Here is a 144179-nt window from a genome sequence, read left to right on the forward strand (position 1 = left end):
ATGATCTCCCAAAGAAATTAACGTCCAGCATTGAGAGCATACGACACAAGCTCAAAAATGACTCGTGAAACAGGCCATATTGTAGGATTTTGGGAAGAATGTAAGGGATTTGGATTTGTTAGAATTGTTTTCTGAACTCTAAAGTAAAAGAGAGGTCTACACGTTAAGTGAGTATGATAGTACGTATTGAATATTTAATACTTTTCGAGAGATTCACTTGAGCAATAATGAAGCTAGTGTGGCCGACTTTACGCTTTTCTCTTCCACTTCAATGGATCTTGCTATTTACAAGTCTGGTCAGCACGCAATTTTCCAAGTTTTAGCAGATAAGATGAGATAAGATGAGATGAAATGAGAAGATTTTAAATAAAAGTTAAATAAAATATCATTAAAATATTATTTTTTAATATTATTATTATTTTGAGATTTGAAAAAATTAAATTGTTTATTATATTTTGTATAAAAATTTGATAAAATTATAATAATAAGATGATATAAAATTAGATGAAATCGTTTCTATATCCAAACGGGCTATAACACAAAACTAAAACATAATTTTTTATTTATTTTTTATTTTTTTTATCATTAGGGGACGCACTTTAATGGCTTACATAATGTGTAAAAAAAAGTTTGGAAATTTTTTTTTCTGATTTATCAATAGAAAGTTCATTTAAGTCCAACTTTGAATATTAAAAACAAGCTTGTGACCTTCTTTCATCCTAAGTAAGTATTTTATTAATATAAAAAGATCAAGATACATAAGGAGCAATAACAGACCTATATAGAGGTCAGATACATGAGGAGCATTTATTTAGAAGATTAAGGTCTTATTTGTTTTTACAGATAAAATAATATGAGTTGAGATTAAAGTTAAAAATTAAATAAAATATTATTAAAATATATTTTTATAATATTATTTTTATTTTAAAATTTAAAAAAATTGAATTGTTTATTTTATTTTATATAAAAAAATTGTAATGATAAATTTAAAAGAATTCTGAAAATAAACGAGGCTTAAGACACGTAAGGAGCATTAGTAGACCTACATAGAGGTAGAGGGGTCTATGGCCCCCTGGCCACAAGAAAAAAAGTTAAGTAAATATATTTATTAACAAATAGAATTGAAAAAAGTTACTTATAATATATTATAATTAAAAAATATACCCCAAAAATTTATAAAACTTGAAGAGACAAGTTAAAAATATCCCAAATTTTAGCCTATAAATATGAATATCTATACATGTGTATAGAAAGGAAAAACTCAAAATTCTTCATTTCCCTAAAGTTAAAATGTCATTTTAAAAGTCTTAATACTTGTTATTCCTATATCTTCTTCCAAGTGTTTTCAATATGTTTTTTCCCATGTGAGAAAAATGATGCAAATTTTTTACTTTGTTTAAAGTGAAAACTTTAATATGACCAATTGTCAAGTTTAATAATAATTCTTTGGTATCCATTGAATTAATATGAAATGAAATTACATTTATAATTGTAAATAACAAAATGCATAATATATATATACACAAATTTACATGTACACCCAAATGATCATCAATTTATAAGTTTGCCCCCCAAAGCTAAATTTCTAGTTCCAACATTGATAAGCACTCGATTTCTCCACAAAACAATATAATAGTATCAAGAAATCGATCTCCACCCATTTCCCGCAAAAGGAAAGTTGCCTTAAATGACAACAATTTTAGCAAATTCAAATACCATTTTTATCAATTGAAAGCGATTTTGTGTAACACTTATCCATGTTCCTTGCATTTATCTTATGTACACTTTTATTATTGGCACTAACTCAAAAGCAGTTTATTTTTTGGTAATTTCCTCCAAATGATGGGTTGTATATCACGCTTCCATACCCTTATTAGTTATTCTTGATTAGAAAGCTCTAGCAACCACCCGTTCACTTCACATACCCCAAGAAGAACGGAACAGAAGAGCTCAAGAGGATGAGTGTAACACTTTCTCCCTAGGAGTAGGGATGTCATGCGCTTACATAAAAATGGTTTGGTAAGAAATTTCATATCTAATAAAATAAACTAAATAAATAATTAAATAAAGTCTAGAACTAAACCCAACTGTTCCATCTAAAGCTGGCCCGCCTACTCGTAGTGAACATCATTCACACGTAAGTGGTTAAAAATATGAAATAAAACTAAAATGAGTCCAAGACTTAGTAAGAAATTCATCATAACGTAAACATAATAAATGTAACTTTTTTCATAAAACATTTCATGCTAATAATTTAAAATTCATGATCATTCATACATATGTTCATGTCATGCATGACTTATCTTAAATTATCTGGTTTATCCTACTTATTTTACTGACCAACACACTAACCTTGTGTGCAAGGTTGTGCATTAGCCTCACATCCTATGCCCACAAGGGGAATCACTAATAATATTATAGCATAATCTGATGGACCACGCTTAGGTCTGTAACTTGCACATCCACCCATAAAACTACATTAGTACCATGCATCTAAATGACAATCTTATAAAACTTATTTTTATCTTACACTTGATCATAAGAAAACTAACGTAACTTGATCATAAAAAAGCTAACGTAACTTGATCATAAAAAATTTACGTGTCTTATATACATGGGATGCATGACATAATACGTACATAATTATAATTTTTGAATCTGAACATAATGCGGAAGGACATGATCGTGTGCTATGCTGGATGACATGTTTGCATAAATCACGACATGGGAGCTACTTAAACACTGGCTTTCAAGAATTGGCTTTAATAATAATTTATCTAAGTTGACATGTGATGATCCTAATTTATGATCAAATTACTTACCTCAATGTGCTGCTTCTTGGGTTTCATTTCATAGCTCGACACCTATACGAAGTAAGAATCGTCATTAACGTTTCTCGAAAAACGTATTAAATATTCTACTTAATTAAATACATACTAAAGAACTTAATATAATAAAATATCCATTTATATATTAAAATTAATAACTACTAATATCATATAATTATTTAAATAACAATATCATATTTTGTCTTTCAAATATAATCTAGTAAGGAATATATTTTTATCTGAATCTTTAAAACAACAGTGAAATTATTTACTTCATAAAATAGACCTAATAATACTAAATATTAAAATTCTTATAGACCATTGCTGTAGTTTAATCATAATTTAATACTTAATAACATGATTTAAACCACTTAATTAAATTCATACCGTAGAAAATAATAAATAAATATTTTTTTAAATATAAAATCAATAAATTCTTAAATCTTAAATTATTTAAATGCTAAGAACATATTTTGCACTTTCAAGTTATAATTTAGTAAAATACTTGAGCTATATTCAATTCTGTTAAAATAAGTCACGAAAATCTCAATTCTTAAATTAGGTTTATAACTTTCTTATAATTAACATAATTATTCAATTTTACAAAAAATCTAATAAATAATAGTATCATTAAATATTCTTAACCTGTTTCTTTATTTTCTAATTATAAGAGAATAATTTTATTAAATATGACAAAATAAACAACTGAAATCAATTTCGATAATTAACTTAATCATATTTAAAATTTAGATCCTTATATACCATTTTTGTAATAATAATTTAATACCAATAACATCTAATTTAGTAGGAAAATGTATTTTATCTAAATCTATTAAACGATAGTGCTTCATAAAATAGCTTTAATAATACTTAATATTAAAAATCCTTATAAACTACTAATATAGACTAATCATAATTTAATACCTAGTAATACAATCTAAAACCTTCAATTATTTTCTGTAAACTATAGTTTATGGGCTAATATATTTATCCAAGTAAAATTATGCCTAACTTAAAATATTAAATACAACCCAACTTAAAATAATATAGCAGTTTCTTAATTACAATAATACCAGCCCAACTTAAAATATTTATATCTCTTGAACATAACCCAATTAAAACATGGTTTAATTTAAATCCAAGCTCATTCCCATGTAAAGAGAACATGGGGTGTAAAGCCAAGGAGAAGCCATGGGGTGTAAAGCCATGAGATTGGTTGTTGTGAAAAATAATGGGTGTTTTGGGTTGCTTGATTTAACATTGGGGTTGTTTGATGTAAGCCGATGATGAAGAAATTGTAAGGGGAGAGTTGCAGGTTTGCTAATTTGCCGTGAGAATAAGTTGTTGCGTGATAAGAGAGTTCTTGCGGTGAGAATAACTGTTGTGGTTTTGGGAGGGATGTTGGTTTTTTAATTCATCGGTTACAGAAATGAGTAACTTCCGAGAGGAGAGGAAAACGTGGAGGTGCAACGTGATGGTGTAGTGGAAGGGTCTGCTGTAAGTGAATAATGTGATGGTTGCAGCAACCCTAATATTTCTAAGTTGAAGATGATAAGTAAGACATTGAGGGACATAAATATACACGATTATGGGTTTTAGGTCGGTTACCAGATGGAAAATCTTTCGAGCTAAGACATTAGCTAGAGAAGATGATGGTGTGAAAGAGAAAGTAATGCGAATGAATGAGAGGTATAAAAACGAGATTACGGTATGTTAAGTTGAGTCGGTTACCAATTTAGAAAACACTTCAGAGTAGGAAATCTTAGTTGGGGAAGACGTGCATTGGCTTATACACAAGTAGACCGCCATTTGAAAGCAAGTTTGGGCTTTATGCTGGTTTTGAGTCTAACAAATGGGTTTGCTTTAATTTATCCAAATAATCTCTTAGGCTTACCCACATTTCGTAGGCTTGGTAGTCAATAAATTTTTACGGGCCTAATTTGGGTCTAAAATAGACCTAACTCATCTAATTAATAATAAAAGGGCTTCAATCTAGCTAATTATTGAGTCCAATAACTATTAATTTCCTCTAATAAATTTTGGACGGTGACTTGTTCTAGATCATCCAATAAATTAAAATTGGGCTTCCCAATATGGTCAATCAACATAATTTAGCTCAATAAAATTATTCTTATAATATTAGATTGGGTCGTTACGAGGATGTATTCTAGTCCTACTCTTCATTCTCTCTTGTCCTTGATGTCATTTTCTAGACATTTAGGAATTCCATATTTTGAATGATAAACATATTTATGTTGGTTTTGCAAATGTAGTTTTCAACAGGGACAATAATCATTCAATTCTCCAAATGTATTATTTAACCAACAACAAACTTTAAGATTACGAGAATGCTCAAGAAAAGGACACGATCCAACGGTCGGTCGTGGATCATCCACCACCACTCCGCATCCAATCTCGGTGTCAATTCTAGTGCTAAAAAAATTAATGATATTTGTTGACTTAAAGAATTGGTTGATCTAAGTTTGGAAAGACTACCACTTGAATAGGACAATGCAACATCCTAATAAGATGAGATGAGTTGTTAGCCATTTTAGATAGTTGAATAGAGTTTTTGAAGGCAAAAAAACATGTGACATGGCATATACGTAGATTGACATATAGCATACCACGTCTAATGAATCTCAACATGTGCCATTAGCAATATCTTTCTACATTATTATAAAAACTTATTCTCAATTTTAGGTCTATCTAAAGTGGAAGAATGCATGGAATATTTTCAGAATACTGGATACTTCTTACATGAATGCAAGAGTAATGGAGACCTTCACAACATACGAAACAAAAGATACCCTTTTCAGAATGGGACCTCTTAAACCTCTTGGGTCAGATGAGTTTGCTGCCTATTGCTTTTTAAGTAATTGGGACCTAGCTAGTGAAAATGTAAGTTAGGCAGTTCTAGAATGTTTAAATACTTCACAAAACTTGCATTCTATTAACCACACTTTTATCACTCTCATTCCAAAAGTTCAAGTTGCACTTAAGGTAACAGATTTTCGATCTATTCGTCTCTGTAATGTTTTGTATAAGATTGTGGCTAAGGTCTTGGTTAACAGGTTGGAGTATATCATTCCAAGCATTATCTCTAAAAACTAAAAGTGTTTTTCTCTCGGGTAGATTGATTACAGATAATAAATTAGCTACTTATGAAGCGATGCAGACAATGAACTCTTCATTGAAGGCAATGATAGGTACATTGCATTATAATTAAATATGAACAAAACAAATGATAAGGTGGAGTGGGGACTCTTTAATCTATTATGTGAAAAATGAGATTTATTGCCACTTGGGTTAATGTTATCATAAAAAGTATCTCATCTATCGGCTACTTTATTCTAATAAATGGTAAACCTCATGGCTAGATTGTCCCCAGAAGGGGTATAAGACAAGTTAATCTATTGTCACCTTACCTCTTTATCAATTGCGTTAAAGCCTTGAGTTGCCTACTACCAAAGTTTGAACAACAAGACCTTATTTTTGGAGTATTTATAGCTAATGGCACTCTCACAATGAATCATCTCTTCTTTGTAGATGATAACTTTCTATTATGTAAAGCAAACCCTATAGAATGGTCAAGGATTCACTACTTGCTTGATATGTACAAACATACATTTGGTCAAAAGTTGAATATAGATAAATCATCTATATTTTGCTTGCTACTATTGGTATAACAACTACTAGGAGTTTTGATAAATATCTGAGACTACCCTCTCTTATTGAAAAGTCTAGGATGCAATCGTTTCAAAATATCAAAAATCAAGTATTAGATATAATTTATAATTGGAGTACCACGTTTTTATCACAAACTGGTAAATAGGTGTTGATCAAAGCTATTTTACAAGCCATACTAGCTTACAATATGAGTGTTAGTTTTGATAAATATCTGGGACTACCCTCTCTTATTGGAAAGTCTAGGATGCAATCGTTTCGAAATATCAAAAGTCAAGTATGAGACAGAATTCATAATGTTGATCAAAGCTATTTTACAAGCCATATTAGCTTACAATATGAGTGTTTTTATTTATCCAAAATTAATTATTTGTAGGGAGATTAGCAAGCTTATTAGAAATTTTTTGTGGAGTTCTCAGAAAAAGAATAATGGAGTGCACTAGACTAATTGAGATCTGATGGGGAAGTCAAAATGGTAAGGTGGACTTGGTTTTCATGAGATTTAGTGCTTTAAAAAAGCTTTTTAAGCTAAGCAATGTTGGAGGTTACTGCAGCAACTTGATTCTCTTGTAAGGTAGATATTCAAGGCTAAATACTATACTCATTATCAATTATCAAATGCAAAATTGGAATCAATACATTCCTATGCTTGGAGAAATATTCACTTTGCCCTAGGATTACTTATGCCTAGTTTATTTTATCTCATCTCATCTAATAATTATGATTTTGCTAAACTTCCAAACAAAATACAATAAACAATTTAAAATTTTCAAATCTGAAAATAAAAATAATATTCTAATAATATTTTATTCAACTTTCAACTTTAATTATATCTCATTTGTGTAACCAAACGAGACCTTAATGAGGCCTCTCATGGAGAATTGGAAATGATAAACATGTGAAAGTATGGAGGATAGATGGGTTCAAGGTTGTACCTTTGATTTGATATACTCTCCAACATGTAGCTTATCTAAAATCTCTTATGTGGCAGATCTAATTGATTAGAGAACGGGGTGGTGGAATATGCAACTTGTGTAGTATATTTTTATTGCATATGAAGTTAAGTTAGTATGTAATCGATATAGGAGACAAACATCAACCCAAAGGAACGACATTGGAGCGTGGAAAGTCTTATGGAATATGAATGTTCCAAAACTTCATATGTAAAGTTTGTCTCAATGGATCCTTATTGAAGTGAACCTTTATCGAAAAAGGATAATTGACTGTCTGAATTGTCCCATTTGTGAGTCTAGAAACTACAATTCATGTATTATGGTCCTTGGAAAAATGACTTACATATTACCTTTTCTCCAGGTAGTGTGAAAATTTCATGTTGATATATGAACTTAAGAAGAATTCAATCTTTTTGCAGTGATATCAAGAACTATATGGTAGAGAAGAAATAATTTAAAGCATAAAAGGGGTTTTCCTAATCCAAACCATATCATCAATTTTGCTAAGCAAAGTCATGAGTTTTTTAGAGAAGCTTAGAAACAAAAAGTACAAAGACCTCTGGTAAGGCAAGTTCAATGCAAATGAACATCTCCTGCTATTGGAGTCGTTAAGTAAAGTGAGATGTGACAATTGATAAGGAGAATAATAAGATAGGTGTTGGTGTTATTACAAAAGATTGTGAAGGTAAAACCCGGGCTACCATGGAAAAGCTATTAACTTGCTGCTTAGAACCTGTTGCAGCTGAAACTATTGGTGCTCTGGAAGCTATAATGTTCTACACCGAACGGGGATTTCGAATTGTTCTTAATAAGGGAGATTGTTTGCAAGTAGTGAATGTTTTAAATGATTATTGTGAGAACTTTAGCAGATTTGACTAAGTTATTGAAGATGCAAAGCATATGAAGTGGTCCTTTGACTATGCTAAAATGCTGCACACTGGCAATGAGGGAAATATGATAGCTCATTTATTAGCAAAACTTACTGTTTAGTTCTTGTCTATTAATATTTGGGTGAGGGTTACCCTTGTTGTATTCAACAGATTGTTGAATTTGAACTATACTGCTCTTAATGAGTTCTATATAGAGACCTTACAACACACCTGCCTGCGTGTATTTTTTTTTTTTTTTCTAATCTAAATGAGCGTTTGAATATCCCTCGACGTTGACGGATATATTTTTTTTTAAATGGTATTTATGTAAATTGCAACCCCACTGGTCGGGTGGGTAGTGACGTGTACACGACGATCGGGACATAGAGAAGCCCAGAGCTCTTTACAGGGCCTCGTTACGTTCTCAAATCCATAATAAGGACCACTACTTGAACATGAGCTGACGCCATTGCGGCCCACCAAACATGGCACTCTTTGCATAGAACTTGATAGAAGGTGAGTCAAGCTAGTATAAAGCCGCGGAACGCTTCCTTTCTCCTCTAGTCCTCTTTATCTGCCCCTGGGCTTCGTTGTCTTCGTTTGCAAGAAAAGGAAATGGCGGATTCGTCGTCATCTTCAGCTGCGTCAACAGCGGTGGCAAGTTCCGATTCAGAGAGAGAAGAACTGTTGGATCGAATGCTGACTCGTTTGGCTCTCTGTGACGACTCTAAACTCCAACCCTTGCTCTCCAAGCTTCTCCCTCTTACCATTTCCTCCCTCTCCTCTCAATCCCCTGCCGTCCGCAACAAGGTTTCTACTCTCTCTCTGTACTAGTTATACAATCTATGCTGTCGGGAATTTCTGCTGGTGTTGATAGATCATAGTATGATTTAACTTTTGGGGATTTTTTTTTTCTCTTTTATGATTCTTACTCTTGGGATTCTGGAGGATGCTCCTTGAATTTATTTTATTTTTTTGTTTTCTTCAAAATTTTTATGCATCTGCTATTGCCATGAATTTCCCTTTTGGCGACGTTAACCATTTCATATGTATATTGAGGTTATATATCTGTAATAGTTCAGTTCATTGAACCTTACTGGATAGGTGATGCAAATGCTATTCATTATCCGGTATGGAAGTGTACTGACTTTACAAATCAAACTCCAATGGGTTGGAGGAGCGTGAGCACAGAACATATGATAATAGCACTTGCTCCACTACATAATACAAGTTCATTGGAATTTGGATTCTTTTTTATTGGCAACCGTAATGTGCTTTTAGCATGTAAACTGGGATTACTTTATTAACCTGTTTAGAAGGTCTGGGTTTGGGATAAGATGGAAGGGATAAGTTATGATCATATATGGCTTGATTTTTAGATGCTGGTTAATGTTTATCCAACTAAGTTATTCAGTGGCTGAAGGATTTGAAGTTGATCTTGTATTGCCTCTTTTATTTTTTCTTGTTCTGAAAATTCTCTATGGGATGTTGACTATACTGTTGAGGGAGACTCTTTCGATTCAGAAATGAAACTGGTGGTATTGTGACGATTCACAATTGGTGCTTGCCAATTCTACCATACTGTTTTGTGGTTGTGGTGCTATTACTGATGATTAAGAATTTTCTTTTTGATAAGTAATAAGAATTTTATTATCATGAATAGGCATAGCCCAAGTACATAGGAAGTATATCAAGGAAATACCCACTACACTCTAGAAAACAGGAAAACTAAAACAGAAATAGATTCAGTACATTCTCATCATTCCTTACAAAGATCTTAGCCCACAAACTCAAATTAGAAAAGAAAAAGTTTCGAAGATCTTCAAAAGAGCGCTTCTTGTCTTCAAAACATCTCCCATTTCTTTCCAGCCAAAGACACCACATTAATGATTAAGAATTATTTGGATGTTGTGCTATATTTGAAGTTGTTCTAGGCTTAAGGGAGAACTTGAGTGGGAGTGACCTAGTCTCTGGTGGCCTGATGAATGCTGTAGCGAACTTAGCTTGTGAATTGGGTAATGAAGGAAGTATATAAAGGAAATACCCAATACCCACTACACTCTAGAAAACAGGAAAACTAAAACAGAAATAGATTCAGTACATTCTCATCATTCCTTACAAAGATCTTAGCCCACAGTCAATTCAGATAACCATATGTTAAAGGGATTATAGCAAGAGAAAGGAATAACTGGGCATTCAAAACTTCCTATGAATGGCCTAAAGTCCGCTTTCCACAATCATTGGATGATTTATGACTAATGATATTCATTTTGATCTTTTTTATTTTTTATTTTTAATATCTTTAAGTCTTAGGCAATAGTCATTAGGAGAACCTCTTATGTACATCTTGCGTAAGTGAAGCTTCTTTTTGATTTTAAATATTATTACTTGTAGGAAGGGATGGGAAGGGAAGGGAGGAGAGGGTACGGTATTCCTCTCTCTAGATGGTTTACCTGGGAATTCATTAGTTGGGTTGGGTTGGTTAAGAGATTTTGTCAATTCAGATAACAATATGTTTGCTACACATGCAACATTTATGTCTTCCAAGGTGTTCTGTATGTTTTTCTGAATGCATTATTTTCTTTTTCCATATATGTAGGATAACGGATGTAACCTCTGGTATTTTAATTAATAGTTTCCAAATTACAAGTTTCTTTGCATTGTTATAGGTGCTTGAGATCTTGAGTCATGTGAACAAGAGAGTGAAACATCAGCTTGAGATTGGTTTGCCACTGTTAGAGTTATGGAAATTATATTCAGAAGCCGATGCTGCTCCAATGGTTAGGAATTTTTGCATTGTGTATATTGAAATGGCATTTGAACGTGTACACGGAAAGGTATGTTTTCTTTCTTTGGTATTAATCTTTCCTGGGAAATCATGTATTTTATTTGGTTTGGAATAACATCTTGATGTTGGAGTAATTTTGGAGTTAAGGATGGTACTTGATGCTTGTGTAATAGGAAAAGGAAGATTTGGTTCCTCCGCTTGTGGTGAACATTTCAAAGCTTCCTCATCAGCACCAAGAGATTATCCTGAGAATTGCTACCAAGGTATATTTCAGGTTTGCCGTACTTTAGAAATAACTAGGTGCTTCAGGCTTACTGTACTTAAGAAATAAATTGGTGCTTCAGGCTTAGTTAAAGTTACCATTTAGCTGTGATACTATGAAGCATTAGGAAGACTTAAGCTGTGTTGCCTATTTCATCTTTCTCCTGCTTCTTAGTCCTTTACAATGTACTGTTTCAAAAATTATGATGCTTGTACATATGCACCTTTCTGAGCACCGTTCAGGATGAGATCTCTCTGCTTTTTGGATTAGTGGTGGCCACTGCTTGTCGGGCTTAACTTGGGCTACTGTTATTCCAACATATAAATAAGTCTGTCACTTGAGAGTCTGCCTGATCAAATCTCTCCTGTCAATTCCCTCCAAGCATTGGTTTTTTGGTTGTTTCCTTTGCTATTTTTTTCCTCTTTCCATTTGTGGGATCCATCAGAAATTCTAGTCTTTCTCACTATTGACCTCTATCTTAAATGGCTTTTCCTCCCTTCTATAAGAGTAGGATTGAGAGTGAATGTATTTGGAACTTACCAATTCAAACAAGAAATCAATTATCCTTGCATTTTTCTCCCTCAAAATACTAAACATCAAGCATAAGGTATTGCACTCCAGAAATCACCCACTGATATCTATTGAAGGGGCCTCTCCACCAATAGCTCTTCAATCAGCTTGTTGCAGATTAAGAATGAGTTTTTCATTGTAAAAAGACCAAAAAAAGTTGTACCGCGCTGATTATTGCAAAGTGCTTCCTGTGATTGGTCCCAACTTCATTTTGATTGAAACATAGTTAAGTTTTTTTTTTTTGATAAGTAAGAAGCAATTGTATTGATAAAGATAGACATAGTCTAAGTACACCGGAGGTATACATATGAGCACACCAAATTAAGAACTAGAAACTGTTACAAGAAAGTCATGGAAGCTGAGACCATTTAACTCTAAAGCAATGGCCCACATAAATAAAGTCTTCCAAAAAAAACTCCTAAATTCCTCCGAGGAGCGTTCATGATCCTAAAAAAATCGATCATTTCTTTCTCTCCAAACACACCAGAAAATACAAATAGGAGCCATCTTCCACACTACTGCAATCTGTAGTGTTCCGCTGATCCCTCTCCAGCTAGCTAGTAGTTCCACCACCCTTCTCGGCATTACCCAAGCTAGTCCCATTCTGCTGAAAAAGTAATTCCACATGTCCCTTGCAAAATCACAATGTAAGAGTAAATGGTCTACCGTTTTCCCACTATTTCTGCACATACAACGCCAGTCTGTAATTATAAGTTCCTTCTTAGATTATCAATGGTTAGGATCTTCCCTAGAGCTGCTGTCCAAACAAAGAACACAGCCTTGGGAGGTGCTTTTCTCCTCCATATGTTCTTCCACGGAAAATTGGGCCTAGTTTGAGCTGTAAGTATGTCATAGAAAGAGCGTACTGAGAATTTCCTTTTCTTAGAAGGTCTCCATTCCATCGTTTCTTCAGCTGGAACCCCAACAATGATGTTATACAGCAGGTTGAAGAACTCCTCCAGCGCACTCACTGCCCAATCTTGTGCCTCCCTAGTGAGGTTGATATTCCACACCTGTGAACCATGACTAATTGTCCTCACATCAGCCACCATAACTTCCTTATCTCGAGCAATTCTGAAAATATTAGGATAAGCATCCTTAAGAGCCGTATCTCCCACCCACACATCGTCCCAAAAGCTAATTCTGCTGCCATCCCCCAAACACAGCCTAGTGTTACTTGAATAAACCTCCCACCCTTGCCTTATATACTTCAACAACCCAACACCATAAACCCCCCTCCCCTCATTAGAACACCAACCTTGCACTCCCATACTTCGCATCAATCACCCCTTTCCATAAGGCTTTCCTCTCAGGATTATAATGCCACAACCATTTCCCTAATAGAGCCTTATTAAAGAACCTAACATTACGGACCCCCAACCCACCATCTCTCAAAGGAGTACACACTCTATCCCATCCAACTAGATGAAATTTAAACTCATCACCTAGACCACTCCATAGAAAATCGCATTGGAGTTTCTCAATCCTAGATGCAATGTTTGCCGGAAGGGGAAATAAAGACAAGAAATATATGGGAAGGTTAGATAGAGTGCTCTTAATAAGTGTGATCTGCCCCCCTTTCGATATGTATAACCTTTTCCACCCGGCCAGCCTATGCTCTAATTTCTCTAACACCTCCTCCCAAATTGTCTTGGCTTTGAAAGTTGCTCCCAACGGGAGACCAAGGTACTTCAATGGCAGCGAAGAAACCACACATCCCAATATGCTGGCCAATCCTCTAATGTTTCTTACCTCACCCACCGCAACCATCTCCGTTTTAGCAAGATTTATCTTTAATCGGGATACCGCTTCAAAACATAGTAAGATGGCCTTCAAAGATTGAATATGTCCTGCCTTATCCTCACAAAACAGCAACGTATCATCTGCAAATAAGAGATGAGAAATAGTGGTGGAGCCATGGTTTGCAGCCCCCGCTGAAAATCCTGAAACTAGTTGAGTATAATGAAAATGATTCTTGCAATTGATTCTGACTGCAATTGACATTAAGACAGGGCATATTCAATTATTGGGAAATTGACAAAAATTAGTTTTTGCTTGATTTCAGGTGATTGGTGAATGTCACTCAAATCACATTGACGATGAAGTTGCTGCAAAGTATAGATTGATAAACGATTCTCAGGATAGGGAGATATTCATTGAATTTTGCTTTCATACAATTTTGTATCAATCACCATCTACAAGGTCTGAAATCAGTCTAGTTTGGAGTACCATATAATTACTGGACATGTCATTTGTAATGTCATAATTTAATGTGAGGACTTATGTTTCTTTTCAGCGGAGGATGCCCACCTGGACTTTCAATTGCTCAAGCCAATCGTGTTGCGGGGAAACATGAACTGAAAAACGATATCCTCTTAACGAGGAAGGTGAGTTTATCATGGGTAAAAGATGATTTTATTATGAAATAGGCGTTTTGTCCTATTTGTGATGGTACAATCCTAACAGGTGAACTTGCTCTGGGGAAAAAATGTATTAGTAGCTTAATTGCCATGAGTGGGTAAATGAGTTGGGAGGTAATTTTGTTCAAGCTTTCTAAGTGTGCCTCTGTGTGTGTGTGTGGGTCTCACACATCCATTATACCAAATTATACAGTGTAATAACTTTCAGTAAGATGTATACTTTTGCTCCAAACTCATTGTTGGAACAATAGCCTGTTACTTATCCAACATGTGTACTAAATAGCAAATGGTGTCATTCCAGATATCTATCTAATCAATGAATTGGTTTTCATAAAAACTAAACTTAGGTTTTTAAAACATATGATAAAAAATTCTTGATCTTTGGTTGACTTTATGTAAGCATGTGGGTTGTATATAAAATCCAAAAATAGGCTTGTTAAAATATGGTTTTTCAAATTGTGGGGGTTGGTTGGTGAACTATGGATTTGGCTAAGACAGTATATAGTTACAATTGGTTCTCACTTTCTAATTTTTTAATTCCAAATTATTGCATACATGTTTTTGTAAGAGAGAAAAACACAATTACTGTTTTTTTTAACTGTGTATTTTCCAAATCAGGTTCACAGTTGGAATGGATTGTACTATAGGATTAGTTTGGAACAATAATGAATATGTTCATTTTTTAAATACACCTCATCTTGGTTGCTGTCTGTCTAGCTAGTTTTCAACAGCATCATCCGGTCCTTCCTTGCACATAAATGTATGCATACATGAATGTGTGCATATTGATGGGCCAGTCTCTAGAATTCTATCATGACCTATATTATTTCTTTTGTGTTCTGCAAGCAGTTGGGGATCTTGAATGTTGTTGAAGCTTTGGAGTTGGCCCCAGAGCTTGCTTATCCTCTATACATGGCTGCTTGTGCAGATTGGTATTTAATAGTTACCCTCCTATTTTTATTATAGTTTATTAAAATATCCTTTTGTTTTCTGTATTTTTTTATATATTCAATTATGTGCTCTTTTCTGATTGACAAATTCAAGGCAGGAGCCCGTTGTTAAGAGAGGGGAAGAGCTTTTAAAGAAGAAGGGTTCTGGTGCTAATTTAGATGATCCAAACCTGATAAATAGACTGTTTTTACTATTTAATGGTATGCAATTTATAGTCTATCTTTTTAAATTGAATTTGATGTGAGGAATTTGTTATAATTTGATTGATTAATGTTCTTTTCTCTCTTTGTCTTCATCTCTATCACTCATATCTTTCCCACTATGAATCCCTTATCCCTATAAAAATAATGTTTTTACAATTTATTAGTACGTGATCCATAATCTGTCTTTTTTAATTGAATTTGATGTGATATGTTTTTATAAGTTGATCAGCTAATGCGGGGAGGATTTGGGGATAAGGCCAAGTCCCATCTTGTTAGCTAGGATATGGTATGCTACGCAATTTCTTGTGGTGGATTGGGGATTTGAAACTTGAGGATATTTAATAAGGCTCTCTCTATGAAGTGGTTTTGGTGATACAACAAAGAAGGGGAGGCATTGCGGAGGGCTATTGTTGATTCAGGCATGGGAGGTTTTTTTTATTTTTTTTTTTATTTTTTTGGGGGGGGGGGGGGGTTGGTGCAGGTGCGCATGGTGTGAGTTTGTGGAAAAATATAATAGCTGATTGGGGGGATTTTGCTAGACATTTAAGATTTGTGGTTAGTGATGGCTCCAGAATTAGATTTTGGCATGACACTTGGTGTGGAGATAGGCCTCTCAAGGATACGTTTCCAGCACTTTATTGGATTGCGCTTGAACAGGTTGCTTTGGTGTCTGTTCTACATGATAGTTCCAGTGGCTTTATGCAGCGGAATGTTAGTTTTCAAAGAGCTACTTAGGATTAAGAGGGGTGCAATTACAGATTTTTTCATCTTGCTTTTGAGTAGTGGTAGTATTGCTGCTGATAAGATGGTTTGGATTCAATCCAGGACTGGGAAATTCTCTGTTCGGTCTTTGTATAAGGCTATGCCTTAGAGGCTGGTGGATTTTCTTGATCATCATTTTTTTGTATGTTTTTTGGGATGTGTGAGTAAAATCTTGATTAAGGCCTTATCGATCCAAATCTATTGTCAATCACCCACATATATCCCAAATCCTTGATATTATTGATTGTGTAATGTTTTAAAAACAGTACAATATTTAAAAAGGGTGGGATTTTTTATGTGGGGTCTTTGCATAGTTTGCTTGTTAGGGGAGTGCTCAGGGTTTTATAAATCATGATGAGGAATTTTGAGCACACGGGTTAGGATTCTCAGGTCGAGAATTTTTTTTTTTTTAATATTTGGTGGGGTTAATCAAGGAGACATTAATGAAACAAGATCAGAGATGGTGGACAGCAAAGGAGTGGCATCAATGGTCCAAAATTAGGAGGAAGCCAGCAATTGTGTTGCTCTGTGTGGATGTGTATTTGGTTTACATTGTTAAAGTGTTAGTAGTGATGTATGAAAGAAAGATCTTATTTGCAAGTTGGTATGGAAAATGCACCATCGGCACCACTAACATTTTTTTTTTTGGTTGGCACCGGCTATCTGGGAACAACATCCTGACCAATCCTTGGGGTGCATAGACCCTCGGCAAGGAGTTTCCCGCAAGTGCACCTCGGGTAATTCAAGGGGAAAATCCTCCAATCCAATGACCCTAGAAATTGTTTGCATCCAAGAGGGCTTGAACCTTAGACCTGAGGGGAACATACCCCCAAGCCCAATGCCTTTATCACTTGAGCCAACCCCTAGGGGTTAACATGTCAAATTGAATATTCATTTACATATCAATTTTAATCAGGTCAATGGTGTAGATGGTCCTCTGCATCAAACTTAAAAGTAAAAGAACTCCAAAGGAAAACAAGACTGAAAAAAATAAATGATTTATCACTTTGAGCTGTGAAAGCCACCTTAATTTACAGTTGTCCCAGGAATCTTTTTACCATTCAATTTTTTCTACCCACATCAAATATGAAAAAAATTTAACAACTAAGAAAACACAACCTAATTTGAAATTGCCTTTTCAATCGATCATGAAATGTCTCGTAGAGTACAATTGATGACACATCTTGTTGTTTCTGTTAAAAAAGAGAAAGGCTGAGTTATCATCCGCCACATCTCTTCAATCTATTCGCCTTTTTTTTTGTATCCGACAATAATCATACAATGTGCTTTGGTTGATACTTTGAAGGAAGGGAGTTTATATTTATGCTTGCGATGCTTCTATTTAGGTTGCGTTTGGATGTTGAGCTGAGTTGAGTTCTTTATGAATAATAGTGAGTTGAGATGATAGAATGAGTTTTGTGGGGTCCACCTAAGATGAGTTTAAATGTGTTTGGATGTTAAGATGAGTTTAGATGTATTTATGGGAAGTTGAAAAAGGTTGTGGGTCCCATGTGTAAAGAAGTGTTGAATTGAGATGAGTTTAGTAATTTGAGAGTTGAGTGTTTGGATGTTAGACTTAGCTTAAAATTAGACTGAATTGAGTTGAACTCAAATGAGTTTAACAACCAAATGGGGCCTTAAAATTACTAACATTTGTACTTGTGATGCTTCGAGTTAAAATTATTCTGTTAATGCTTTTGCTTGGCATCATTTGCTTTCACGAGTTTCTCTTTTCCCAGCTCATTTCTAGTACATGTTTGACACAAGATTACAAATTTCCAGGTACTGCCGGAGCTAAAGATGTTGCTCCAGAATTAAGAGTCAAGCCTGGGAATCCTGCTCTTAAAGCAAGACTGATGTCTATTTTCTGCCGTTCTATAACAGCTGCAAACAGTTTCCCATCTACTTTGCAGTGTATATTTGGCTGCATATATGGTATTTGGCTTTCCTTCCCATAACTTAATTAGTATTTGCCAATATTTGGCACAGTTCCATTGGGAATTTAATTTTTACTTATCAAAAAAAATATTTGGCACAGTTCCTTTTAAAACTTGGGGACCATTCCTGTTGAAAGAATCATTGCTGAATCATTATTTTTTTTGGTTTCACATAGTCATACATTTTTGGTTTGAGCTGATTCAAGCTGAAAATTGAGGACTCATTTGCATTTTAGTAGATCTAGGGGTGCTAGCTGCACCTCCTGGGTGGGCAGCCCCTGGCCCCGCCCCCTATGGGTGGGTGCCCCAGTCCAGATGTTGGGCGGCGGATTGGCCCCTAGGGCCGCCTGCCTACTGCCCACCCTGTGGTATCGCACTGCAAGAGGGAGGGAGGGACTTGGCGTCGCATTTTGATATGTATTAAGAAGACTTGGCAGTCTTTCTAAGTTTAAATTCTCAACATTCCATCATCACATTTTGATATGAACCATGAAACATATATTTACATGACCATTGACTATTTTCTCTATATGTCAAATTGAAGACTAAATATGTGCATGAAAAGAAATCCCACTACAAGACCCTATTACAATCATAATTGCAAAATACCTTGTTTGAAAGGGATACATACACATTAATAGTTCCGGGGGCCGAGGTAGGGTGACTATTTGATCTTTTATTGTTATTGTTGTGGAAGCTTTTAGTAGGATGTTGTCGGTTGTGGTATGACTTCCTTAATCTAGCATTCTTTCTAAATTTGCCCACTTACATTCTATCCTTATTCCCACTACTGGTGGGTGTAGCAAATCACATTGAGAACTTACAACACGATTTCCTTTGGGGTGGACTAGGGGAAGAATTTATATTTCATTTAGTTAATTGGGACAAAGTGTGCTCTCCGATCTCAAGGGTGGTTTGGGGATCTGAAATGTGAAGATGTTTAAAGGTGGTTGAGTTCTTTGCAAGAGTTGGGTTAGTATGGGTCATGCTTGCAAAGGTGGTTGAGCTTCTTGTGGCTGGAGAAGTTCATGGTATTGTTCAAATTGCTAGTCTGGAAGAGGTTCCTATTTGGAAGGAAAAAAACGACTAAAGCTTTGAGGATAGGGAATGCTTGATGGACGAATGTAGATCTCTCTTCTTCAATTCATTATTCCTATGGGCATTAGCTATTAATTTTAATGGGCTTGATTAATGATTTTCTTGTTTCTATTTTTTCTTCCTAGTTAGGTATTTTCTCTTCTATACATCCTATGCACTTGGACAATGCTTATTCTTCTTTTAATATTAATAAGTTTTTTACACATAATATATATATATATATATATATATATATATCAGTTAGTGTTTTATTTTTATATTTCATGATATCACCTAGCAGCATTGTTTTGACACCTTGGTCATAAAATAGCATATATACTTCCATCTTCATTTGAAACTTTTTGTAATTTCTTACTCTTGTGTAATAGCAAGCTTGCTCTTCTTTTTAAGCTAATTTTTTCTTGGTTTCTTGAATTCTTAAAATGTGATAGGAAGTGGTACCACATCAAGGTTGAAGCAATTGGGGATGGAGTTCACTGTGTGGGTATTTAAACATGTAAGGAACTTGTGACTAAGCTGCTTCTTATTCTTCTTCTCTCTCTGTGTGTGTCTATCTCTTATTTGGGGTGTTTTGAGAATATTTGGAAATGGACTTGATAACTAAATATGCACCGGTCCTGCTAAGGGTCCTAGTTACTAGATTGTAGTTTTTGCAGGCTGTAACGCCCTAATGGAGGCCGAAGCCATATTTGGGCCTATACTCCAAAAAGACTAGTAAATGATATAATTGGAGTCCTATTGGAACCATTATAAAGAGTAAGAACTTCTCATTCCCAAGCAATATGAGATCCCGTACTCACTTACCCTTATCACTCAGTATGGGGTATCACAATCTCCCTTAAATTTTCGAAGTACTCGTTGGGCCCGTCCATCGTAGGTGGCACTACTTGGTTGGGATAAAATTTTTTTCGTTTTTGTGTTTCGTCTCACTCAATAAAATTTTTGACTTATGGAAAAAAGAGAATTTGACTTATCCATAAGCTCATGTTAAAAAATGAAGTCTAAATCATCCCTCATAGTGGGGTTAATGTGATACACACTCGATCCTTCACTTGGGAAGCGGGTGACATTAAAGTCCCCCACTATACATCTTGGTAACTCCCACCAACTAAGGAGCCCCGCCAATTCTTCCCATCGGATTGGGGGATTTTCCCCTTGAATTACCCGAGGTGTACTTAAGGGAAACTCCTTGCCAAGGGCTTGTGCACCCCCAGAATTAGTCGGGATGCTGTTCCTAGACACCCAGTGCCAATAAAAAAAAATAATAATTGTCTTTTGGAATCAAGATTAGGGCTATATACTCCTGCAAATGCCCTTAGAAATCCATCTTCTATATTCTTAAAGGAGCAAGCCACGGTAAATTCTCCTTCACATTCATCCGTTGTCTCCACCACCCTTTTATCATACATAACTAAAACACCCCCGGATGCCCCTTTAGATGGCAAGTATGACCAGCCAACATGATGGCATCTCCATAAGCTTCGAACTATTTCTCTAGTTATAAATTCTAGTTTAGTTTTTTGTAAACAAATTATATCGCTCTTCCATTGTCAGAGTAAGTTTCTAATTTGGAGCTGCTTGTTACTCTCATTCAGCCCACTTACATTCCATGATATAATTTTTGATTTCATTAAGAGACCATCTTTGTCCTTTTCTTGAGACAACCTTGGTTTGAGCTCCTCCTTCCTACATCATCATTTATTGCCCAAGTAAGCCTCTTGAGCTCTCTCGCTCTTTTTTTTGGCTAAAATGTGAGATGGGTCGGAGCTGGAATGTGAGTATCCAGCCTCTATAGCTGTGAGTAATGCCATGAATTCATCTTCGAAACCCTCGCACGTGATCCCTATACAATGCTTGATGTTTATAACTTTTTAACCCAATTTGACATGCTGGGGTGAAACGAGTTTAAAGGAATAGGTTGTTCCCCATCATTTGTTGTCCTGCCCATCCCTGTGTATTCCCTCCCTTCAACCACCATGTATGGCAATTGCTGCTGCCCACTGCCCCCATCAAACTCAAATAACACCAAGGCTCCTTCCATTTCGACCTCCCCCACAACACAGTTTCTCCCGCTGCTTCCTCAACCTAGGAGTCGACCAACGGGTGTTTTTGAGCTACGATGTCATTTTTCGATGCCGGTACTGTCACCTTCACAACAAGGCTAATTCATCAGCCCAGATGACTTTGGCGCAAGTTTCTGTGCCACCCCACAATGCACTGGCCCTCTTGGGAGCTCTGTCTCCCTCTCCTCGACAGACAACGTTATTTGGGCTAAGAGCTTGTTCTTTGACGCCGGTATTGTTGACTTCACGGCAGCAGCGATCATCAATCCAGATAACTCCGGCACGTGTTTCTGTGCTACCATGCTGTGCTTTGCGGTTGCTTGAGGATTTGTGTCGCTGTCTCATAAGGACCTACCTCCTCACTTTCCGACGTCAATGTCGGCAAAGTAATGTTGGATATAGCCCCAAGTGTTTCCGACGAGAGGTTTTGTCTCACCCCAGGCCGGAGTTGTTGGTCTTCTGGTGGCGCTTTCACGGTTGCGGATGTTGAACCCCTCTCAAAGGTAGCTAGCCCGACCCGTTTTAGGATCTATTTCTTCCTGGGTACGTGAATTGAGTGGGTCCATCCTAGTCCAATTTTACTTTTACCTTTATTGGGCCTGATCGGCTTTGGCCCATTTATAAACAACCCACCACATGAATTCTCTAGTCTCTTCTTTCGTTGGCCCATGTCCAGGCCTAGGCCAAGGCCAAGGCCCATATCCACTTTATACATAAGTGCTTCTACTGTCTTCTTCAAAATTCCCAAGTCTTCCTTCAAGCATTTAAGACACTTTGCTCTTCACTTTCTACTTAGACGACGTTAAGCAGATCACCACCATCATTTTTTGTGTAAATTCTGGAGTATCTTTTGGCACATCGGACCACCTTTGACCATGCTTCTGTACAACGGTAACATTGTCCCCTACCATAAGTAATACACTTAGCAAATGTATCAATATGGTACAAACCATAAACTTGAACAATAGACCTTGTCTTTAATGCTAAATGTCAGGCTAACATAAAGTCTTTAATGTCCCCCTAGCGCTTAAGAAAGAAAACACATTCCTAAGGTGGTGACTTCAACTTTACTTATAAAAAAAAGGTGGCGACTTCAACTCTAGCTTCCCCTAATGGGATAGAATGCGACAGGCCGACTTGGGCCTTGGTTATTGGTTTATTATGGGTGTACTTGATTTACCCTCTCTTGGGATGTCTCTGTTGAAGCCCATGATTCTTCTGGAGTTGATATTAACCCTTAATTTCAGTAGTTCATGACAAGTTTTTTTTTTTTTATTAAATGTCGAGGAACCTCTCTAAGGCAGAGCCTTTCGGACCCATCCCTGCAGAATAAATCCCGGTCCCGTGCACCACATCCTCGGAAGTTTCCCTACATGGAACTGGTTAAATCGCTGGCTTTTTACCAGGGGGTGTGGCCCCTAGAGATTGTTTGCACCCAAGGGGATTTGAACCTTGGATCTAGGAGGAGCATACCCCCAAGTCCAAGGCCTTTACCACTTGAGCCAACCCCTAGGGGTTAAACGATTTAACCAGTTCCGTGTAGGGAAACTTCCAAGGGTGCGGTGCACGGGACCGGGATTTACTTTGCAGGGGTGGGTCCGAAGGGTCCTGCCTTGGAGAGGTTCCTCGGCATAAAAAAAAAGGACATTGCAAAAAACCTGTTAGTTGGTGGTCTCTTCTAAATCTGCATCGTTTTAGTTTGCTTTTCCTAATGGTAAATTTTTCCTTGTGCTTTTTTGGATGAAGCATCAGTAGATCGTGTTGACGAGCATAGAAATTTTCAAGTTTGGTCATTTGCTGCTTTTCCTTGCCATTATTTCCGGCAAGGTGCAAAAGGCAATGACAAGAAGATGAGTCGTAGAGAAGAAACAGAAACTTGTACAAAATCAAGTGGAGTTCAGGTTGAAATTGGATTGAAGCTGAAAAAGAAGAAATTGATTAGTGTAGAAGGGGAAAAAAGGAAAGTAAGATGAGATTACTAAGACAGTCAATATCAGTTGAAATTTATAATGGTCTATCTCTGCTGAAAAATGCAAGATCTAGTAACGTACAGGTTGCTCAGCAATGTACACACTTTGATGTATTCTATGTGCCCATATGTGCATTAAGCCACAATGTTTTAAGTTTCTCATATTTAGATACTTATTGCCTGTTTGGATGTTGAGAAGTGGAGAAAAAGTATGACAATTTTTGAAAAAACTTTGAGATGAAGTTTTTTGTGAAAGTTGTGGGTTCCACCTCATGATATGTTTGAATTGTGGAACTTTGTAGAAAAAATTTGAAAAAAAACTAATTATGTAAATTAAAAGTAAAAATACTTATTGAGGTGACCACATGATCACATACGAGGGGTGGCCACTGTTGGCCACACGTCTGGCCACACCGTGGTGCCCTAGTTACCACGAAGTGGCTTTGGGGTGGCCACTTGATTTGAGCCACCCATTGGGTGGCCGATGGTGGCTCAACCACCACAAGGTGGGCCTGTGGTGGCCAACCCGTTGATTTTATTTTTGTGTTATGATGTATTTTATTTTTAGTTTTTAATGCTTTTTGATTGAAGAAGTGAACATATGTTGAGATGAGGAGCAATAAAGTTTTCGAGTGGGATGTTTTTGAGTTTTGCATGCTTTTGAATGAAGATATGAGAAATGTTGAGACTCTGGAGAGAAAAAAAAAAAAAAACGTAAAAAAACTTCGCATCCAAACATGGTAGTCTATTTTTCTCTACAAAAACACAGATTTATTGGAGTAACTTATTTCTGTAATATATGCTGATTTATAACAAATATGTCTAAGGGTCCGTTTGGATACTTAGAATATCTCAGTATATCTGTGAATAGTAGTGAAATGGTTTGAGTTAAGATGTTTTATTGTGTTTTGGGAAAGGAGAGAAAAAGTTGAATGAAAATTTTATAAAATTGTTTGAATATTATTTTTGTTTTGAAATTTAAAAAAGTAGTATTAGTTTTTGTGTTTTGTTTGAGAGTTTGGGAAAATTGTAATGATTAGATGAAAAAGTGGAAGTTTTGAAATTGAATTGTGTTTTGTGTTTGAGAAGGAAATATCTGAGAATACTTGAAAACAGTTGTGTTGCCAAATGGACCCTTAGCGTTTGGATGTTGAGCTGAGTTGAGTTCTTTATAAATAATAGTGAGTTGAGTAGTGGAGGGAGTTATATGGGGCTCATGTAAACCTAGTTTAAAGTATGTTTGGATGTTAAGATGAGTTTAATACTTTTTATGGAAAATTGAAAAAGGTTGTGGGTCCCACGTGTAAGAAGGTTTTGAGTTGGGATGAGTTTAGTAATTTGAGAGTTGGGTGTTTGAATGTTAGACTCAGCTTAGCTCAGCTGAGTTTGGGAACCAAACACATTAATCTATGTAAGTATGAGTTCTGATTTTGACATTGTTATTCCCACTTCATTTTTAAATTTAATTTATGCAGGCAAAAATTGAGCAGCTCAAGCTTATCAGCCCTGTTATACTGACTGGAATTCTGAAGTCGCTTGACAGTTATTCAATTTCAGAATCAGGTATTCTCTTGCATTTGAAGTTTTTGACTTGTTCTATATGTATATAATAAGTATTTATTGAATTCAAGCTGATTGGTTTAGTTTACTAAATTCATCCAGATGCTACCACTAGGGACACCAAAACTTTTGCTTTTCAAGCAATTGGATTGCTTTCACAGCGCATGCCTCACCTTTTCAGGTTTATCACCTGCACCTCTTCTTTATTTGTTTCTAATTAAGCTTTGCATATATAATTCTCTAATGGCAACTTTTTCTCTCACCTTAGTGATAAGATTGACATGGCCGTTCGACTTTTTGAGGCATTGAAAGTGGAGCCTCAGTCTCTTCGTTTCATTATTCAAGAAGCAACCAATTCCCTTGCTGCGGCATACAAGGTTAGCTAGTTTTTCTCCACTTTTTTCCTGACCATTAACATCATGTTACTTATCAAAAAACTTTGTTGAAGTGAATCATATCTCTTCCTAATCTTGTAATTTATTCACAAGCTATTGTTTCTTGCTAATGCTTCACTAATCTCAGTTTTTGCAATTTATTTGTGGTTATGTGGATTGTTCGTTTCCTCTGTGATAATGGTCAGTTCGATGGTAGGGAAATTTTTTTATTTATCAAGTGTATTTTATAACTCTTCCACCCTATTCCCACAGTTCAGAATTTCGTTAGGCAAGTGGTCAACAAATAAATAACTGTTGAAGGTTGTACCGATATGTGTAGGGAAAGGTCACGTGTTAATGGGAGAAAGAAGATTGAGGTTCTTAGAGGTGTTTTCTTTGGAGATCTTTAACATAGTATTCGATATTGTTGTCCAATAGTGCTTCTGATCGATAGAGGTTCACATGTCAGCTCTGTCTATTTTGGACATTAATGTATGACCAGCACGTCACCATCACAAGGTCCACATGTAGATCCTCAAGTTTAGTATCTAATTTGTGTATATATATATATATATTGTTTTTTTTTTTTTACGTTTTTTTCTATGAGTAAAAATTTTATTCATCAAATGCAATAGGTGAAGCCCTTGTACACAGGAAGTATACAAAAGAAACACCTAAATACATTCTAATACTAGGAAAATGAGGACAAAAACTCATGGATAGCCCCTCCATTAAGTACAATAGCTGAAGACCATCTAAACAAAGAACACAAAAAAAATTTCCAGTATTTTTTGATAAGTAGTATCTAAAATATATATGCTGTTAAGTTATATTTATTTAAGTTAATATTTACTCTTTACTTGTGATCAACATCACTCCTTATTGTTAGCATATCACTTCATTTCTTCTTCTTCTTTAATACAACCTGTTATCAATCCAACCCTAATAATAGTCAGTGCTCTTGAATTTGTTTTCTTTTTTATTTTGGGGTGGGGGAGGGTGAAGATCGAAGGCCTATTGAAAGCCAAAAGCTGAAATAAAACCTTAGTAGGATTCTTTTTTTGGTCAGTAGTATGCTCATGGCTTGCTCAGAGTTAATTCACGCATACTTAAAATGTTTATTCAAGGGAAATATGAGTGGATTACTCTGCACGAATGCTTATTGCTTTCCAGTGCAATCTTGTTCTATGATGTACCTTAAAATTGAGATTTTCCTGAATAAAATTAGCTTGCTGAGAATATCTGATAATTTAATATCCAAGCTAGGTCGTTCAAAATAACTTTCGTTTTGGTAATTTTCACTCACCTGCCCTTTGTATTGATCTAAGCTGATTTATCATCTGAGTGGCAGGGAGCCCCCACAACAGTGTTAAAGGATTTGGAGACACTTTTGCTGAAATATTCTCAAGAGGTATTGTGCATTTTCAGTTGGCGAACTTTGTTTGTCTGTTGCTCTCTGGTCTACCTTTTAAGAATAATAATTTCTTGATTTTTGCTTCACTGGTAACTTGCCACTTGATGGCTAATTTCTTGGCGTTTCACAGGAACAAAGTGAAGTACGATTCTGTGCTCTGAGATGGGCTACATCTTTATATGATTTGCAACATTGCCCAAGTAGGTTTATTTGTATGCTTGGGGCAGCAGATTTTAAGTTGGATATAAGGTAATGTTATTCATTTTGCTTTTTTTTTTTTTTAAGGTAATCATTTTGCTTTTGTAGTAGAAAAAATTCTATTTGCAGCAAATTCTCTCTCTCTCTCTCTCTCTTTCTCTCTCTCTCTCATATATGTATATATATACATGTATATATGGTAAGTATCTGATTATAATTGTTCTGATTCTTAGATGTGCATGCCATAGTTGTGTACTATTTATTTTGTGTAGTGTAAGAAATTTAACTTAGCTTTTGGTTGTTCTTGTCGTTATTTTTTATTTTTTATTGTTAAGTGATCTATGATGATATGTTGTTTTCTTATCATGTAGTTCCCTTGCATTTTCAGATGACAAGATATACTCAGCATCCTCATTTGATTTTATCAACAAATTATAACATTGACATCCTCTTTCTTTTTGCCTCTGGTTATTTAGGGAAATGGCACTAGAGGGCCTTTTTCTAGCTAAAGATGATGGGCGGACAGAAAGTCAAAATCTTGACCTTCAATATCCAAAGCTTGGTGACATGCTGGATTATATTGTTAAACAGCAGCCTATGTTGTTGAATTCAGAGGAAAACAGGCGACAAAAGCTTCTTTTTACATCAAAAACATATGTGGTTATGATTCAATTTTTGTTGAAGTGCTTTGAGTCAGAGTTGGAGATGAACAACTCTTCAGAAGGATCATCTGAATTTCGGTCTTCAGTTGAGGCAATGTGTTCGCTACTGGAGCATGCTATGTCTTTTGAAGGTTCTGTTGAGTTGCATGCCAATGCTTCCAAGGCATTGGTAGCAGTTGCATCTCGCGTTCCTGAGGTTGGCTCAGATCCTCTTGCTTGGTTGCTTCTTTCTGCTTTATCTTTTATCTCTTACATATTATTGCTCTTTATAGGTGATAGAATCACACTATGCTCTAAAATCATCCTGGCTAAAGCAATTACTTGGTCATGTCGACTTGGATACTCGTGAATCTGCTGCACGCTTACTTGGAATAGCTTCCTCTGCTCTTCCTATATCTGCATCAACTGATCTTATTTCTGAGCTGATTGCCTTGATCACTGGAACACAAAAGTTAAGGTTTGTTGAGTGCACTTTGTAAGGAATTGAATATATGCTGCCAATAATGGAAATCATATTAAATATCTCAATCTTTATTTATTCTGTTTTTTGCTTTAGGTTTGAGACTCAGCATGGAGCATTATGTGCAATAGGATACATCACTGCAGCTTGTATGTCTAGAATGCCTACTGTGAGTTGGACATTTGCATTTCTACCTTATATATTTTAATGCTTTCTGTCGCATCATTATCTTTTTCCTTATGAATTGAGGGCACCTTGTATAAGGAGGTTATCACTGGCAATTTGGCAGCATTGCTGGGTTGCCATGTGTGTTTTCCTCGTATGTCTTATGGTGGATTATCATTATGGCCCTGTTTTAAAACAATATCTGTTGGAAAGCTTAGTGTCAACCAGGGCTGCTACCTGTCCTATATGGGAGGGTAGCTGCCCTCCTTTCCCGCACCCCGACCTGGTTGGGGTGGCCATATGCCTCTGCCCCCGCTCCACAATGAAGCGTACAAAATAAAAAATCAATTGAAACAAAAACCAAATATCAAAATCAGAACGTATTATAAAAGGACAAAATCAGTAGAGCTTCAATGGACCCTTTTTTTCTTGTTGAGGCCCTGAAATGTGCCCAATTTTACTCGATGGTCCCTTTTTGTAACACCCCGCTCTCCGGGTTAATAATAAAGTCACTTTTAAAAATTCTCGGGAGCCAGAGTGCTACTATTGAACTTGACCTAAAAATATTTTCTTTTATTTTGAAGGAAATGAAGTACACAGATTCCTTATAATAAATAGAGTCGTTTTGAATTAAAATACTAAAATCATAAATGGGGGGTTCAAAATGCTGTCTAGCAGCGATGACAATGGGTTCTTTCATGCATGAATTTTTCAATGACTGCATAGTAGTGTTTCTCTGCATGGGTTCTTTCACGCATAAATTTTTCAATGATGGATGGAGGTATTAGCGGCGAGATTAAGGTTTGAATATTAGAGATTTAGGTGTGATTTGCATGACAATGGGTTCCCCAAAACATTTAGTCATAGAATCAAAAGCTTTTGTGTTGTCGAAGGATGGAAGCTCCATGTTTATCACTGAGAGGAGCTGGAAGGTAGTGCAAGAGATGAGGCTAGGGATTACCACAGTGCAGTGGCTAGCCAAAACAATGGAGGACTGTCTGAAGGGCGAAAATAAGGATTTTTACACCACGACAAGGGAGGGGAACAAAAGCTTCATTGCGCAGAGGTGTTCTAATGCCTGTGGCCGCTACATGGCTTTAGTGGAGTACGATGGTGGTGGTAGACGTTGCTTTATTTTTATACCAGAAGAGAGGGAGGGTCAGGGATGGAGGAGGATGGCAGAGGCGCTATGGGAGTTTTCAGAACATGGAGGAAATAAGAGGGGTCCCAGAGGTGGCGTAGCTTTAAAGCCAGTGGAAGTGGTGGATCAACAACAAACTTGATCATACAGGGAGGCCTTAGTGCAGATAGTGGCGCCACTGCAGTCCCAAGAGTAGAACAAGGGTGGAGATAGTGGTGCTATGGCAGCTCAGAGAGGAGACACTAGAAGAACCAGCAATGACTATGGGACTGGAAAATTTCCTCATATAGTTGGTACAACAAGTACACAACGGAAAGGAAGTGGTGGCAGGCACCATGTTGGTTTGGTAGAGGATGGCGTGCACAGATTACTCTTGGAAGTAAAATCCCATTTGAGTGAACTACAGGGGAAGGTAGATTTATTAATATGGTGCGTTGAGGAGAAGGTAGGTTTGGGTCTGGGCTTGGAGGCAATTGGTCATGTTGGGATGTTGCAAGCAGATGGGCAGCTGAAGGCTGGACAAAGATTGGGCTACCCTTTTGGGCCTTAGCCCATGGGGCAAAACAGAGGCAAGGAAACACTCGGGTACCAGCCCGTGTGGAGAAAAAAAGGGTTTGGGACTGAGCCTAGCCCATGTGATGTAGGGCCTTCCACCGGCGGGAACCAAGCAACCTCAATGGAATTGGCTCCGTCAGACTTCGACGGAGGCTCTGACGGCGCTATGGCGAAGTCGATGGTTGAATCTTTGAAGGCAGTAGAACCATAAATGGTTCCCGACGTTCACTCATTGCCAAGTGTTGGATCTCTGGCACAAAATGGATAGACGATGCTGAAAGTGGATCTTCATGTGGTCTCCTCACTTGTGAAGGGCTCTCAGGGGGTTTCTCACGAACTTTGTGTGCCGAGATGTGGACTAAGGTTGACGGCAGCTGCCCATGGATGTTACCCGACATTCCCTCACTGCCGAGCTTAGGATCTTTGACACAGTAGGGACAGACAACGCCGATGGTGGGTTTTCAGATGGTAATCAGGCTGGCAATGGATTTTCAACAGGTAGAGGGGGCCCGAGAGCTGTGTACAGAGGTTGGAAGTGTTGGGGGTGGCGATGTAGGGCCCTCAGGAGGATTGCAGATCCTTAGTTTCACGCAAGGCTTCCTTCAAGAGGATTGCAGGTCCTATGATGAGGGGGAGATGGGAGTGTCGGTGGAGTTGTAAGGGGCAAGTAGGGATGAGATTGACATGGTAGGGGAGCCCACACCCCTAAATTATCTGCTACTAGATCAACTTCGAGCTTCCGATTGGGTTTTACATATGGTGTCGGAAATCCAACACTGTGTGGGGCTTGAATGCTCGGGTTTTGAGGAGCAATTCATGGCTTTGCTTACGGCCATCGAAGTTGGACGAGATCAGATTAAGACTTCGGGATAAAAAAAACAGAGGGGGCTAAAGAGGTTAACTTGGTCTAGTAACTACGAGGGAAGTTGAAGCAAAGCAAGATCGAAAGGGAAGGGGCCAACTTTTTCTTTATAAAGCCCAAAATCATATCCTGGAATGTCCGAGGGCTTAATGAGGCCAATAAGCGACTTTGGATAAAAAACTTGCTTTGTGAGTGGAAGGAGGATATTGTGTGCTTACAAGAAACTAAATTGAAAGCCTTTTCTAGAAGAATTGTTTGTAGCTTATAGAGCTGTCCATATGTAGATTGGGCTTACCTTGCATCAGTGGGGGCCTCAGAAGGAGTATTAGTGATGTGGGACCGAAGGGTGGTGTAGAAAATTGAGGAGTACATCGGGAGTACATAGTGGCATGCTCCTTTAAGAGTGCAGAAGAAAATTTCAGGTGGGCCTTTGCTGGTATTTACTGCCGAACTTGGACAGCAAAAGAAGACTGTTATGGGATGAGTTAGCGGGTGTGCATAGTTGGTGGGACTTGCCATGGTGCATTGGCGGAGATTTTAACGTTATAAGATTCTCAAGTGAACGATCAGGAGAAATTAGGTTGCAGCCAGCAATGATGAAATTCTTGGAGTGTATCTTCGAGCTGGGCTTGGTGGACATTCATCTTATGGGAGGAACATACACGTGGTCCTACAATCAAACGTGGTCTCGACTGGACATTTTTAGTCTCCTCAGAGTGGGAAACACATTATCCGGAGCTATGCCAAAAGTGACTTCCTCGCCTCTCTTCGGACCACTTTCCTATCTTGTTGGATTGTGATGGTATTCAAGGAGGGACTCGGTATTTCAAATTTGAAAATATGTGATTGAAAACATAAGGTTTTTGTTGAAAGGGTCAGACAATGGTGGTCCTCATACTAGATTCATGGCACCCCTAGTTTCATTTTTGAGGGCAAACTAAAAGCTTTGAAAAAAGATTTAAAGCTTTGGAATGCCCAATCCTTTGGTGATATAGCTGAACATAAGAAGTCCATGGTGGCAGAGTTGTAGGAAGTAGAGCAGGTACAGGAGGGTCGGGTTCTCTCTATGGAAGAAAGCTCCCGGAAGACTAAATTAATATCAGAATTAGAGAGGGTTACCTCATTGGAGGAGATCTTTTGGCGCCAGAAATCACGAGCATTGTGGTTGAAAGAAGGTGACCGAAACACGAAGTTTTTTCATAGTGTGGCCAATTTGCATAGGAGAACTAATACCATAAAGATGTTGAACATAGATGGTGCTGTCCACACAAAAGCCCCTGTGATTCAAGAACATATTGTTGGTTTCTTTGAACATTTGTTGTCCGAACAGGTGGGGTGGAGGCCTATGCTTGATGGATTAGCCTTTGAGTCCATCGACCACCAGCATGTTTCTTGGTTGGAGAGGTCGTTTCAGGAGACAGATGTTCATGGGGTGGTGAGGAGGATGCTCAAAGACAAAGCATTGGGTCCAGATTGCATTTCTATGGGATTTTTTCAATCATGCTGGGATGTGGTGAAGGAGGACTTAATGCAGGTGTTCCAAGAATTCTACTCGGTTGTAAAATTTGAAAAAAGCCTCAACGCCACTTTCATTGTGTTCATTCCTAAGAAGATTGGGGCATTGGAGATGAAGGATTATCGACCCATTTGTCTTGTGAATGGGGTGTACAAGATTCTTTCCAAGGTGCTTGCAAATTGCCTTGGGAAGGTTTTGGAGTTGATCATTACGAATCCCCAAAACGCATTTGTAAGGGGCAGGCAAATTCTGGATTCTGTTCTCATTGCCAACAAATGCCTACATAGTAAACTCAAATTTGGCAACTCGGGTGTCTTATGTAAGCTGGATATGGAGAAGGCATATAATCATGTTAATTGGGAGTTTCTATTTTACTTGCTTGAGAGGTGTGGCTTTGGGGAGAGATGGTGCTCATGGATCAAATGGTGCATATCAACAGTGAAGTTCTCGGTGTTGGTGAATTGTAGTCCGGTGGGTTTCTTCAACAGCTCCCGTGGGTTAAGATAGGGGGATCCTTTGTCCCCACTCCTGTTTGTCATTGTCATGGAGGCGCTCAACAGAATGATCTTGGCCTTGGTTAATAGAGGTTATGTGGTTGGATTTTCAGTCGGTGATTCTCTTAACATTTCTCATCTGTTGTTCGTAGATGATACTCTAATTTTTTGTGAGGCAGAACAAAGCCATATTCGGGCACTGAGGGCAGTTCTACTCTGTTTTGAGGTTGTCTGGTTTGAAAGTGAACTTAGCCAAGTCTGAGTTGGTTCCAGTTGGTAACATCCGCAACATCCGGCAGCTGGCCAACACTCTTGGATGTAAGGTCTCCTCTCTCCCCATGAATTACCTTGGTCTTCCTCTGGGGGCTGCCTCAAGGGCCATGCCTATCTGAGATATGAATGTAGATTGGCAGGTTGAAAGAGATTGTACTTGTCGAATGGGGGTAGGGTCACGTTAATCAAGAGCACTCTGTCAAATTTACCAACTTACTTTTTATCATTATTCCCAATTCCAGCGAGCGTGGCGGCCCGTATTGAGAAACTTCATTGAGATTTTCTTTGGGGTTGTCTAGGGGATGAATTCAAATTCTATGTGGTTAAGTGGGATAAGGTATGTTCCCCAATTTCTTCTGGTGGGTTGGGCATTAGAAATTTGAGGGTCTTCAATTGGGCCCCTCCTTCAGAAATGGTTGTGGCAATACAATCAAGAACCGGAAGCTTTGAAAGTTGGTGACTGCATGTAAATTTGGAGGTATGTGGGGGAGATGGAGCACTAGGGAGGTGCAAGGGGCATATAGAGTGGGAGTGTTGAGGCACATTAGATGAGGATGAGGGTGTTTGCCCGCCACACTAGACTTGTGTTCGGGGATGGCTCAAGAATAAAATTCTGGCACGACTTGTGGTGCAGAGAAAATGCCCTCAAGGACTCATTCCCTTCAGTCTTCAAGATTGCAGGTGAGAAAGAAGCTCCAGTGGCGGAACTCATGGAGATATTTGGGGGCCTAGTCCAATGGAATGTGAGCTTTACTAGGGCTGCCCAAGATTGGGAAGTTGAAAGCTTTGAGAACTTCTTTCGACTCGTCTTCCATAAAACCGAGCCCTCAAAGAGCTGACACATTGTGATGGGTACCGGCGAGAAAATGTATATTCTCGGTTCGATCTTTCTATAAGTCTCTCACACAATTGCCGAACAACCACTTTCCATGGAGAACGATTTGGAGAAATAAAATGCCTCCCAAAGCTTCGTTTTTGCTTGATAGCTTCTTTGGGCAAGATTTTGACGAGGGACAACTTGCAGAAATGTGTGATGATCATAGTGGACTGGTGTTGTATGTGTAAAAACAATGGCGAGACTGTGGATCATCTCCTCTTGCATTGTCAGGTTGCCAGAGCTTTATGGGATGATATATTCAAACAGTTAGAGCTAGCTTGGTTATGCCTGCTACAGTGGTTCGGTTTTTGGCCAGTTGGACAAATCTAGGCGGTTTTCCAAAATTACAGCTATATGGAAGATGATACTTATTTGTGTTATGTGGTGCTTATGACAGGAGTGTAATGACCGAACGTTTGAGAAGAATTAGTGCACACTAGAGGAGTTGAGATTATTTTTTGTTAGAACTTTGCTTTTATGGGCCAAAGTTGTTGATTTTAATGGCCTTGATCTTTATGATTTTCTTATTTCCATTTCCCCCTCCTAGATAGGTGTTACTTCTTGTATACCATCTTGTGTACTTGGGCTATGCCTATTTTTATTAATACAATTGTTTAATTATAAAAAATAAATAAATGAGAGTGCATGGAAGCATTTATTAAAATTTCTTAAAAACTGTGCCATAAAAAATCATAACTTAAACTCTCTGTACATGATCTAGGCCACTGTCATGCCTCCCTGGACTAAGTTCTGTCTTACAGCTCTACCTTCATAAATATTCTGACCTGGGTTGGTTTAAAAACATAAAAAGAAACTAAAATGAGTCGATGACTCAGTAATAAACCCATCATAATGTAAACATACTTATAAGATTTTTTCATAAAACATTTCATACTGAGAACTTAAAATCATGATCATTCATACGTATGCTTATGCTACGCATGACTTATCTTGAATTATCTTACTTATCATACTTATCTTACTAGTCCACACACTTAACCTTGTGTGCAAGGTTGTACACCGGCCCCCACATCCGCGGCCGCATGGGGAGCCACTAATATTATGCTAGTATATTATGGTGGACCACGCTTAGGTTTGTGGCTTGCACGTCCACCCATAAATTCGCATTAGTATCATGCATCTGAATGACCATCTGATTAGCTGTTAGGAGTTTATCTTACATTTGATTGTATGAAAGCTTACATGTTTTATGCAATGTGAGATGCATTAGATGCATAATACATACATAAATATAATATGTAAAATGAAACATGATGAATGACGTGCTTGCAAATATCATGACATGCGTGTTACGTAAACACTAACTTCCAAAGAATTGGCTTTAATAATAATATATATAACTAACTAACGTACATTAATTCTAATTTATAATCAAGCTACTTACCTTGTAGTGTTGCTTCCTAAAATTTCCAATACAAAATCGATCACAGTGTTGGACTGGTTGGTTTATGGTTTTTTTTTCCAGGTAACATGCGGAAGGGAGATATTATAGGGAGATTTGGGATTAGAACACTGTTGGGCAAGAAAAGCTTTGTTTCCCACCCTAGACAATTTCACAAATTCCTTGGACCCTTGTGCAACGTCTTCATTATCCTTAGAAGCCAGACCAGACAGACATACTCATGGATACCAATCTTACTTACCCCTCTGCATCATTTGGTTATTTGTAAATCTAAAAACCACTCCTTTGCCCAGAACTCGAAAGAATTGGCTTCATTGGGTACGCTACTCAACAAACCCATAGACCAAACTAATATGAAATCATCACAATAAGTGGTTAGAAAGGAGTCTCCGGCGAGACTCACAATGGAGCAAACAGCCATCACAGAGAGAGAGGGAGAGGGAGGGGGAGAGTGGGAGATTTGGAGAGAGGGATAGTGGGGGAGAGTGAGAGGCAGAGGGAGAGGGATCGAGAGCTTACCCCTCTGCATCATTTGGTTATTTGTAAGACTGAAAAACCCTCCTTTGCCAAGAAAAAAGATTTGTTACTCAACAATCCCATGGGCCAAACTTACCTATCAATGAAAAAAAAAAAAAAAAAAAAAACAATCCCATGGGCCAAAACTAATTTAAAATCACAAGAAGGACAAAGAAAAGTGGCAACACAAGGAGTCTCCAGCGACAATCACCATGGACCGAACAGCAATCACAGAGAGAGAGAGAGAGAGAGAGAGAGAGAGAGAGAGAGAGAGTGTTCTTTTAAATAGAAAAGCTTGAAATAAATGGATCTTAATTTAGCAAATCATATTGAAAATCAGTTTCTGTTTCAGCACTTATGTTTGTAGTTTTGTCCGACATTTTTTGGCAGATTCCAGAGTCATTGTTTCAGAATACACTTAAGTGCCTGGTTGATGTTGTTATTTCTGAGACCGCACCACTGGCCTCAGTTGCAATGCAGGCACTAGGCCATATTGGGCTTCGTGTTTCATTGCCCCCAGTTATTATTGATTCTAATTCAGGTGAATTTTTTGTCCCTCTGCTGAAATCTAGTGTCTTAAACGGCAGTTGTGATACTTTTGCACCAAGACTTGAGATATCATTAACCCATCTATTACACTGCAGTTGACGTTCTGATGGTTTTACAAGAAAAGTTGAGGAAGCTACTCTCTGGTGATGATATCAAAGCAATCCCAAAGATTGTTATATCCATAGGACATATCTGTGTAAAGGAAACATCATCTTCACTTCTAAATATTGCCCTCAACTTGATTTTCAGTCTCAGCCGATCTAAGGTGAGTTTTTTTCCATTTAGTACTGACTGTGCTTCTGTACATTCATAAGTAGTGAAATGAATCCGCATCATTTTTCCAGTTTTTTAATGCCAAAACCAGGCCAGGGATGGTCATTTCTCTTTTTGCTTCACAAAAAATTACTCCAGTCAACAGCAGACTGATCCAACCAAATATGTGCATATTCTGGTTGGTCTAGGTTAAATCCATAAGTTATTCAATATTATATGGGGGAGACCTTGTCTTAAAATTATATAATAACGGAAACAGCAGCCTTAGTTGCCATATCTATAAAAATTGAGACGAAGTTTATTATCTTATTCACTTTACCTAAGGTAAAGGTTGCAAAAAGATATTTGAATTTTTTGAAGTCAAATAAACTTCACAGAAAATGAGGAAATGCTTATATATATGTCTTGAGGGGTGCTGTCTAGGAGTTGGTTCTCATCGGAAGCAAATGTATTTGAAAACAGGAGTATGAATGCCAATATGGATATTTCATTCCTCTTTATCTTGCACATTTTACTTTCTGATTTTATATACTTGTACATGAAATTTGGTTCTCAGTTTGTTTTTATTTCTTGACACCTCTATTTTAAATTTGATCGACTTTGGCAGGTTTTGTTCAGTTCTATGATTGGAAAACCACTAATAATCGCGTTTTTTGGGGTTGTACAGGTCGAAGATATCCTCTTTGCTTCTGGGAGGCTCTATCGTTTATATGGGGCGGTGTACCTGTGACTGCTGATGTGATTCTCAAAACGAACTATACTTCTCTTTCCATGCCTTCGAAGTTCCTTACTGGAGATGTGAGCGCATCTCTCTCAAAATATAGTTCTACTGGGAAAATTGAGCTGAATGAAGATTATAGCACCATGGTTAGAGATGCAATTACTCGAAAGCTTTTTGACGATCTTTTATACAGTACCAGAAAAGAAGAGCGCTGTGCCGGAACTGTCTGGCTGCTATCACTAACAATATATTGTGGCCATCAACAGGCCATACAGTTAATGCTTCCTGAAATTCAGGTTTTCCCTTGCACTAGAAGTCAAAATATTCACCTTAATTTTTTTTTTCTCTTTCATATTTTTGAGAGTTATCCGCTTGCACTGGACTTTTGCCGAGTGTTCTGGTCTTCTGATGGCAGCATGTGTACTCAATTTCAAGGCAGTTCGTACATGATCTCTGCAGTGCTGCAGTTTTATGAGATGGCCGTACATTGGAATTTAAATTTTTTGAAACTGTAGAAATTGGAAAGAATGAAGAAATAGTGATTGCTGAACTGGTCATTATTGTTTGTGTTCTGTTTATTGAAAAAGTAGAAGCCAGCATATTTCATAGAAGAAAAACTTTCTGTCCACCGAAATCCGGGGTACTAAGTTTAACTTGTAAAGATAAGAAAATCAAAGTCCTTTCCACAACTCCTAATCCATGAAACTCTTGCTTATGTTCTTATGGCGGAACACGAAGAGATTTAGATAGGACCATTTCCCCTTCTTTGCTATGCTCGTCTCCCCTCGTTTAAGAGTATGGACCTAAAAAAGAGTAGCCTCCATTGATGTATGTGAAAGAATGAAAGAGCATCCTCTAAACTGGAGGTTTTACTATAATTTCCCTTGTAAAGATGAAACATATGATGCTTTAAACTCCTGAAATATTGTACTTCTATGAACCTCACTAAATGCCCAAATATGATGCTGTACTTCTGTGGATTTTGAATTCCAGATTCCATAATTTTGATGATTGCTATGAAAATAGTGCAGCCGCCCCACAAAGGTAATTGACCAAAGTTAAGAAAAATTGAGGTACGGCATTTATGACAATGCATGAAGTGCATGTGGCAGATTCTAATAAGACTATGGCTTCACAAGTGCCTTCCTCTCCAAAATTCTTACCTTGACTGGTTGGGAGAGAGTAATTTATTTGAAATGAGCATCTCCTTTGCAAGGAGGTTGAATTGTTTTAGCTTTTGCCTAAGAATTTTGAAGCGTGCGAAATAGTTTTTTAGAATAAAACAGAGATCCATTGTGTACCCTTGTTGAAGTTTCATTCTTGAAGTCAATGCCACTTGTACTCAGTTTCTTTCATAGAGCACAACCAAGGGAGTAGACGTTGCTTGCCTTTAGGATTCTCTATAACATTCTGCTCAGGCTTCCCTTTAAGTAGAACACCCCTTTCCCTGTAGGGTTAGATATGTTTCTTTCATTTCCAATCCATGAGCCAGGTTATAAAAGACCCGTAAACAATTAAACATAATAGAAAATTTTATTAATAAAATTTAAATAATCAAAAGTTTAGGAAAATCCATAAGCTGAAAAGTTGAATAAAGATTCTTAATGTCATAATAGGTCCTCATAAATAAAACTCTCGAATAATAGAATTACTCTAAAGGCTAGATCATGGTCTCCAATGCTAAGTCTAGCCTACTGACCCATCTTCAATCTCGTCAATACCTGGGATGTTTAAAACATAAAAATAAAGTGAGTGGATACTCAGTAAGTATATACATTTTGATAAATAATATTTTTGTAAGTACTTAGTAAGTATATACATCCTACAGGAAACAAGATAATAAACAAATCTTCACCTTTAAATACCATGCATAGACTTCAAGAATGATTACACATATCACAAACCATTTCCCTCATCTCTGGTTGGCAATGCACATTTATGCCCCAAGTATAAGAACTTGAACATCATGGTTCCATGCCTGCAGCCATAGGTGGAACCTAGTCAAGGAGATGGAAATCACTCTATAAACTAGGTGTTCTTGAGTGAGCCATTCTTGGTGGACTGTAAAAGATGGCTTGCCGTCTGCACATGATCCTCTCATACCAATATTGCTCAACAGGCATATGGTTGAGGAAAACATTTAAAATTCATTTATGTTGCTCATACAGTCATATCAGGTTCCTTTCCTTTCTTTCTTTCATCATTTAACATAAGTATTTATTATATTCACATCACATAGTGGAAGCATACGCACAAACAATTTACATTCTCATTCTTTCATATTTTTTATGCATAAATTGGGCTGCCAAAGAAAAAGATTTACTGCTTAAACACAAATTTCGAAAAGAAACATTTTATTGAAATTGAAGAAACAAAGGCATACTGACCTTGCTTCCTAGCTTGCTCAACTTCCACACGTAGCAACATAATAAAAATATCTGTAGCTATTACCATTTGGCATTTTTTTTTACTTGAGCTAATGCTGAAAGTCCCTTGTTACATAGCATACTTGGACATATATGATTTCCTTCGTTTCTACATGTGTTTTCAAAGAAACTTATACTTTCATTCATTATTAATCACAACATTTACCCATGTTAAACATGAAACTCGTGTACTAGATGCAATGATACCTGTTTAGCTAGATTATACTTACCATCGTTTAGACTCAAGGCCCTTAAAATTCCCTTAAAGTTACTGCTTGTAGCATGTATATGCCACTGTTTAGGTGGTTGGAAAGGTTTATTGTGCTAGGCTAGTTAGTTCATTTGTGGGGTCCTATAGTCCTTCTAAGGTCTCTGTCCAGGTCTGTTGTTGGGCCTAAAAGTGAGGTATTAGGCTGTCATGGTCAAGTGTCTGTATACATGACAGCATGTGTGTGAAAGTGTGAGATGTGTAACCTGCCTTGTGATTGTGGTGTCATTCTCTTTGAGTCCAATTTGTGCCTTAAACAAGCAATGACTCAAACTGGGTTACGACCTATGGCCTTTAGAGACTTGGAACCTTGCTCCAAAAGGTCTGGACAGTCACTGCGAGTGGCTTTCATGGTGTATACGGCGCTGGGTTTATTCTACTCCTGGCTTCTAACATGGTCTTAAAAATCTATTTTTAGTAATCAGTGTGTATTTCCAAGTATGATCAAGTTATATGATGTGATTAGTCATAAACATGTTTTTAAAATTACAACTTGGAACTCAGATTGTCAGAATGGACAGCATGCATAAATTTATCATTTACTTACCACAAATTTGTAGTAGTGTGTACTTGGCTATGCCTTCTCTTATGAATAAATCTTCTTGATTACCCATCAAAAAAGTTTTAGTAGATTGATTGTAGGGATGAGTTTCTCAGTTTTCAAATCTTCTGTAAATGAGTTGTCAGAAAAGACAGGTTTTGTATTGGTGTTCAAAAAACACCTTCAAAGTTTAGAAATTTTCAGGCTCAGGCATGACAGTGAGATTCTCAGTTCTTCGGTTGTTTGAACGTGATGATATTTTCTGCTGTAAATAGTGCAAATGCTGAAGCTGTCAATGAGAAATATGGACAGCCAATTGTTTTGTTTATTGTTTTTTAACACCAAATGGTTAAGTGGAGAATGCCATTTTTCAGCTTTCTAGAACGTAACTAGGTGTCTCTTTTGTATACTTCCTGTGTACATGGGCTTTGCCTAGTTTTGATCAATGAAATTTCTTTCTTATAAAAAAAAAAAAAAAAAAAAGGAAGTGGAGGATGCCATTTGTTCTTAGGACATTCTGTTGCTTCTGGCTTCTTGTAATACCAGAATTGGGATTGGAGGGTTGAATAATTTGGTATTAGTGCAGGAGGCTTTCTCACAACTACTTGGGGAACAAAATGAACTCACACAAGAGTTGGCCTCACATGGCATGAGTATAGTGTATGAACTTGGTGATGCAGCAATGAAGAAAAATTTGGTGAATGCACTTGTAAGCAATCTGACTGGTTCAGGGAAGAGGAAAAGAGCCATCAAGGTATTTTGGCATTCTGATATATTGTATTGCTCTCTCTCTCTCTCTCTCTCTCTCTCTCTCTCTCTCTCTGCATTTAAGATTGAGGTTCCAGCTTTTTTGTATTGCAGCTTGTTGAAGATTCTGAAGTGTTTCAAGATGGTGCTATTGGTGAAAGTCTTAGTGGAGGGAAGCTGAGCACATATAAGGAGCTTTGCAGCTTAGCAAATGAGATGGGGCAGCCAGACTTAATTTATAAGTTTATGGATCTTGCTAATTATCAAGTTTCTTTAAATTCTAAGAGGGGTGCTGCTTTTGGGTTTTCTAAGATAGCAAAGCAAGCTGGGGATGCTATTAAGCCACACTTACGTTTGTTGATTCCTAGGCTTGTTCGTTACCAATATGATCCTGACAAAAATGTGCAGGTACATTGCTGAGGGCTCTCACTAGTTTAACAAATTATCACACTATAAATATTACATATTTCATAATGTATCAACATCATGTCGACATTATTGAGTTTTTTTGGCAGTCTTGTGTATGATTCCAAAAGTGGTATTTCTACCTCCCACTTATTTCAAATGATATGACAAAATATATAACAATCTCTTCTTGTTTACTCATGGCCTTTTGTTCGCGGAATGTTTAAGGATGCAATGGCCCTCATCTGGAAGTCACTAGTGACAGACTCAAAGAAAACAATTGATGAAAACTTCGATCTCATTATTGATGATTTGTTGATACAATGTGGGTCAAGGCTTTGGCGATCTCGTGAGGCATCCTGTATTGCCCTTGCAGATATCATCCAAGGACGAAAATTTGATCAGGTAAGGAGGTTTTTATCAATTCTTTTCAAGCAATTACTGGCCTATCAGTAAATATCATGCTACCGATTTTGGAATTTAGTTCAAAATTTCATCTTGTGCTTATTAGGATGTTGATTTAGAATGCAATTGAAGATCCTATTTGGTAACTCAGCTTATGCATGAAGGGATCACCCACCTCCATACTCTTATGTCTTGCAAAGAGGGCTTGTGCCGTCTGCGGTAAGGGAGATCCTCGCTTATCCTATCCACACCATAGGATGAGGGGAGATCCTTGTGTGGTGGTAGGGAGGTCCCTCATGCAGTGTGGGGAGAGCTCTCTTTCACTGTGTGTGAGAGGGTGCAACGAGGACTGTAATAACCCATGGAAAGCCCAGACCATATCTTTTTTTTTTTTTTTATATAAGTAAATGTAAAACTTTATTGATAGTAAAAGTTATAGCTCAAGTACATAGGAAGTATATACAAGATACACCTAATAACTACTAAGTACTAGTGATGGATACATACCTAGGTTGATACTCTTAAATGACTAGTCGATGTTACATTTGGAGTTTCTTGAAATCATTATAAAGGGCAATAAGTTTTTCCTGTTAAGCAATGTAGAATCCTATTCACCACCATTTTGTTCTAAGTTTAGGATATTACAATCTCTCCCCATTACATCCATGACGTCCTCGTTAGCCCAGCTTGTTGTAGGTGACATGGGTCAAGTCCCACGCTTTTGGTTGAAGTTGGCTTTGATAATCTGTAACGATCCAAGGAAAGCCCGAGCCAGTAAGATTTCATTAACCTACAAAGGAAGATACAAAATGAGGGAGTGGGGAACCTTGACAAAATACCCTGTTACAATCAATATATATATACAATTTAAAAAACAAGAAAAGGGTAATGGAGCTAAAGCTTGGTTTGGGCCCACATTCCTTGAGTAGGCCAAGGAAGTGACAGCCAAAAGACGATTTTGAATGTAAAACCGCAGAGGTTTGCAGTTATCCGATGTGAAGACGCATTGGATAAAGATGTAGCAGTTGATTGCCCAAAGGCATCTGATAGAACTTTCCACACCCTTGTCTTCCAGATCCTCGAATAGGAAGTAAGAACTCATGAAAAGAGAGAACAAAAAACTCTCTTGGAAATGGAGAAAAGGCCTGAGAAGCGGCGATATGTCAGGTGGCGTCGGCTCCACTCATAGGGGATATTTCTATGCTGGTGGTGGGGGATGATAGAGCAGTGGGTTTCAAGGCCACAAAGGGGGTGCGTGTCGATGGTGGAGTAGTGGATGGCGGTTGATTTAGATTTTTCCTTTCGGAAAAAAGCAAGAAAAATGGAGGAAAAAAGATGCAACATAGTTAAAAATTGGGAAATCATGACAGGAACGGGCAACAAAGAAAAAAAACACAAAAAAGGGCACTATTTGTGGCATGCATGGGTGACGGCGGGTGAAGTCTTAGCGCTTGTGATATGGAGGTCGGAGGTGCCTACCATGGTTGATCTCGGGGAGAGGGTTCCATTGGTGGTGGGCGTATATGAAGTTGATGGACAGAGTATTGTAGATCTTTCCTCTAAAGTTTGACCAGAAGTGAGATAAAAAAAAAAAAAAAAAGCAAACATGAGAGTAAAAAATGGAGAAAAAGGATGAGGGAACTCATATAAGGTTGGAGAAGATGAGGGTGAGGAGGTGAAGGAAAAAGAGAGGAGGGAGGTGAGGAAAGGGAGCATTTCCTCTCTGTTTCATTTATTGTTTGGGTTCTAGAGAGAGGAGGGAATCTATCTCTCTTGAAAGTCAAGGTTTTGAACATGACTTCCCCTTGCCCAAGTGGCATTTGAGATCATACTTCAATTGAAATAATAAATTTTACAATTGAAGTTCCTTAAAATACCCATGAAGCTTGGATGTCAATACACTAAGACTGTGTTTGGGTAGTGGAATGATCTACTATTCAATATTTTATTATTACTTTTTCACCACTTTTTCATTGCTATTCACAGATCATCTGAGATCACTTCACTATCCAAAAGCAGTTGTTGTTGGTGGTGTTGGTTTAACTATCGTTGTAGCAGTTCTTGTTGCTGCCTCATCATCTCCATCATCCTAATGGCCTCTACCATCAGTTGACTTCCGTCCCTTAGAGGATCATTTTCACGCCTTTCTCCTTCCGGTAGTTGTTCTATAGATCCCCTATTACGTGCCATTTGTTCCTCCTGAGGCACAAGTCTAAGCATATTACCAAACAAACTTAACAATATCTTGGATGATTCAAACAAATATATTAGCGTTTCAAGCCTAAACTCTTGTACAAAAATCCCTAGGTGATTTGTGGCAGATCTTCATGATTGTATTGCTCTAATACCACCTTCTAATGCCACTGATCTTTGCTTGGGATTTGACAAAAAATCGAGACGTCAGGAGACGCAATACTGGTTACACATCCCTTACGTTCATGATAGTTAAGATGCATGCACCTAGCATGATACTAACAATATGAAATATTCGCAGTGGATAGGTAGATATATTAAGGCCTCGGTTGGTTATACAAATTATCTCATCTAATCATTACAACTTTCCCAACTCTTAAACAAAATACAAAAAACAATTCAACTTTTTAAATCTCAAAATAAAAATTGTATTAAAAAATTATATTCTAATAATATTTTATTGAACTTTCATCATTTATCTCATCTCATCTGTCTAACCAAACGAGACCAGTTTGTACTAGATAAAAATTACATCCCAAATTTAAACTTAACATTGCAACCACATAGTATATATATATATATATACATATATATATATATATATATATATAACATAAGTACACCACAAGCTATAACATTGTCATCCATCACAAACACGTAACCATCTCTCTCTCCAAAACACACTATATACATAGTCAGTTCATTACAACATTTCTAGTTTACACCTTCGGATCAATGGACTGTACCTCTTCATTCTGATCCGAGTCTACGCATTTGCAATAAAGTCTACGGTTCTGATGAGCGGGACCGTAGTGGGACTACTAGTGGCGGAACCAACAATTTTTTTAAGGGGAGCCAATTTTTCTACTGTGTGACACATTTATATGAAATTAAAAGAGATTCAAAAAATCATAAAAATATAACTATATATAAAATTATATTTCGATAAGTTGCTACATACATGTATAAATAAAATTCTACAAACACAACTTAATATATGTTTTTGTTTATCGGTAATCAAGAAATTTTATTCATAAGAATAGGCAAAGCCCAAAGTATACAGAAAGTATACATGAGAAGCCTAACTAGAGTTCACAACTGATAGTAGAAAATCATGGACATTTAGGTCTTGTTTGGTTACGCAGTTCAAATGAGATGAAATGAGATGTTTTGTTGAAAGTTGAATAAAAAACCCCTAGGGGTTGGCTCAAGTGGTAAAGGTCTTGGGCTTGGGGTATGCTCCCCCTAGGTCCAAGGTTCAAATCCCCTTGGGTGCAAACAATCTCTAGGGGCCACACCTCTTGGTGAAAAGCCAGCGATTTAACCAGTTCCGTGTAGGGAAACTTCCGAGGGTGTGATGCACGGGATCGAGGTTTACTCTGCAGGGGTGGGTCTGAAGGGCCCTGCTTTGGAGAGGTTCTCCGACATCAAAAAAGAAAAAAGAAAAAAAGAAAGATGAATAAAATATTGTTGTAATATTATTTTTATTTTAGAATTTGAAAAAGTTGAATTGTTTATTATATTTTATGTGGGAGTTTGGGAATGTTGTAATGATTATATGAGATGAGATGAGATAAAATGAAATAATTTTGTTTTGTGTAACCAAACCAGCCCTTAGTCCGTTACAAACAATGACCCCCACCCATGAAAACAATGTTTTAAAGAAAAGAACTTTCAGCTCCTCCATTGTTCCCTCATGGTTTTCGAAGCTTCTGTCATTTTGCTCCCATATACAGCAACATAAGGCACAGTGCCCCATTCTGCGCTACTGGCCCATACATCAACTTGTGAATTACCTCGGAGACCTCTCCAGCTGGCTAGAAAATCCACTAGTCTACGAGGCATGACCCATGATAATCCAAGTCTTGTAAAAATATTGTCCCACATGGTCCTGGCCACCTTGCAATGTGGAAACAGATGGTCGACTGATTTGCCATCTTTCTTATACATGCAAACACCAGTCCAACACCATTACCCGATGTTTCCTTAGGTTATCTGTGATGAGAATTTTGCCCAATGCTGCTGTCCAAACAAAAAAGCTGCTTTTGAAGGAGCGTTTGTCTGCCAAATGCTTTTCCATGAGAATGTGGGCATGCCTGGGCTCGTTAAAACTTTGTGAAATGTAGATCTGACTGTGAATTTACCTTTTTTGGAAGGGCTCCAAATCATCTTGTCCATGGTACCCTCAGTCATACGTACGGAATACAGTGCCGCATAGAACTCTGTGATAACCTCCAACTCCCAATCCATGGTACCCTCGTTAATATATGTTTCAGATTTTTTACGATAATGTTTCATGGAATAATATTTATTCATTATTATTTTTGTAATGAAATATTTAGAATTTATTTTCATCATAGAAACTAGCAAGGGATCTTTTAGAAAGTCATCTTTCGTTCTAGTAAGTAAGCTAGTTTATCAAGTTTCATGTAAGATCTAGATATTTTTTTTTTTTTTTATGAATAAAATTTTTATTAAGACAAGTAACAAGGCAAAGCCAAGTACACAGAAAGTATACAAAAACTGAACCTATTACATGTCAGGAAGTAGAAAAAGAAACAAGAATATCATGGCCACTATTTCCATTAAATATAATAGCCGAAGCCCAAGGAATAAGGAATTAAACAAAAAATATTTTAAGTTCATCCCCGAGCACTCCTTTTTGTTTGGGATACCAAGGAATAGGGATAAAAAATTGTTTTCATCTGATCTTTTAATATTATTTTTGTTTGGAAGTTTGGGAAGTTTATAGGATTTTGTTTTTTGTTTGGGAATTTGGTAAAGTCGTAATGATTAGGTAATAATTAGATGAAAAAATTAAAAAATTGAAATTGAAAAGTGTTTTGTGTTTGAGTGATGTTTGGAAAGGAAATATCTGAGAATATCTGAAAATACTTTAGAACTGTTGTGTTACCAAATGGACCCTAAAACCTCCTTTTTGAGGCTATTTGAGGTTAATTGCTTTGCACCACGACCACTGAACAAAGCACCCCCCTCCCTAAAACCTCTTAGTACTTCCTTAGGCCTACAATGACCTCATATAATGGCAGAACCATCACATGAAGGCAAGACAGCCTACGCGTACAACTAAACAGGGCCCTTTTCCGAGTCTTTTTGTTAGATGGTTCCAGCCCCTTTCGATAAATTCTTCCCAGATTTTCCCACACTTTCATGCACCTCACGAAGCTCCATTGCCATTTTCTTCCAGCCCTTCCATTCCACTTCTTCATGGATTATGCTAAGGCTTCTTCTTCCACCCCCTCTATATTCCACTAGAGTAAGAAATCTTCCATAAGCATTAGAACCTCTTTGTGTGATGAAAGCACTGCTGCTTACAGGGGAGGTTTTGTAAAATTCCTTTTTTTTTTTTTTTCCATTTGAGCAAGCACACTCCTCCAATATTGCACCACCCATTTCACTGATGAGGATCCCAAAGCCAACATTCACCACCTTTCTACCTCTCAGTACAATACGCACCGATCGACTACCTTCCATAGAGAGCTTGAAAACTTTAGTTTCAATAAGGATCAGTTTCAAGTAACCCATCTTTAGTGTTAATGGCAAACAAAGAAGTTGATGATCATTGAGAATCCTTCATTGAAACAGTATGGAGAGATTCTGATAGCACACTATATTCCAAAACTTTTATTTGTTCATTTTACAAGGCGTTGACTTGCCATTATGTTAGTCAATTTCTTTGGAAGTGCATTTGGAGATCCATGGTGCCAAGCAAGGTTGCTTTCTTCTGCTGGTTGGCGTCTCTTGGGAACATCTTGACAACTTCATGTGTAAGAAAAATTGTGAATTTATTGACCATTTATTTTTTTCGTTGTGAGATGGCTAAGACAATTTGGGACGATTGGTAGGACGAGTATTGCTTGGGTGATGCCTAAGACGATGGTGGATCTTTTGACTTGTTGGAAAGGCATTAAGGGTAGTCATTGTATTGCTGCTATTTGGAAGATGATTCCGTTATGCTTGATGTGGTGTTTATGGTTGGAAAGAAATGGGCGGCGCTTTGAAGATAGAGAACGTTCGCTGGGAGGAATTACAGAGTTTTTCTTACCTACTTTATGTCTTTGGGTGAATGTTCTTATTTTGAATGGGGACAATTTTCATGATTTTCTTTTAGCTTCTACTAGTTCCCAGCGTCTATTTAGGTGTTTTCTCTTGTATACTTCATGTGTACTTAGGCTCTGCCTATTTACTTGATTTAATAAAACTTCTTATTACTTATAAAAAAATGAAATGCCATGTTCATGAGATATTTTCATATAAGCATACAACAGACACACTTAAGTAAAAGATTCTATGTCATCACAGTTAATGTGCAATCATACACATCAAAAGTATATTTAGAAGGTAACTTCCAACTTTTCCTCACTTCGTTTTTATTCACTCGTACCAAGTCTAGATTTTGATTAAAACTCTTTCTAAAATCACTAATTAACAAACTTGCTCAATTAAAAGAGTATTCGCTAAATGGCCCGTGAAACTTTACCGCTTGCATTCCAATCCCTATAATCCTCCTATTTGCATTTTATGCTCACCCAATCATGCAAAACTCAGAGCATAGGGTGAAACCAAACCTTATTTAACAGAAACAGACCTTGTTTGTATTTACTTACAAACTCTAATCTCCAATGTCTCTTTTAAGACAACTCTTTGCTATTTCGTTTCAGCAACCGATTTAGTAAGCATCTAACTCTCCTGAAGTTCTAAATGGAAAGAAAAAGTATAGGATAGTAACTACCAACTAAGTTTCCCTGTTACGGCCAAGCTGTACACGTTAAACACTACAACTGAAAAATGGAGACTCAACCAAAGATATGATTGTTTAGCCTATGTTCCAGTAAAGTTACTGTCCTCGTAATTCATTGTTTAGCCAATGTGCCAGTAAAGTTACTGTCTTAAGGTTTTCTAGTCACTTATGGTATTCTGAGCATTCTAAACTTAAAAGAGTATCTGGGGACACTTAAATCTCTGGGTTCCAGTTACCTCGTTCTCCCAGGCTGTGCTCGCCTATTATTTTGCCCACCTAGCACGTTGCTTGCCGCATGCCCGCCTAATGTTTTACTCACCTGATACTTGCTCGGTTCTTGTCTTGCCCACCATTTTACTCACCCGATACTTGTTTGCCTCATGTCTTGCCCGCTTAACACTTGCTCGCCCCAAACTTTCCAGTCCAATTTCTCCTCAAGTATCTTAAGTGGGGAGTTGTGCCTAAGCTAGGGTTATCACACTTCACTGTTTCTTTTCAAGAATTCCTTAGTTAATAACTTAGAGTAAAATATGTTTCTAGGTGGTGAGTAGATAAGGCAACAACAATTCTACAAGATGCTTTTTAGGGTGCTACAGTAGCAAAAACAAAAAAAGTTGACAAATAGAGCCCCATGGTATCAGAAATTATTTATAGTTATTTTGGTCTTATATGCAACATGATCTTGAAGAAATTCTGCTCTCTTATCATATCTGTGTAACTTCATTAAGCTTTAAATATCATCCATCAATCTAGTTACTAGGTAGTTCGTTGTCCCTCATTTTGACAATTCTTGGAAATATGTAGCTAGTTTTTTGTAGTTTAGGAAGAGCCAGTTATGAAATTTTGTCTTCCCAACGTAAAAATAAGTGGAAACTTCTTAGATGTGCTGGTTAGAATTATGCACGAGTTTTTTTTAGTACATATAAACTCGCATTTGTTGGAAAAAGAGTTAATCGCACCATTAAAAAATACTAAAAAAAAAGAGGACATAGGTTTACTGGATTCAACATTGTTGTTATTATTTATTATTTTTGTTGTTGTTATTGTTATTATTATCATCATCATTATTAATTTTATACATACCAATTTCACTTCGGAATACATAAAATACTGTGTATTGGAGTATATACTCTATGATTGCATTGCATTGGAGTATTTTACTCATACTCCAACATTTTTTGTTTTGTTTTGAACATTGCCTTTTTAGATGTATTCTTTTTAACTTAAAAAGATGTATTTTGAATTTTTATTCAATTATATACTTTATTCTGGTTATGGCTATCAAATAGCATGGCCAGTATTCTTGTTTTCTAGTTGGATTGAAAAACTCATTTCATTTCTGTAGTTTGGACCTAAAACTAGTTTATAACTCTATTGATTCGATCTCTGTTTTTGGTAAGTAAAGCTCTGATCATGTTAGCTGCATACCAGAATCCTGCTTTACACACACCCATGTTCACCACTGCTCTTTTTAATAAACAGGAACAAGCCTCTGTATTCATACGCATAAAAAGATGCAGTGTGATGTTTCTAATTCTCTAAACATTCCTCTCTTGCTGAATAGTGTTATCTATTAACTATATTTTTTCCATGTAGATCAGAAAGCATTTAAAAAAATTATGGTCAGCAGCATTTCGAGCCATGGATGACATAAAAGAGACAGTTCGCACTTCTGGAGACAAATTATGTCGTGCAGTATCTTCATTGACAATGAGACTTTGTGATGCATCATTAACTGACATCTCAGATGCAAGCCAAGCAATGGATATTGTCCTACCTTTTTTGCTTGCTGAAGGCATATTAAGTAAAGTTGACAGTATCCGGAAGGCATCTATTGGAGTTGTTATGAAACTTGCAAAGGTTAGCAGTGTTCTGCATTATCATGACGCTCTCTATTCTTTTTGAGTGAAAAACAATTGGTATTTTCTGTTAATATTGTACTAGCTTTAAAATGGTGCTGCAAAATGTGTATTTTTTTTCTTTGTAGACTCTTTCAACGCAGTTGGGGTCTTTATATGAGAGGTTGCTATAACCTGTATGTAGGCATCATATTTTGATCTATTTGCGATAAGATGAATGCATTATTGTAACACCCCGGTGAACTCTTAGGGCTTGGCTCAAGTGGTGAGAGCCTTGGTTTCAGTGGTATGCTCCCTCTCGGTTTAAGGTTCAAGCCATTGGGTGAAAACAATTTCTAGGGTCCACATTCCACGGTGAAAAGCCGATGATTTACCTGATCCGCGTGATGGGGACGCGTTACATGGGTTTGGGGCTTAACCTGGTAATAGACATGTTGCACGGTCTTTAGGTTTCCTCGTCATAAAAAGAATTATAATTACATATTTATATCTCATTCAGTTTGTATACGTTTATATAATCCAGACGCTAAATGGTCTACCAACCTGCCATTGAATTAATGCAGTTGGCATACATCCTTTGGCAACTTGAGAGAAAAAGAGGCTGATATCTTCTAGACTGCTAGTTTTAAGCTGACCAAGTACTTTCAGTTTGTGGTGGGATTGCTTCTGTTGAAAATGGGAGAAAACTCCAGTTCTAGTGTTGTATGGTACTATCCTTGTGGTGATTATAGACACAAAGGTCCAACAGACCCCGGTATTATGGAAACATCACCAAACACTTGCCAGATGTTGTAGTGTCACAACCAAGCCTTTTTTCTTGGTGGTGGAAGGGGACGTTTTTTTTTTATTGTGGAAACAGTATTAAAAATAACAATGCAGAGTGATTGAATGATTTTACTTCTCAGTTCATTCAAATAATATACTGATAGTACAATGAATTAGATGTGTTGAGCCTAGCGTTGACTTTCATTTAGGCAATAGCACCCACAAATGAGAGGACCTGATACTTTTTGGAATTTTGTTAAATATCTCCAATATATAAGTTATAACTTCACACTTCTAGAATATAATGCAACTACTAGCTTGCTTGCAATCAGTTTATGAGAATAGGTTTTGCTGGGTATAGGGATCATGTTTGGCTGGCTGTTAATGCATCATTTTGTAATTAATTAAACAAAATAAAACCCCAATCCTAACAGTCAATCCTAACAGCTTTTTTTTTTTTTTATAAGTCAATCAATCCTAACAGCTAGAGTCAGTTATGTGAAATTTTCTCCATCATGCAAAGTCCCCTTAGGCTTTTTGTTAAATGACTATCATGTCATTTCTAACCACTCTTTACCCTTATTTCCCTTCACCACTTTCAACTTGAATCATATCATTCCTTCCTCAAGCTTACCAGCATGTTGCCTGCTATAGCTTAACGCCATCTGCTTTTGTTTTTGTGTTTATTTTTCCTTGTCACCATTATTTGTTTTAAGCATCCTCATTTGTTTTGCCTCATATTCTTGGGCACGTTGTTTGGCCATCATGTTATACATCTAATTGTATCTGACAAACCCCATGATAGATCTTAGCCTGTTTCCTTGCCATCTCTTTTTGAAATCACACTCTTCAGTCTTCACACCCATGTCTTTATCAAAACCTGCAGCTAGCAGACCAAAGCTTGGTGCAAAAACTGAAGACTATTCTTTTTAGTTCCTTCCTACAGGGCTTACATACCCTGCTCATTTAGTTGTTGTTGTAAACAACCAGATCAAGTGTGCTGAGGGGAATTTTCCATTCGAAGTTTACAAGACAAAATAACCCCTATGGGTTGGCTCAAGTGGTAAGAGCCTTGGTTTTGGTGGTATGCTCCTCCAGGTCTAAGGTTCGCACTCTTGGGTGCAAACAATTTCTAGGGGCCATCGGACTGGAGGGATTTTCCCTTGAATTACTTGAGGTGCACTTGCAGAAAACTCCTCACCGGAGCTTGTGCACCCCAAGATTATTCAGGACTTGTTCCAAACACCTAGTGCCAATAAAAAAAACCAAACAAGACAATTGAACGGATGGGTTGGCACTTTGAGATATGTGCATAGCACAGGACAAAGTGGACGAGATAATAATTCAAGATACTGCTCCTGTGATGTGCTGTATCAAATTAACCTATTTAACGGAGTTTGCTCCAACTATTCATTTATCGATTCATTTTTTAAGTATTATAATCAGAGCTTTCATTAAAAAAAGAGAGATTTATTTATCTCCTGGCTAGGGGTTGTGGCTTCAGTTGGAGGTTAGTAGTCAGAAGCCTTTTATGAATTTTAAGGTTCTAGGCCTTAAAATTCTAACCTCTTCATCCATTAATTTACCTATAAAAAAGATTAACCTCGTCATCAAAGCATCGATATTATAACAGTTGAGTATGAGAGCCTTCTGCATCTGGAAAGTAGAATATCCTTGCTTCTATGCGTAAAGGGTTATATTACCAAGCATATATGATTTGCGGGAAGGATATGCAAAACACATTTACTCACTTAACCTCAATTATATAGTAATAAGTTTTCTTTTGCCAAAATGAATCTACCAATTATGTCATTGCCTGAGCAATTTCTTCTGCTTGCACAACTTTCAAATTGTCATGTGGTTTAGTATAATTGTAAATTACTAATCATGGTGTATGATTTCCTTCTTTTATTTATGGCACATTTTCTTCTTTTGTTGAAGATTCTCTTGGATTTTTTGCCTTATTCACAGGGTGCGGGGATTGCCCTCCGTCCTCATTTATCTGATTTGGTTTGTTGCATGCTAGAAAGTTTATCGAGCCTCGAGGACCAAGGGCTCAATTATGTTGAGGTTTGACATAATCCTTTGTGCCATTGTAGCATTTATATCATCATGTGTTGTCTACTTTATTAATTTATTTTTCTTTTGCAGTTGCATGCTGCTAAAGTTGGAATCCAAACAGAGAAGCTGGAAGATTTGAGAATTTCGATTGCAAAAGGCTCTCCCATGTGGGAAACGCTTGACCTATGCATAAAAGTTGTAGATACTGAGTCATTAGATACACTGGTTCCTCGTCTCACTCAATTGGTCCGCTCTGGAGTAGGCCTTAATACCAGGTATGTAGTTACACCGCCTTTACATTATAGATTATAGTAGTTGGTGTGAACAACACGGATAGGGTTTCAAATATCAGTTTTGTGATAAGTACTAAGGAGGTTAATAATGCACATGGCCAAAAGGGAAAAAGGTTAAAATAATTGAAGAATTGATAGGGTATGGAAGTTAGGTCAAGCCCTCTACACACTTGATACCATGTCTATCTTATGATAAGACTATTGGACATCAAAAGATAATGCCCACAAAATAACCCATAGAATTTATTATTTAACCTAATAGGTTCATGTCTTAAATTCTTTAGTTAGCTCCTGTTACCCTTTCCAGTTGAACCACAATACACTATACCAATTTTCTAAGGCTCATTGTGTTTCATATATTTGCCTATTCTGAAACGAGGTTCATTTGATGGAAAAGTTTCTGTACTTTCTAGTGTGGATCTTTTTTCAAGTTGGTAGAAATGCAGGTGTGGTTCTAAGCTTCACTTTTTCCCTGAGTGTCTCCCTGTCTCTTAAAAAACAAACATTTTTTTTATATGCACCAGGTGTCCAAGAACGTAGTCCTGACTAATCCCAGGGGTGCACAGGTCCTCGACTAAGCATACATTTAACTTTGTTAGACTTTACAGAGGATGATGCATGTATATTTTGGTCCCAAATTCCCATAAATATGTTTAAAAAATGTAGATTATATGACTATGACTTTAAACAATTGTCTGGTTGGATTTTTTTGTAATCAACGATATTGAGGTATTCTTTATGATAGTTCTGTCTGTAGAATTGCAAATAGTTTAAGTTCTTTGAGTAGTTTTCCTTCTCTTCTTTTTTGTTTCCTTCTTCTTTGTTAAACTTTTTTTATCAGATTAAACTTTACATTGTAATTGTTGAGAGAATCTCTTATTTCCACCCTGTACATTTGACTCTACCCCTTTCACCTTAATACACCTTAATAAAGTTATATTTACCTTCCAAAAAATAAATTAAATAGCAGTCTGCATCATATTTCTGTTGAGTAGAACACGAACCTTAATGCATGTTTAAAAATTCTGTGTTTTAACTACTACTTGCATCCCATAATGTGCAATTTAACCCCAAGGAGTTGGCCCAAGTGGTGAAGGCCTTGGTCTTGGGGTATCACTCCCTTCAAGGTCCAAGGTTCAATACCTCATGGGTGCAAAGAATCCTTTGGGGCCACACCCCCTGGTAAAAAGTCAGCGATTTAACCAATTCTGTGTAGGGAAACTTCTGAGGTTGCGGTGCACGGAACCGGGGTTTACTTTGCAGGGGTGAGTCCGAAAGGCCCTACCTTGGAGACGTTTCCCGACATAAAAAAAAAAAAATAATAATGTGCAATTTAATGACTTTTTTCTTTCTCCACAAGTTCTTAGTGATACATAAACCTATTAGCCTGCTCAAAAAAAGAACATATATATGCTTATTCCAAAAACCTATTAGCTTACATAAACCTCTAAATTTCCCCCAAATACCTTTGCAATAAAAGAATGTATCTGCTGCAATTTTGGTATTGGTCACCCATTAAAAGGTACATTTTGTGAGTTTGACACATTTGCTCTCCTTCAAACTTTTGCATTTGGCTGTTGAGTCACTCATTATGGGATTGGGGGAATACATTGTAGTGTTATCTGATGCATAATATAGTGCAAGTTCATTATTTTTTTACCCTTCTTTTGATTCTTATCTGGTCCTAATGAATCTAACAACTATAGTAGCACAAGCTCTTCTGGGTAAAGGAAGTAGCACTAGAGTTGTACAAAAAAACCCAGGACTGATCAGATCGATCAGAACTGGCTGAAAAGTAGGACAGAATTGGTTGGTTTTTCCTGGGAACCAGACAATTGTTGGTCCCAACATATCAATAGCTGAGAAAATCGGTTGGACCATTGGTCTGGGTGCCTCGGTTCACTTGAACTAGACCAAACTGATTATTCTTAATATAATATAATATAATATAATATAATATTTTATACATATCTGTACTATATATTATTAAAACGTCACCATTTTGCCCCACCCCCAAGATATTAAGTTATTTCGGTTTCCCTTTTAAGATTTCATCTCATTCTACCGTGTGTCTCTTTCCCCGTCGGTCTTTCGCTCTCTCCTCTGTATCTCACGTTCTCTGCTAGTCTCGCCCAAGCCATCCATTGAGGTTTCCTTTTGGAGACACCTCCTGGCTCCTTGGCACAGTTCAGTCAACGAAGATACCTCCCACATCCCTTGGGTGCCGTTCTCGGTCCAACCCCCTAAGTAGCACCTTTTGTGTGATAATCCAAGGAAATCCAATGCCACAACTGGACTTATATTCCAAAAGGATTACTCAATATTCCATTTGGAGCCTCTCATAATCATTAAACCACAAAATCATCGCTTTCACAAGAAATTTGGGGATCTCTATCACCGTCCTCTGAAAACACTTGTCATCTGAAGGCAATTGCTTGGCCATCATAGCAATGAATGTCTGATTGTAGACTCAGATCAGGAAAGCAAGATGGTTGTGTACGGGAATCTTAATTGAAAAGCAAAGGGCCCAACCCAAGTATAGAGGAAATATGCAATAGGGAGAATATAATTTCATTATATCGAGTAAACATGAGAAATTGAAACTACTGTACACATGCATTTCAATGAATTCTAAGGCCTCGTTTGGTTACGCAGTTCAGATGAGATGAAATGAGATGTTTTGTTAAAAGTTGAATAAAATATTGTTAGAATATAATTTTTTAATATTATTTTTGTAACACTTCATATTTTAGTGTATTTTCACTGAAGGATTATTTTTAATAATTCAAAAATTTATTCTCTTATTTTATAATTATCGGATATTTTAAATGGGTTATTTTATGATCTTTAAATTGTGAAAATTAAATTGTTATGTTTTCTTAATATTTATTTATTGTTGTACATTTAAATTGTTCTTCTTTTAGATTAATTGATTGTGGGATTTAATTATTTTATTTTTATTGTATCATTACGTTTAAATTATTTTAATTGATTTGCTGTTTTAAAATCATTTTCGTTGGATCATTTTCTGTGACCCAAGATGCGAGGATTGAACCTCATTTCTTTCCCTTTATTTTTCTTTTTCCTCTTTTCTTTTTCTTTCCACTTTTCTTTTTTTCTTCTTTTTCTTTTTCCCTCAGCCTTCTCCCTTGCGCGACCAGCCTCCCTCTCTTCTCCGTCCGTTTCTCCTCTTCTCCCAGCCCACCGCCGCCGCGCCGCCGTGGCCCTCACCGCCCAACCCATTTGTCCCCCATCGGCCGGCGACCATCTCCCTCCAGTCTCAGCCCCTATCGCGCCGCCGTTAGCCTCCACAAGCCCCTCCAAGCCGCGGTGCATCTTGAGCTCCAGCGCCGCCGTCGCGCCACCACCGGCCACCATCTCTTCACCACTTCATCCTTGACCTCCTAGCAACCCAATGGATCCAACCCCAGCTCCGATCCGTCACCGGTGAAGCACATCCAACCCCATTTCCGATTTCGGTATTTTTGGCCTAAAACCACCATTTGCGCCGCCACCCACGGCAAACCACGACCACCATTGGCTTCACCGACCTCTCTAGGCCCTACCCTATCAATTTCGGTCTTAGTTTGTCCCCATGCAAAAGTGGGTATTTGAGACCCACGGCTAGTGTATTTTACACTGTTACGTTGATATGTCGCCACCTTTTGCAGCTTCATGATCCTTCGAAAATTATTATATAGCACTGTAAGTATTTTTCCAAATAACTATCGTGATTTAAATATATTTTTGCATTAACCCATATTATTGTGAACTGGTTGGACATGTTGGACTGAGTCCGAGGAGTTCGGGGGTCGGATGGATTGTGGACGGAGTTGTGTGTTTGGTTGGTATTGTGAATTGTTGGTTGTTGGTTTTGGTGTTGTTCATGTACATGGCATATTGCACGCATGATCATGTTTGTAAAGGAACCTGGGTTTTCGTATACATGCATTCATGTTCATGTGTTTCATGAAAACTGGATTTTCATGTGTTAAAGGATTTTGGGTGCGTGTGTATCACGACCCCAAGCCGAGATAGGGTATTATCTCGGTGGAGCTCCTCTGGTCACTCGGGAGCGGAATATACTGAGTGACGTCTCCTGGGTTGTCGCTGGGCGACAACGGGATTGGACGAGATGGTCTCGTGCCGACTCCGTGGCCCCTCTGCTGGTGGGGGCTAGAGGATGCTTGGCCACGAACGCGCTGGGCGCGGAACTGGGCATCGCTCGTTGCGTAGTGGGTGCTTGGCCACGAACGCGCTGGGCGCGGAACTGAGCATCGCTACGAAGCCAGGACTTGCAGATGATCCCTAGGGGAGATCATGGTGCATTGGTAATGGAATAATGGACTGTTTTCAGGAAAAATAGCGTGTGTTGATTAAAAAGATTTTATGTGATTCATTTTCTGGGAAAATGAGGTTTTATTAATTTGGGTCATTTTCTGGAAAAATGACGGAGTATTATTTTTGGGCCAAAATGAGATTTTGGCGTGTGTTGAAAATATCTATTTTCGGGAAAAATAGTATTTTTGGATCTAATGCATATTTCATCATATGCATGCATGTTGATCGTATTAATGTATTTTTATCTCGTAGTTGTTTTGTTTATACTTACCTGCGGTACCATTTTGTGGTAACGCAGATTTCGATGCAGATGAGGCTGAGGGTGAGCCTGAGGATTCGGCTCCGCCCGAGGAGTGATCTGAGATCACTCGTTTTGGTTTGAGACTTGTAAAATATTTATTTTGGATGACTGTATAATTTTTAAACCTTTTTACTGATTGTTTAAATTATATTAACCATTCTGGTACTTAGTTGACTTAATTATCCGCTGCGTTGTTTATTGTACACTGTTGCATGTACACACACTTGGCACTATCGTTGGGATGTGTGACCCTGTTGTCACCATCCTGGCATCTCGATTCCCGTGTCTCCTTACATGGGGGTCGGGGGCGCCACAATTTTTATTTTGGGATTTAAAAAAGTTGAATTGTTTATTATATTTTGTGTAGGAGTTTGGGAAAGTTGTAATGATGAGATGAGATGGTTTTGTGTATCCAAACCGGGCCTAAAATTTCTTTAGCTGTCTCTGTGTCTTCATCGGAATAGGCGTAATATTTTTCTTAAAAATGTAGTATTTATGTTATGCACGCGTTGCTTTGGCGTCGTGCTATGCAAATGAGATGGGAAGTTTTTGGAGGACAGTAGTGGATGCCAAATATCCTAGCTCATGGGGTGGGTGGTGTTCTAATGTGATAATGGGTTTTGTTGGGTCGGATTTTTGGAAAAGAATTAGGAGGGGATGGGAGCAATTTTCTTCATTTTACAAGTTATGTTTGGATTGGTGATCAGACTCTTAAGGCTACATTCCCAATGTTATTTAAGATTGCTTTCTATAAGGATGCTTTGGTTAAGGATGACTTGCAAGCTTTTTTGTTGTTCTAATTAGGTGTGTCTTGTATACTCCATGTGTAGTTGGACTCTGCCTTTTGAATTCCCTATCTATTATTCGTTTTGTGGTGGAGCTTTGGTGTGTCAGAAAGGTAGGTTTGCTTGTACCGTTGTGAAAGGTGATCCTGGGGGTTTGTTCTGGTGTATTTGAATAGAAAGAATGGCTGGTGCGTTGAATATGAAGAAAGAATGATGGCAGACTTTTAAGGATTTCTTTTTCAAGACCCTTTATCGTTGAATGTGTGCTCACTTTAATTTTTCCATTCCTAGCTTCTATCTTTCTTTTTCCATTTTCTTGATTGGTTTTGTTGGGATGTAATATAAATAATAAAATCTACATCTTTCCGTCAGATTAAACTTTTAGGACAAGCGGTGATTTCATATGGTATTAAAGCAAAGACCTTGAGTTCGAACCCTGACATTACACTTCACCCATTGATTAAACATTCTACATGTTGAGTGCACTTACTGAGGGGGACCTTGGCCCATATGTGAGGGAGAGTATTTAGATATAATATAAATAATAAAATCTACCTCTTTCCATCACCTTAAGTTTTTTGGACAAGTGGTGATTTCATAGTGGTTACCATGTACACGTACTTTGAATTTGGGCAACACCTTACTTGGTCATTAATAAAGTTTTAACTAATGAAGATAAAGTTGAGCCTACTTTTTTTCTGATGTTTTATAAATGTTACGTACTCTTTTGCAGGGTTGGTATTGCTAGCTTTATTGTCTTACTCGTTCAAAATGTTGGTGCCGATATCAGACCGTATACAAGCATGCTATTGAGGCTGTTGTTTCCGGTTGTTAAGGAAGAGAAAAGTGTTGCAGTGAAGCGTGCCTTTGCCAGTGCTTGTGCCATTGTTCTTAAGCATGCATCACTCCTTCAGGCCCAAAAGTTGATTGAAGAAACTGCAGCTTTGCATACTGGTGACAGAAATGATCAAATTTCATGTGCAATTCTATTAAAAAGCTATTCATCTATGGCCTCAGATGTTGTGAGCGGATATCATGCTGCAATGGTCCCAGTTATCTTTGTATCAAGGTCTGAATCAGACATTTGGTCCTTTTATCTATGTTGAGATATTATTATTGCTCTCTCCCAAATAAATAGAGATTATTATTGAGAATATGTAAATATAATGTTATTTTCATCCTTTTATGGCCTAACTAGAGGTTGACAGGAAATATAGCTTATATATAACAAGAAGTTTAGAGAACCATTTGGGAAAAAGGAAAAAAATTTAATTTTTAGTTGTTTAGAGACCTAGAAGTTACAGGATATCTGCCCATTTGCATTTAATTATCAAGTTAATTGAATATTCCCAATCTTGTATTGCTTAATCTGATGTGATGGAAGGTGTTAGTTTCTGGTCATGAGCTTTGTGTAAGAAGCTGGTACATGTATATGAATGTTCCCAGTCTGAGTCATGTATTTTTAGCACAGTTCCACAATATTAGATTTTTGTTCTTTGAACATGTGCCAGTGTCCTGTATTTCCTCTAATTTTGTCTGCTTTCAAAAGATTTCTGGGGGCTATAGAAAGCTCCTTTTATTTTCCCGTGTACTAATGATTTGCTATTCAGATATCCCTTGAGTGATACCTTTCTGAGACATTAGTCTCCATTGATGCAATTGTACATGCACAGATTTGGCAAGAGCGCTTCATATGGGTGCCTATTACCGAAATTATGCTCATTGCCTGGTAGTAGGAAGTGTAAATTAAAGAACACAGAATTGGGGGGGGGGGGGGGGGGGGGGTTTCTTTATTTAAAGGTTTTGAAATTAATGAACTAAATAAAATTAATTGCATAACGATTATTTCTGAATTCGAAAAGATGTGTTAATGCAGGTTTGAGGATGACAAAAATATTTCTGGTCTATTTGAGGAGTTATGGGAAGAAAACACAAGTGGTGAACGGGTCACACTCCAACTGTACTTAGGTGAAATTGTTTCTCTTATAAGTGAGAGCCTTGCTTCATCATCCTGGGCAAGTAAAAAAAAGGTTTGTGTTATTATATCTCTTACATCTGTTTCTTGCTTTTAAGTTTACGTTCCTGAAGCAAATTGGGTTTGACCTCTAGTCTCTTTACGGAGTGGTGAAGAGATCAGTGTGCAGGTTCATTGCATTAATAATTTATATTTTCTTGTAAAAAGAAATTTTCATTTCTGATTCCTGTTTCCCTATGATATATGTTCATTTGTTTGTTACTACTTGTAGTCAGCCCAAGCGATTTGCAAACTTTGTGAAGTTTTGGGTGAATCCATGTCTTCTTATCACCAAGTTCTGCTTCAATCTCTTATGAAAGAAGTTCCTGGTCGATTATGGGAGGTATGAAAATTTATACATGAGCTTTAATAAAGAAAGTGCACAAAATCAAAGTGATAATAGTCCATGTGTTTTACTGTATATTCCCAACAAATATCTCAAAGAAGAAAAAAGGCCATATGAATTACTGTTTAATGGTGGCCAATCATTGATATGTACTTAATGATATTACGATGGTGTTATACTTTTTTTCTATTTCATATTAGCCTACTTTGCGAGTACTGAGATCCAATGCGTTTATATGACAGGGGAAGGATACTGTATTATATGCATTAGGTTCTCTCTGTGCATCTTGCCATAAAGCAATTTCCACCGGAGATCCTGCCAGCCCTAATGCCATTATGAGTTTGGTATCTTCTGCATGCAAAAAAAAAGCAAAGAAATACCGTGAAGCAGCTTTCTCCTGTCTTGAACAGGTTATCATTTTGTAATTGTTGCTATATTATTTTCGTAAATGTTTCCTTTTTGTTCTGCATTTTTTATTATCATTTTCACTTCACATTGTATATCATACCGAATCTAGTTTTAAGATATTCTTGTTCCCTACCTGTAGTTTTTTGAGGTCAATGTTCTCTATATACAGTTTGACCTTCTTCCAGTTCTTCCTATCCTGGATACATGAAACAATCTACTGAAATATTTATTTCATAAGTTACTGAACAATTGGCTTTTCTTACAACTATAACATAGGCTTTTGTGATATTGTAGCACAGTGATTGATGAAGAAACTACTTTTTTGAGTTCCTATCTTATTTTTTAAATTGAGATTGAACTTGTTTATTTTTTATTGGCAAAGATAAACAAGTTCACCTTCTCGTATTTGTTGGCAGGTTATAAAAGCCTTTAGCCTTCCAGAGTTCTTTAATATGGTATTTCCTCTTTTATTCGATATGAGTAATTTGGCTGTTGTCAGAAAGGCTGGGCAAGCAACTTTGGCAAGTGATGCTGCTAAAACAGGTTTGTCACATTAATACTATTTTTTTTCATTTAGATCCGAGAATTTTAATTGCTGTTTTCAGATTTGTTGATTCATGTTAAGTGAGCTCAGTATTGACAAGGGTGATTTGATTGTTAAATAAATTTAGAATATTACTTCCACCTTATGCATATCCAAAACATGATTTTCATTTAACGGCATGAAGCTTTTTCATCGCTTGAGCTAGTTTTGATATTAGCTGCTTCCAGATAATCTAAAAGGTGAAATTAAAAACATTTGCTTGGTCATGGTTCCGTCAGATTTTGATATACTTGAAGGGGCTGATACTGCCTAACCAAGAGCAAAAAAAGTTTTATTCACGTCAGTTACGGTTCTATCTTAATTTCCTGTGCATTCCTTCTTGAATGATTTTATTGTTTATGCCTAACCAGGAGACATTGAGTTCCTCTCAATAGCTTTTCCTTCAGAGGTTTGTTGATGTGACCATTGGCTCCTGGAAGTGTTAATGAGATGAGATGAAATCATCATTATCGCCACAAGTTTCTAGAGATAAGAACAGGGTTTTAAGATTTATCTAAAGGTTTGCCTGTTTGTTGTATACATATGGACGGGGTGGTTTTAAATGGCTTCGGTAGTTTTGCTTCCTGGATAAATTCTCATGTTTGTGCCAAAGTAAAAATAACTATGGGTGGATAGATTCTCACTTTAATTGTTAACCTAATAAATATCTCTTCAATCCTAAGTGTTAGGTGAAAGAGAAGATATAAATAATAATAAGAAAAGCATGATTGAATTTAACAACTTTTTTAGTATACTTCCTGTGTACAAGGGCTATGCCTATTTCATTCATATATATAATATCTATCTTTTACTGATAATAAAAAATAAAAAAATTAACAACTTTTTGGGCATCTTTTGCACATTGCCAACTACTCTAAAATGGAATTCATTTTTACCTGCCATTGAAGAAATAGAAAATTTGGGCTCTCCCCGAGCCAGATCAGGGGATGATTACATAACCATCCTTTTCTCATTTTGGGGTACTTAAAAAGTACGGCCATGGCTTAAGTGCTTTATAGGATTTTCGTGTATATTATTCATCAAATTACTTTTCTCCCATACTGTCATGTTAAAAATGTTAAAATGCTCCTTTTTTCTTTAAATTTTTTAAAGGCAGGCCTTTATGCTGTCTTTGGAAATTTAAGTAAGGCAGGAAGGGATGAGAAGTATAGGAAAGAAATGATTGGAATAGAAGCTTGTTTGCTCTTGGGTTATTGGTATGCCTATGAAAGAAACGATTATTGCTATGCCTATGAAGGGATGAGAAGCACAGGAAAGAAATGATTAGAATAGAAATTTGTTTGCTCTTTGGCTATTAGTATGCCTATGAAAGAAATGATTAATGGATGAGCAAAAAGCAGGATGGAGAAGGTAGAAAGCTAGTGAGGCAGCTGGAGAGGTGTACTAAGGAGTCTTTCTTTTCCTTTGGGATTAACTTTGGAAAATTGGCAATTGGAATGGTTGACATTCATACTTTTGCTGATTCTCCACTACGCAACAAGTGAGAATTGTGCCCTGTGGAAAGTTCTTGGTTATTTTTCTTCCCTATATCTTAATTTTCTTGATTATTCCAAACATGAAGCATTAACGTCTCTCTCCAGTTTTCTTCTTTCTGCTTTTCTCAATTAAAACAAAGCAATTAGTTACCCAGGTCTAGACAATGTGCATCTCTAGGTTATGTTTTTTTAGATCATTTCTTACTAGTTACTTCTTAAAGGTGCTAATATAAAGATGTCAAAGCACTGCTAAGCCTTCAGAAAGGTCTAACCCTTGTGAGGTCCTTAGATTGACATTTCCTTGCAGTGCCGTGATCCACCTTGCAGTTTTCTTTTCTGTTGGTATGGAGGCAATGAAGATGGTGTCATGTACCATTATTCTTATTTTTATTTTTTATTTTTTGGTAATTCCTGATCTTGTGATGCAACTCATTCATATATTTCCTTTATGGCACTCAGTGGGATGTATCTTTCTTGGAAGTTTCTGAGACCTTGAGTAGTTGGTCTTGCCACCCTCCTACACTTTTCCTCCAGCCAGAAAATATATCCTCCCGTGGCTATCATCCAAGTGACAAAAGCAGCCTAAGCCTTGACTGTTGTTTCTCCCCTGCTATCATGCCAATTGCCAATTTTTTGTTTTTGTTTCTTTAAATCTGTAACTTGTGTATATTTCCTGTCCAAAACCATACTAGTGGTCTGACATGCTTGCTTGTGTGCAGAATCAGATGAAATTGAAGATGTTTCTGTTCCACATGAGAAAATATTAGACTGCATGACATCTTGCATCCGTGTGGCACAAATAAATGATATTGTTGAACAACAAAACAATTTAGTTCATGTCTTCATAACTTCCCTGTCGCCTGGCTCTCCATGGACAGGTATCCTTCTTGGCCATTTCTCTCATTTTCTTGGTTTGGTTCACTAAAAGTGTAGTATCTTTATGGACAGTCAAAATATCAGCATTTTCATCAATCAAAGAACTTTGCTCAAGACTCCACAAGGCTTTAGATGACTCTCAGGGAACTTCTCTTCATGCCAACTTTACTTCTTTAGTTCAGGAGGTAATCGGAGTCCACTTCATTTACCACACATTTGTTATGACTTGTCTGAACGCTATTTTCCTTCTTGTTTCAGTTATTTCATTCTGTGTCACCTGAGATAGTGCAATGCATAAGCACAGTAAAGATTGCCCAGGTATGCCATCCATTTTCTTGTTAGGTTTATTATGCATGTTGTAGACTTGTAGTTTTTGAGGAAAACCTTGGACCTGACTAATAGAATCTCTTGTGCCTCCTTGTCTCTTACATGGTTTTCAAGTGAGGAACTTGAGGAACCTGATACTGAAGATGCAGTGAACATAGTATTTCGGGAAAAATAAAACTGATAAATAACGGCAGCAACTATTGTTCTGAGTGTTCACTTTAACTTCATTTGATTATCAACATCACTATGCACCATTTAAAACATGCATTCACAATTCTTCTGATTAGAAGGCAATGCTTTGTAATAATGCATCTGTATTGGTTGGTTCTTGCACTACACCTACATCATATTTAGCTTCGATAATGGGAAATTCTTTTCGTTTAAAATTTTCAATTGATGTCCTATGTTTTTTGTAAACCTTTTTTTCTCTTAAGCAATGTTAGTGAAACACGCAAAACACCAACTCACCCGACACATTCATATAATGATTTCGTAGTACTCAAGTTTCTGGATTTCCCAAGTTTCGCAAATCAATCATACACATTTCTTTCAATGAATCTTGATTGATGTTTCAGCATTTAAGGAATATTAGTTAATTTCTGAGGTTGGTTTGCATTTGCCCTTGCATTTAAATCTGTACAATGCTTTTCCCCTTTTTTTACTTCTCTCAAAAGATTTGCTGTTTTGATCTTCATGTTCAAAAGATTGGCAACTCTTTTACATTGCTTCCAACACTTCTGATTGTTTTTGTGCATTTTTTATTCACATGCTCCCAAATTTAGGTTCACATTGCTGCTTCGGAGTGCCTTTTGGAAATCTCCAACCTGATCAGAAACCTTCCATCAATGCATTGGATGGATATAAGGTTTAAGGATGAGCTTCTTCATCAGCTTGAGCTGGAGAAGAACGGGGAGGCAAAGTCATTGTTAAGAAAATGTATAGAAATAATTGAAAACTTGAAATAGCGGATCTCCAATAAACATGAGTTTGTATACAGCTGAACGTAAATGAACCGTCACAGCTGTTAACGAAAGTTGCAATGGCATGTGCTTGCTACGTTTGATCATCTCATTACTACATCAATTAAAAATACTATATATATATATATATATATAATATTGCATACAGTTTTAACGATTTTGATCTTTAATATATTTTCCAATGGCAATTTCATCTCTGAAACATCAGTTGTCAGTTTTGTACTTAATATTTTGAAATGTTTGAATGTTATTCTTTGTCATATTTGCCATCTATTATTGATATTGCGTCTTAGGTCATAATCCTAAAATTAGGGCAGATTGCTACTCACTAATAAGGCACAGTTTGGATACATAGTTCAGATGAAATGAGATGAGACATTTTGAATAGTAGTGAAATTTTTTGAGTTAAGATGAGATGAAATAGTTTGTAAAAGCATGTTGAAGTTTGGCCCAATGGGGGAAATAAATGGGAGTAACTAACACCAAAATTATGAGATTACTCCTCTTTTCGTTCTTAGGTTGTGGATTGTAGTAGGGTGTCCTAGATTGTACCAAAAAAACATGACAAGCAAGGATTCATGCAATACCTCTAGTGGATGAAGATAAAATTAGTTTTCATAGAAAGTGATCTTCATCCATTTGGGAGAGTTTTTGTTTGTCAAAAGATTGGGATTGATTATAATTATATTGGAATTATCATTTTCCATCGAGATAACATGATATTATTTTTTCACCTATAATAGTAGGATCAATTTACTAATGGGTGAAGACGCGTCGATTTTTATTATAATCTTAGGCCATGTTTGGGTACTGAGATGAGATATCTTAAAATTTCTCATGATTTTCTTTTTGAACATCAATCAAACGTAACACATTTTAATTTCAAGTCTTCCATTTTTTTTTACCTAATCGTTATTTAATCATTACAATTTTTTTAAATTTTCAATCAAAACACAAAAAATAGAATAACTTTTTTAAATTTTAAAACAACAATAATATTAAAAAATTATATTCAAACAATGTTTTAATTTTATAATTTTTTTTCAACTTTTTGTCTCTCATTTTTCAAAACTTAATAAAACATCTTAACTTGAACTATTTTATTATTATTTACAATATTTTCATTTCGTCTCATTATCCAAGCATGCCATACCTTAGATTGTAGTTGAAAACTTTAAATTGTTATCAAAATTATTTGTATAAAATGTAGCAAATTTGATGAGAGGTATTACTCTCTAATATTCAATTGGGAGATGTCAATACATCCACCGATTGTTTTAACAAATTATGGGGGCAAGAGCAAGTAGCGATGGTAATTGCTTGGGAAGCCAAACTCTTTATCCCAATTAATCTTGGAAAAGTACAAAAATAAGGCAATATTCAAGGTTTTACTATACTTGTTAAACTACCAAGTGAGCTTTCTTTCTTTGTTACCATGTTGGGAAAGAAAAAACTCATCTCCAAATGAGAAATCTAACTTCGTTCTGATACTGAGCAAGCAAAACTAAATTAGGGTTAGTTGTCTTTCAAAATCGAAATCGGAATTGTTTTTGGACTTTGACTCTTATCGGAGTTGGAGCTCAAAACTAAAAAATCCAACTCCATCGGAGTCGGAGTCCATCCCTAATTTGTAGTCACTCATAATGATGTATTATAATTCAAGTAGTTTTTTCTTTCAACTGGTTAAATAGCATCCATTTAAATCTGCCCATTCAATATATGTGATTGAGATAACAAGGATTAAGATAAAGAAAATCATTTTTAATATAAAAATATCGGTAATCTTTTTAAGCATTCCAAAGATAGATGATTTCATACAAAGTTACAAAAGTTTTGAAAAAAATGAAGAAAATAACGGTACTTTAAAGGAATATGTAGAATTCAAATAATAAGCTCAAACCAAAACAAAAAAAAAAAATCTAATTTTTATATATAATCATGAAGTGCGTAAGTATCTTACAGTTCGATTTGAAAAAAAAGTAAGATTTATTATTAAAAAAGTAATTTTTTTATGTGAATTTCTTATTTATTCACTTTTTTTTTAAAAATAATTACACAATATTTACTTATTCACTGCAACTATCATTTCTCGTTAAAAAATATATTGAATTGACTTTTTTTTAAATATTAAAAAAATATTTCTTAACATTTAAGAAAAAACAAAAAAAAAATAAAAATAATAAAGAGATTGACTAACATCAACCTATAATCTCCACGCTCTAACCCGCCACCCCGACACAAACCGACGCACTCTGTTCCTTCAATCTGGTAGACCCACAAGCACCGTTCTGACTTCCAAGGGTTCAGGGTTTTTAAAAATCCTTCGAATTTTCGTTTTTCTTTCGTTCTTCGCAGTCGGGCATTGGACCCAAGGTAAACAGAAAAGAAGGAAAAAATGTATAAGAAGAAGAAAGTGGCAGATGGAGGAGGATCCTCGAGAGGCGGTATGGATGCAATGGACGAAGAGATGGACTTCAAGAAGATCATGAAGGACATTGAGCTTTTCAGTAGGTCTTTTACGCTTTTAATTTCTTCACTTTGTTGCTTTAGACCCAAAGTTCTAAATCCTAATTTACCACACCAACTTCATATCAAATTATTTTCTCTAGCCTTAGATTTGCCTCGTGGAGAACTATTATATGTTCTTTTAATTTTAGCTTAAGATCTTGAAGTGGGTTTATTTTCGCTATTTACTTGAGATATAAGCATGAGTTGTGCATAATGGGTCAAGGCTATTTGGAGGTGTCTCTATGAATGGGCTAGGAATACTTCAGAAGACGTGCAAATTAGTTTAAGAAATTGGTTTATAGTTGAAAACATTTGGCAGTGGAAATAGGGAATTGAAATTATCTTTAAGTTTTGGAGTGGATGCTCCACCATTATTAAAAATCACGTTTCTTAGTTATGCGGTTGATTTTTCTGCGTTGATGCTTTAAAAACATGCACTACATGGGAAAAAAACTCCTGCACTGAATGTCTGCTTAAACATGTATCCTTGCATGATTGCATCACAGGAACTTTAGATTATCTCCCGTTGACTAAAATTGGTTTTTAAGTCAATTACTGGGTAGAAGACACGTTTGTGTTTGCATGGTCTTCAGGGTCCCTCATTAAATGAATTATCATTGTCGTCAGATAGGCTTTTGGATGAGGCTTTTGGGTTTGTCCTGTATGGAATTTTTTTTTTTTTTTTTTCTATGTTTAGTCCATCAGGACACTAGAAATGCTTTGAAAATTGTATATTTTCTAGTCAATTTGACCTTTAGTATCATTATTTCATACATAAACTAATTTTCTAATGAAGCTTATCTTTGATAAATTTACTTTTTTTTTATAAGTATCTTTGATAAATTTACTTATAAAAAATATTAAATAATTAATGCATGTCAAAATATGATAGCACTTGGAAGTAACTTTTAGAAATATATATCATTTTTTTTATTATTAGTACTGCAAGTATTGTGAGAACAGTCATATTACTATCTCTAGATGTGCCCATGATGTGTATTGAGTGGGTTGGCAGTGGACTGTCTTCTCTACCACTGGAAATTTACTGTGGTTGGGCAAAATCTTAATGAAATAGGGTTGCCTTGAGTGGAGCTCAAATTACTTATATGGTGAGAACTATGAGAGATCATAAAGGACAGGGTTGGGAATAAAGGCATTCAATCGATATTTATGGTCTAGGAAGGACTGCAATTGGATGTGCTATCTAGTATAATTAATTTGATGGAATGTATTGCTAAAGTTTGAGGAGCTCTGAAATATTTTAGATAACAAAAATTCTATTTGCACACGGGAGGGGTACCGTCCGCGTACCCGTGGTTCCACGTCAGCTTAAGTGAAACGGTGCGTTCGGCGTTTAATTGCTGAGAAAACTGAGGTAAAGTAAAAGAAAATTCTTATGCAAAACTGAAAAGTTAATGTATTAGACTGAGCTGAGAGATTGATACTGCTCTCTTGGCTTTATCCCCTTTCCTTTTCCCATAGTTTCCTCGGAAACCAAACAGAAATAAACGAAATGAAAACAAAAATGAAGAGACTAACCTTACGTTGGTTATACCAAACTCAGTTCCAGACAACAACACAAAACCCACTTCCAGTCCAAAACTACAAACACAAACCAGCTTCAAAAATTCAAACTTTGAGGGCCAAAGTGAAACCCAAGTAGTGAAGGCGTCCAACAAACATAGCTGTACATAAATAGGCCACTCTTTTGGAAGTGAACAACGTGGTTTGGTATAAGATTTTGACTAAACCAAGGAAAACAACAACTTTAAATTTCACCTGTAGGCTACAGGATATGTGGAACAAAAAAGGCAAAGACTTGCAGAGAGAGGAGAGGCGAAAGTGAAGAGGGACAGCCGACACGCATCAAGGTGAGCACGTCGGTACAGGTAGGGAATCCGGAGAATTTTGATTTTTAATAAGAGAGCAAAAAGTCGCCCCTTTTGGGAAGCTTGCTGTGTTCCGTGCGGAGTTCCATGCCCGTGTACCTTGCTGAGGTGAAACTGAGGGATTCAATCAGGTGAGGCAAAACAAAGGAGGAGGTGGGTTTCTGGGTTTCGGAACAAACCATAGATGGAGAACGACGAACCCGCAGGAAAAATGGTTTCTAGGTTTCGGAACAAACGATAGATGGAGAACGATGAACCCACAGGAATTTCTGGGTTTCTGGTTTGTTTTTGCTCTGGTTTCTGAAATCTAAGATCAGAAATCAATTTGGCGCTCTGAAATTGGCTCCTTTCCCCCTCTGTTTTTTTTTTAATATAATATAAAGCTGACGTGGCTAATCGTCAGCGATTCCGCAACGGGTACCCGAGGACGGGTACCTGTAGCAGAATTGTTTAGATAAATGGGATTAGGCTTGTCTTTTGACTTTTCTGTATTAATTTGACTAAACGACTTGAAGGATTTGCCTTTGCATTCATCATTTGATTGTGGATAATATAAAAAACAACATCAACAGTTCAGTTTTGAGAACTCTTTCCCAATGTGTTTTTTTGGTGTCAAGTGTGATGGTTACTACTTCAAGAAATCCTTGTCAGATCTTGCTGGATTGGACCATGAGAAGTTATGAGGAAATTCAAAGGCTGACAGGAATGCAAGTTGTAATACCCCATACTGACTAATGCGTAGGTGGTGTATGAGATCCCATATTGCCTTTATGTAGAAGTTCTTGCTCTTTATAATGATTCGGGTGGGGCTCTAATATTACCATTGGTTATTCCTTTTGGAGTTAAGACCCAAATGTGGCTTGGGCCTTTATTGGAGTATTGCAAACAGTATCAAAACTTATCCCAAGCAGAAGTGTGGGATTTGAGGCATGCCACCCACGATGGAACGATCCAATGAGGATGTTGAGAATTTAAAACGGGGAGATTGTGATATCTTGTAAACTGATGAGTGTGGATGATGTATGGGATCCCATCTTGCTTGGGAGGGAGAAGCTTTTACCCTTTGTAATGATTCTAAAAAGGCTCCAATTCTACCATTGACTAGTACTTATGGATTATAGGCCCAGATGTGGTTCGGGTCTCCCTACACAAATGCTGTCAAGGTGGACCTTCTTAGAGTTCTATAAGACCTTTATAATTATCCTTTGAGTATTTTAATTGTTGTTCCTAATGGTAAATTTGTCGCGAGCAATTTAAGGGAAAAAAAGGCAAAGAGGGATATTTGTAAGTCATTCTTAATTTATGGCCTTGTGTTTTATAGCCATTGATATACTGGCCTCTTGTTCCAAACTGCTATTTTGGCGTACATGAGAACTTCCCTATCTTCCCTTTATCATCCTTTTGAAAACAAACTCTGAGAATATAAATTGAATTATGTATGCTATGAAGTTTGGGACAAAAAGGATTTATGGCAATAACCTTAACGTAAAACTACTTTTCAGGTAAGATAACTAAAAGAAGAAGAAAGATCTTATGCATTCGAATATCTAGTTCAACAATCTAGATAAGCTAGATGTAGAGCCTGTAGCCTCCCATCCTGCTGTATTTTGTGCAAACCTAATGCAAAGGGATCCTCCCTCTATTTATGACCATAATTTTCTAGAAGAGGATCTTGTAAGCTGATTATGGTTGGTTTAGTGAATCATTTTAATGTTTTAGCATGCTGCCATGGTGAATATGGCATAATATTTCCATTATTGATTACATTTATTCATGGAGACAGCTGATTTTGTGTTGGCAGTCGGGTTAAGGCTGCTGTCTGTAGTTCTTGAAAGACGGTTTTGGCTATGTAAAGGGTTAATTACACTTTGCCCCCTCGGACTTTCACTCAATTCACCATGTGCCTCCGAAACTACTAATTGCATCAAAGTGGACTCTCGAACTTTCAAAACTTCCCAATCCCCCCTTTTCCGTCTACTAGCAGCATTAAATCTAACGAAAATTCATTGCACATGCTGCTCATGTGCATAACATCCACTGCAAAGATGTAATTTTTATCTAATTTATTATTATTGATCATATAAAATATAAAATAATATATACTATCAATTAATAATAAAAAATAAATCATTAAATAATTTTTTTATTAATTTATATATGGTTAATGAATATCAAATGATTTTATTGTGTACATAAATTATTCATACTTGCTTGCAACTTAGGCATAAAATAATTTTATATATGGTTAATGATTAATGATTTATTATTAATTGATAGCATATATTATTTTATATTTTATATGGTCAATAATAATAAATTAGATGAAAATTACATTTTTGCAGAGAATTTCCATTAGATTTAACATTGTTGGTAGATGGAAGGGGGATTAGGAAGTTTTGAAAGTTCGAGGGTCCACTTTGATGCAATTAGTAGTTTCGGAGGTACATTGTGAATTGAGTGAAAGTTAGAGGGGGTAAAATGTAATTAACCCCTATGTAAACTACTGAAAAGAAAAATGTTGTCTGCAATTGGTCACCTCTATATGTTACTGTATGGGCATCAGTATTAGGTGTTCCAGTTTTTGCCACATTGGTTCAAATAGAACACTCAAGCTGAAAAATTAAGCTTTTTTGTATAATATAATGCTATTTTCCAGGCTCCTCACATGTGACATGGAAAGAAAGAAAGGAAATGGAGAACAGGAAAGTAATTGCTCTAGGTGGGAAGGTAGGAACACTATGCCATTTTCCTACTATCACTTTTAGTTCACATACTGTGGTCATATTACATCATCTTAAAGCTTCTTAAATTGGTGCTTACTTTTGAAACAGTCTTCTAAGAAGCAGAGACTACCCCTTAATGTTGCACGACCAATGATGAAGATACAAAAGGAAAGAGAGCAGACGATGCTACAAGAGGTGATTGATTTCTTTTATGGTTCTTTGTATCATTACTTCCTCTGACTAGGACCAGTCTTTGTAGTTTCACTAACTATTGTACCTTTTAGCAATTGATTCTTGGACAATTGGGAGGCAAGCATGGTGACAGTGCTAAAAGATCTTTTGGGAGACGCAAGCCTGAGGACAGAGTTTTAAAAGCAAGTGAAGGTCATTTTAGGAATGGTGTACTAGATGTAAAGCATTTGTTACATCCGACGAATTCATCTTGGAGACAGTGATTCCAGTATCCATGTGGTTACTAAGGGTAAAAAGAAGGGACGTGGAAAGAAGAATCGAGGAACAAAGGGTGGTGGTAAGAAGCGCCACTAAATGCGTGCAAGATGGAAGTGTTAAAAATTCAGTGATAATGCGAGGATTTTCCTTCATCTTCGTTCGTTATTGCAACTGTACTTGATTGTTAGGAGGCCATATTGGTCAAAGATATCAAGCTTTGCATGCATGGCAGATGGCTGGCCTACCCCTTTCAAGCACAATAACACTGCAGATCTATAGAGAGATTTCATATCACTGCATGCCCCGGAATCACAAGCCAGGCACACCTCAATTACTGGAACATTTACTTCACACCAACCTCGGCTTGGCTCAATTGCACTAGGGCATATATATGGGTATATAGTTTGGTCTGGGAAGACGTTCTTGACAACTTTCAGCAGCGGTAGTCTATGCAATTTGGAGAGGAAAAAAAAAAAAATGAGAACTTTCCATGATGTCTAGACCAAAATCGGTTTTAAGAGTAATGAAACAAGTACTACTTTCATGGCTTTAAGCCATTTTTAGGAAAAATGTAATTAGGTGCAATTATTTCTTTTGACATTGTCCTTGATAATTAATTGGTGATGTTATTTTTATCTCTAATTGTGGATTTATTTTTATAAAGTATTTTTGTGATTAAAACACTTCTCTTTTAAGATATGGTACTGGTCTTAAAGTAACAATTTATTTTGTATTTGGGTCGGGTCGGGCGGGGTGAACGGTCTTTTTGAAAACATTTAATTTATTTTCGAGTATATCACTTAGTTAAATGCATAAGAGTAGTTATTTTATTAAATATATAAGCTTTGCTTATTTTAAGACATGGTCAAAGTAGTTCGGCAGGGTCATGTTTAAATGCCAATTTTATTTTATTTTAGTGTATATCACTTTGTTTAAGTGCATAAGAGGCTTTATGTTATTTGTCGATCTTGCAATGGGTACTCTAATTAATGTTAATTAAATCCTTAATTACCCTGGCTAGCTTGTTAGAAATGAAATATAGTTGACGATTATGATTATGACATCCCTTGTGTTCATTTAACAAGGCCGGTCTTGTTTGTTTCTTCTTGTTTTCTTCACCCTTCTTTATATTAACAACAATTATGACAAAGCACACGTAGTACTGTAAAGAGACGTTTACCTACCAATTCTCAAAACATTATATATTGTGGAATGACAATTAATTATTAGAGAATTGATCAGAAAAAAATATATATTAGAGAATCATGTGGATGATTTGGTACCACCATTCTATCACTATATGTTATATCTTATGTAATTAAAATTACCTAAGAGGCATCGATTTTAATTGATAATATGAAAGTATCACATGTACGTATCTTGAAAGTACGTCTTCAAAGCCTTTTACACAAGTGGTTCGCATAATGTCAGTTTTACGAAATAATTTCACATCTAATGTGGTATTAACAAAGTGATATACACTAAAATAAAATAAGTATTTAAACATGACCCTGCAGAACTACTTTGACCATGTCTTAAAATAAGCAAAGCTTATATATTTAATAAAATAACTCCTCTTATGCATTTAACTAAGTGATATACACTAAAATAACAAAGTGATATACACAAGTGGTCCTCTAATTAATGTTAATTAAATCCTTAATTGCCCTGGCAGCTTGTTAGAAATGAAAATATAGTTGACGATTATGATTATGAGAAAAAAATACTTGTCTCTTTTACTTAAAAACTTGAGTAATTATTCGTGCAAGTTGCACAGAGAATTAGATTTGACTTGACCCACCCAAATCTAACGGTGCTTAAGGATTTCTATGCACTGTTAGTCGGATCGGAGGGCTAGTACTTAGCAGTGAAAGCTGAAAAGAGTTGGAGAGACTACAATATTCTCTTGCAAAATTCTCACCGTCGATATTTTTGCTGCGTTTATTTGCTTCTCTGGCTTGAATTTCTCTCTGTAAGACTCTACATCTGCACCTTCTGCCCTTTAATTGTTTTGTGGAATAGTTGATTGCTGAGTTAGTACTTTGAATTGCGGGGTTGTTTGAAAAGGATTCTTTTGATCTTTAGTACCTACGCTGGGAGTCATACAAATTGAGGTAAGAGACCATCTCCTCCAACTTTACTATATATCTCTATCTCTTTCCCTTTTCTGAAGAATATCTTTCTGTAATCGGTAAACCGAAGCCATTTATATTTAACCCTTTTATTTTTATCTGATCCCGGCCAACCCTTACAAGAGAAAGGGATGGAGATCCAACATTTCAGCCACATGCATCCCTTAGTATTTATAGAAGGCATAAGCGAGAATGAAGTAATTGTTTGCAGAGGGTGTGAAGAACCCATCTCGGATGCCGCCTACAAATGCTCTTGGTACTGTAGCTTTTTCCTTCATAAATCTTGTACTGAACTGCAACAGGAGATACAGCACCCCGTACACCCAAAACACCCTCTCGTTCTCATAGCTTCGGAGAATAGAGCCTGTGATGGCTGCTGTAAGTCAGCTTCCAAAAGTTGTTTCTTCTACCATTGCGGTGAGTGCGATTTCGACCTTGACATCAAATGCGCTTCCAACTGGCAATCCAGTGCTGAGGACGGTCACCAACACGTATTCGTTCCAATCTTCAAGCAGATTCAGTTCACTTGTGATATCTGCGGTGTGGATGACAAAGGTGGCGCCCGTGTATGTAGCATCTGTCAACTCTTGGTTGATATATTCTGTGCTCGATTAGCATGCACCATTAAAATTGGAGCACACAAAGATCACTTCCTCACTCTAATATTTTGTCTTGATAATCAAGTCAAGGAGCAAGATGATCCAGTACTCTGTCAACTCTGTTATAAAACGGTCAACACGAAGTATGGGGCTTATTATTGTAAAGAATGTGGTTTCGTGGCCCACTTGAATTGTGCAAAAATGAATGTGCTTCAGCAATTTGACAATTTAGACTCGAGTGTAAATCTCAAGTACATGTCGGTTGATTCTGCAACTAATGTTACCCCAGAAGAGGATGAAGCTGGGACTTGGGACATTCTCGAAGATGAACATCCCTTTGTGGGGGAACATAAATTCATCCTCAGTACTGATAAGAAACTCGAGGATGACAAGTTTTGTGAGGTGTGTATGCAATTAATCTCGGGCTCAATATTTTACACTTGTGCTACATGTAGTGGGAAATGCAACATATTCATCCATGATACATGCGGTAATCTACCCAGAAAGAAGCGACATTTACTTCACCGACACCCGCTCACTCTCTACTCGTTTGCTAACAAATACATTCATGGTGGGACCTTCATTTGTAGGGCTTGTAAGCATCTTCGCCATGGCTACCGGTATAGGTGTGATGAGTGTTACTACGATCTTGACATTCAGTGCTCTTCGATTCCCAACATCATTAAACATGAAGGTCATCAACACTCCCTTCGCCTTGCTAGGAGGCCTTTTGATGAAAAATGCAATGGTTGCGATAGCGCGAAGAATACCATCGGTAAATTTGTATGCATTGAATCTAAATGCAATTTTGCGTTGGGTTTTGAATGTGCAATTCTTCCGGTCGTAGTTAAGTATGATGAATATGACAGACATCTCCTCAAACTTACTTATAGTGTAGAAGACGATTCTGGAGAATATTATTGTTTTATTTGCGAGAAAGAAAGAAACCCAAAGCAATGGTTTTATTATTGTAGGGAATGCGATTTTGCCGCTCATACCCACTGCATTCTCGGAAAGTATCCATACATTAAATGTGGATTCACTTTTGTAGACACGTGTCACCAACATCCCCTCACTTTTGTTCGGAAGACTCAGTTCTCCCCTCCGTGTGACATTTGCAACAAACCTTTTGAAGGTATGGGAATAGAATGTAAGCAGTGTGAGTTTACCTTTCACTAGGTATGCGTGGGGAACTGAAAATTGATGAAGTGACTATTAATTAGCTAGCTAGTGATATTATTTGTAAAATGGAGAGTAGCTAGCTAGCAATATTATATATATATATATATAGTTGTATAATGTATTTAGAAGCTGTGGCTTGATTTGGATTGATCATCTTTTTATTTTCCGTGTACTCAATAAGTATAGGTACTTGTTCTATATATAGGATTGATTTCCAAGGCTTTTGTTATTATATATATATTTGTCGTTATATTTTCTAAAAGCCTAGCTAGTTCAAATTAATTCTTGGAGTTTGATCATCATTTATTAATTAAGAAATTTGATATATAGGGAATATTATATGAATCCAAAATAATAAAAATACTAAAGTTGAGGTGCTAAACTAATATTTGAAACCATTTTTCAAAAAAGATTACACCGTATAATTGGATTGTTTTTCAACATTTTTTTTTAAATATTTATCAAGTACAAAACGTAAAATGGTTTGGTCATTGTGACTAAGAAGTCATTTATGTATAATAAATATATAGCCCTTGACATTTATTTACTAATTAGTTTAGGATTGCCATATTTTTAAGTATTTCTTAAATTTAGGGCATAATAAAAAATTGTTGAAGAGATTTATTAAGGGTGGGCTCCAATTCCGACGGAGAAAAGTCAAGGGCTCCGACTTTGACTCCGACGGAGTCGGATTCCTCAACTCCGAGTTCCAACTCCAATAAGAGTCAAAATCTAACTCCAGTTCCGTTTTGCTTGCTCGGTATAGGAACGAAGTCGGAGTTCCCATCCGGAGTTGGATTTTTTTTTTCAACTTGCACTTTCCCTTCATCCAAACAAAGATTAAGGAATTTATATACTACTAAAAACAACAAGAATCTCATAGATTTCAAATACAACATATAAAATCAAGGCAATAATTAGAACCCCATATATAGCTTCTCTCTCACTCTCTCCTTTGAATTTTCAATGAAAAGTTCAGTTGGCTCGTATCTGCACCCCATGCCTAGACAATAATAAGAGTTAAATACAGGATGAAGAAGACAAGAATGAGAGACTCAAAAAAAGAAAGAGAATATGTACGTGGTTGAGAGAGAGAACAAAGAAGCAGAGGAATTAAAGAGAGAAAACAAAGCAGTTGAGGAGAACGAAAGGCATAGCTAGGGTTAGATGAAAGACATGGATATATAGGTGGACCAAAATGGACTCGTGGGGGCTTGAATGTTGATAATGTAGTTTGCAAAAATTGTCTCAACTGTTAGATTACTCAACCTTCTATCATTTATGTTAAAATATAAAATATATTAAGTATACCTAGCGGAATTGGAGTTGGTAGCCTGGAGTCTTGTTGAACTTTGAATTTCGATTCCGACTCAAGAGACTATTTTAAAGGGATGTTTAGGGAATGAGATGAGATAAAGATTTTATAAATAGTATTAAGATGATTTTTGAATAGTAGTAAGATAGTTTGAGTTAAGTATTTAAAATATTATTTTTATTTTGAAATTTAAAAGTTGAGTTTTTTTTTTTTTTTGCTACGTCTGCTCCCGCTAGGCATAATTGGTCTTTTTCTTTTTTGTTGTCTTTTTTACATGTATTTTTTTACACTTTTAAATATTTTTTAAAAAAATAAAAAATACAGTATTATTAAAAAATACTTTCTTAATCATTAAGTAAAAAGAAAAATAAAAAATTCCAGCAGCAAAATCTAACTGTAAAAACCAGTGGTGAGAGTGTTATTTTTCTTAATTTTAGGGTAGCACTACAACCACGACTGGTTTCCGCTAGTTATTTTAGTTTTTTTTTTCCTTTTTTTTACATGTATTTTTTAACACTTTTAAATATTTTTTTTAAATCACAACATCATTAAAAAATGCTTCTTTAATCATGAAGTAAAAAAAAAATGCCAGCGGGAGGATTAGCATTATCCATTTGAAAAAGTTGTGATGGTTAATTTAAATGTGATTGTATTTAAATGATATTTAGAAAAGAAATTATAATTGCCCAATTTATCTGAAAGTCAAATCACTCGAGGTACTTTATATTTAATCTTTTCACTTATGTGGGCTTATTTGTGGAGAGAAACAGGTATTTCACGTGTTTAATTTTCATTTGCTTGCTATGGTTCCATTGGGCTAGTAAAATCTCATGATCATGTGCCATTTTGATCCCAAAGGCAGCAGTCCTTCAGCCGCAGTAAGTTGGCACCCAAACTATAATAGTTCCAAGAAGAGGTGGGCCTGTTTGGGCTTGGGTTTGAAAGTTGTCAAATTTTGATAATAATAAATAAAATTAATAATTAACTTGGATTTTATTATAATTATATTTTAAACCAATGATAGGTTTATAAAGTTGAAATTTATTTTTATTAAAGTGACATATTTGTAATGGTTGATTAATGTAAAATGGATTGTAAAAAAATTATAATAATGTATCATTATCCATGATAAATTTATTTCGAAATTTTTTTATAAACACACCAATCATATATATATTTTTTTTACGTCAAAGAACCTCTCCAAGACAGGGTCTGAAACTTCGGACCCACTCCTTCAAGGTTCAAGGCATTGGCTTTTACCAGAAAGTATAGTTTCAAATGATTGTTTGCACTCATGAGATATTAAATCTTAGACCGTAAAAAGAGTAATACCCCAATACCTTGTCCACTTGAGCCAATCCGTTGGAGTTAACACACCAACCATATATGCCACGCCAGTGTATAGAAAAAAGTATTAATAATTTTCTGTTTATACATATAATAAAATAAATTATGTGTCGGAGTATTTGAGTGGACAAAAATTAATCTAAATACCCATAACCAGACATAAAATAAAAATAAAGATCTCAGACTATATTATATTCAAATATTATGAAAGTTTGAAGTGGCAAGTTATGCATACAGAAGCTAGCTGCAAGGCTTATATAGCTTAGTGAAAATCGGCAATTTTCAAATTTTGTTACTAGAAAACAAATAAAATTCCAATTAATTCATAAAACCGAAATGCATATATTATATTAAAATCCAATTTTAAAAAATCATCCAATAACAAACAAAATCTTTTCAGAATACGAAAATAATAATATTCTAAATTGCATGAACGGATGGAAAAACAATTAATGATTTATATATACCCGTAACTAAAGTTATGATCAAATTAATACTATGATATGCCCCCAAATTATGGAAGATTCTTAATTGCATTTTTGGCCCGGTGCTATTGTTCTCAAAGAGTTCCATTATTTCCATTTTCCAACTCCGAATTTGACATGAGTTGAATCCTCCTACTTCTGTTGGTACGTAATTAACACGATTCTTGCCACATCTTTAATTTGTTTTATTGAGATTTCTAATACAAAAGGCCGGTCTAAAGTTTTACCTAAACACCAACACTTAATGTGTGATACATGAGTTGGAATAATAAATAAATTACACAATTGGTTTATATATATATATATATTTATATTTATATTTATGGATGAAAATCTTATATGTATTTATTTTAAACTGACCACTTAACAAGAAAATGACAGCCTCGTTAATGAATTCATTATCATTAATTTTATAGCTACCCTAGCTAAATACATACCAACGACCATAACCAACAGTACTGCTCATCAATAGTCATTACACCAACTCCATTAATGACCAATATCATTAAAAAAAAAAAAATCTTCAAGAAATTAGAATAATTGATATTAATTTAGATTTATCAAATTTACTGCAAACTCTAAAATCAAATCAAATTTGTTCTCTGCAGTTGTGACATTGCATAACACTCCCCTATGAATAATAAAGCTAGCAGTACTAAATCAATCATCAAAATTTTGAAAAGAGATCATGAAGAGAGAAAAATGAGCCAAAGAAAGGGAAATTATATTAAGAAACATCTTATTGCTTGCATTGATCAGCGAAGAAGAGATCCAAGTTTTTTCTATCCACTTATCGATTATGTAAAGGATTTGGGCCTGTATAGACTTTCCTCTTTTCATCGCCAAAAACACGAGCTTGATCACCATCTTCATCTTTATCTCTTCCAAAGGCAGTACCTTTGGATTTATCATTTCTCAGCTTAGAGGCAGACCCAGTTTTGAAGGTTCCGAATGTGGCTGACCCATCAACAGAAGATGATATTTGTAGGAGTAACAACACCAGAAATAGAATAGAGAAGCATGTTAACTCTTTTCTGATCAGACCCATGATGATCTGCTTCACGCTCAAGATCACCCAGAGATGGTGCATGGAAACTTCCGGCTAGCTCAAATCCCTAGGAACTAAAGAAACAAAGAACTTTCTGTCTGAATCTATGTGAAAAGGCCACTACTAAAAGAGGCTATGAAAGGAAGCTGAAGTAGTGTTGCTTGGGATGGGAAAAAAGAAAAAGAAGGATCTGATGCTTTTTTTTTCTGTTTTAATTGGGTATTTTTCTTTTCCTCAATTTGCCTGTATTCTTTGGACTTATGGTTTGGACTGTCCAATGGATATGACCTGGGAGTCTGAGCTATGAAAATGAGGATAGTCAGAAAATAAATATTTTGCAGAGGGTGTTTGGAATCTTGGACGCTGATTTCATAACAAAGCTGCCCATGTTCTGTTGCAGTACTTTAAGATGGTGCTTGTTTCTGACGTTGCATTTATGAACTACAGAGAGGGAGAGAGACAGAAGGGAGGGGTGGGGGGTTTGGAGTTTTGATCTGTGTCTGATATCAATCTTGGGTCAGGAATATAAATTGTTTCCGGATTTTTCCTTTGTATACTGTTAACTATTTTTGCAAAGAGCATGGATCATATGCCTATCTGGTACACAATGACACCAACCATATTACAGTATATTTGAAAACTCTTCTTAAATATTTTTAAATTATTTTATTATTGTTTATTATTATTTTTATTATTATTTATAAATTATCTGATATATTCTTAAGACTCGTTTAAAGAATGAGATGAGATGAAAATTTTAAATTTTTTGTGAATGGTGTTAAGATGGTTTGAATTAAGATTTTTGAGTTGATTTTAAAAAAGTACGTAGATCTCATAGTGAGATTTGTTTGTATGTAAATATGAGAAACAAATATGCTTCAAATGGCTACTTCAGTTCTTAAGTAAAGGTACTATGTCTTTTTTCATTTTTGCTTGATCTAGTTTTGGTATGTGTTTGATTTGGTTTGATCTTGATTTTTATATTTAACTTTTGTTAATCTAGATTGATTATGATTTGGGGACAAGGACAAGCGATTTCAACACCATGCACATCCGCCATAGGGCGAGGGTAGGGAAAGTCGACTTAGGACGATGGTAGGGGTGGGGGCCAAGGGCAGAGGTGATATTGCATGGCAACCCGCTAGGGGCGGAAACGAGAGGTAGATAGGATGAAATGTACCGGTTAGAGGCATATTGCAACCCTAAAAAGAAAAAAAGAAATACACATTGAAAAGATGTATATACTCTTTGGTATGTATATGAGTTCTCATCCACTAAATCTTATAATAGAGTAAGGTTTAATATCTACTCAACCTCGCTAATAATAGAGAAATTACTGATTTTAAACATGGTTTACCAAATGATTATTATTTGTTGTAATAGAGAAAGGCAATTGACCATTGATTGTTATTTTTGTTGTTCGTATCTTGTCATTTTAGCAAAATATAGAAGGATGCTTCCTTGCGTGTCTGAATTTCCTAGTACCTAAAGTAGAAATGGGATAGACACACAATATATAAGATCTAGAGTTCGAGAGAAAACTCTAGGAATGAAAATCCCTTCCCTATTGCTAGGCCAACAAAGTTTAATGCCGATCAAAAAAACTAATTAAATCTATAATATAGAACATAGAAAATAAAATATATAATAGGGTTCTTGTTGTTCCTTCCCTTGAATATAATTTGTTATCTGTAGGCCAAATCACCTCCACCCTCGCTTGCACTATAACTTTTTGGCCCTCATTTTATGTTTTTCAGGACATTCTGACTCGGAAGATTATTGGTTATGGTGTTAGAAGAGGTAAACTCTACTACTTGGAGTTGATAGAAAATGGGGGGCCAAAATTCAATCAGGCAAATCAAACTAGTAGCAAAGAGACAGCTCGAGCAACCATATGGTTGTGGCACCAGAGACTAGGACACATTTCTTTTGGTTATCTAAGGAATTTAAAACCCACATTTTTTTTTCAGCTGTGAATGATTTAGATTTCAAGTGTGACACTTGTGAATTGTCCAAGAGCCATCGTATTCCATATTTACCAAGTTTGAATAAAAGTTCAGTCCCTTTTACAGTTATTCACTCTAATGTTTGGGGTCCTACAAAATCCCTTCTATTTCTAAAGCCCGTTACTTTGTTACATTTATTGATGAATGCACTAGAATGACTTGGGTGTCTTTGCTTAACAAAAAGGGTGATGTATACACAGCATTTCAGGAATTTCATAATATGGTTAGCACCCAGTACCAAAAACAGATTCGTGTTCTACAATCCTACAATGGTACTGACTATGTCGATACATCTTTTGGCAAATTTCTGAGACATCTTGGCATTCGTCATCAAACCTCTTGCACCTATACTCCGTAGCAAAATGGATTGGCGGAGAGGAAAAATAGACAATTGCTGATAGTGGTTTGTGCCTCTCTTTTTGGCATGAATATGCCTCGGTTTTATTGGGGAAAAGCTATGAAATCCGCTGCTTATCTAATTAATCGAACACCCTCTCGAGTTATCAACTTTCATACCCCCCCCCTCCCCCCAAGAAAAAAAAATGCAATCCTTACTTTCAATTCCTCACTTTCCAAGTCTTGAACCACAAGTCTTTGGTTGTATTGTCTATGTTCACATTCCAAAGAGCCTGAGAAATAAACTTGATCTATGTGCAAAACGATGTGTGTTTGTTGGCTATTATGAGTTTTAAAAAGGATATAGGTGTTATGATCCTCAAACCCGGAAACTACATGTCACTTTGGATGCTTCTTTTCGTGAAACAAAACCTTATTACTCAAGGGGGTTTTCTGGACCTTCTCTTCACGGGGAGAGATATACTGAAGAGAATGTTTTACAAGGAGGTGGAGGAGGAGATGAATTTATAGAGTTAGAAGAAGTGAATGAATGGCTCGAAAATGGTGGTCAACAAGGCTATGAGAGTATTCCTGAAATTTAGAGTGATGTGTTAGTGCAACCAGAAATGACTGCAGATGCACCCGATATGGCAGAGTCATCAATGCCTTTAGAGTTGCCTATATCTACATCATCAACTGAAGAATCAACCCAGAATGTTCTTCCTCAGGTAACTTCGAATCCTAGTATTGATGAGTCTAACGAAATACATGATTCTGAAGAATGTATTGCTCTCAAGTATTCACAAAGATCAAATAAGGGAGTTCCCAAGAAACAATATGAACCTGATCTGAAAGCCAAGACCAAGTACCCAATTAGCAACCATGTGTCTTCCCATAGATTGTCTCAATCGTATGCATTTACTGTTAATCAACTATCCACTGTATCTATTCCTAGTAGTGTGCAGGATGCATTAGCTGATCCAAAATGGACAAAGGCAATGAATGAGGAAATGGAGGCCCTACAGAAGAATGACACTTGGGAACTTGTCCCTTTGCCCAAAGGAAAGAAAACAATTGGATGTTGATGGGTGTTCATAGTGAAACTTAAAGTAGATGGCAGTATTGATAGGAATAAAGCGAGATTAGTTGCAAAAGGGTATACACAAAAGTTCGGTTTGAATTATCAAGAGACTTTTGCACCAGTGGCCAAGATTAACACAATTCGCATTCTCATATCCATAGCAGCTAATCAGGATTGGCCTCTGCAACAATTTGATATAAAAAATGTGTTTCTCGATGGAGATTTAGAGAAAGAGGTTTACATGGATTTTCTACCTAGAGTTAAACATAGTTCCTCATGTAGAACTAAAATTTGTAAATTGAAGAAGTCATTATACGGATAGAAACAGTCACCAAGAGCACAATGAAGGCATTCGGTTATAAGCAAAGTAATTCAGACCATACTTTGTTTATAAAACACAAAGAAGGAAAGGTAACAGTTTTAATTGTGTATTATGATGATATGGTTGTCAAAGAGTTCCATTATTTCCATTTTCCAACTCCGAATTTGACATGAGTTGAATCCTCCTACTTCTCTTGGTACGTAATTAACATGATTCTTGCCACATCTTTAATTTGTTTTATTGAGATTTCTAATACAAAAGGCCGGTCTAAAGTTTTACCTAAACACCAACACTTAGTGTGTGATACATGAGTTGGAATAATAAATAAAAGGAAAATACTACTTGAATTCATAAAAGTGGTCGATTGAATTTTTTATTTTGTTTACTTAAGAATTAAGGAAATGACTATTAATGAAGTGATATTTTTTTATTTTTTAAAAATATTTAAAGATATATAAACAATGATTGAAATAAAAAAGAAAAATATATATATAAAAAAAAATATATATTTATACTTATCGGTCAAATTTTATCGATTTATTATCAGTCTCAATAGTATTATCCATAAATAAATTACACGATTTGTTTATATATATATATATATATATATATATATATTTGTTTATGGATGAAAATCTGAGATGTATTTATTTTAAACTGACTCTGTTGTACTCTAGCTATCTGTTTTTCAAAACTGACCACTTAACAAGAAAAAGCCTCATTAATGAATTCATTATCATTAATTTTATAGCCACCCTAGCTAAATACATACCAACAACCATAACCAATAGTACTGCTCATCAATAGTCATTACACCAACTCCATTGATGACCAATATCATTAAAAAAAAAAAATCTTCAAGAAATTAGAATAATTGATAATTTGATATTAATTCAGATATATCAAATTTACTGCAAACTCTAAAATCAAATCAAATTTGTTCTCTGCAAGTTGTGACATTGCATAACACTCCCCTATGAATAATAAAGCTAGCAGTACTAAATCAATCATCAAAATTTTGAAACGAGATCAAGAAGAGAGAAAAATGAGCCAAAGAAAGGGAAATTATATTAAGAAACATCTTATTGCATTGATTAGTGAAAAGAGATCCAATTTTTTTCTATCTACTTATCGATTATGTAAAGGATTTGGGCCAGGGTAGACTTTCCTCTTTTCATCGCCAAAAACATGAGCTTGATCATCACCATCTTCATCTTTATCTCTTCCAAAGGCACGTGTGGATTTATCATTTCTCAGCTTAGAGGCAGACCCAGTTTTGAAGTTTCCGAATGTGGTTGACCCATCAACAAAAGATGATATAATTTGTAGGAGTAACAGAACCAGAAGTAGAATAGAGAAGCATGTTAACTCTTTTCTGATCAGACCCATGATGATCTGCTTCACGCTCAAGATCACCCAGAGATGGTGCATGGAAACTTCCAGCTAGCTCAAACCCCTAGGAACTAAAGAAACAAATTAGAACTTTCTGCCTGAATCTATGTGAAAAGGCCACTACTAAATGGGGTTATGAAAGGAAGCTCGAGTAGTGTCGCTCGGGATGGGAAAAAAGAAAAAGGAGGATCTGATGCTTTTGTTTTTTTTTTTTGTTTATGTTTTTTTTTTTTTTTTTTTTTTCTGTTTTAATTGGGTCTGTTTTCTTTTCCTCAATTTGCCTGTATTCTTTACACTTATGGTTGGTTTGGACTGTCCAATGGGTATGACTTGGAGTCTGAGCTATGAAGATGAGGATAGTCAATGAAAGGCAAGAGCCTAAACACGTAGGTTTTGGTGCCTGAATGAAAATACTAAATATTTTGCAGAGGGTGTTTTGAATCTGGACGCTGATTTCATACCTTTTTTTTATGCATGAAGAGAGAGGCACAGAGAGAAAGAGAAAGCTGCTCATGTTCTGTTGCAGTACTTTAGGATGATGCTTGTTTCTGACACTGCATTTATGAACTACAGAGAGAGAGAGAGAGGGAGGGGTTTTGTCTGTTTGGATGTGTGTCTGATATGAATCTTGAGTCCGGTGATATATAGTGCGTTTGGATTTTAAAGTAAATTGAGTTAAGTTAAATTGAGATGATAAAATATTATTAAAATATTATTTATTATTATTATTATTATTTTTTAGATTTAAAAAAGTTGAATTGTTTATTATATTTTGTATTAAAATTTAAAAAAGTTGTAATGATGAATTGAGATGAGTTGAGATAATTTTATTTTCCAAATGTAATCTAGAGTAGTGATTTTCATACTATATATTTTATAGCATATATATTATGAAATAAATGTATTTTTATAAAATGATGTGAGTTTTATAAAGTATTTTATAAAAATATATATTTTTTAAAATATTATTGTATAAAATGTTATGTAAAGTGTTATATATTTATCATTTTTCGGTGATATAAATCGTTTCCGGATTTTTTTCCTTTGTATACTGTTAGTACTGTCATTGCAAAGAGCATGGATCATATGCCTATCTGGTACACAATGGCAACAACCATATGTGGTACTATTTGAGACAACTGTTATTGGATTACTTTATTATTATTCAAAAATTATTTTTATTATTTTATTATTATTTTTACTATTATTCATATATAATCTGATATATTAATTGTTGAAGAAATCGTAGTAATCTAAAAGCAGTATAAGAGAAAATATGATACTTGCAAAGCGAAATTCAAGACACATGCACACAATGAAATTAAAAATTTAACGTGATTCGATAACTATTTACGTTCACAGAAAATGAACTTTACTATTAAATAATGGAATACAAAAAATATTATAGAAAAAGATCACACTCAACTCAATTCTCTTATTTTTCTCACAACTCTGGCTCTCTCTCTTTTTTTTTTTTTTTAGCTCTTCTTCACTGAGCTCTTCTTATACTTTTTTTCCCACGTCACGGCTCATTACACTGGAAATGATCTCCTTTTTTATAAGTGAGGCTTTAGAGGACAAGAAGCCACAAATCTTGATAATGGGATGCACCAGCACAAGTATTTACCAACAGCTAGCATGGATAGTGGAAGCTGCAACTTTTGACCAAGCTTCAGCAGCTAATCTATTGGTCAAGCTGCAACTCTTGACCAAGCTTTATGGGCATGGAACGCTGAGCATTATTTATATCCAAGCGGAGCCTTAATCTATAAATTCTAAGTATGTATATACTTTGCCAGTTTATTTCTTTTGAAAAAGGAACACACATTATTTTCACTACTTTTTACATAACAATATTTTAAAATGAAGGTTATTGTTATAAAATATTTTATAAAAATAATATCATTTTATAAAAATATTCTTATTTATAACATATATTATGAAATATGTTGTGAAATATATTAAGTTTATCATTACTCAGTTCTTTTTTAAGAATGGTTTAGATTAAAAAATGAGTTGAGATGGTTTGTGAATAGTAAAATAAAAGTTGAATTGTTTATTATATTTTGTATAAAAATTTAAAAAAGTTGTTTTGTGATTTTTAAAAGTTGAATTGTTTATTATATTTTGTGTGAAAATTTGAAAAAGTTGTAATGATAAGATAAGATAAATTGGAATAAATTGAGGTAAGTAGGTTTTGAATTCAAACAAGGCCTAATGTTGAGGAAATGTAATTGTAAACCAAAGCCTAAACAATGCCAAAGCTTTAAATTTATGAAAAAATTTATTAATCATTCTTATACCACATATTATATATAATTTTTTTATATTTTATTTTTCCCCTTATCAAATGTACAGTGTATGGATGATGAGTAAATAAATTCCTTTAATTTAGCAAGAATAAACCAAAATAATAAATAACTAAATAATCAAGTGTGATATATGGTATAGGGATGATGAGCAAAAATGCTCTAAATTGATAAAAACCAGTTTGCTAGTTTTAGGGTTTTCATTTTCATTCAACACAACACCACTCTTAATTGGTCTCTTACAACCACAAAAAGATTGCACAAAAGTAATCTTACAAACTGATGTGTCTTCACGTAGGAGTCTTTTTGATCTAGATCGGAAAAACTGAACGGACTGGACCAAAAATTGGCTTGGTTAGTTTCAATCCTCCATTTGACGGAGCAAATGGGTTTCGATCAGGTCTCGGAGTCTGTGATTTTTGGACTGGACCAAACCAAACCGAAATCGACTTAATTATATATATATATATATTTAAATATTTTATATAATAATTGTATAAGTTAATTATATAATTTTCATCTGATCTATTAGTATTGACCATATAAAATGTTAAATAATATATGCTATCAATTAATAATATATCATAAATCATATGATAATTTATATCATTATATGTAAATACATTCATACATACTCTACTATTTACACTTAATTAAAGTAATTAGGTAATTGTTTTTTAAATACTTAAGTTGCAAGCAAGTATGAATAATCTATGTACAATGAAATTATTTGATATTCATTAATCATATATAAAATGTAAGACATTATTAATAATTCTTTGCAAACAAAAAAGAAAAAAGGATGAAACAAAATAAACAAAATAACTTGGCTAGACCAAACAGACCGACCGAACCGATAGCTAATGGTTTGGTCAGGTTCAGTCCGGAAAAATGATAGACCAAAAGTTTCAGTCCATCATCTTCCGAATCGGACCGATTTACAACCCAGATTCATGTAATCCGTCAGATCTATTTTATAATAAAAATAATTTTACAATCTAAAGAACCACATCAGTTTATGGGATTACTTTTGTGTAATCCATTTGTAGCTAAAATATTTATCTTTTTCATTTTTGCTTGATCTAGTTTTTGTATGTGTTTGATTTGGTTTGATTTTTATTTTTGTATTTATCTTCTATGTTAATCTAGATTGAGAAGGGACAAGCGATTTCAACACCATGCACATCCACCACAGGGCGAGGGTAGGAAAGGTCGACTTGGGACGAGGGCGGGGGCCAAGGGCAGAGGTGATATTGGCACCCACTAGGGGCGGAAACAGAAGGTAGATAGGATGAAATATATATGTTAGAGGCGAATTGAAACCCTATATTGAAAATCGTTCCCAAACCATATATTTACTCTTTTGTATAATAGTGCAAGCTTTACTATCCACTCAATCTCCCAAACCATAAGAGATCGCGAAGCCAAAACAACCATGTGTACACGATATGTGGAGACAGAAATGCAATTATCATTGATTATTATTTTTAAAAAAAATTACACTCATCATTCTCTATACTACACACCAACATATAATTTGTCATTTTTTACATTCTATTTAAACACACATATTTTAATGTGTAAATATGTGTATTTACACATCAATAATAAAAATAATAAATCATATATTAGTATACGATATGAAGATGATAAATAACATTTCTCTTATTTTCATATTGTAATTTAAGCAAAATATAGAATGATACCTCCCTGCGGATCTGAATTTCCTAGAACTTAAAAGTAGAAAAGGATAGACACGCAAAATATAAGATCTAGAGTTAGGACAAAAACTCTAGGGGATGAAAATCCTTCCCTATTGCTAGAGTTTAATGCCGATTGAAAAAACTAAGTAAATATATAATATAGATCCTAAAAAATGAAAAGTCAAAATAAATAAAACATATATGCATATTTATTTGACAAGAGTAACCATATCATTTAAAAAATAAATTATATTCATCTCCAAGATATGAACAATGATGATCCCAATTCTAAAAGAAAATGATATTATGCATCTTGAGTTTGCCCGTCAATTTAACCGCTCATGTATTTTACTTTATTTTTAATTTTTTTTATTTAATAATTAAGGAATTGACTATTAGTGCATTGATTTTTTTTTTAAAAAAAATTGTTAAAATATGTTTAAAAAATATTTGAAATAAAAAGTAAAAGCGAAAAAAGAAAAATGCAATTAACATTAAGGACACACCAAGTAGACAAATTGAAGAAGTATAGTAACACCATCCATTTTAGAAAAATTTACGACTTTCAATACTTCATCGATTCCCAAAAATATGATAGAGGAACGGAGGTTAGAAAGAAACAGAACCAAAGTTCTTGGTTCCAAGATTAATTGCTTACAAAAAATAAAAAAAGGTTTTGGTTGAGTTTCAATCTAAAGCTTAAAAATATCCAAAGTAAATCAAAACAATATGGTCAAACAGGTAGGAGTTCATGATCACAGGTGTTTTTTGTGTGTTAGAGCAAATGATGTTGTCCTCTTTTAGTTTGAATAATGACAAGGAAAAGAAAATCCCCCCAATACATGAAATGAAAGCCATGGTGAACGATGGTTGGTTTTAGCACCTACACATGATGTGGGACCCAAAAACCTTAAATACTAGTACTCTTTCTTCATCTTTTGAATTAATACCATTGCTTGGCTTTTGAATCGACCCGATAAGACACGATTAAAAAACAGATCAATAATGAGCCAACTAGCTTAATCCATAATCAATCCATATAGCCCGTTTAAATTTTATTTGAATGTTACAATTACAATATGCCTATGTTTGTTATTGTTGAGACTATAATATTGGTATTATTATAGGTTAATATTTCAAAAATATTGATATTTCTTGTTAGCATATAGTCTTATTTTTTGAATATATTAAAATTTTAGATACTAATATTCATATGAAATTATGTCAATCGAGGCAAATTAGTTATACGGGTCAGTTAAACATGTTTACGTGATACGAGTCTAAACAGATCGTGTCATGTTAACTTAATTCTAGTTAATTATTAAACGGATTATGCGGATCGTGTCGTATCACTCGTCATTTAATTAAATAGATCATATTCGGATTGATCTATATAATCGAATATTCATGACAATACATGACAAATACAACCGGCCAATATGAATTGTCACCCCCTAAAACCACAACACTATCCATTTGTATTGATAAAAATAAATAAATAAATAAAATAAAAATAAAAATAGTGAAGTGAGGAAGACCAAAAGTTGACATTTTCTATTTCGATCTAATCGTAATCATAGTAACATATGGAAGTAAGAGAATTTTTTTTGGTATGCACAGGAGTCTTGCAAAAATGATTTTACATGTGTCAATCAATTTTTTTGGTAAGTTAAATTTGAGTTAATTTTTTTGAATCAAAGCTAATATTGTTATTTCCAAATCAACATGTAACTTACCTTTTATATATAAGAAGTATGTGCAAACTTAATAGATCTCTCAAAATAAACATATATATATTTTTATAATAGAAATAGACTTCATTTCATTCAATAAAATTGAAATTACAGTTATGATTAATCAATACAAGAAAAATCCAGATTACCACAAACTACTCATCTGTTAGGGGCTCCCCTACCTACAAGTTTTTATGTGACGGATATTGTCTTAACTTCTATAAACTCTCTCCTGACAACAGAGAAAGTGCTCGGTTAGAAAAGAACTACGCACGAGCACCGGCCTCCTCACGAGCACCAACTTCCTCCACCTACGGAAGCTCACTGCCCCCGCCTATATATATACACCCTAAACGCCGCATCTCTCTCTCACCCAGACGCCGCATTGAAGCTCGGTCTAAAAGTAAACATGTTAGCACTGAGCCAACTGCATGCAGCTAGCTATTATATTATAAATGGGAAGTGATGGGCTAAACTCAAAATCAAAATTTCTTCCTTCTATATTAAAAAAAGTAGAAATGAACCAAGGAGTACATTTTAATAATATAAAATTTTAAATTATTTTAAACTTAAATAGTTATATTTATCGTTATCTAACAAAGAAATGAACGACGTGGTTCAACAGAGTAAAACTTTTATTCAAAAATTACGATGTGCCAAGTATATATGATAAAGCAAATAATCTGTTTGGTTCCCGGGAATGTGCTTTACATTGGCTACAAAATCACCACTCAAAACTCATGAATATGCTGCTCATCAGCATGTTCCTACATGACTTGTTGCCTTTGCATTTGTTTTTGAAGTACAAGCATTCACCCTTGTAATCCTGTTCTCTACTTGCAGAACATGTTGTCCGGCATGTATGCATATAGATCAGACTTTACGCTATGAGAGAGAGAGAGAGAGAGAGAGAGTTAGGCCATCCCTATACATGACATAATGAAAAGTAGAGCCAAGCTTTTTCATGATGAGTTGCACCCACCATTCTCTCTCAGAATTTGAGGATGCATGGAGCTCAGCAAAGAAAAAAGTTTTCAAGTGCTAAATAAGCTTTGACTGCCAACAAGCAAAAAGGTTTCAGACAAGGTCGTTATGAGTACATTAGGCTATTATTAAGGAAAATAATACAAATTGTTGGGCAAGCAAAGAAAAGGAAATTGTTCTCTCCCTCTAGTCTTTTATTTTTGCCCTTTTGTTTTGCTTTTTGCTCTAGTCAAAGTCACGTTGCTCTTCCATCATTGGGATATCAACAACTTATATGAATTGTGACACCATTGAGAGTTCATTTTTACCCTACTCATGATCTCGCATGTCAATTTCATGTTTTAGGTATGTATTAGAAATAATTAGAGACATTTTAAAAAGACCTTCCTTCTTATTGGTCCCCATGTATTAATGTGGCTTGTTGAGTCCACTCCAACTCCAAGGAGTAGCTCTTGGTTTACAAAAATTACTTGATATTATTCTTTCTGAGATAGATTTCAAGGATCAATCTGATAGGTTATTAGGAGTCTTCAATACTTCAAAAAAGAAAAAAAAAAAACATTTACACAACGATATGTAAGTAAAAATTCTATTTTATTATCAGCATACAAGTACAAAGAGGTGGGACTCAGGCTTAGTTTGACATCTACGTTTGTCCAGTTTTACCAGTTTGTTCAAGGATTTCATTCCAAATGACCATCTTTAAGTTCATATATCTTCTAAAGCCACATCACATCTGACACGATTCATTCTCCAACATTGATGTTACATTAATAACAAAAAGAGGGTGAGTTGTGTGGTAAATACCCGTTCACATTGGTCGGATTCAAATCCTGCTACACTAATGACAATCCCAAATCATAACTAGAGTTGATATGAATACCTAGTATTGTAATTTTATCTCTCAAATGATAGAAGGTATCTATCATTTGATATGAATATACTTGTTCCCCTTTTCCGAATGAGTTCGAAAAAATAGTAAGTAAATATGGTAAGCTATCTATTTACTAAAATTGGCAAATTCTGCATGTAATAGGCAGATTTGGACAACAATGATTCTTTACCCCCAGAATATGTATGTTTGTTTTTATTATTATGGGGCAGTATACAGAAAGTAGTCATGCCATGTAAGCTTGAGATCTCCTTCTCGACCTTGCTTCAAATATATAAATATAAACTTATATATCTACCTGCAATTTCTTATATTTTAGAGGCATCGTCTGTCACTCGGTTCAGCGCGATGGCAGTCTTTGAACCAGACGGGCGACCCAAATGCTTGCTGATGAAATCCCCAGCCAGCATAAGCTTTGCCAAATCCACATTTGTTTTTACACCAAGACCATTAAGCATGTACACAACATCCTCAGTGGCAACGTTCCCTGAAGCTCCCTTAGCATATGGGCACCCACCTAAACCAGCAACAGATGAATCCACTGTGCTAATCCCCATCTGTAGAGAAAAAGAAAAAATAGTACGCTCGCTCATTGCAGAAATTATAAGATTTGCAAAAGCAAGAAAATTGTCCAGGTTTCAAGGACAAAAATAGCAGTTGGTTGATTTTACTACTTATCAGTTAAAACAAGGATTCACCATTACATTATGAATATCAGGAATGATTAGGTTTCCCTTGTTTGATGGCTTACTTGGAGGGATATAAGAATGTTTGGAAGAGATTGTCCATATGTGTCATGGAAGTGAACGGCAAGCTTTTCACCAGGAACAACTGCCATTACAGCTTCAAGCATAGGAACAACAGCCCCTATCCCAAAAAACAGATCAAAAGAAATTAACAGTAGATAAGTACAGAGCCAAAGGTTAGAAACATATTACATAGTACACAATAAAAAAATATGAAGAAATAAGCACTGAGAAAAAAGAAGAAAAGAAAGCAAAACAGTACTGTCCCTGGACATTAACTAATAACATTATGGGCCTATGGAGAGCAAGTTCACTCCAAAGTGCAACAATGCTGCACTAAACACCTCTTATTAACACACCATGAAAGCATTGAAAAACAGCAATAATAAGGTTAAAGTGCAAACATACTGTTACTAACTTTGGTGTGGGGTGGGAAAAGAAGAGAGATAATGCCATATCAGGTCTTGAGATGATGTATAAAGAGAATAAGAAAGAACGAACAGTGATTTTTCACAGTAAGTGGAAACTTAAAACTCCAATGACAGAAGACGGAATTTTAAAAGAAGAAAATAATTCCATGTAAAGTAACATCAGCTAATGTATATTTCCATTGTTGCCATTTCTACATTGAACTGACAAGCATGCAGGAGCCTGCGGATAGTTGTTAAAAATACAAACTGACTTGCAAGCTATAGGTAGAATTTGGAAAGAGTTCTCAAGCATGGTTCTAGCTATAGAGAACAAATCCCTTTTGGAAAATTCAAAAAATTCAATAATCTCTTAACTACAAGAGTTATCAAGTTAGATGAAACTTTAAGTGATCTCAAAATCTTTTCACTGCCAAAAATTGGAGCCAAAATCATGTATTCCATGAATTTTTTTCTTTCCTTCAAAATATTATTCTAAAAGTAATTAGAAATCTTCATTGAAACAGAGAATGAGATGTAATCCAATTAAGAAAAATGGCCAAGTTATAACAAAAAAATATTCTTTACTAAACGAGTAAAATATAAACAATATGATTACAGAAGCCCAAAATATGGGACATATGGGATAAACGGCATTTTGACAAGGAAACAAAATTATCAGATGCTTGTTAATAGACAAGTCTGGGCAGAGAAAAGGTTTTTGTCCAATGGTAGCAAATCAAAAGGAGTAAACCAACTCAGTTATCAGTTCAAGTAGAACCAAAGACTTCTGCTTAGAACAGAAGTCCATCAAAACATTTACCTGGTGTAGCAACTCCAATGGTATCACCCAGGGATATCTCAAAGCAACCCATGTCATGCAGTTCTTTTGCAACATATGCCACTCTTGAAGGAGGAATTGCTCCTTCCACTGGACAGCCAACTACACACGATACATACCTATCAAAGTTCAATTCCAACTCGTTCATCTCAGAGCTGCTTAAAGGATCACAATGCATACCATTTATTTTCAATAGAAGCATTTAACACATGAAATCCATGTAAAAGAATCATGATTAACAATATCTGAAATCCCTAATGCTAAATATACATTTGATGTCACAATTTACTTACTAAAGACCAATCTATAAAAGAATGCAAATTTCAACAAAAGAGCAACTGGAAATGACAATTGAGGATCTAATGAAAGTAAAGTTCCTACAATAATATTTCCTCGATTGGAGATTTCTCATAAAACAGAAACACGTGTTTTAATAGAGTGATTGACACTGAAGAAAACTATAGTTTTATAAATAATATCATATATTGAGAAAAGCAAAAAAGAGCAGGCTCAAGTCCATGGTGAACCTGCAGAGCATGTAATTGAACTCCTTGCAGGAGAGATCATTATAAATAAATAAACGACTTTTTTGATTAGCAAGCACAACTCAAGCACCCTTATTGCATTTATTTATGGGATGAGATGCCATTTTTCAAAAATACATTGACAATAAAAATAACCAACTCAAGCTATTCGTGGCTTATGTGCTGGAAGATGTGGAAGCAACAGGAGAACGATATTTAACACAACATACACAGAGATATACAATGTAAATAGAAATAAGACATACCCTCGAACAGGAATTGAGAGCTTTTTAGCAGCATGAGTAACAGCACGGTAACGAGCAAGACTCTCTTCAATGGTACAATTGATGTTTGACTTTGAAAATGACTCAGAAGCTGATGCAAAGACTGCTATCTCCTTAGCACCAGCTGCAACAGCTGCTTCAAAGCCCTGGAAGAAGTAAATGAATTAGTTCAAATAAATACAATCAAAATATTATGACAATCTTTAAACAGTGTTTTTCCAGATTACCCACTTTTAAGTTAGGTGTCAGGACAGGCAATCTAGCACCCTCCAAATTACAAACTCCTCGCATTACATCCTTCGCATCTGCCAGCTGGAAAGGTGATGGAATATTATAAAAAAATATAATAACGTGAGTTACAAGAGGAGTAAGTTTATTATATTCAATTGTAAAACCACTATGCAACCAATGTAACCACACACAGAGAGAGATAGAGAGTATACCTTTGTGTTATTGATGTAATATATGTGTTAGAAACAATAGTAACTAAAAATCCATTACATATCAAAGATGCTTGACAAAAAATTAAACAGCAAAAATTTATAAGCATTCTATAAAAGAATGTGTAATGGTTCAGAACCACAAGGATCAATCATTGTGCCTGGTCAAAATACTGGAATGCAATAAACAAGCCTAAAGGAACACGCCAAGATATCATATATCAAGCCCTAAGCAGCAGATTTCCTAATAATTTTGTAGCATTCATGTGTCATTCTAAAACAGCTAAACATTTTTCAGAACCAATCAAATCATAACAATCAAAGCAATTTAAGGTAACTAATACAGAGTGCTCTTGGAAATACAGCCAGTGAAAAGGGATTTATACTTGGCCTTTCATTTTACATCCTTACTCTCCAATGGAAAGCAATGGGAAAATTCTCCCTAAGAATATGACTTATTGAGCAGAGACAAGAAATGCTAATCTCTGAGATGAAAGTACAGAGGGATTCACATGGATAAAGCTTGTGTAAAGGAATTAAGTGTGGATGGGAACTATTTTCAGAATTCATCAAGAGCATGGCAGAAATATTTTCAGGCTTTGTCAAGTGTAGACAGGTGATGCTTCTTGCATTCGGTTCTGGCATGATGAGGAGTGTGGGCATTCCCATCATTATCCATTATCAATATCTTTTGTTCATCTTAATGTTTCTACTTCATTAAAATAGAATGTAGCATGAGTAAACTTCAACTGTCTCCCTTATGCTTCACACTAACTGTACCATACAACCTCGAGGAACATAGTTGCTGCAAAATTCAATCAGCATAAAATTTATTCACTTGAAAGTTCACGCAAGTAAAGATAAGAGTATGAGCTTCTCAAAACTCTTGCCAAATACCTGACTCCCAAAACTAAAACTAAAAAACGGTTACTGATATTATAAAACTTCCAAAAAAAAAAAAAAAAATAGCAACCCAAAATCAATACTTTGTCTCAGCCAGAAAAGGATGTCACAGCTCCCAGGCTGGCCCCAGATTGACTGGGTACCAGTGTTCAAGATAGTTTTAAGCTTGTTTTATTTCTCGAACTTGCATCATCGGCAGTCACAGAATGTTGCCAAAAGTTTCTTGTCTTTTATAAGCAGATGTTGCCAAAAGCTAAAGTCTAATATTTACTAATTACCTTTCCTTATCCTTTTCATTTTCTACTCCCAATGCATGGTCACTTCTAGACTTAATTGTCGAATCCACAAAGGTAAAAAGTCTCTTAAGAAAGAGTTTCCCCTTCATAACTAATATTGAAATAAAGTTTATGAAAACAACAACACCAACAAAAACAATAATAAGTGGCCAATGCAACTATATAACCCATCAATAACACTCCTTGATCGCCTATCAAAAACATAAATAACCCATATGGTCTACGCAACTATATACCCCTCCATGAGTTTCAGAAGAGAAACATTGTAAGTGGTCAAACTCCATAACTTGCATCACAATTATTCAGAGTTCACTTGCCGACCTTCAAAAATAGAGATGAATCCTCATGTCTTTACAAGAATCATATTTTTGGGAACGCACTGATAAAAGAATTTCTAGAGAGGATATCACCGATGAAAGATTTACGAATTATGGTGCCAATTAAGTGGCCTGACAAGAATGAAACTACAACAAGATATAACTAAAGTTACAATGTCAACTTAACATAGCGAACCATGTTACCTGAGGAACCCATTTAGGTGACACAAAACTTGTAGCCTCAACCACTGACAATCCAGAAGATACTAGCCTATGGATCAACTCAACCTTTACAGAGGTAGGGACAATATTCTTCTCGTTCTGTAATCCATCTCTTGGACCAACTTCTACTATCTTTACAAACTTTGGTATACCTTTCAAATACTGCATTAACCAATAAGCATCATCAAATGAACATGTGAACTAAAAGAAATGTGAAAGGAGAAGATTAAAAAAAGATGCCATGAAAAAACAATAAACTTTATTCTCAATAAAGAGAATCCTACATCTTCAACAAGAGATTGTTACAGCATTCAACATGTGATGACAGATCAGAGACAGCTATCTTCAACAAGATATTATTACACATTAAATCACCTTATTTGGCATCTCCCGTATGCCGTGGCCATTGCTATTGGAGTTGTATTGATGGTCTGGAACGTACCGTGTATCACAAACATTTCCAATTACCTCGGTGTTTCGGCCTAAGCTCAAAGACCTTCTACTAAGAAAATCACCTTGGGACATGTCTCTTGTATGCCTTCTCCACGGGAATGCTTCCTTCGAATACTCTTGATAATCTTCACTGCAAGTAGATAGAGGTGAGGTTTAGAAGAGCTTAAAAGTAGCACATTAAGCTAACTTAATTCTTATTAAGTTAATAAACTAGCTGGTGGATGTATCAGACAATTATAACTATGCAATGGAGGTAAAACAACAAAAAGAAATGTCAGAGTTACAACTGTTAGCCCTAAAAGTCATTGAATGAAACTGTTATTCTGCTCCGTATATAGAGACAAAAGTTCCATGATCTCTTGATTTCACTCTTAAATGTTTATACAGTACATTTCGGTTGTTGGCCGAAGAGATCAACTACAAAGAAGAAGGCTGTGGTAGCAGCCACTTCTTTTACACACACACACACAAAGAAAAGAAGTGAATAAGAACAGGGCACTCTGTTGGATGTTACTCATGCAATGAAGACAGTTTAAGGATTGCAAAGACAAAATACAAATGCATGAAATGTTACTTACGTGCAACTGTTAGATGAGCTGCAACTCCTTCCTTCAATAAAGCAGTTCCCCATTCCCATATCATCTACTCTTGGCCGGCAAGCACCCGAAGAGAACCTCTGAATCATATCGATAGTATTCATACTTGGCAACTTGTCAAGACCAAGTGGTTCCTCCAAACTCGACATGGTTGAAGTAGAAGAAGAAAGAGAAACTGGAATTAATGCACACCACAAGCAAGTGCCTGCAAGGAAAATTCAAATAAGACCTTGGCTGGTTAGCATAGATCAACAGACCACGAAAGATCACTCACCTTGACAAAGATCATTTAAAAAAATCAAGGACCTTCGTAGTACGGTAAAAGATGAATGAAAACATTTTTGTCTTGCACTCAATCATGTACTCTAACAACTTGAGTACACGATTTCAATAGGGACAAGAAAAATAATTTAACATCTGAACATGCTAGTGAAACCAATTAGGAGCATTACTCTCAAGTCTCCACAGAAAGAAGAGAAGTAAAATAAGATACATCAAATCAGGGTAACATCAGTGACCACTTATAGCAAAGAGCCATTTTTAATTTCAATCATCTAGCGTGAGATTGATAATGCATTACCACAAACTTCTACATATGAGTTCTCCTAACAGCATCAGAAATCCAAGGATACAAATCTTTGGTAAATGCATAAGAAGAAGGTACTGGCTGAAAATGAATGGTAACAAACCACGTCAAACATAGCACATGCTAAAAGCCATATATTGTAAATGGGTGGTGCAAAGTGCAAAGCTTCAAAATGCCACAGAAACAAGAAAAGAGAAACATATAATCAAATAGCTTTCATGGACATTGAGTTAAACGAGAAATTATAGAAAACCAGGGTAGGCTAGCGTAATTTGCCATTTGCGTGAAATAAAAAGAAGCCAAAAAAAAAATTTATTTCTCCCGAAAGCAAGATATCGACACAAAATCCAATCAAAAGCGCAACAACGAGCCACAAAAAGAAAACATCAATTCAGCTCCAAAAGAATGGCATTCAAATAATTCAATTACAATTCAGATATTCGAACAAGAATACCCAAACTCCCTCTGGCCGGTTGCCAAGAAAACAGAGCAAAACAAAAGAACCCAAAATATCCAACCTCAAAAGGAAAACCAACTCCCAACTCAATGAAGATTCCTTCTTTAACTTTTAAAGCCCTCCACTTTCCGGGAAACCAAAAATAGTATAACAAGAATCAGAGAAACCCAAGAGAGAAAAGAGAGACGGACCTGAAAAATCAAGATTTCAGATTGGGTAGAGAACCCTAGAATATTAAAATTTGGGGTTTATAAATTGGGATTTTTTTTTCAAGAAAAAAAAAAACTCTAAATAAAGGGAGAAATTGGTTTAGGTGGAGTTAGACGAAGAAGAAGGAAGAGGGAAGAGAAGGTGAAGGAAACGTGACGGAGTTTGTTTGAAACCTGTTTGTTTGGTGGAAGATGTTTTGCTCTTTCTTTTCTTTTTAAAACCAATTTTCTTTTTCTTTTTATCTCTATATTTTTGTGGTCATTTATTTCTTGTTGGAAATTCTCTTCTTTGAGAGAGAGAGAGAGACCGGGGGTGGGAGAGGAAGGAGGTAGGTAGTTGGAAGTTGGAAGTTTGTCCTGCTTCACTGTTCGACCGTTCTGTCTGTACCTCTTTATTTTTGTCTTTTTAATTTTTTTTCTCTCAATTGCTCTTATCTCTAATTTACAATTTGTTCTATTCCATTTTTAATAAGGAGATAAGTTAAAATGTAAGTTAAAAGTTGATTAAAATATTATTTTTAATATTATTATTATTTTAAGATTTAAAAAAATTGAATTATTTATTATATTTTATATAGAAATTTAAAAAAAATATAATAATAAAATGAGATGAGATGAAATATTTTTACTATCCCAACGAGTTTTTAACATTTTAATGAAATTATTTACTGTAATTTTGTATATGGGCATTTATGATAGAACTACACATATAAACAATTTTTTTATATAATTTTTTAAAAAAATATTAAAATATTGAAAAACACTTTCTCTAACTCTTGTTGCATTCAAAAGTTCTATCTATAAAATTTAAATCTATTTCAATCACTAATACTTTTACATATATATTTATATTTCGACAATAATTTTTTTTTCATTTAGCTTTTTTAGTTTTTATTTTTTTTTATAGAGAAAGAATATTGGTGGAATGCAGAAAAGAAAGATTGGAATCAAGTGAAATTACTCAGCCATTTTCACCTGATGACCTACTACTTTAAGGTATAGACTTACAATAAATATTTTGAACTTTTTAATTAATATTATAAGGCATTAATCCATGTACTCTACTTCTTGAGCATTGAAATATTAAGCACATATATTGGCTTCCCTTTTAGAAAGTCTTGACCATCCATTCAGCCTACCTACCTAGCTCCTTTTTAACAAATAAACATGACTCTCAAAATCAAGTCTTTGATGATAATGAAATTTTGGGTTATAATACTTGCAAAATATATTTTATAATATATTTTAAAATTATAAATATTTTTGTAAATTGATATTATTTTTATATATAAAAATATCATTCATTGTATAAAATATTATAGTTATAACAAAATTTATAAAAATAAACTCAAAAATTAATACGGTCTGATGTAATAAATTAAATTATAAAATTATTTTTAATATAAAATAAATCTAAATTATCATATAAATATGCGTTAATTTATAAATTTATTTCTGTAATATCTTTTTACGAAAATAACAGCACTCCTCTTATTATTTTTCATTTCAAATCCTAAAACAAAATATAGGTATAGATGTGAAAATGAATTAGGTTGCGTACTTCTATGTTATAGCTTGGGGTAGGCATCTTAATTTGCACGCGTGGTAGTTCGAAAAAGGTGTTAGGTCAATTCTAGAGATGGACAGAGTATGCGGTTGGCAATGAACCATGACATTCCATCCACCTGATCTCCAGAATTAATGGGGATGAATAAATGGAACAGAAAAATAAATAAATAAATAAAAATCAATCTCTTGGTCTCAATTATGCCACGCGTACAATCCAATGAACATACACGGAGCTAACTAATTAACAAGTGAAAGTCGAACGTCCTCCATATATATATATATATATATATATATATAGCCCTTAGTTATTGAATCATGCATGTTTCCCGTGAATATGGAATATATCATGACAAAAACAATAGGACTATGTAACACACACACAGAACTTGTTTCTAATGTCACAAATTGACAAATGTGATATTCATGCAGATTATATATAGTAGAGAAGTATTAAGTCTACACACAAATCTTATCATACAATAAGTGCTGACATAATTTAATGTAATACGTTAGATTTATTTTATATTAAAAATTATTTTACAATCTGATAAATCATATTAAACCATATCAGTATATAATTTTTATTGTGTAAGGTTTATGTTTATACAAAACATTTATCTATAAAGTAATTTGGTCACGAAGCAAGAGAAGTAGCAATTCAAGTTTTTCTTTATTAGTATAACATGTAATGATGGTCCAAAAATGCATAGTTTGTTGGATGAGATTGTTTGGAAAAGGTTAGGGCAACTGAACAGACAATGAGTCTCACCAATATAAATCTAAGTCTAAATAAGAGATTAATTTTTAGAAGGATTGGAAGTAAAAGATATGAAAGAAATTTTACAAAGAGAGTATTTTAGAAGTGAGGACTAAGAGAAGAGAAAGGTTTCAGATAAGATTTTTTTGAATGTCTTCTTTTATTTACAAACTCTTTTTTTATAGACACTAACACAGTAACTATCAATAATACATGTCTATCCTATGGTCTTCATTCGTCAACTATTATATATATATATATATATATAACTAAGGATATGCATATTATGTACTTTAGAATATTATGTACTTTAGAATAATGGTATGTAAAGTTAAACCTAATATTCTAAAGTACATAATATGCATATCCTTAGTTATATATATATATATATATATATATATATATATATATATTTTTTTTTTTTTTTTTTGTGTTAGAAAACTATGTACAGATCATCATGACCATCTACGTACGGAGAGAAAGAAACAAGCTAGGAGAGGAAGATTGACCAACCATACCAGTTTTAGTCGTAGCATTTAATTAGTACAGTGTACCCTTACAACCACATCAATTGATGTCCTTTTATGAGTGGTTAATTATAAAAAGTAATTTTGTAATTATTTTAAAAAAATATATATAATATATTATTAAAAATTAATTTTTTATATAAATTTTATATTTTATTTATATTTTTAAAAAAAATTATGTGATATTTATATAATTCACGATTATAAATATTTTTTTTAATTATAAATTCTACAAAATTATTGATGGCCTCTCTCCTCACCGACAACGCCTGTGACACATTTCTCTAGCTAAGTTTTTCAGTCGATAAGTAGGAATTGATCCACTACTTTCAAGTCTTTCAATTAGAAGAGTTGTACGCATCCTATTACTGTCTTTAGTTTCAGAAAGTAACATCAGCTTCCGACTTTGACGTCATTTCCATTCCGAGTGAGATACAGGAGACGCGATTCACCTACCATGTTTGATGTTCCTAACTATTGATCTCCCACCCTTCCCATTTGCCACAACCATGCCATCTCTCTTCAAGCTTCAAGTCCACATTCTTTGATTCCTCGTCACGTCACCATGTTATCATTTTCTTATAAAATTAAAATATTTTACACATATTGCTAAGTACGAAGAGAATGAGGGCTGGTTTGGCTATTAATAATATTTTAAAATATTTGTGAATAGAAATGAAATAATTTATAAGTAATAATGGTTTTATTAAATTTTTAAAAAAAAGAAAAAAATTAAATTTAAGAATATCTTAAAACACTTATATTTGGAAATAGAGTCTGAGACCACGTTTGAATGCACCACTTAGTCCAGTACACTTTATTTTTAGAGTTAGGTATCGTTTGGATTCGAATATGAATTGAGATGAGTTGAAATGGGTTGTAAATAATAGTGAGATGAGTTATAAATAGTAATGAGTTTTGTGAGTTTAAATTAATGAATAATAATAAATAATAATAAAATAAATTGAAATGACTTGCGAATATAAACTAGACCTAATTAAACATTCAAACATAGGTTTTTACATTGGTTGAAAGAGTGCAAAACTGAACTCATCTGTAGGGCACACAATTGACAAACATTAATTTCTTATTTTACTTTTTCATCTCTGTTAGTTTATTTTTCTCTTCATTGTGTACAACTTTTCCATTTCTCGTGGGTCCCACTCCATTGTTTATAACTTTTTCTACTTGGCTAGTTTGGCTGAAGCGCAGCTTGTCAGGAAAGCTTTTTTTTTTTTTTTTTTTTTTTTTGGCATTGACATTTGCTCATACCATGTTAGATGAATAGTAAAATTTAATGATAAAATTTATTTATTTTATAATTTTTTATAAATATATCTAAACTTATCTTAATATTTAAATACATATAAATTTATTTTAATACAAAATTTACTTAACTATCTCAATTTATTATTATTTAAAAATAACATAATTTAATTCAATTCAACTCAACGTTGAAACAGAATCTTTCAACTATTTACTTGTTACAGCCGACATTAATAATGCATTCTTTCTTACTAAGGTTTTATTTAAAGTAGACAAAACAATACTTTTGGAAACTTTTTGGACTGTCGCATCAATCATCTTAATGGTTGCCGTTGCTCTAATAGCCAGCTTCACTTTCCATTTATTTCATTTTCGTTTATTTCAATCTCTGCTAGATGTAATCGTGAAGTACGTAGAGTATTGTATAGTTATTTTAAAAAATATAAAATTTATTATTAAAAAATTAATTTTTATTTTATATAAATTTTATATATATTTATTTTTTTAAATAATTATACAATATTTACGTACTCACGTAATCACGATTATAAATATCTTTTTTTCGTTATTTTAAAAGCACAGAACCTGTGCGGACGGATGGAACGCGTTTAGCATTTTTGTTGGGTTTTAATTATTAAAAATTTGTTTATAAAAAAAAAAAAAATATATATATATATATATATATATATATATATTAAAAATAAGCGCGTAGGTGGTGGGTGACTTTCCGCAACCACAAATGACGCAAGTCTTGATTTCATTGACAAAAAGCACAAATAGACAGACACCCATGTTTCCAAACATGTCGCTGTAAAGCCCTCCACGTGGCCGTATTTTAATGGGCCGGTCACAAGATCCCACGTGCAAATCAAGAATCCGTGGCTCTACAACATTGAGATCAGACCTACACATAAATAGATTCCAAGAATTAGCGAACCGGTGGAGATGCCTGATTTTAATTTTTGTCGGTGAATGTAATTGTACACGTCTTTAATTAATTTGGCAACAAAATTTTATATTTCTAATTCGTGCGGAGGGGACACTATTGTTGACATTTCAATTAAAAATTTTAAAATTTTTTCTTGCTAGTTTGTCTCTAATTGATTATGTGGATGTGCTTTATTTATGGATTACTGTCACATCTACAGAAAAATTATATAAAATAATATTATAAATTGATATAATTTTATCTGATTTGTTCTATCTATAATTTTATAATATGATAAACTACATTAACCCACATTAATTTGTAAGATTGTTTTTATGTAATTCTTTTGTAGTTAAAACATTTTTCTTATTTATGTGAATTAAGGGATTTTGTTTAAGAGTGGTGCTAGTGTGCCACCTAGCTTTGATCGCTAAACATGCCTATTAGTATAAATTTTATATTTTATTTTTTTTTCTTTTTCATATTTTTTTAAACCTGTTTAAATATTTTTAAAAAATTAAAAAAATAAATTAATATACTAAAAATCATTTTCTTAATTATTAAAAATATATATATATATATATATGAACAGTAAAAAATGAGGAAACAAACCCACGGGACATACTAGTATTTTCCTTTTGTTTTGTGAGTCTTGGTCATTCTAAAATGTCTATTTTATTTTTGGCCGTGAATATATACTTTATTTAATGAACACTATTTTTATCCATATTTTTTTGGGGAAAAGTAAGTTTTTTTTTCTTTGGGATTCTTATTGTCTTTGACATTAACATTATTTTCTTTGTCATTATAGTACTTTTCTTATAAAATAGATCTAACGTATCACATAAATTCATACTAATTTATAAGTTTATTTTTATCGCTATAGTACTTTTTAAAAATTTTTGGCCATGAGCCTATTTTTCCTTCAATTTTTTGTCTTGTAAAATGAAAAATCTTTTTTGGGTGTCTCGTCATTATTTTGGATCCACGTATTACTGATCACCTTGAGATAATTTTAAGATGAATTCTACAAAACATCGAACAGGGAGTACTATGAAATACTTGCTTTGAGCATTTCATCACCATTAACATGTATGTATGACTCAACACGCGATTTCTCTAGACATGTTTTTATGTAGCAGTGTTTGAGTCTAGTAAAAACCTTCTGACTGAATGTATTTATAGAAGGGATACAAAAGGGACAACCAAACTTTAGTTTTATTACTGAAACAATCTTTCATTTTTTGCATCCAAATCACAAAAAGGTTTGACTTTGTCAAAGAATAGAGACTAAAGAAAACAGAGGAAACATTTCATATAACGTAATTCTCATTGTTGTATTGTTATGTTCTGTTGTGTGTGTATTTATACATTGTGAAAAGGGAATAAAGGAATATAATCTGTTACATGTAACCGTAGACAGCAACAACCTACAATCCCTACAGTATTTACAGTGAAAAACAGAAAATGAATACTAACTATTTGAGGTAATGCTCAGCTCACATGTAACTAAGGTGCATCAATGGTATTTATTCTAATACGCCCCTTCGAGTTCAAGGGTGTGTCTACAACATTGAGACTCGTCTTGAAACGAAGAAACTTGTTAGTTATAAGAGGCTTTGTAAGCACATCAGCAACTTGATCTTGGGAACTAATGAAGGAGACTTTTAAGGTGTTGGCAGCCACTCTATCTCTTACAAAATGATAGTCAATATCCATATGTTTTGTTCTTGAATGATACACTGGATTTGCTGAGAGGTAAGTGGCACCAAGGTTATCACACCATAAGATTGGAGCTTGAGATAAATGGATGCCAAGTTTACACATAACAGTTTGTAACCAAATAAGTTCAACAGCAGATGAGGAAACTAATTTATACTCTGCCTCAGTGGAAGATCTAGCCACAGTAGATTGTTTCTTAGAGCTCCAAAATATCAAGTGTTTTCCTAAGAATATGCAATAACCCCCAGTTGATCTACGATCATCGAGATATCCACCCCAATCGGCATCATAATAAGCTTGGAGTGTGAGGCTAGATTTTGATGCAAAGAATAAACCATGATTGATTGTGGATTTTAAATATCTTAAAATCCGTTTGACTGCACTCCAGTGGGAAAGTTTGGGTGTATGCAAGAATTGACAGACTTTGTTTACTGCAAAAGAGATGTCGGGTCTTGTGATGGATAAATATTGTAAACCACCCACAATACTTCTATATAATGTGGCATCCTCAAAATCGGGAGGATCATATCTAGACAAATTAAGAGATGCGGCCATGGGTGAAGACATAGGTTTTGCTTGCATCATTTTACTTCGGGTAAGCAACTGTTTGAGGTATTTGCGCTAAGATAGCAAAATCCCTTCATGAGTATAATCAACCTCTATGCCTAGGAAAAAGGCAAGTCTGCCAAGATCTTTTACAGGAAATGCACAACCCAAATCATGAATCAATGAGGTAATAACAGATTGTTTTGAGGATGTGATGACTATGTTATCCACATACACTAGCAAATAAATATGAGTATCATGATGTGTTAAAATAAAGAGGGATGGATCAGCTCTAGAGGTAACAAAACCATAATCCAATAACCAAGTACTTAGCTGAGCGACCAAGCTCGTGGAGCTTGCTTGAGGCCGTATATAGCTTTTTGAAGCTTACAGACATGATGTGGCCGAGTGGTATCAACAAAACCTTGAGGTTGCTGCATGTAAACATCATCAGTAAATAATCCATGCAAAAAAGCATTTTGGATATCAATTTGGTGCAAGGGCCACCCACGAGAAATTGCGATTGAAAGCACAAGATGAATTGTGGAAGGCTTAACCACCGGGCTGAAAGTATCATGAAAATCTATACTAGGTTGCTGATAATACCCTTTAGCAACCAAATGGGTCTTTCTCCTTTCAAATGAACCATCAGCGTGGGTCTTTGTGTGAAATACCCATCGATAGCCAAGAACATTTGTGTGAGGGGTAGGGGGTACAAGAGTCCAGGTGCCATTTTGAAGAAGCGCATCATACTCATGCTTCATGGCTTGTTTCCATTTAGAGAACTTTGAAGCTTGAGAGAAACTTAAAGGTTCATCTGGACCCTGTGCAGAAATAGTGAGACAATGTCGATTGGGATAGGGGATAGTTCCATCAGTGAAATTTCGGGGACGGGAAGAGTTGGTTTGGGCTCGTGTTATGATGGGTGATCTTGGTGGAGCTAGAGTTGTAGGAAACGAAGGAGATGATGCAGGCATAGCAGGTGCGGGAGAGTTTGGAATAGAGACGTTTTCAGTGCTGGGTAAATTTGAGGACGACGAAGAAGAAGAAGAAGTGAAAGGAATGGGTAGGTTTTGGAATGCTGGACCTGGGCCAAGGATGGATGGGCTGAAGGTTGAATTAGTTGGAAGATGTGGCGGGTTCAGTACCGAAGGATAGAGAATGGGTAGTTGGGCTTGGGCAGGGTCAGATTTGGGAGAGGTCTTTATGGGTCGTGATTTTGAGAAGGGAAAAGAGTTTTTATTGAAGAGTACATCATGGGAGATATAGATTCTTTTTGTCTGAAAATCCATGCATTTATATCCTTTGTGAGATAAGCTGTACCCCAAGAAAACACATGAGGTGGACCGAAAATTGAGTTTATGGAGAATATAAGGCCTTAAATTGGGCCAGCATTCACAACCACAAACTTTTAAGAATTTGTAATCCGATTCTAAATTGTAAACCATGGAATAAGGAGATTTATTTTTGAGTGTTGGAATAGGAAGCAAATTTATTAGATAAACTGTTGTTTCAAAGACTTCGGCCCAATAAGAAAATGGAAGGGAAGAATGGGCGAGAAGAGCAAGTCCGGTCTCAACAATGTGACGGTGCTTGCATTCTACTAGCCCATTTTGTTGATGTGTATGAGGATAAAAAAAACGATGAGTTATACCAAGTTGTTTGCATATAGCTGTGAGTGGTTTAAACTCACCGCCACCATCAGTTTGAAGTGTGATTAACTTAGTATTAAACAATCGTTCTACAAATGGTAAAAATGATAAAAAAAAAAAAAAAAAATTGATGTACATCAAATTTGAGTTTAATTGGAAAAAGCTAAGTGAAACGAGTATAACAATCAACAAAGGAAATGTAGTATTTATAACCATTGTGAGAAACATAATGGGCTGGGCCCCATACATCGGCACACATTAATTCTAAAGGCCTAGTATAATGGGTCTGACTAGCAGGAAAGGGAAGTTGATGACATTTTGCAAGAGGACATGAAGAACACTAAAAAACTGACTCTGTTGGGTAAACTGGCAAAAACTTAGAGTGCAGTACATGAGAGACTAAAGCCAATGAAGGATGCCCAAGTCTTCTATGCCACTGATCAAAGGAAGTGTGCTCACCAATATGAGCAGATGGAGAAGGTGATGAAGACAAATTGGTGGGAAAAGTGTAGAGACCGTCACGGGTTGGCCCTGTGAGGAGGATTTTTTGTATCTCCTTCTCCTTCACAGAAAAATGGGTAGAGTGAAATTCAAAATAGCAGTTGTTGTCAATACAAAATTTCAGAATAGATACAAGATTTTTGGTTATTGAAGGAACATCAAGCAAGTTATGGAGAAGAAAAGAAAATGAGTTGTAGTGTATAGAAGAGTCACCGAAATTCTCTATGGGAATACCAGCCCATCTCTCACTCTAATGGTCTCTCCACCTGCATAAGGCTCAGAAGATAAATTCAAGTTAGACATATTATTCGTAAGATGGTGAGTTGTTACGGAATCAGGGTACCAAACCGATTCAAAAGATGGATTGTGGGCAGTGTAGTTTGCTGAAATTGAGCTTGGGGCTTCATGTTGATAAGAGTGATTGAAGCGATGTCTACACTGGAGCGCAACGTGCCCTGTCTTTTGGCACACTTGACAAATAGGATGTTGTGAGTTGTACTGCTGCGAGAAGTTTGAAGTAGAGGAAGTGCATCCACCACGGTTATTTGGATTAAACTGACCTCGACCACGACCTTAACGTCCCCCTCGAAAATGATTGCGTCCACGTTGGTCCTTGCCTGCAAAGGTAAAATAAACAGATGGCTCAACGGAAAAAGTAGAACGATTATTATGGGTCATGCAGGTTTCATGAATGAGAAGTAGTTGATAAAGCTCGTGAAATGAAATAGGATCAGCTCGGGTAGTGATTGAAGTAACGAAGAATTCATAGGATGGACCAAGTCCATTGAGTAAGTAGGTAAGCATCTCCTTATCAGATAACTATGTTCCAGTAGAGGTAAGGGAATCAACAAGTTGACGAACCCTCCCGAAATAATCGAATATAGATTGATCTCCCCTGAATAAGTTTGTGAGCTGGAACCTAATCTGGAATTCCTTAACTTGAGATTGGAAGGAAAACATGGAAGCAAGGGATGTCCATAGTTGATAAGAGGTGGTAGATGAGAGGACATGGGCTAAGATAGATTCAGAAAGAGAGGAGAAAAAGAATACTTAGGACAAGTTGGTCAGTCTTGCGCCATGAAAGAAAAGCAGGATTTGATTTCGGGGGAGCAGTTGAGGTTGCAGGAAGAAATTCGGGAGGAGATGGGTAGGAGCCATCTACGAAGGAGAATAGATCCTGACCCCTCAAATATGTAGATGTTTGCACTCTCCAGAGGAGATAATTTTCTGTGGATAGCTTGGTGGTGACAATGTGTGAGAAAGATGAGATAATGGTGGAGTGAGCAGAAGGAGGAGGAGGAGGAGACTCTGCAGCCATGGATCTAAGACTGTGAGTCAAGGGCTCTATGATACCATGTCAGAGAATAGAGACTAAAGAAAACAGAGGGAACATTTCACAGAACATAATTCTCATTGTTGTATTGATATGTTCTGATGTGTGTGTATTTATACACTGTGAAAAGGGAATAAAGGAATAAAATATGTTACATGTAACCGTAGGCAGCAACAACCTACAGTCCCAAAGGTATTTACAGTGAAAAATAGAAAATGAATATCAACTATTTGAGGTATTGCTCAGCTCACATGTAACTAAGGTACATCAATGGTATTTATTCTAATAGGCTTTACATCTAAGCTATATAAATATATATATATATATATATTATTCAATTAACATGGTGTGTATAATTGGTTTTCTTATCCGTCTTCTATCGTGGCTAACGAATGCTTAGAACCTGTTTGGGATTGAGTTTGAAAGCTTAAAAAGTGTTTTTAACTGTTTAAAATCTCTTTTAAAGAAAAAAGGATATTTCTGGTAAATTTATAAAAAGTGTTTTAATCACCTAAAACAGCTGAAAATCTACTTTTTTTAAAACGCACCAAATTGAAGCTTTTATTGAAAAGCTCCTGCAGATAACTGTATATTTTAAAAAATTAATGTAACTAACTTTAAAAGTGCTTTAGATACATGTTTATCAAACAGTAATTAGCTTTTGAAGTATAGAGCTTATTATTTAAGTTATAAACTACAAGTCTTAAAGCTATAAGTTATATTTTCCATCACAATCCCAAACATGCACTTAGTCCTCAGGTCTAAAGCCAGACTTCTTAACCTCTCACAACATTCCATCGTCTTTAATACCATTACAAGAGAGACGGAAAGAGCTTAGAGTGGATACAGCTCAGATCCTTAGTGATTGTTTTTTGTTTTCGATGCTTATCTCAACTGCAAATCAAAATTTTGTACATAAGATAAACTGAAAAGAGCAATTATATGGCGAGAAGGAACAGCCTTTCTCCAAAAGGAGAGACTTTAGTCGTTGGAATAGATAATATTCTTTCGATGACTCGAATATGCAACCTTACAATGGGATGTACATGCTGGAACTTCAATCCCATGAAAATAGTGCAGAGTGAGTGAACAAAATGGTTAATATGTCCTCTACCAGGTATCATGAATGTGCGAGAAACACCAAAGCTCTAACAGAAGAGTCTTTTGTGCTGCTCTGTTAGTGAGTCCACTTCTCATTCTATAAGCAGTCACAGCACATCTGGCACATCAACATCTAGATGTAGTTAACGAGAGATGCTAGGGCAACTTGCCATTGTTAGGCTCCAATTCTTTTGAAATGCATGACGAGTTTAGTTTCTTCAGGCCTTGGCCATAGGCAGCAATGAGTAGAGCCTCAGCCCTTCCTGCAAATTTTGGGAAATCAGTTGAAAACAGAAGTGGGAAAATAATCCAAGATGAGTTTGCATAAGAACAATTTTCATTAGCTCAGTTGATAGAAATAATCTTCTAACATTTTTCTCTTTCCAGAACAATGGGCATTTACTTATGAAGTCATTTGGTGCTACAGTACAATATAAGGCAAAATGTATTCTATTGACTGTAGGCTGATGTCCTAACCATTTAGCATAGACCATGAACAAAACAATGGATATGCATGCAAACTGCCGAACGAGCGTATTAGGTTCTTCAACATGCTGTCACTGAGGACTCGCAAGTGATCTCTCTTGCCATCATGGACAAGATGGTTACCGTTGGCTACACTAAATACACAAGGGAGTTGTGGCTTGGTAGTTTTGATTGACATCAAAGACAAAATTCCTTTTTCTTACTTTTCAACGTGGACTCTCCAAAAGGCTTGGGCAGTTCTGCTTGGCTAGACACAAACACAAGTTAAGCAAGCACAAAAGCTATTTACATAATTCTCTGCAACTAACTCCATGATACAACGGATTCCAGTACCTTTATCTATGATTATGCAAAGAAAAGTGAATTAAAAAAATAAAAAACATGATTTCAACAGTGAACCTCTTTTTTCTCTAAGAGCAGTAGACCATTGTGCAGATGAATGAATACAAGGCTTTCCAAAGAGCCCCAAAATACTAATTCCAAGACAATACACAGGTATGGCCAGAGTTCCATTCATTAAGCAATAATATGACAGAGAAAGCTTTTATTCAGTAACGGAGACAATATGACTACCATGATCCTTTTTTCTTTTCAGTAGAGGACTTAATGATGGAAATAATGTGGATGCAAGTCTCCGGCTATCATCCTGTTGAGTCAAAATCCACCATCTATATTGAGTGAAAGGAAGCTGATAATGTTATACTTAATACACAAATAAATATCACCGAATAATTTAAAACAAGTGATTGAAAGTAATATATAATGCAAGAAGAGTCCCTGAATTTTACATATACAGAGCACTAGCCTAGACTACTAACTGAAAAAACTGAAGGAAGCAGCAGGTAGTTGGTGCAGTCATCTTTTAGGGGGGTAACAGTCTGCTCTAATCTGTCAGCAGTAAGCAATGAGTTCATTGCAAGCCTGTAACTCAATCAATCTATGTTGTAAGAGGTGTAATTGCCATCTTTAATCAGTAAAGAAATAGTGAACCGCACCTATCTTGAATTCTTGATTGCGGTATAGACAGGTTACGTGCAGGAGCAAAAGTCAGTGTATGATGAAATACAACAATTCATACACAAATACACATATGTACATTGGGAACGCTTGAGGCTCCAACTTCACTTGGAGTTCAGTTTTGTTTTTCACTTTTAATTCCAAAAAAAGGAAAAAAAAAAAAACTCAGGTCAGATGTTTTTCTTTTTGTTTCAATTGTAAAATGGTCTATGATGGAAGAGCAAAAGCAGTGGTTCAAATGGCAGTATCCTCTCTGGTTTCTTGGCCAATTTGGTTTGCTTCATTCTAAACTGGAGAGACTATAACATACTAGTGTTCTCTTGAGTGTAAAGCAAATACACAATTTCAGAGAAAAACTGAAGGCATAACAAAAAAGCAAATAAAAATAAAGATTCAGGCGGTCTATAATGATTACCACATTCCACAATGATGAATGAGCCAACTTTTTAAAGAGGGGCGTACTCGCATTAGATAAGGATGAAAAAGGCCCGAGCTAGTGTGTAAAGCTAGGACCAAACCTTTGTAGACCTCCCTCCGGACAGTGCAAATTGTTTTTTCCATAGCATAGAAGGCACTGGAACAACAGAAAATCCTGAGGCAACTAAGATCCCAATCCAGAGCCCATACCCAAATCCTCCACTCCACCACCCCTTAGCTCAGAAAAGAAAATATTATAAGCATAAAGCATGAGAATTTGGTACAGATTGCTAAAATTAAATGCAGGCAAAATTAAAAAGAAGGTTCTAGAGAACAAAATTGGTAAAGCAGGAACAGATTGGAGAGTTAACAAAGTTGAAGCACTACCATTTGAAAATAAGAAAAATAAGGTCTTTTTGATTAAGACAAGTACTGGTTTCTTGAATATTAATTGCAAATCAATAAGATGTCTCCACTAAACAAACTCCATTTTGAAAGAAAAAACGTTGTTTAAAAAGTTGATTTGAAACGTATTAAGCGTGTAAAACTTTTGAAGCTTCTACATAAAAATGTTGTTTAAAAAACTGATTTGAAACGTATGCATGTAAAACTTTTGAAGCTTCTACATGACAGCTGATAAATATAGTTGCAGCATCAAAACTGCCAATATTTCCCACCCTCAGTTCCATCTAGAATTTTCAATAAAACAAAAATATATGAATCTTCTCCTAATCTGTATCAGTAAAGATCTGTCGGATCAGCATCTTCTGAGTAATGGCCTAATCAAATAAATCAATGATGCATGTTGTCTCATATGTTCTTTAGCAAAAGAGACACTTTGCCTTTTCATTTTTCTTCATTTTCCTCTTTCCCCCATTCAATTACAGTTTTGTCAGTGTCTTCCCTCTACACTTCAATTTCCAAAGTTCTATTTTTACTCCTCTTCCCTCCAAAAAGATAGAAAATCATACTTGAATCATCTGTTGCACAAGGAGTGAAGTTTCTATTCACAATTTGATAGAGTACAACAAAACACAACGAGATATACTGTGAGGTGAATCATTTTCCTCCCGACTTTTGTAAGAAATAACATGAATAAGTACGAACAAATAAATTGGAGACAGTCCACAACGACAAGAAACGTAGGATTCTTAGGGTATTCCACCATGTAGAATTCTTAAATTACCTCAGTTACTTCAAAAAGTAAAAAAGTTGAGTTTTTCGACATTAGCATCTATAATTTTCAAAAATCTTGAAATTTTATTAATCACTTGCACTTCTATTAACAAAATTTATAATCACCTGTATCAATGGAAGTGGCAGTGGCGACTAAAAAATTACAAGTGATTAAAGGTATAAGACAGCACTGGGAAAAGTGAAAAAATATCTTCTAATGATAAGGACAAGGAAAACCTGTTTTCCATCCTGTGGAAAAGGGATTGATTGTTCTATATATGCCGTAGTTCCTGAAAATGAGCCAGTCAGTTTATTAGACAGATGCTTGAGCTTTCAAAGAACTACAGCACCCATAAAAGTATGATTTCAAGAAGATTGTTCCAATAACAAATCAATGATAACAAGACATCTACCAGCCATATGTTTGCACTTCACAGAAAGATCCTAAATGAAACAACAGGAAAGAGATAAGCATATATGCATGTTGTGTATTTTCTATAAGTTGTAGTTTATCTTTCCTTTATGATTTCCCAAAAGATCTGAAAAGCTGACTAACTGCCAAGACTTAAGGCCTGGTTTGTTTTCACATATGAGATGAGATGAGTTGATTTGAGATCAAAGTTGAATGTTGAATAAAATGTTATTAGAATATACTTTTTTAATATTATTTTTGTTTTGGGATTTGAAAAAGTTGAATTGTTTATTTTATTTTGTGTGAGAATTTGAAAAATTTTAATGATTAAATGAGATGAGATGAGTTGAAAATACTTGTGAAAACAAACGAGGCCTTAGGGTTGGTTTGGTTTCACAAACCTTTCAAACCATCTCATTTCATCTCAACATCCAAACACCATTTAAACACAAACATTTTTTAATTTCAACTTTTCAACTTTTTCATTTGATCATTAGCTAATCATTACAATTTTTCCAGACTTCCAAACAAAACACAAAAAATAATTCAACTTTTTCAAATCTCAAAACAAAATTATATTAAAAAAATTATATTTTAACCCTCTTTTAAATTTATAATTTTTTTATTCAACTTTTTCTCTCTCCTTTCTCAAAACCCCATAAAAATCTTAACTTAAACCATTCACTACAATTCACAAATTATCTCAAAACTATTCATAGATTTCCATCTTATTTGTGTAACCAAACAAGAACATAGACCTTGTTTGGGTAATGAGATGAGATGAAAATTCTCAAAACTTCTCACAATTTTCTTCCCAAACATCACTCAAACACAAAACACTTTTCAATTTCAAATATTCAACTTTTTTATCTAATCATTACAACTTTTACAAGCTTCAAAACAAAACATAAAAATTAATAACTTTTTCAAACTTCAAAACAAAAATTATGTAAAAAAAATTATATTCATACAATTTTTTAACTTTATAATATTTTTATTCAACATTTTCTCTCTCCTTTCCCAAAACCCAATAAAACATCTTAACTCAAACCATTTCACTACTATTCACAAAGTTCTGAAACACTCTAAGGCTGCATTTGGATGCTGAGGTTATCTCAGATGATATGAGTTGGTATGTGAATAGTAGTATTTTGTGGGTCCCATTGAGATGTGTTTGAATGTAAATAGATTGAGATATGTGTTTAATTGATGAAGTAGGTTGAGATAAGTTTTAAACTTTTTATGGAAAGTTGAAAAAGTAGTGGGTTCCATCAATAATTGGTTTGAGATGGGTTGAGGTGATTTCATCTTCCAAAAACAGCCTAAGTGTCCAAACGAGCCCTTCAAGCTAAAAATATCGAGAGATCAAGTTCGTGTTTCATGCATTCCTATAGATATCATGCATATAAAATAGTAACAATTGATCAGATGTGACAAAAGTGAGGTTTTTGAAAGTGTAGAACGATGGAGTAGAGAGTAGCAAATAGAATAGAAATTCGGGATACAAAAATGATCACTCTTGCCCCTGTTTTTACAAAATCTTACCCAAGTTTCACATCTAAGTTTTTCTAAAATAAAGGGAACTCATTTACCTCAATAAAGCATCGATATTTCCCCAAAAAGGAAGAATTAACACCTTTCCTCTCGGCTAAGCCAGACCGCCAAGAGTATGTTAACCCAGAAAACCAAAAAAGGAAGGCTTGAAAAGTAATGTAAACTAGTCGCAGTCTTGCAGACTCAGGCGATGTGCAGGAATAGTTAAAGTTATATAATGGAGAAGCAGCTGTCCAACAATTCCTCAGATCTCACAAACCAAAAGCTTCTTTTGATCGTTAAAAATGGTGATAGTAGCTGTCCAAATATAATTTTTTTATAATCTCCTATATATCTTTGGTAATTTTTTTTTTCTGAGCATGTGTTCGATAATTAAAAACAAAGAAAGTAGTGGGATGCAAAGAACAATACCGAACCAAGAAAGCTATAATTAGGTAGAACGGTTCATGTTTAAATGAAAAAGAGAACCAGCCAGGTCATGGTTCTCACAATCTGCACACACATTTAAGACAACTACTTAAACAAATAAGTACTTAGGCTTCCAAAATTTGTGAGCTGAAAGAAGATGAAGTGGCTTTATAGGAGCAAAGCTCCATGCTTCCAAATTATATATTGTAATAGGTTTATTGGCATGTTAATGCTAGTCCACTTGTAGTAACATTTTTTTTTTATAAGTAAGAAACTTTATTGATGGAACGAAACTAGGCACAGCTCATGTACACAGGAAGTATACAAAAGAGACACCTAATTACATTCTAGAAAGTTGAAAAGAAAGCAAGAACTCAAGGGCATTCCCTCCCTTTAATACAATAGCAGCAAACCATTGGACTAAAGAAAATACAAAAAAAATCCATAATTCCCCCACAGTTCTCTCCTTGTTGTTGAAGCACCTCTCATTGCGCTCCACCCAAACATGCCACAATAGACACAAAGGAACCATCCTCCACGTCGCTGCTAGTTGGGGGCAATGATGCTTCCTATTCCAACATGCTAAGAGATCCACCACACTCTTGGGCATGACCCAAGACAACCCAGCTCAGCTGAAAATACCCGCCCATAATTCCCTTGCCACCTCACAATGCAAAAAAAGATACTCAATCGATTCGCCATTACTTTTACACATGTAGCACCACTGCATCACAATCACACCATGTTTCCTTAAATTATCTACCGTCAAAATCTTTCCTAATGTTGCAGTCCAAGTAAAAAATGCAACTCTAGGGGGTACAGGGACTCTCCAAATACCCTTCCAAGGAAACCAAATGGGCTGGTGTGCTGCCAGCACCTTATAGAAAGATTTAACTGAGAATTTTCTGCTCCCCAAGTGTTTCCACAACATGCTATCTCGCCCATTTCCACCTATCTTCTTGGAATAAAAAAAAGCTGTAAAAACTCGCTATTTCATCCACCTCCCAATCCTGCGCGTTTCTGGATAAGATCATATTCCAATGTACATTACCGTTAGCTCGACTCATTACATCCGAAACAGCGGCTTGCTAATTTGCCGCCAATCTGAATACTCCAGGAAAAACAGAAAATAAGGCTCTCTCACCACACCATACATCGAACCAAAAGCTGATTATTGTACCCTCTCCCACCTCAAAAACAGTATGTTTTACGAACACCTTCCACCCTTTTCTAATAAATTTCCAGAGGCTCACCCCATAGTTACCACTACCCTCCTAGGAACACCAACCCCCCCCCAATCACAACCATACTTCCTATCAATAACCAATCTCCACACTTGTACTAACATATTTCAAGAATAGAAGAAAGCAACCAGATGTTCCAGCCTTTAAGGCTATATTAATCTACCATAAATCATGAATAGAGGATAGAGCATTTAGATAATAGAGCAGTTTCAAAATGTTTTCACAACATACACAAATACACAGGTGCATGTGAGTGCACGCACAAACAGAGTAAAGAAAAAAATGATGATACCACTAGGAGCATCAAGACTGCGAAGCAACTGAACAATAGACTTGGCATCTAAACGTCGTCGAACTCTTTTCCCAACCAGTACTTGCAAGTGCGGAGAATCAAATACCTGTAGCATGGGACCAATTATGATGATATAATCAGAGAAGTATATTTTTAAAGTTTGAGAAGCTTCTTGTCCATTAGGCCCCTAGAACTTGTTAGGATGAGTAGACTTATGGAAACAGATAAAGCAGCAAGTAATAAAACCCCAAGATTAAATGCAATCATCTAATGAGTGTAGAGAATTCCAAAGGCTTTAAGCCAATCATCCAATGATTTTAGGAATAAAGACTAAGCATAATATGGCTAATCTAAATATAATCAAAATCACATTATTGCAGTTTTGCCGCTAGTCTCCATGATGCTGGGTTGCATTTTGCACCAAATGCTAGGCCGATTTCTTCTTAAAAACTTAAAAGGTTGGCCCTAAGGTCTTTTATTTTTAGAAATAATGTAATCTCCTTAAAAAGAGAGCGCAAGTTTACGTAAAAAAAAAACCAGAGAGAGTGCAACTGTAGCACACTACATAACATACATTATGAAATAAAAAATGGATGTATAAAGGTCTTTCCCTGTAAGTTCTTTAAAAGTCAATAAGTACATATATATATATATATATGTTGTGCATATATATACATACATATATAATCGTAACATGTAGTGTGTCTCGACTCTCCTTCAAGCTTTTCCTACTTCTCTGTTATTTTCTTCTTTCTACACATGACTTCTCTTTTTTCCCTTGAATTCCTTTTAACAATTTTTTAAACGCCGAACATATTATGTTTTTAATTGTTATGATACCGGTTATGACTTTTCAGTTCCGCAACTGCACCATAACAACATGCGTCGTCTACCTAATGCCCTTTTAAAATTTAAGCATACATTTTCAAAAAAGAACTCCATTGAGGATCAACCTGCCATATTAAACATTATGCGTAATATACCATATCCACCTCGTAAAGATAAAAGATATTGACTGACTTACCTAAAATGTATCACATATTACAAGTAAATGGAAGAAACATATTCTTCAAGAAAAAGTGCAAATTGAAGCGAACCCATTTACTTGCCTGGGCAGAAGAACCGGACTCGACGCTTTTCAAGAGCGCCAATGCACCATGAATGTCCGGGTCGATACCAAGAACCCAATCTGAAGCCACATGGGTCCAACTGCCATTGAAAGGGTTGGAAATATTGGGGAAAGGGCAGGTGAGGGAATCCAACCAGTTCTCCTTAAGTTGGGCATCGGAGAACTTAACGGCCCTACCCGCAACACCGTTACTTGAAAGAGTGTTCCTTGATTTTCTTGGGGTAAGAATTGGAGGTTGGGTTAGAAGGTTTTGGGCTTGGTCTGAGTTTAATGGAGATAGCGAAGATGTACAGAAAAAGGCTCTGAGCTTGAAAGAGGAGAAGCTTTGTTTGAGTTTGGAGGAGGGTGAGTTCATGTAATAGGGTTGGTTCAGTTGCTGCCATTGTCTCATTTGGAGGGCTTCCATGCCATCAAAAGCACACTCGACACAGAAACAGTTCAAACGAAATGGCAGACACTAGGCGGGGGATGTAATTTGTCCGAAATCTTATATTTATTTCATTTTGTGGAGTTTTCTTTCTTAAGTTTTAGAAAAGGGAAATGCTACTTAACCGATAAAATGACTGATTGTGATTTTTTTTTATTTAATGGTTAAAAAAATTATTATTAGTGAATTGGAGTTTTTTTTTTTTTTAAAAAAATTGCTTAAATATATTTAAAAAATAGTTAAAAGAAAAAAAAAATGTATTTATACTTATCAATACAATGCAGTAGCATCATTTTCAATTCCTAACATTGTCCTTCAGAAAAAAGGCATTTTGAGGTTCAATTACTTCAACATGAAAGATATATTTTCTATATTGTTCACATAATAAAATATGATTTATAAAATAATTTTAAAATTAGTTTTTACGTATTAATTTTTGTTATATTAAGAATATCGAGTTTATCTTCCACACTAATTTACAAATATTACTTTTCATTCCATACATTATCAAAGATGTGGAAATTTTTTTAATCTATAAATTAAGAGAGAAATTATGGATAAATAAAATATGATAGCCAAAGTATGAAATATGAGTTTATATCTATGCTGATGACAAAATTCACAATGAATAACAATATGTCTAGAGTATTTCCCATCACGGAAGAGAATATATATTGATTTGTCTTGACAATTTTGAGCTTTATGAGTTGTGGATGGATTTAAACTTAACTGAGATTTGCCATTCAAATCCTAGATATAGTTCGTTGATGGCTTTTTGAACAAGAAAACTGCTATATATGCAAACAGATTATATAAAAGCAGACTCACAAATTGACGTGGTTTTATAGAATTCTTTAGATCTATTTTACAATTTGACATATCACATCACACTAGGTTAATTTGTAGAGTTTATATTTGTATAATCTCTTTATATACTGTACATGAATGTTTGATCTTCTCGCCTAGCTTGCTTGCTGCTGCTGCCTGCAATGGAATGTCACGAGCCAACATAAAGGGCTGGACTAACTGTTCTACGAGCACTGTTCAAAATATTCATGGTTTTACCAAAATCCAGCTCCGTGACTTGAAAATATTTGCCACATCAAGGTCGGGATGCTTAATTGATTCTCTTGGTTATTTTGCTCGCCATATATTGCTCAGAAGCAAGACAAAAAACATAGATGGCCTGGTATACTTCACAAGGCTAAGCACCATGCATGATTAGCGAGTGGCATATATGCTGTGAATATTTAACACACAAAAAGACAAACATTTGGTCATGGATGAATAGAAAAGCACCAAGATTAAGCATAATTTTATAGACTGCTGAAAGAAAAAAATAATCATGCATTTTCAATATACAAACAACTTTTATCCAACGATTGAAAGCTTGTGTATAGAAAGGGACATCAAACTCCCATGGATTATTCTTTTAGGTGTTTTTTTTTTTTACTGATTTAAAGCTTTGAATATTATCTTGTATGATGGCAACCAGCTCTTCATATATATATGGATGGCAGGCCAGGTTTCCCTCAAATTCAGGAGTAAAAAGCTCTGCACTCAATCCTCTTTCCAAGACACCCAATATACTTAAATCCACAGTTTCCCATCTCTTCTTCTATCCAATCATTAATGGAGAACCCAAATGGTTTTTACTATGTGAGTGCACCCACCAGCCCAAGTAGATGGAATCTGCGGGAGAACATGGACTTCTACAGCGTGCCAACTAGTCCTACAAGAGGTATTTCAAGCAATCATGCTCGCTTTGGATTTGAAACTGAGCCTCCATCTCCAAGAACATATGAAGATGCCAATTCCACTTTTGATGACTTTGAATTCGAAACTAGTTGCCGTTTCGATGCCAAGGACATGATCGTTATCCGGGATTTCGAGAAGTCAATATTTGATCATCAAGAGCAACAGAAGCAACAATTTAGACAGCGTGGGGATTCTCTTCCCAGTGCTAACATGGCGTTTGCTGATGAGCTGTTTTGTAATGGCAAGGTTCTCCCACTTACACCTCCTCTCAAACTTCCACCACGTCTTCAACATGGCAGCAAGAGTGGCAACCATAGCTCCACCTTTTCATCGTCTCCGAGTTCGGTTCTCAGGCTCCCGTTTTCTCCCCGGCGCATGTGGAACGATGACTTTGATCCATTCACGGTGGCATTAGATAATGTTAGGGAAGAAAAGAGAGGGAAAGCACAAGGAAAAAACTATAGACGGACTCGGTCGCTTTCCCCATTCAGGGCCCCAAGACCACAGATCAGGTCCAATGATTTAGTAGAAGACTTGAACAACCAAAATGACAATTACTGGGACCATCCAATAGCAGTGGATGAATCGAGTCCGAACCCAAATGGGTTGCAGGTGAAACAAGTTGAAGGAAGCCCAATAAAGCTGGCGGAGCCCAAGAGTTTGTCATTTGCGAGAAAGGTGAGACTTGTGAAAATAGGCAATGAGCTTCACAGCAAGACCGATTCTACCACATCTTCAGGGTCTGACACTGTGGAAGCAGGAGAGACTGCTAAACTTGAAAGTAGTGTTGGGTCTTCTTCTACAAGGGAAAGTAAGAGACAGAAAATCAAAAACTTCCTTTTTAGGAGTGCATCAATGAGCAAAGCAAGTGAAGGCAAAAAGAGAGAGCAAAATGCAGCAGCAGCATCTTGGAAGCTACTCTTTTTGAGGAAACTCAGCTTCAAGCCTGCTGGGTCAGACCAAGACAACGCAGGGGATAAAACGCTGGCTAAAGTTCCCAAGATGGCAGTGATACCATACAAGCCCAGGCTTCTTATGTGCATGGGTTTTGGGGCAAACTATGTGCAGTGAATGTGCAGGCAGACCAAGTGGCAGTAAGGTTTTAGAACATTAGTGCGAACCTTCGTGTGGGAAAAATATTATTATGTTGTGCTTTTATTATTATTCTTGTGGGAGCAAACTTGTGCCAATCGAGTGGGGTTTCACGTTGGAAATGTATTATGATTATGTAACAATGCAATTCACAGAAAGCTTAATTTCTATTTTGTAACCACTAACCAGAGACCCAAATTAATGTCTAATAGGCTGTGAAGTGGATACAATTATACAAGATTGGCATCCATGCGCTTAACATTTTCCATTATACAAACAGAACTAAGCTGTATGTGTGTGCATGTTTTGTTAGAACCGGATTAGTTCGATTATGAGTGTCCTATTTATAGCAGGAGAAGTGCTATATCCACGTATAGATCACATAAAAATAAAGTCATAAAGGCTTAATATGATACGTTAGATTTACTTTACAATAATAGTATATTTACAATCTAAAGTACCACATCAAGCAATGTCAGTCTGTGAATTTATTTTTGTGTAATCTCTTTGTGAGTAAAACATTTCTCTTATAGGAGTCACTAGCAAGTCAAACAGCAGTCTCTCATGAAGGGAAAGAGGAATTCTTCGATAGCTGCCATGATATAGTTTTAGGCCTATGGTAGGGATGTTGGACCCATTTCTACTATGTTTTAGATGTGATTCAAAATGTTTTCTATCATTTGACTCTAAAATTCCTCGGAACTTGTGCAATCCGAATTATGTATGTTATAGAAATTTGGTATTTTAATGAATGCCAACGCTGCTTCATGAGTAATGATACACCTATAATCTCTTAGCAATCCTTCTAACTACTAGCTTGACATCGGGATCACGACAGTAACACCAAGTCAGCAATTCTTTTTATAAAAACAAATTAATATCAGCTCATTTGAATACATCTCTTCATTTTTTCATGGGCAAGATAAAAATTTTACTAAAATTAAAAAGAAATAAAAACGACTAAAGGAGAAATGGCTACAAACGGCCATGCAGTCCCATATTTTCTTGGCACAAAACCTAGAGTTTATCACCACACGTGTATTTTTAATGAAATCCATTGATAAGTTGCAATGTAGTGTGCTGTTTAAATCTCCCATCCAACGGTTCTAATTCCAATAAAATTCAGACCTAAGCTTAAGTCTCTATTTTAATTTGGGTTGGCTTGATAGTTTTACAGCAAAACACATACGAATGTGTTTCCATGCGATTGAAATGAAACATAAACAAAATCAAGAAGAATAAAAAGGGCAAGATTACAAGATTTGGGCTTGCTATTTTTGCTTACACAAAACATTGTTCAGAAACCAATACAGAAAACACAAATGTATGAAAATTGAAGGGTTCTTTACCATTCTCTTTTTGTGATATTTCATCGTTATTCTGAAAGTCCTGACTTTGAGATTTTCCCACCATAGCCAAGAGCTTACTGCCTGTTCAGGCACTTTGATGTCACTATTTTTCAAGTTCTATCAATTGCTTGTGATATTTTGATATTTTCTTATCTCTCTGTCAAAAGATAATTAAATTAAAATCATCTATGTAGAAGAAACTTGTCTGAAAGGCGTGCATCTCTGACTTCTAAACTTCAGGGGAAAAAGAAAAAAAGGAGAAAGATGTCCATTTGATTGTCAATAAGACAGGCAAAAAATAGATAATCTGAAATCTGAAGAAATGGAATGGATGCCGTATGACTCCAAAGCTACCATTCTTCTAAGATAATCTCAACCAAAACCTGAAGAGATTTTACACTGATTACAACATATTGTTGGGGTAACTTTTGTACATTAATTTGGCATAAATGGGAGACCATTTTCATGGACTGGCACTACATGAAATCAAGCTGATATCTACCAGGAAAAAAAAAATTGTGGAAAAGAAAAAGGGGGAGGGGAATGAAAGGTAGTATGGTCTCCACATCTCCATGCAACTGAATAAGAAGCTGATTTTAAAATTTCAAAATCCATTACTTCACTTGATCCCAAAGAATAGTCTTCTATGTTCATAGCATGGTGATGTCTTCCAAGCCCCTTTTTTCCATACAATGCATGCTATTCCAAGACTTCAGCTGGCCAAAGTCGCTTCCATGTGGAAATCTCATTCTCATTCTTAAGCTTTCTGATTCCTCCATAAAACCCATCTGCCTCATTCCCCTCTTCCCTGTGGTCTTTCCTGTTGATAATTGTTCGTCTCCACCGCGAACCAGGGGTGTAATGGTTAAATTCCAGCACTACAGTATCTGTGGCAGAAATTGAAGGTTGTGATTATAGCATTGCAAACTGATTTGGCCTCGTTACATGTCAAAACATCACAGCAAACTGAGGCAATTGCGGTAAAAGAGATAAAAAGGACCTATGTAACTCCCCTAGCTTTTTTCTGAAATTTGCAGAGAATTTTAATGGCCATTTCAACACATAGCATAAATGAAGAAAGGTAATTTGCCAAAACTCTAGGGGTCTGTGAAAGTAAACTTCACATTTTTAGAGATGTCATTTCTTCTTGCAAGATGGTTATCATCTGAAACTCTACACAATTTTAACTCTCCTACCAACTTTCTCTGCTCACACTCTGTATTTTTTTTTCTCCCGAGATAGTTTTATGCAGGGGAAACATTTCATCTTCAAACACACTCTTCAGTCCAACTAGCATATGGAAATTACAGGAAAGCTTGGATTCTTACAAACAAAAGCTACAGTTTTCCCCCCTCCCCCTTTCTTTTCTTCACCCTTTTTCATTTATGTTGCAGCAAGTATTGGGGAGTATAAAGTTGTAGATGCAAGGAAAAACGATGAGATCAACTTACCACTATTCTGACAACGGCAGTAATTTTCATTCCCATCACATGATTCCAAGTGACCAACTACACCATACCACCAACCTGCGGTATACAAGGCATATCTTATTAAGTAGTGGACAATCTTCACAAATGATGTTGCTTATTAAAAATGGTTCACAAAATAGTATTAGAATAGAGTTTAGATAAGGGTATAAGCAAATCAATAAAAAAATAACTAAAATAATCTATTAATTGTGCACTGTTAAGGCTCTAACTGACAAGAAGTTGATTTCTATATCAAGCCGGTTTATCCTTTCTTCCTTGAAGTTTCTTCAAAAGACTTCCCTCTAATTCTAATCATCTCCCAGAAACCATAACAAAATAAATAAATGAAACAAAGAAAAGGAATCTATAAAAACACTCAAACAAGTAGCCACCAATGATTGCCGAGATAAAATTTACAAAAAGTAAGTATATCCATGTTCATTGCAAGGTATGGAACAAACCATAAGGGAACTCTTTGTTTCTTCTCCACTGAATCTCGATGTGATTGCCGGGGTGTAACTCATGTAGACTGTCAGAGATATGAAGATCATGGGGAGGAGTATCAACAGGTGGTGCTCTTAGCCTTTCCCACGGCACGCCATTTTCAGGAGCAGCTGCTCTTCTTCCATGAGGTGGGTACCTGCAATGGAAAAGTAAACCGCCCAGATCAAATAACCATATCTCCTAATTCCTGATTCAAAAAATACCTAATTTTTTCTTTGAAGCAAAAGCAACTGATTAAAGTATCCAGAGTAACGTAGGAAAAACGTAATAAAAAGGATAAAATCACCGAAAGTAATGTTCTAGGGAGGCTATTTGTCCGGTTACCTGGCTTGGAAGGTGTCTGTGCGGCAGTCATAGCTAACCTCAGCATCATAGCATGACAACATGAACCCAACATTGCCATTCTACAAAACAGCTTAATTGGTTAACAAAACCAATAAGCCAATATAAATTTCAAGCTCAAAGAAGCTTAACTATAGCCGAGTTATGTGAATATGGTAAGTACCTCGCGGTTGTAGACCTGAGCAGGGAACCGGAACCTGCCAGTCTCAAGAGCAAGATACCAAGCCATGATCGAATCCACGGGCAAAGAACTTCTTTGCTTGCCAGTATCATTGACCTTCGATCTAAACGATGAAAAAGGCCAACTAAGAGATAGAAGCCTCATGAGGCCCTTGTGCTTCCCTTGCTTTAGATTGTTCGAATCCCTTCTCAAAGCAATATACCATTGCCACTCCCTGTATGCAGCTGGACCGATAATACTATCCCATTTCCGTTTCATGTGCTTCTCCCATAGGTGGTCACTCAGACATCTTTCCCTCAAAGAACTACAAACAGCAGCCGTGCTACAAAGTGCAGCCGGAGGTAGCCTCTCAAGAATGCATTCCAAGGCCAATTCTGGCAAGTCTAACACCGACATCTCTTCAGTCTCCGCAACATTTTCCACCTTGGAGCTTAGACTCTTCTTTATCAGGGACATATTGTAGGGAACTAGAGGAAGATAACTACTAGGTAGAGTATTCTTTATCAACACAGATATGTGGAAGAGTGATAAGTCTTTCCAAAACCTGAGGGGCAACAATCTCATCTCATCCGCCCATGGTGGGAGCGGTTTGAGAGGGAGGGACTTTATAAAGAGGATGAAGGAGAAGCAAGTGATCAAGAAGTAAAGTAACATTAGTAAAGCGATGTCCTATTAAGGGTAAAAAACGGGTTGATCGTCAATGAATATGGCAATATCAAAGGAGGAACCAATCGACTTTAAAAGCAATGGTAAAATAAAGAGAAAACTGAATTCTCTTTCACTTCTTTCTCAACCACCTTAACAAACAAGCAAAGAATGATCTTCCTACCACTTTCAGCATATGGCTTTTTAGTGGCTGAACGAAAGCCCACAAACCTAACGGTGGGCCTCCCTGTCAAAGTTTAATCAGAAGGAAAGAGGAGCAGCTATAGAGACACCTCAAACGAACGAACTTTGGTGGAATGGAAAGTCCCCTTAGCCAATCCAATCTAGAAAACAAAAGAAGCTACGAGTTTCTTCTCCCTCTTTTTTGCTTTAAAAATGGCGCTCCAAGTAAGGAACCCAACCGTACAGACAAGCTCAACAGCTGTCATACAAAGATAGGGAGAAAGAGTTAATGGGGCTGTATTGGATGAACCAGGAAGGTAGTGAAGGTGGGGCACTCAGATCTGATATGGCCTTTTTATGACACTTGGGAAACTTTGAATCCCAAGAGAATGGTAGAGTTACAGTCTAGATACAAAGACCCGTATCTCCAAAATCTTTGAATTTCTACTGAAACAAACAAATTCTTCTTTTTTTAGAAATAATAAGGTGGAAACAGATCTGGCCTGGTATATGTTGGGATTTGAAGCACAATTAGGTACACCCCCGACACCTCAAGATCCGTATAAACTAATGGAAAAGACTCCAGAAGCAAAGACACAGGATCTCGAGGGAGTTGGTGGTGGTGATTGGTGAGCAGGAAGAGGAGATAAGAGGCTGATGAAGACGATGGTGGACGTGAAGTGTGGGGTCCCTCTCACCTCAGTCCAACAAATCCTCCTCCAGCCACAGACCTCTCTGCCCCTCTTTCTCTCTCTCTCTCTCTCTCTCTGGCGAAATAGCTAGCAGTGGTGGACAAAGAGATCGAGGGAGGGAAAACGAGACCGAACGTTTATTATGTTATTGAAATGGACCATGGTCGATTAGATCAGATTAGTTGAACATGCTGCTGGAGTGGATCTACGTGTGGACGCCAATAAGATTGTTTCCAGATTTTGGAGAATCCAATAGTCTCTTCACTTTTAATTCTCTTACAATTTTGGAAAAAATAACGTTGATCCATGCATATTATTAATTCAAGTAGAGATTTCCTTTTTTATCAAATAACATCTTAAGGTTAATTTGATTACATAAAATTAAATTATCTCATCTTATCTCATATAATCATTATAATTTTTTTAAATTTTTACATAAAATATAATAAACACTTCCGTTTTTTTAAATTTTAAAATAAAAATTATATTATAATAATATTTTATTTAACTTTCAACAAAATATCTCATCTCATTTAAAATCCGTAATCAAACGAACCTTAGAGCATTGGCATTAAACTCATCAACTTAGTGTCATTTTCAAATTTTGATGAATTTATATTTAAAATCACTGTATTAGATTCAACATGCATTAAAATCTTCAACTTTGAACTACAATTTATTTAAGTTCATCTCTAAATTTGAAGACTAACTAGTCACACTCTATAAATATTATTTTATTTACTTAAATTATTGTTTCTTAATTTTGAGCCACAATATATTTAAGTTGAAAAATAATAATTTAAGTATTAAATTAAATTATTAATTAATATATAGTTAGTGTAATTGTAAAATATGAAAAAATAAATAAATTAAAAATATTATTATTAAAAAATAATATTATATTATTATTTTAACTAATCTAATAATTAATTTAATGTGGAGTTATGATTAGAAAGATTTTGAATTTATAAAAAATATGTACTTTTTATTAAATTTTAAAAATAAATTTGATGAAATCCCTAATTGATAGATTGGAAGGAAATTATATTCTTCAAAATAGAGCACTCCCAATAGATTTTGTAAAACTCATTTTTATATAAAATTTGAAGAAAATGAGCTCAAAACTGCCTCCAATGGATCATGTATTTTCCAATCTATTTTCTATTTTGTTACGGTATTTAGCTACATGTAGCTATGTTCACAAATGTAAAAATATTTTATTTATTTATTATATTTTCATGTACTTTATCTTTCATAATGGTTTCTTTTTTTTGTACTTTTTTTCTAACAAACTATTAAATAATATAATATAAAAAAAAAATAGATAAATTAATGTATAATATATTATGAAAATTAATATATAAAATAGAAAAAATATATTTTAATAATATATTTTAAAGGATAAGCATAAACCATTGGAGTGCTCTTTAGGAGAGAAAACACAAGTTGCAGTGAGTGAAATACTGCCGACTGCACAGGACAGAAAGCTCCTGGGACAGAGGAGACAAAAATGGCCACCCCCATAAAAGTCTTTGTGTTTTTTGCGTTGGACAGTATTGGGAACTGCAACGTTGTTCAACACTAACCTATGCAAGCTTTGAGGGGATCCACCAATAATCAGGCCAAGCTTTTTATCCACACGTGATCTTCACGTGCCCAATGCTTTCATGTCCCTTTCTCTTTTTTTTTTGAATATTCAGTTCCAATTTCCAAGGCACTCCTATTTTTTATTCCTATTTTCTTTTTCATTTTTCTTTTCCATGTGGTCATGGACTCATGGGTTGGGTTCATAAGAACAAAATAAAAAAATAAAATAAAATCCTCATGCCATCTTTCACAACGACACCACCAAATTGGCATTGAAATCTCTCGGTAGTCCCTATATGCTTTGTTATAAGATTATGATTGATGTTACATTTGATTCTCTCCTTGTTACATATGAACCAAGCATTTCCATTTTGAAGCTTTCACAACTTAAATAGACTATGATATTTGTGAGAGTTTTCACACCATTCTCCCTCAAGAGCAATGTGAGATACTTCGAGTTCGAAGTGTCATCTACATTTTTATTTTTAAGCAAGTTTGAAAATATTAAATATATTTATAAAATAATTTATAAAAAAATTTTACTTTTTCATATGTCAATTATTGATAGATTAAAAATTATGAAATTTAAAATTTAAAATTTAAATTTAAAAAAAAATTAACAAAATCAGTCTTATAAATAAAATTATAAGTATAATTATAAGTGCACGTAATACTACTCAATGTGCTAGTGATTTGCAAAAGGAGACATCAAAACTCTGTAAAGTAATTATGCAAGAATAATAGTATTTGACTTTCATAGTTATTATTTTCCTAATTTTTAATGGGAATATGTAATGAAACCCACATGTAATTATAATTATAAAAAAAAAAAAAAAAGGCAACTCATCATAATTCAAGCTCTGTAATTAGTCATTTTCTCGTATTCAAATCACAAAGGTCTCTCTCCTTGACATAATTCGCCAAGCAATGATTAATTAGAAGTTTTGAGGATATTTTCTAGCCAACCATATAACCTATTTTTATGGATAAAAGATTATTTATGTGGCTATAAACAAATTAAAATTTATAAAACTAATAAAGCCAGTCTCATTAATTTGTAGCCAAATTATTAGGTTAAAATAAATAAATAAATAAATAAATAAATAAAGGTGCTTGGGTCAACCAATTTACAAGGGAATTGAAGTTTGATTTCAACTCAATAATCAAATGGTTCAACTAAGGTTGGCTACTCAGGTCCAAATCAAACTCTTTCGACATGAAACCAACCATGGATTAGTTTCTTCTTCTTTTTTAATTGGTTTTTTTTTTTTTTATTTTATTAAACATTTTTGCTATTGAATATTGTATGTGTCCTCTAATCTTTGTGGGGGAATCGAATCTCATCATTAGATTGCTTTCACATGAATGGGCTGCTTTAAAAATAATTGCAGCCCTTGCAATTTTCAGTCAAAATTGAAGGATATTGGTATTTTTTTTTTTAAGATGGGTAGTTTGCAAGCTGTACGTTCAAAGCATATACCTAATTTTTTATCAAAAAAAAAAAAAAAAAAAGCATATACCTAATTTATATATAATATATATATATTTTTTTGTCTTTTCCTATAATAAAAAATTCTTATTAACGCCGGATTAGAATTTAAACTTAGTTTACATCAATCTAATTTTTAAATTGAATCTAGCATTTAAATATTTAATTATCAAATTATTAAACTCATTTCAATTCAAAATCTCTTTACACGTTAGACCTATAATCTTTTTCAACTCAATATTTTTTTACATGTAAGATTCACAACCTTTTTTAATTTCTCATAAATATATCTAAACTCATCTTAACATCCAACCATATCTAAACTCATCTTAGATGGGCCCCACAAAACTAACTTTACTATCACAACTCACTATTATTTATAAAAAAATTTAACTTATCTCAATTCAATTCAACTTTCAAACGGACCGAAATCCAAAGAGTGGCTCTCACTTTTGTTCGGAGCTGCATATTTTCTTATCCATGGTAGTGACAAACGCTTGTGCAATGTTTGATAAGGAGATTTTAAGAATTTTGAGAAATTATTTTAAAAAATTTTTATGTGTATTTTTTATTGAATTTTAATTTGAAAACTTTTGAATAATTTTTTAAAAATATATTGTATTGGGAGTTGGGGAATTAAATGAGAAGAATTGAAAATATTGCTTAAATATGTTTTCTAAGATATATTTTTAATATTTTGTAAAAGTTGTTTGAGTTTTCTTGTTTGTAACTTTTTACTGAAATCTAAAACAGGATAGGTAACATAATGCATGCAATGAGCCAACAAGTTGTTATAGAGCTTTAAGAATAGCTTGCAAAGGTTGTCGGGCTATTGAACTACTAATCTATCTAAAATTAATTAGTGTTAAGAAAAACATTCACAAGTATTTTATGACATTTGATGTCATGTCCCACTAGTCCAATTTTAAAACGATCGTAAAAAATTATATTGTGGGCATACCCTAATAAAGATGACCAGGCAAATTTTATTTGGTATAAGCTACAAAAAGCTCTTGCAATTGGGCCTATTGGACAGGCCCAGCATCCTGCTTGCTCGACCTGAGTGGGCAATCCACTCGACGCAAGTGGATGGGTGGACACGATCTTATTAAAATTTTAGAAGCAGGTGGGGTGCGAGAGGGTACCCCCACCCGCTAGCCTACCTAAAGTATATAAGAAAAAAAAATTCTTTAACTTTTTCATTTTTCCCTTCTCTCTTCTTTTTTTTATTTTCCTCCTTACCATCGCCACGACTAGCCATGGGTCTACAAAGAGAACCACAACCATGACAAGTCATGGGTCTCTATGCAAACCTATTGCCAGTCGTGACTATGGTTCTTGGCTTAAACCTACAATCTAATTGGTCGTGGTTCTCTGCCCTCAGCCAACAGGGCCGAGCATCGGGATTCATATGTGGCCCCTTGTCCATGTGGGTGTGGGGGGCAGGATAATCAACTGCCCACCTGTCCATATGGATACTGAGGGCGAGGTGGCCAACTGCCTACCTACTAAGGGAACTTGCAATGGCATAGGACCCATTTTTTTTGCTTTTGGTGCTTAACCTATTTCTTGCTTTCTTTTTTCTTATGAGCAGGCAAAAAAAGAAGTTTACCATCTTTTGATCCAAAAATGCATTTTGAGACTCGAAAATGGACAAATCACATATTTCTTTTTCTCTTTAGGTTTGTGTTTGTTATTATTATTATTATTACTTCTTTTTGGGGTTTTCCAAATGCGTTTCCAGAGTTTTCATCCGTAATGCTTTGATAAAGCTTCTGACAAGTCTAAAGACTCCATTAACATGCAACATGGCTAGCTTTATGCTGAAAAGGAAAGGACTTGGTATGCCCATCAAGTACAAACATAGCCTATGGAGTGCTAATTAGTGATAATTTACCTTGAAAGCAACAAGAAAATATAACATGTGACTGGAAAGAGAAAGAGCTAAAGACTAAATGATTATTCTTTTGAATATAATATGAATGAAGTAAGTGAAGCATTATTGAAGATCTTTTTTTTCTGGCTACATTATTAACTAAAGTCATTATTTATCTCAACTTTGGTGGGATTTGATTGGAGTTGATGATTCTAAGTATAGAAACCCTCTCTCAAGTACTGTAATCAGTGGACAAAAATTATAATCAAATCATGATAGCCTTTGTTTTAAGTAGGGTGTGCAGTTCAACATGAGTATAGGAATTTGAGGGACCAAAGCTTTTGTACTTTTTGCCTAAAACTTTAAAAATATAAAAAGAAGAGCACCAAATTAAATTTATTAGACAAAAAAAATTATAATTATAATTTATTGTGCCCCACCACCTAATAAGAGGAGCTAGCATTCATATGATTTCAACACCATTAATGCATGGATTGCATCCATAAGAGACCAGACAGGATTTAGGCCTCTAGCATGTTGCTTGTCCAAATTCATGTGCATTGAACAAGGACATTGTGTTTGGTCATTGTTAGAGTGATCTGCTTGAGCTTTCAGAAGACAGTTTTTCCAGCAGTCCGCGGATTTTGTACCTTATCTTCTGCAGCAAATGTATGGCTGTAAAATTGATATCCAAATATTCAGCAGCAAACTTGAACCAATTTATGGTACAGATATGATGATTTACCCACCACGAATCTCATTAGAACCCATCTTTTGGGTTAAAGTTTTAGATGGTGAATATAGTCAACAGTATTCTGTAAAGTGAAGACCACCAGCTTTTTTGAAAGGGTACTTTGGATAAGGTTAGACCTACCTGATTGGCCCAAAGAGGAGACCCTTTAAACTTGACACCTACGAAAGTGTCCTTTTATTGGTCGGGTATGGTGGGCTACGTGGCATGAGGACAGCAATGTGAACAAAACTGCCCCCTACCAATGAATAGGCCTCCACTTCAGCACAATAAAAAGAGTGAAATGAATGAATGATTTGTCTACAAAGTCATGCAAGATATGATATTGACACATTTTTATGATGGTCTAAAGGAACATTATGGGTATTGGGTTGGGTGGGTGGGGGAGTTAAAAAAGCATATATTTAGATCAACAACTTTAAGCCAATGACCACCAAGGAAATTAGACAGTTTTCGAGTTTACATGTTGCCATGTGGACTGTGAATAGCAGAAAAAAATGAAAAAAAAAAAAAAAACAAACTGTTTTTGGTTCTCACTGGGTATATCATGTTGGCATAATCATATTTGGGGGAGAAATGGCTTTTCCTTTGATTTCTTAAGACTCTGATGATATCCATGGATAATGGAGCAAACCAACAGTTTTGGATTGTAAGGAAGAAGTTTTGTAAAGATTTTCTTCATCTTTATCATGAATGAGGTAATGGTGCAATTAGGTATATTCGTTTTTAGTTTGAAATTCCCACTCAAGGCATAGTAAGTCTTTTGGGGTTTGATGTTTGTCTCCTAAAGTTGAAGCATCTCATCCATCACCTCCCATTAACTTCCAAGTTAGCTGCCCCACCTCTCTTGTCTCTACAAACTCATCTCTCTCTCTCTCTCTCTCTCTCTATGTATATGTGATATCCTTCTAACAATCTTTACCATGATGGTGAAAATTAGTAATTGGTGACATGGTTACTTTAGCACAAGAAGAATCTTATCTATCTTGATATCACTTAAAAGAGAAATAATAAAGGAAAAGACAGACAAAAATAAAAGATAATATGCCTTGGATAAAAAACAAAAAACAAAAATTTTCTGCTTTAAATCTTACATTAAAGTCTTTAATATCTAATCAAATATGTACATATTTGTGTGTGTACGCGCATGCTCTACTACTAAATGATGCATATATTTGAATAAACAAATGTATACTTAGTGCAGTATACGTACTATAGTAGGCGTCTTTTGCCACTCCATTGTGGGCTCTACTTGGTCTCCTCCTTCCCCCACCTACATAATCGGCTGGCTCAATTTTATCATAAAATTAAGCCATTGCTTCCAATTATCTACGCTTCGCTACCACCTTCTAAAAGCATCGACTGAAACAAGTCAATTCTAAACAAGTAACTACAAAATTTAATTTTTGAGAAATTTATTGTCAAATTTTCATAGAATAAGAGGGCATGGCTTCTATTGTCTTCATAGATAGTGGTAAACCTTATAGATTTATGACACCACAAGTCATTTTGTGACACATCAATCTTATTCCATGCATTTTTCACAAATATTCGAAGAATCCTTAAATCTACAAGGGCCGTCCATATGATACAAAGGCAAAGGCGTTATTATCATGAGTAATTATTATATATTCTTGAAGTACATATACGTGTTATTCTTATCCTATCATCAGAACTAATGTCAATTAAAATTGATATTTAGAAAGAAAAATATTTAAGTCATAAAGAGATTGTACAAAAGTAAATTTATAAATTGATGTGATTTAATATGATACATCAGATTATAAAATTATTTTTATTATAAAATAGATTTTACAAATTATATAAAATCACATCAATTTATAAATATATAATCTCTTTATGTCTACGAAGGTCGGTGGCCGAGATGATGGGCTTGGGGAGTAGAAGAGAGCAAGGGCAGGGCGGGGTTGATCCATAAATATGTCTTGTCTTTGATGGACCTGTAGGACCTCTGTACTTGTAATATTCTTTTGGGTTAATGACCTGGTGAAGGTTTTTTCTTTTTTTACATGTTCTATTTTTCATTTATTATTATTATTAATGTTTTTTTTTTGGTGATGAAGTACAAGGTCATTGAGTAAAACTTCGATTTCATGACATCAAATCTTTCATAAAACAAACAAAAACTTCAATTCAAAGTCTATAACAAAAACAAACTAATCCTATAATTCTTTTATTGCTAATTCTAAAATTATCTATATAACCAAACACAAACAGACAATCTGAGTAGAATTTTTCAGCTGACTAATGCTATCATCAGTATGGCATGTCAACCAATCGAAGGCTGATTAATGCCAATCCTCGCTGACAGAGGTAACTAATTGTGAATTTTTTGAACTTTTGATATCGAGAAATGATAGCTGCAGTCGTGAGTGCGTAAACGTCGTATAATCATTTTGAAAAAAAGTAAATAAATATTGGATCTCATTTTTTTTTAAAGTGACTGTACAATATTTACACACTCTATAACTATATGTAGCATTATTCTTTAACCCCTTAATTTATTTCCCACCTCCACACTCAACCTTAAATCAGAAACTGACCACACTTATCAAAATCCGAAATTTTAATTTTATGGGCCTAAGACCCACGGATTCATTAAATTGTTCCGACCTAGGGCCCGTCCAAAATGTGCCCATGTGGTTCATGAGCTTAAACAGTTATACTAGATCTTGGTGTTGCTTTATATTCAAGAGGGAACAGCAGGACGCTTTCCTCTATTCCTTTTTTTTTTTTTTTTTTTTGGAGCAGGATTGAAATAAACAAAGTTGACGAAGCATGAGATGAGGGGAGATCTTTGCCATTATCCATATCAAAGGAGGTTGGTTTTCAGACAGCTCAGAATTAAAAACCAAACATATATTTAAATGGTTTCTGTAATTTAAAGAGAGAAAATTACAATCTATAAACCCTACAGTATTAAAAGCTGTTTATATACAATTTAAACAATGTTATATTTATATCTCTTTAGTTATAGTAAATACTTGGAGCAGAAAATTGTAGAGAATACGAGTGAGTCCTTTTACATTCGAGGCATGAAAAAGGAAAGAAAAAAAGAAAGAAAGAAGGAAAGAAAGGTGCATGATATTTACGAGCCCATAGCAATCTTTAATGTATGCTAGTAGGAACATTCCTAGCCTTTCTTGATATCCAAACTGCATTCGTTTATTTCATGCTACTGCAGATTCCAAATTGTGATCTGTGCATGCATATTCATGAATTTCTTTATGGAAGTGGCACATCGATTCTGTGGTGAAACTTTCTAAAGCATTAGAAAATGCATTGATTGCTATAAGTGTACTTAAAAGTCGAAGATGTAAAGAGCAATTTCATGAGCATTTCCTCCATCTCCGACTCTCTTCTCCCCACTTGTGTGTACAAAGTTCTGAATCTTTATTTATTTATTATATATTGTAACAGGGTTTTCTTTATTAATTTTCTGCGTTCATCCTATTCTCCAGTAATCTTGCGTCCATATTTTCTATCTATTTATTTGATATTTTAACAGATGTAAAGTTGAATTGTATTGTAATGCTTTGGCTTGATATATGACTCTTGACTCTTGGCATTATAGTATTATTTCCACAGAGAGAGAGAGAGAGAGAGATACCGATATCAGCATAGTCTCGTAATAAATGTCAGAAAAAATGATTGAAATTGACGGGTTTATATGCTCACAAAGCTACAACTAATTAAAGTACGGTAACAGTTTAGAGAATTTGATCTGCGAGTAGTATTAAAAGAGTAATTTGGATTAAATTAAATTATTTATTATATTTTATGTAGAAATTTGAGAAAGTTATTTTAGAATTTGAAAAAATTGAATTGTTTATTATATTTTGTATGAAAATTTAGAAAAGTTATAATGATGAGACGAAATGAATTGAAGTAAATTTTGAATGCAAACAAGGCAAAAATCTTTATTTGGTTGAGACGCAAAAAATAATTGTTAAAAAAAAAGTTTCTGGATGTTTGGATGGCCACGTATCTAATTGATTTTATGCATTTGATACGCAAGATAGAGGAGTAAACTTTACGTATCTCATTGATTCATTGATGGGTTGAAGTAATATCACTTCCCCTTCCTCTCATCTTTTTCCCACTAGACTCTAATTCCTCGAAACAAACCAAATTTTAACGTCTGGTCATAATCATCAGTTATAAGGATACATACATATTTTTTAGTAAAAAAAAAAAATGGTATATTTCTATCCTACATATTTCACAAATATATATTTCTAAACTGTAAGTTTCCTCTAAACTAGAAAATAACATTAAAATAAAATATAAGTTTCCTCTAAACTAGAAAATAACATTAAAATGGTATAAAAGTCACCCCTGTATCTCTGCCAAATTTCTAATAGTACGATGCAATTTCATATAGGGAGTACAAAGTTGTACGAACTGATAATGTCTTAGAAATCTCATGCCAGTACTGAGGTGTAGTACATTTTTTTAGGTAAAGTACTGATTTGAAAGTGTTTTTGTGGCTATATAACATGGAATATCTCTCTCCATTGGCATCACCAAATTGTGGGGAAAGAGGCAAGAAAGTCCTGTAAATTAAAGGTGGATGAGCCTTACAGGGGCAACATGAGATCACATGTGGGCATTCTTATTATTGACATGACACCCTTTCTACTTGTGTTCATGTATCCTATAGGGGCTATAAATGTGTTCTCAGGTCGCCCCTGCAGGACTTTCCTCCACCGCATGATCATCATCACGGTGATGCAATCGGCTTGATGGTTTTACGCTGGCAACGATCATAGCTTAATAGCCAGGTCAGCAAGGTAATAAAACAATTTTCATGTTGATGTTGATTACTTTATTAGTTTTAGCTAATTTCAGAACACAACTGTTTCTAGGCATATATTCATTACCACTACAACTCAGATTGTCTGTCCACACTTGACTGCTCGGACAATATTAAATGTGATTTAGAGCAAAATTCTTACCACAGATTCTATGGCAAGTAGGTCATCTTCCCCAATTCCTTTCCAAATCCCACCGATTTTGAGATGGCCTTTGACACTTTCCTTTAATGGATTTCTCTTGCTGGGTAAGGTGGTCTGTCACAGATGGGATTTCTTCTCCACAACATCTGGATTTGATAAACTTATCCATGATACAATTGGAGCCCTATTAGAACCTTATAAAGAGCAAGTTCGATAAGGATAAGAGTAGGTGGTGTATGGAATCCTACCTTTCTTGGGAACGAAAAATTCTTGCTCTTTATAAGGTTTCAATGAAGCTCAAACTGTATCATTGACTAGTCTTTTTGAAGTATAAATCATGTGGTTTGATCCTTTTATTGGGGCGTTACATATGTACAATATCGGAGTTAGAGTCAGAGGAAAAAATCGAAGTCGGAGTTAGAGCATAAAGTTAGAGTCAGATTGGATCGGAGTTAGATTCGGTCCAGCACCACCTCTGACTCTGATTGAAAAATTAAAAAAAAAAAAAATCCGACTCCGACAAATCAGAGTTGGATTCTCAGATTTTTACTCAACCCTAGCTATGAGACTTTTTTTATGTTATGTGTTTTGGAAATTATTTTTGATAAATGAGGTATTTTTATTGTGTTGGGTCTCTTTACCGGGCACAATTAAGAAAGTATGTAACAGTCCTAACCTAGTGGAAGGGGGTGTTACATTGCAAAACTCTGGTCAACCTCTGCCGAAAAAGATAGATCTTCCTAATTTACTCCTAAAATTTCTACAGCCTCAAAATGGAATATTTCCGAACTGACAGCTTGCTAATCAAGTCAACTTCTGCTATAGAACAAAAGATCTTTCCGAATTTATTCCTTAACAAATAAACAACTTGCCTAATATGCAGCAGAAATTCGAAATTCTGCTTTCCAACAGATTAGAAGCTTCCTAATCTGTCCCATGTCGTATTTCCAGTAATTAAACCACATAATACCTTTTTTTTTTTTTTTTTTTTTTTTTGATAAGTACATAATACCTTCCTTGTTTAACTAAGGAAAGTCTTTGCACTATGAATATGCACAAAAGCTCGACTTTTGTGTGGAGAAAACATTTAATATATAAGATCAACTATATCCTAAACTACTTGGGCACCAAGCTGTCGCCACAAGCTGTTCAATAGGGTGGACAACTAGCCCACTAGAATAACCCACTTACTACCATGTAAATCCAAGGCCTCAAGAATTCAAACAATCAAACAATAGCAATATATAAATAAATATTAAATCACATAATTTCCATCCAATAAGACAAATCTTGCCCATGGGCCCTAGGTTGAACTTCAACCAAAACTTCGACTCTAGGACTCGGGGGGTGACAGTTAGGGTTCACCTTAAATTTTTGTACGCCAAAAAAAAATTTAAACTTTTTTTTTAAAATATCTTTTTAGGGATCGGGGAGAGTTTGGGGGGGGGGGGGTATTTTTTAGAAAAAGGCTTTTTTTTTTCGAAGGGTAAAATCTATTTTCCCCCCTTTTTAAATACAGACAGGGGGTCTTAATTTTTTTTTTCCTGCCATTGCTTCTTACTAGAATAACAACTGATAATATACATTCAAGCGATTCAGGGGTTCTTTCACTCAACTACGTATATTTGCTAGAAATGAAGAGCATAGTTAAACAGAATTGATACATGGCAAGAAAATAATGGAGAGTACCTTCAACCACAACATCCGTCATCTTGGCATCGTGAGGAGTGAGGAGAAAAGCCTGATCTGGAGCACTGTTCTGCTCACCATTCATTAATGGGGGGTGTACATATCTGTGAACAATCTCGAATAAGATGTTCTGGTTTCCCACACTTGAAGCATGTGTTGGTTCCCTTCAAGCACTCTCCAAGTGCATCTTGCTGCAAGTCTGACACGTGGAACGTTGTCCAGTAGCATTCTGTTGTGGCCTATTGTTCTGTGGTGGCCTCTGTCCACTGCTCTGGAAGGGCTTGTTGCTTCAGCTTTGCTAAGTAATCTGTTGCTCACGTTTTCTCTTATTAAATTGTTCCACCCTCGACTGCAGATACTCCTCTAAGATAATTGCCCTGTCCACTAATTCATGAAAATTCCTTAACTTCAGTGCAATTAATCTATCAAGGATTCGTGGATGCAGTCCTCTCTCAAATTTCTGAGCCTTCAGGGACAAATCTGGGATCAGATATGGGGGTGCAGAGCGTGAAAGCTCGATGAACCAGGATGCATATTGTTGTACTGACATATGCTTTTGTCTCAAATCTGCCAACTCTTGGGCCTTGACCTCTCTAAAGACCTCAGGAAGAATTGGTCCCTGAATACCTGCTTAAATCATGTCCAGGTAATTGGGGTTTCTTCACCAAGCTCTTGCTTTATCAGCTTTCTGGTGGAGGTCCACCACTCATCAGCACATCAGCCAGATTGAATGTGGCAAATTCAACCTTCTGCTCCTTGGTTCAGTCGATGGTCCGAAAAATCTTCTCCAACCTGTTCATCCAGTTATCGCACTCCATAACATCAGCTTTGCCATTG

At 35.4% G+C, this 144179-nt stretch overlaps 7 protein-coding genes across 18 annotated transcripts in view; 3 read left to right on the forward strand and 4 right to left on the reverse strand.

Moving 5' to 3' along the window:
• Nucleotides 1–8854: 8854 nt before the first annotated feature.
• Nucleotides 8855–66732, forward strand: LOC121239618 (proteasome adapter and scaffold protein ECM29). Its single transcript, XM_041136894.1, is given in 36 exon segments — nucleotides 8855–9147; nucleotides 11007–11174; nucleotides 11299–11388; nucleotides 14023–14159; nucleotides 14254–14344; nucleotides 15227–15309; nucleotides 15422–15528; nucleotides 18076–18228; nucleotides 19760–19824; nucleotides 24836–24923; nucleotides 25023–25101; nucleotides 25189–25297; nucleotides 26646–26705; nucleotides 26839–26957; nucleotides 27383–27764; nucleotides 27841–28025; nucleotides 28125–28197; nucleotides 36241–36391; nucleotides 36495–36664; nucleotides 37340–37364; nucleotides 37367–37689; nucleotides 41215–41382; nucleotides 41490–41783; nucleotides 42009–42185; nucleotides 50737–51000; nucleotides 53736–53834; nucleotides 53916–54100; nucleotides 60279–60614; nucleotides 61422–61575; nucleotides 61792–61902; nucleotides 62148–62315; nucleotides 62730–62856; nucleotides 65112–65270; nucleotides 65341–65453; nucleotides 65527–65586; nucleotides 66378–66732. Coding segments are annotated over 36 exon segments (5451 nt in total). The 5' UTR covers nucleotides 8855–8952; the 3' UTR covers nucleotides 66561–66732.
• A 2063-nt stretch (nucleotides 66733–68795) lies between these two features.
• LOC121239620 lies at nucleotides 68796–74476 on the forward strand. 3 transcript variants are annotated; one of them, XM_041136898.1, is made up of 4 exons: nucleotides 68796–69082; nucleotides 73629–73699; nucleotides 73804–73890; nucleotides 73980–74476. In XM_041136898.1, the coding sequence occupies exons 1-4, from the start codon at nucleotides 68971–68973 to the stop codon at nucleotides 74148–74150; spliced, it is 441 nt and encodes a 146-aa protein (XP_040992832.1). In that variant the 5' UTR covers nucleotides 68796–68970; the 3' UTR covers nucleotides 74151–74476. The 3 variants fall into 3 exon arrangements, with proteins under 3 accessions (XP_040992832.1, XP_040992833.1, XP_040992834.1); XM_041136899.1 differs by having other exon boundaries at nucleotides 73813–73890; XM_041136900.1 differs by having other exon boundaries at nucleotides 73819–73890.
• A 1557-nt stretch (nucleotides 74477–76033) lies between these two features.
• On the forward strand, nucleotides 76034–78146 carry LOC121239619. 3 transcript variants are annotated; one of them, XM_041136895.1, is made up of 2 exons: nucleotides 76034–76117; nucleotides 76168–78146. In XM_041136895.1, exon 2 carries the CDS (start codon nucleotides 76409–76411, stop codon nucleotides 78053–78055), a length of 1647 nt encoding a protein of 548 aa, XP_040992829.1. In that variant the 5' UTR covers nucleotides 76034–76117; nucleotides 76168–76408; the 3' UTR covers nucleotides 78056–78146. The 3 variants fall into 3 exon arrangements, with proteins under 3 accessions (XP_040992829.1, XP_040992830.1, XP_040992831.1); XM_041136896.1 differs by having other exon boundaries at nucleotides 76038–76259; nucleotides 76401–78146; XM_041136897.1 differs by lacking the exon at nucleotides 76034–76117 and having other exon boundaries at nucleotides 76190–76259; nucleotides 76407–78146.
• A 16960-nt stretch (nucleotides 78147–95106) lies between these two features.
• On the reverse strand, nucleotides 95107–102073 carry LOC121239379 (hydroxymethylglutaryl-CoA lyase, mitochondrial). The gene is made up of 9 exons (XM_041136627.1): nucleotides 101729–102073; nucleotides 101023–101245; nucleotides 100367–100574; nucleotides 99974–100153; nucleotides 98045–98125; nucleotides 97796–97959; nucleotides 96988–97124; nucleotides 95763–95878; nucleotides 95107–95568 (listed from the first exon to the last, which is right to left on the reverse strand). Exons 1-9 carry the CDS (start codon nucleotides 101739–101741, stop codon nucleotides 95320–95322), a joined length of 1371 nt encoding a protein of 456 aa, XP_040992561.1. The 5' UTR covers nucleotides 101742–102073; the 3' UTR covers nucleotides 95107–95319.
• An 11987-nt stretch (nucleotides 102074–114060) lies between these two features.
• Nucleotides 114061–122828, reverse strand: LOC121238831 (Holliday junction resolvase MOC1, chloroplastic-like). 6 transcript variants are annotated; one of them, XM_041135878.1, is made up of 6 exons: nucleotides 122310–122827; nucleotides 121201–121306; nucleotides 117528–117580; nucleotides 116216–116271; nucleotides 115254–115348; nucleotides 114061–114457 (listed from the first exon to the last, which is right to left on the reverse strand). In XM_041135878.1, exons 1-6 carry the CDS (start codon nucleotides 122733–122735, stop codon nucleotides 114351–114353), a joined length of 843 nt encoding a protein of 280 aa, XP_040991812.1. In that variant the 5' UTR covers nucleotides 122736–122827; the 3' UTR covers nucleotides 114061–114350. The 6 variants fall into 6 exon arrangements, 5 of the variants coding, with proteins under 5 accessions (XP_040991812.1, XP_040991811.1, XP_040991814.1 ...); XM_041135877.1 differs by having other exon boundaries at nucleotides 115254–115326; nucleotides 116216–116347; nucleotides 122310–122826; XM_041135880.1 differs by lacking the exon at nucleotides 115254–115348 and having other exon boundaries at nucleotides 116216–116347; nucleotides 122310–122826.
• Nucleotides 122829–127294: 4466 nt separating this feature from the next.
• On the reverse strand, nucleotides 127295–131107 carry LOC121238829 (F-box protein At2g32560-like). The gene is made up of 5 exons (XM_041135876.1): nucleotides 129434–131107; nucleotides 129253–129332; nucleotides 128886–129064; nucleotides 128407–128481; nucleotides 127295–127842 (listed from the first exon to the last, which is right to left on the reverse strand). The coding sequence occupies exons 1-5, from the start codon at nucleotides 130103–130105 to the stop codon at nucleotides 127655–127657; spliced, it is 1194 nt and encodes a 397-aa protein (XP_040991810.1). The 5' UTR covers nucleotides 130106–131107; the 3' UTR covers nucleotides 127295–127654.
• Nucleotides 131108–141584: 10477 nt separating this feature from the next.
• Nucleotides 141585–144179, reverse strand: part of LOC121238828 (pentatricopeptide repeat-containing protein At1g03100, mitochondrial) — a 19111-nt gene continuing 16516 nt past the window's right edge. For all 3 annotated transcript variants that reach the window (XR_005935188.1, XR_005935187.1, XR_005935186.1), the window contains 2 exons: nucleotides 143343–144179; nucleotides 141585–141799 (listed from right to left, as the gene is read on the reverse strand). The exon at nucleotides 143343–144179 is cut by the window's right edge and continues 199 nt beyond it. The gene's annotated coding sequence lies outside the window, so the exon portion shown is untranslated. The remainder of the gene's footprint in view (nucleotides 141800–143342) is intronic.

This window comes from Juglans microcarpa x Juglans regia, chromosome 7D (genome assembly GCF_004785595.1).
Source record: "Juglans microcarpa x Juglans regia isolate MS1-56 chromosome 7D, Jm3101_v1.0, whole genome shotgun sequence".
Classification (NCBI taxonomy): domain Eukaryota; kingdom Viridiplantae; phylum Streptophyta; class Magnoliopsida; order Fagales; family Juglandaceae; genus Juglans; species Juglans microcarpa x Juglans regia.

What these genes read in the sequence shown, in the direction of transcription:
- LOC121238831 (XM_041135877.1), bottom strand. Translation starts at nt 122,735, where the DNA reads ATGGAAGCCCTCCAAATGAGACAATGGCAGCAACTGAACCAACCCTAT. An exon ending in CAGTCTTGATGCTCCTAGTG is followed by an intron (nt 117,581 to 121,200) that starts GTATCATCATTT and finishes GCTCATTTTCAG; the next exon opens with GAACTACGGCATATATAGAA. An exon ending in GAAAAGAAAAAAGGATCATG is followed by an intron (nt 114,458 to 115,253) that starts GTAGTCATATTG and finishes CAAAATTTGCAG; the next exon opens with GAAGGGCTGAGGCTCTACTC.
- LOC121239619 (XM_041136895.1), top strand. Translation starts at nt 76,409, where the DNA reads ATGGAGATCCAACATTTCAGCCACATGCATCCCTTAGTATTTATAGAA.
- LOC121238829 (XM_041135876.1), bottom strand. Translation starts at nt 130,105, where the DNA reads ATGTTACTTTACTTCTTGATCACTTGCTTCTCCTTCATCCTCTTTATA. An exon ending in CTCAGGTCTACAACCGCGAG is followed by an intron (nt 129,333 to 129,433) that starts GTACTTACCATA and finishes GCTGTTTTGTAG; the next exon opens with AATGGCAATGTTGGGTTCAT. An exon ending in ACAGACACCTTCCAAGCCAG is followed by an intron (nt 129,065 to 129,252) that starts GTAACCGGACAA and finishes TTTCCATTGCAG; the next exon opens with GTACCCACCTCATGGAAGAA.
- LOC121239379 (XM_041136627.1), bottom strand. An exon ending in AGCTCATCTAACAGTTGCAC is followed by an intron (nt 100,575 to 101,022) that starts GTAAGTAACATT and finishes ATCTACTTGCAG; the next exon opens with TGAAGATTATCAAGAGTATT. An exon ending in ACATTCTTATATCCCTCCAA is followed by an intron (nt 95,569 to 95,762) that starts GTAAGCCATCAA and finishes TTTTCTCTACAG; the next exon opens with ATGGGGATTAGCACAGTGGA.
- LOC121239620 (XM_041136898.1), top strand. Translation starts at nt 68,971, where the DNA reads ATGTATAAGAAGAAGAAAGTGGCAGATGGAGGAGGATCCTCGAGAGGC. An exon ending in GAAGGACATTGAGCTTTTCA is followed by an intron (nt 69,083 to 73,628) that starts GTAGGTCTTTTA and finishes GCTATTTTCCAG; the next exon opens with GCTCCTCACATGTGACATGG. An exon ending in TAATTGCTCTAGGTGGGAAG is followed by an intron (nt 73,700 to 73,803) that starts GTAGGAACACTA and finishes CTTTTGAAACAG; the next exon opens with TCTTCTAAGAAGCAGAGACT.